The sequence below is a fragment of the Phallusia mammillata genome, chromosome 2, assembly GCF_965637545.1.
Source record: "Phallusia mammillata chromosome 2, kaPhaMamm4.hap1.1, whole genome shotgun sequence".
NCBI classification, from domain to species: Eukaryota; Metazoa; Chordata; class Ascidiacea; order Phlebobranchia; family Ascidiidae; genus Phallusia; species Phallusia mammillata.
Window position 1 is genome coordinate 12,879,793 of NC_137253.1, and position 129,128 is coordinate 13,008,920.

General features: G+C 37.7%; 24 protein-coding genes, 2 long non-coding RNA genes and 1 other non-coding gene across 34 annotated transcripts in view; 10 read left to right on the forward strand and 17 right to left on the reverse strand.

Annotated features, from left to right (window-relative positions):
• Positions 1 to 5,760: 5,760 nt before the first annotated feature.
• On the reverse strand, positions 5,761 to 11,012 carry LOC145214465 (leucine dehydrogenase-like). The gene is made up of 11 exons (XM_080082994.1): positions 10,767 to 11,012; positions 10,367 to 10,437; positions 10,083 to 10,159; positions 9,125 to 9,324; positions 8,178 to 8,249; positions 7,952 to 8,102; positions 7,797 to 7,886; positions 7,488 to 7,723; positions 7,243 to 7,332; positions 6,854 to 7,087; positions 5,761 to 6,165 (listed from the first exon to the last, which is right to left on the reverse strand). The coding sequence occupies exons 1-11, from the start codon at positions 10,905 to 10,907 to the stop codon at positions 5,989 to 5,991; spliced, it is 1,539 nt and encodes a 512-aa protein (XP_079939120.1). The 5' UTR covers positions 10,908 to 11,012; the 3' UTR covers positions 5,761 to 5,988.
• A 2,882-nt stretch (positions 11,013 to 13,894) lies between these two features.
• On the forward strand, positions 13,895 to 17,065 carry LOC145213416 (uncharacterized). 2 transcript variants are annotated; one of them, XM_080081676.1, is made up of 13 exons: positions 13,895 to 14,312; positions 14,382 to 14,457; positions 14,527 to 14,604; positions 14,673 to 14,774; positions 14,871 to 14,968; positions 15,032 to 15,104; positions 15,194 to 15,255; positions 15,333 to 15,502; positions 15,604 to 15,677; positions 15,738 to 15,856; positions 16,081 to 16,180; positions 16,239 to 16,371; positions 16,528 to 17,065. In XM_080081676.1, exons 1-13 carry the CDS (start codon positions 14,298 to 14,300, stop codon positions 16,952 to 16,954), a joined length of 1,527 nt encoding a protein of 508 aa, XP_079937802.1. In that variant the 5' UTR covers positions 13,895 to 14,297; the 3' UTR covers positions 16,955 to 17,065. The 2 variants fall into 2 exon arrangements, with proteins under 2 accessions (XP_079937802.1, XP_079937803.1); XM_080081677.1 differs by having other exon boundaries at positions 14,530 to 14,604.
• A 705-nt stretch (positions 17,066 to 17,770) lies between these two features.
• LOC145213415 (histone-lysine N-methyltransferase SETDB1-B-like) lies at positions 17,771 to 32,341 on the reverse strand. 4 transcript variants are annotated; one of them, XM_080081672.1, is made up of 29 exons: positions 32,278 to 32,341; positions 31,595 to 31,646; positions 31,411 to 31,518; positions 30,964 to 31,113; positions 30,650 to 30,698; positions 28,450 to 28,622; positions 27,973 to 28,102; positions 27,509 to 27,668; positions 27,021 to 27,102; positions 26,581 to 26,730; positions 25,955 to 26,072; positions 25,548 to 25,625; positions 24,718 to 24,943; positions 24,596 to 24,644; positions 24,153 to 24,277; positions 23,636 to 23,776; positions 23,170 to 23,297; positions 22,439 to 22,718; positions 21,863 to 22,029; positions 21,659 to 21,741; positions 21,110 to 21,219; positions 20,420 to 20,471; positions 20,204 to 20,275; positions 19,720 to 19,756; positions 19,517 to 19,657; positions 19,246 to 19,379; positions 19,119 to 19,183; positions 18,752 to 18,910; positions 17,771 to 18,669 (listed from the first exon to the last, which is right to left on the reverse strand). In XM_080081672.1, exons 2-29 carry the CDS (start codon positions 31,634 to 31,636, stop codon positions 18,552 to 18,554), a joined length of 3,327 nt encoding a protein of 1,108 aa, XP_079937798.1. In that variant the 5' UTR covers positions 31,637 to 31,646; positions 32,278 to 32,341; the 3' UTR covers positions 17,771 to 18,551. The 4 variants fall into 4 exon arrangements, with proteins under 4 accessions (XP_079937798.1, XP_079937797.1, XP_079937801.1 ...); XM_080081671.1 differs by having other exon boundaries at positions 19,717 to 19,756; XM_080081675.1 differs by lacking the exon at positions 20,204 to 20,275.
• Trnas-gga (transfer RNA serine (anticodon GGA)) lies at positions 29,652 to 29,725 on the reverse strand. The gene has a single exon. It is a non-coding gene; the product is annotated as a tRNA-Ser (tRNA).
• LOC145213417 (DNA repair protein SWI5 homolog) lies at positions 32,277 to 33,768 on the reverse strand. Its single transcript, XM_080081678.1, has 2 exons — positions 33,381 to 33,768; positions 32,277 to 32,465 (listed from the first exon to the last, which is right to left on the reverse strand). Exons 1-2 carry the CDS (start codon positions 33,651 to 33,653, stop codon positions 32,277 to 32,279), a joined length of 462 nt encoding a protein of 153 aa, XP_079937804.1. The 5' UTR covers positions 33,654 to 33,768.
• A 542-nt stretch (positions 33,769 to 34,310) lies between these two features.
• On the forward strand, positions 34,311 to 36,154 carry LOC145214006 (uncharacterized). Its single transcript, XR_013856950.1, has 2 exons — positions 34,311 to 34,944; positions 35,026 to 36,154. It is a non-coding gene; the product is annotated as an uncharacterized LOC145214006 (long non-coding RNA).
• Positions 36,155 to 36,648: 494 nt separating this feature from the next.
• Positions 36,649 to 37,477, reverse strand: LOC145212481 (uncharacterized). The gene is made up of 2 exons (XR_013856717.1): positions 37,253 to 37,477; positions 36,649 to 37,079 (listed from the first exon to the last, which is right to left on the reverse strand). It is a non-coding gene; the product is annotated as an uncharacterized LOC145212481 (long non-coding RNA).
• A 548-nt stretch (positions 37,478 to 38,025) lies between these two features.
• Positions 38,026 to 41,692, forward strand: LOC145212471 (cysteine-rich with EGF-like domain protein 2). The gene is made up of 8 exons (XM_080080601.1): positions 38,026 to 38,269; positions 38,607 to 38,800; positions 38,876 to 38,925; positions 38,991 to 39,029; positions 39,099 to 39,151; positions 39,214 to 39,340; positions 39,411 to 39,611; positions 40,419 to 41,692. The coding sequence occupies exons 1-8, from the start codon at positions 38,147 to 38,149 to the stop codon at positions 40,970 to 40,972; spliced, it is 1,341 nt and encodes a 446-aa protein (XP_079936727.1). The 5' UTR covers positions 38,026 to 38,146; the 3' UTR covers positions 40,973 to 41,692.
• A 455-nt stretch (positions 41,693 to 42,147) lies between these two features.
• On the reverse strand, positions 42,148 to 58,048 carry LOC145212465 (uncharacterized). Of its 2 annotated transcripts, XM_080080594.1 has the most exons (22): positions 57,944 to 58,048; positions 56,345 to 56,543; positions 55,285 to 55,420; positions 54,959 to 55,067; positions 54,650 to 54,791; positions 54,215 to 54,343; positions 53,457 to 53,603; positions 52,520 to 52,734; positions 52,142 to 52,320; positions 51,477 to 51,650; positions 50,897 to 51,111; positions 49,845 to 50,058; positions 49,334 to 49,513; positions 48,916 to 49,050; positions 48,402 to 48,581; positions 47,788 to 47,885; positions 47,390 to 47,495; positions 46,150 to 46,289; positions 45,588 to 45,810; positions 44,568 to 44,684; positions 44,344 to 44,468; positions 42,148 to 43,798 (listed from the first exon to the last, which is right to left on the reverse strand). In XM_080080594.1, exons 1-22 carry the CDS (start codon positions 57,975 to 57,977, stop codon positions 43,390 to 43,392), a joined length of 3,606 nt encoding a protein of 1,201 aa, XP_079936720.1. In that variant the 5' UTR covers positions 57,978 to 58,048; the 3' UTR covers positions 42,148 to 43,389. The 2 variants fall into 2 exon arrangements, with proteins under 2 accessions (XP_079936720.1, XP_079936721.1); XM_080080595.1 differs by lacking the exons at positions 56,345 to 56,543; positions 57,944 to 58,048 and adding an exon at positions 55,699 to 55,796.
• On the reverse strand, positions 58,037 to 61,083 carry LOC145212467 (oxysterol-binding protein 2-like). The gene has a single exon (XM_080080598.1). The coding sequence runs from the start codon at positions 61,016 to 61,018 to the stop codon at positions 58,763 to 58,765; it is 2,256 nt and encodes a 751-aa protein (XP_079936724.1). The 5' UTR covers positions 61,019 to 61,083; the 3' UTR covers positions 58,037 to 58,762.
• Positions 61,084 to 61,895: 812 nt separating this feature from the next.
• On the forward strand, positions 61,896 to 64,458 carry LOC145212469 (T-complex protein 1 subunit delta-like). The gene is made up of 4 exons (XM_080080600.1): positions 61,896 to 62,600; positions 63,160 to 63,711; positions 63,777 to 64,007; positions 64,075 to 64,458. The coding sequence occupies exons 1-4, from the start codon at positions 62,043 to 62,045 to the stop codon at positions 64,339 to 64,341; spliced, it is 1,608 nt and encodes a 535-aa protein (XP_079936726.1). The 5' UTR covers positions 61,896 to 62,042; the 3' UTR covers positions 64,342 to 64,458.
• Positions 64,071 to 66,246, reverse strand: LOC145212472 (uncharacterized). Its single transcript, XM_080080602.1, has 3 exons — positions 65,845 to 66,246; positions 65,595 to 65,781; positions 64,071 to 65,530 (listed from the first exon to the last, which is right to left on the reverse strand). The coding sequence occupies exons 1-3, from the start codon at positions 66,120 to 66,122 to the stop codon at positions 64,985 to 64,987; spliced, it is 1,011 nt and encodes a 336-aa protein (XP_079936728.1). The 5' UTR covers positions 66,123 to 66,246; the 3' UTR covers positions 64,071 to 64,984.
• A 163-nt stretch (positions 66,247 to 66,409) lies between these two features.
• LOC145212473 (proline-rich protein PRCC-like) lies at positions 66,410 to 67,718 on the forward strand. Its single transcript, XM_080080603.1, has one exon. The coding sequence runs from the start codon at positions 66,704 to 66,706 to the stop codon at positions 67,571 to 67,573; it is 870 nt and encodes a 289-aa protein (XP_079936729.1). The 5' UTR covers positions 66,410 to 66,703; the 3' UTR covers positions 67,574 to 67,718.
• A 177-nt stretch (positions 67,719 to 67,895) lies between these two features.
• Positions 67,896 to 68,953, forward strand: LOC145212477 (tRNA-uridine aminocarboxypropyltransferase 2-like). 2 transcript variants are annotated; one of them, XM_080080609.1, is made up of 4 exons: positions 67,896 to 67,981; positions 68,103 to 68,490; positions 68,560 to 68,688; positions 68,749 to 68,953. In XM_080080609.1, exons 1-4 carry the CDS (start codon positions 67,896 to 67,898, stop codon positions 68,866 to 68,868), a joined length of 723 nt encoding a protein of 240 aa, XP_079936735.1. In that variant the 3' UTR covers positions 68,869 to 68,953. The 2 variants fall into 2 exon arrangements, with proteins under 2 accessions (XP_079936735.1, XP_079936734.1); XM_080080608.1 differs by having other exon boundaries at positions 68,560 to 68,953.
• LOC145212476 (ribosome biogenesis protein NSA2 homolog) lies at positions 68,466 to 70,780 on the reverse strand. The gene is made up of 7 exons (XM_080080607.1): positions 70,598 to 70,780; positions 70,430 to 70,497; positions 69,999 to 70,125; positions 69,789 to 69,932; positions 69,636 to 69,720; positions 69,481 to 69,575; positions 68,466 to 69,416 (listed from the first exon to the last, which is right to left on the reverse strand). Exons 1-7 carry the CDS (start codon positions 70,598 to 70,600, stop codon positions 69,156 to 69,158), a joined length of 783 nt encoding a protein of 260 aa, XP_079936733.1. The 5' UTR covers positions 70,601 to 70,780; the 3' UTR covers positions 68,466 to 69,155.
• Positions 70,781 to 71,272: 492 nt separating this feature from the next.
• Positions 71,273 to 73,825, reverse strand: LOC145212475 (INO80 complex subunit B-like). Its single transcript, XM_080080606.1, has 5 exons — positions 73,765 to 73,825; positions 73,572 to 73,698; positions 72,497 to 72,563; positions 72,193 to 72,429; positions 71,273 to 71,801 (listed from the first exon to the last, which is right to left on the reverse strand). The coding sequence occupies exons 1-5, from the start codon at positions 73,787 to 73,789 to the stop codon at positions 71,451 to 71,453; spliced, it is 807 nt and encodes a 268-aa protein (XP_079936732.1). The 5' UTR covers positions 73,790 to 73,825; the 3' UTR covers positions 71,273 to 71,450.
• Positions 73,826 to 73,835: 10 nt separating this feature from the next.
• On the reverse strand, positions 73,836 to 74,730 carry LOC145212479 (ragulator complex protein LAMTOR4-like). The gene has a single exon (XM_080080611.1). It carries the CDS (start codon positions 74,636 to 74,638, stop codon positions 74,342 to 74,344), a length of 297 nt encoding a protein of 98 aa, XP_079936737.1. The 5' UTR covers positions 74,639 to 74,730; the 3' UTR covers positions 73,836 to 74,341.
• A 1,850-nt stretch (positions 74,731 to 76,580) lies between these two features.
• On the forward strand, positions 76,581 to 79,489 carry LOC145212468 (TBC1 domain family member 16-like). Its single transcript, XM_080080599.1, has one exon. It carries the CDS (start codon positions 76,653 to 76,655, stop codon positions 78,645 to 78,647), a length of 1,995 nt encoding a protein of 664 aa, XP_079936725.1. The 5' UTR covers positions 76,581 to 76,652; the 3' UTR covers positions 78,648 to 79,489.
• A 29-nt stretch (positions 79,490 to 79,518) lies between these two features.
• Positions 79,519 to 81,864, forward strand: LOC145212474 (glucosamine-6-phosphate deaminase 2-like). Its single transcript, XM_080080605.1, has 2 exons — positions 79,519 to 80,114; positions 80,414 to 81,864. The coding sequence occupies exons 1-2, from the start codon at positions 79,521 to 79,523 to the stop codon at positions 80,675 to 80,677; spliced, it is 858 nt and encodes a 285-aa protein (XP_079936731.1). The 5' UTR covers positions 79,519 to 79,520; the 3' UTR covers positions 80,678 to 81,864.
• Positions 81,865 to 81,961: 97 nt separating this feature from the next.
• Positions 81,962 to 85,684, reverse strand: LOC145213011 (uncharacterized). The gene is made up of 5 exons (XM_080081256.1): positions 84,770 to 85,684; positions 83,972 to 84,107; positions 83,870 to 83,886; positions 83,537 to 83,769; positions 81,962 to 82,400 (listed from the first exon to the last, which is right to left on the reverse strand). The coding sequence occupies exons 1-5, from the start codon at positions 85,127 to 85,129 to the stop codon at positions 82,253 to 82,255; spliced, it is 894 nt and encodes a 297-aa protein (XP_079937382.1). The 5' UTR covers positions 85,130 to 85,684; the 3' UTR covers positions 81,962 to 82,252.
• A 62-nt stretch (positions 85,685 to 85,746) lies between these two features.
• LOC145212466 (peptidyl-glycine alpha-amidating monooxygenase B-like) lies at positions 85,747 to 96,760 on the reverse strand. Of its 2 annotated transcripts, none has more exons than XM_080080597.1 (19): positions 96,433 to 96,760; positions 96,007 to 96,067; positions 95,838 to 95,925; positions 95,284 to 95,385; positions 95,039 to 95,152; positions 94,744 to 94,892; positions 94,390 to 94,570; positions 94,083 to 94,243; positions 93,833 to 94,009; positions 92,868 to 92,979; positions 92,339 to 92,537; positions 92,077 to 92,197; positions 91,854 to 91,952; positions 91,587 to 91,784; positions 91,344 to 91,504; positions 90,473 to 90,961; positions 88,214 to 88,334; positions 87,822 to 87,930; positions 85,747 to 87,237 (listed from the first exon to the last, which is right to left on the reverse strand). In XM_080080597.1, the coding sequence occupies exons 1-19, from the start codon at positions 96,691 to 96,693 to the stop codon at positions 87,120 to 87,122; spliced, it is 3,021 nt and encodes a 1,006-aa protein (XP_079936723.1). In that variant the 5' UTR covers positions 96,694 to 96,760; the 3' UTR covers positions 85,747 to 87,119. The 2 variants fall into 2 exon arrangements, with proteins under 2 accessions (XP_079936723.1, XP_079936722.1); XM_080080596.1 differs by having other exon boundaries at positions 87,822 to 87,942.
• Positions 96,744 to 97,393, reverse strand: LOC145212478 (large ribosomal subunit protein bL20m-like). The gene has a single exon (XM_080080610.1). The coding sequence runs from the start codon at positions 97,320 to 97,322 to the stop codon at positions 96,876 to 96,878; it is 447 nt and encodes a 148-aa protein (XP_079936736.1). The 5' UTR covers positions 97,323 to 97,393; the 3' UTR covers positions 96,744 to 96,875.
• Positions 97,394 to 99,502: 2,109 nt separating this feature from the next.
• On the reverse strand, positions 99,503 to 101,898 carry LOC145214179 (uncharacterized). Its single transcript, XM_080082667.1, has 2 exons — positions 100,662 to 101,898; positions 99,503 to 100,252 (listed from the first exon to the last, which is right to left on the reverse strand). The coding sequence occupies exons 1-2, from the start codon at positions 100,793 to 100,795 to the stop codon at positions 99,862 to 99,864; spliced, it is 525 nt and encodes a 174-aa protein (XP_079938793.1). The 5' UTR covers positions 100,796 to 101,898; the 3' UTR covers positions 99,503 to 99,861.
• Positions 101,899 to 102,773: 875 nt separating this feature from the next.
• LOC145213989 (uncharacterized) lies at positions 102,774 to 105,014 on the forward strand. Its single transcript, XM_080082408.1, has 5 exons — positions 102,774 to 103,350; positions 103,442 to 103,818; positions 104,031 to 104,346; positions 104,448 to 104,620; positions 104,723 to 105,014. Exons 1-5 carry the CDS (start codon positions 102,991 to 102,993, stop codon positions 104,937 to 104,939), a joined length of 1,443 nt encoding a protein of 480 aa, XP_079938534.1. The 5' UTR covers positions 102,774 to 102,990; the 3' UTR covers positions 104,940 to 105,014.
• Positions 104,669 to 106,144, reverse strand: LOC145213990 (ribosome maturation protein SBDS-like). Its single transcript, XM_080082410.1, has one exon. The coding sequence runs from the start codon at positions 105,967 to 105,969 to the stop codon at positions 105,214 to 105,216; it is 756 nt and encodes a 251-aa protein (XP_079938536.1). The 5' UTR covers positions 105,970 to 106,144; the 3' UTR covers positions 104,669 to 105,213.
• A 272-nt stretch (positions 106,145 to 106,416) lies between these two features.
• LOC145213988 (heat shock factor protein 1-like) lies at positions 106,417 to 108,982 on the forward strand. The gene is made up of 2 exons (XM_080082407.1): positions 106,417 to 106,749; positions 106,824 to 108,982. Exons 1-2 carry the CDS (start codon positions 106,717 to 106,719, stop codon positions 108,234 to 108,236), a joined length of 1,446 nt encoding a protein of 481 aa, XP_079938533.1. The 5' UTR covers positions 106,417 to 106,716; the 3' UTR covers positions 108,237 to 108,982.
• A 14,305-nt stretch (positions 108,983 to 123,287) lies between these two features.
• The window catches only part of LOC145212329 (uncharacterized), a 36,552-nt gene continuing 30,711 nt past the window's right edge, over positions 123,288 to 129,128 (reverse strand). Inside the window, exons 21-27 of the mRNA XM_080080424.1 lie at positions 127,906 to 128,095; positions 127,434 to 127,581; positions 126,731 to 126,915; positions 126,278 to 126,432; positions 125,911 to 125,992; positions 125,274 to 125,490; positions 123,288 to 125,035 (exon numbers count right to left, since the gene is read on the reverse strand). Coding sequence (XP_079936550.1) covers positions 124,996 to 125,035; positions 125,274 to 125,490; positions 125,911 to 125,992; positions 126,278 to 126,432; positions 126,731 to 126,915; positions 127,434 to 127,581; positions 127,906 to 128,095 — 1,017 coding nt within the window. The 3' untranslated portion in view covers positions 123,288 to 124,995. The remainder of the gene's footprint in view (positions 125,036 to 125,273; positions 125,491 to 125,910; positions 125,993 to 126,277; positions 126,433 to 126,730; positions 126,916 to 127,433; positions 127,582 to 127,905; positions 128,096 to 129,128) is intronic.

Here is a 129,128-nt window from a genome sequence, read left to right on the forward strand (position 1 = left end):
TATATATACCATTTAAAGCCGCCTAAAATGCTCAGATTAATAATTTCTTACTTGGTGCATAAGTTTAGCTAAACGAAGCTAACTGTTTATGATGTCATAATCTGTATTGTGACGATTGCGGTGCCTGTTCTTTCGCATTGTTTGTACACAATAAGCGGATAAAAAGCTTTGCGCATATGGTTACTAGGCTGGTAAACATTTTTCCAGTCTCACGAAATCTGTTTTAGCAGTTTGAAAATCTAAATATTTGGCAAAATAGTTTTAGTTACGTCACGGCCGCCAACACGAGTATTTTAACATACATGGTCACAGCCGCAGGTTGTGCACCCCTGATTTTGCCCAAAATATTAACATGAACGCAACAATTGCAATTGTTTCAAAATAAACAAGCATTTTTTGCAACATAGGCTACACCACGTTTTTTTGTTAATAAAATCCTTGCGCTAACGTTAAACAAAGCGAGGCGTTTTTGGTATCCATTTTTCGATGTTGTGCGGGTCTGTGTTAACGATTCTAAAGCCGTGTTTAATGTCCGTTTGCAAAGTACTGCAACGACCTAAACTTGATCCAAAGTGACCAAAGTTTTGGCGTCAACATTGCAAAGAGGGCTGTATTTGAAAACTTGAATCCCTTTTACTTTTATTTACTTTTATCGAACGAAGAAGTTGTGTCAAGTGACGATTTGCAAAATAACGTGGCAGAAACAACAAGGTAAAGCACGTAAAAAGTTTCTTTGTTTAGTTCCAAAGTAAGTATGGTACGGGTACAGATACTGCACATGGTATAGGTATCGGCAAGTCGCACACCCGGTATTTTTTAAAACTCTACGGCTGTGCTCATATAAAAATTTTACTAACATTTGGCGGGCCGCATGAACTCCTTTGCCGGGCCGCATGCGGCCCGCGGGCCGTAGTTTGCCCACTCAGGGGCCTGAGTTAAAGAAACAATGGTGTGTATTGGTAGTCAGATAACTGTTCGGAATAAGTTGTAACACAGAATTTTGCACCCAAGGTGCGATATATTCAACCTCTATTTCGGCATTTCCTTTCGGCCAACTCCATTTGTTGTAAGCTATCTTGGCGTACGATTGCATATTGCGCTAATTAATTTGTGTTTGCCACTGTTGCCGTTCCGCAACCATTAAACTACGTCAGTGATTTTCAAGACCATTTTAGATGAGGCCCTTCGAGTTGTGAAACTTTTTTTCGTTACAAGAAAAGAGTCGTGTTTCCAGGCGTTACATTTAAAGTGGCACCCCGAAGCCTACGCGGTAACTCAAAAGCTGCGTTTCTTACCGCCCTTACTTCTTTTCATTTAGAATCTAAATATTTCCAAAATTATTAGTTGTCACGCAGTTGTTTCTGATATGCTGTCTTTGAAGAAGCGCCGCTTGCGAATTGTGGTGCGTTGGTATTTTTAAATCGCAAGACAAAAAAATCTTTCGACTAAAACTGCAAACTAGAAGCTGCCAATCAAGCAAGCTGCATATAATAACATAAGGTAATAATTTGGCAGTCAAACTGTTTTAAGTGATGGAAAAACAATCCATCCAAGGACATTTTAGCGATGGCACTGGGGGTGGAGTCACGGAGAATGAAACTTCATTACACAATGGAATTTTGTCAGCGTGTGTCTCTAAACCAGGGGTGCATCTGCGACCGTACGGCCACATCCGGCCGCAGAGACGAGTTTGTGCGGCCACATGTATATCAAAATTTATGTTCTGGCGGCCGTTGCGTTTAGAAAAAAACTCTTTTGCTAAATATCTGAATTTCAAATTGTTCTGAACAGATTTAAGCGTACTGAAAAGAGTATTACCAGCCCAGTAACGATATACGTTAGGCTATTTGTACGCCTGTTGTGTACAAACAATGCAAAAAAACAGGTACCACAAGCGTAACAATATAGATTGTGTCGTCGTAAACACTTACGACTGATCTTTACACTGTGTAGCTCATTCTGTGCATCAAGACAGAAATTGGTTTTTGGGTGCCATTAGATGGTATATATATGTATGATATAACCAATTTCTTTACATCAGTAATTTTGAAACAAAAACAAGCAGGTAATTGGCGGTCTTTGGTGAAATAAGGAGCTGCGATGCGGCAGTCGTAGCAAAAAAGTTGTGCACTCCTGCTCTAAACAAATATCAACACTGCAAGCCTATCAGCACCTGAAGTAACCGCTCTTCCATGAAGCCTGTGAATTTTTGCAGCCGTTTTGTTTCAAATATATCTTCGCGATATTCTATTTTTGCTGTGGGCAGAAATAGCTTAAGTGGTTTACAGTGAACGCATGTGCAAACAAAGGTACACGTCAAAGCCTGTGAAGTAACAGCAGGGTCTGTTTAACAATTGTAATTGTCAGAGCTAATTTTAAACAACACTTCGAGAAAAGCTGACAACGCAATTTACCAAAATAGTTTATTTAGGGCGGGGGTCGGCAACCTTTTGCATGCAGTGACCAAAACTAAGATTTGGCAAATCGCGGCAAGCTACATGATTTTTTACCTTTTTTCTAGTCATGTTGTTGGAACTCTCAAAAAACAGCCTATTTTGATCGGGTTGTCGCGGTATTTGGCAATGTTTAAAACTGGAGTTAAAGCGACAAAGCTGCCAACCACGGTAATAAATAGGCTAAATACCCAATGGCAGCAAAAGTTTCTGCGATTTGGGTCGAGGGGCATTGGACTGTTTTTGTTGGTCGCACTACAAAGTATTTGTGGGCCTTCGATTTAGGGCACTTGTTGGAACACTATCGCAACAAAGTTACTTGCATTTGAATTTACGTATGTGGAGTTTGTTTGTTTGTTGGAATAACGATTGTGATATAACAATAACATAGAGGTTAACAATACCTAACAGAATTACCAACAATGTGGTTCCCCGACAAAATGTGGGCAGTTTCTGAAAGGGTTGCAGGCCGGATAATTTTGCTTAGCGGGCCGTAAGTTGCCGACCCCAGATTTAGGGCTTCGGGCCAGAAATTAAGTTAATCTCAAGTAGGGGTTCGGGAAGTTTAAGTCCTTTGGGAGTGTAAATCCAATACTTTTGCGACCTTTTTCTTTTTTTCCTAAATTTGGGAATGCAAGCGGGGTTTAAATGCCCATTTGATGATGAAATAAAAGTAAACGGAATTCAGTTCGTTTTCTGTAGTTTTGCCCAGAAATTTCAATCACAAATACGTACAGTTTTAACATATAATGGCAATGCAACAAGCAAAACAAAAAAGCTGCGCTGACCACGTCATGCAACTGCTTGACTATTTGAAAGGATAGTGCTAAATAAAGTTGTAGAAGTAATAAAACATTAAAACAAATTATCTGTCGAGGCTGGAACTCAAACTTCTGTTAATTTTCGACCGTACAAGCCTCAAAAAGTCTCAAAAAAGGCTATAAAAGTCATAGACAACATAAAACATATGTTGAATAAGAATATCATATAACGTGGAATATATTGTAGGTAATCGCAAAGCAAGTATGGGTTGGGTGTTAGTTCCTGCACATCTTCCAACATCATGTCATACCTCAAATCGCTTAATATCATTTATAAAATCTTTATTTGTCAGGGCTGAACGAAATATAACAATCAACATTGGTCTTCCAGCTGCCCATCTTTCCAATCGTAGACGACAACATTCTTCGACCAAATAGAAAAAATCTTCGTTGGGTAATTTTCTGCACCGAACGACGTGATAACGATCAATGCCCATTTACCGCTGCCGTTTATACAGCCAGTGGTCCGCCAGAGCCACCCTGTGTACATTAAAGGCTAAAATTCTAAAATGTATTTCATCTACTGTAAAACGAAACCGTGTTTAAATTCTTGTGGAAACTGACACTGTAGTACAGTGGTTCCCAAACTTTATCGACGAATTTCCTTCTTAACAAACAAAAACATTTTTGTTCTTCCCCACTAGACTATAACTTAGAGCAGGGGTTCCCAACCTTTTTACGACCTCGTACCACTTGGACACTCCGTACTGCCACGCGTACCACTTCTTGCAGAACAACTAATTTGATCGAATAATCTTTTATTCGAAGAATAATATTGGCCTACTAAAATAACACTAAAGCACCACAACTGAATTTAATGAGATTCTTGTTACATGCATTTTCGCTGCTTGACATGATTAACGCCCGCTGTGCCACAGCGTTGTACGGTTTTTCAAAACAACTGTGCTTCTTGTTGACATTGACATGGCCTGTATTTTGAAGATCGTAATGATACGAAACAACAGAAATAGTTACGTAACAATAAGAATAGTCTTGGGAAAATTTATTTGTAAACATAACCAGACAAACAAAATATGAAGTTGTGAATCCAGGTTTTTGTGAAAAAAAAACGGAATCTGCTCGCGTACCACCCGAAAAACCTTCGCGTACCACTAGTGGTACGCGTACCACAGGTTGGGGACCCCTGACTTAGAGTAACTAGATGCTAAACCATACAAAGTTCATTTAAAATCGAATCTTTTATCATCTCCACAGTTTATTTTGCCAGAGCTAAAGTTTTTATTTACAAACCACACGTATACTATATACATTAAAGTAAATTCCTTCCAGACTGGGAACCACTACTTTATAGTCAATCATGTAAAAATTGAGATAATTAATTTTACAAATTATGTAAAAGTAATGTTGTGATTGGAAACACTTAATTGGCTGATTCAGTCCTGGCTCTTAGTGCCTCATACATTTCGCCTAACTGGCAGTTATCACAAGCTTATGACATAAATTTTCTAGGCATTACCCTACGAAATTCTTCAGGCAGTAATCATTCCCAATGCCTTGTACGGCGGTTAAGGCGCTGTTTTTCATGCACCTTTCCACCAAGTTTTCAACCTGGGTGCCGCGACAACAAGTGCCTTTTGTATTTTGATGGCAGTGAAAACTCATAATTATTACGTGCGTAATTGTTATTACAATGATAACTACTGACATTTTAATCTACTTTGCCGAATTAAGAATTAAAAATATATATTTTAAGTCTGAATACAACACTCGATCATTCACACCTTGCCACTTTGTGTCGCAAAATATGTCTCGTATAAGACCTAAACAAGGTGACACTGGCCCATATACCGACATAAAAACGTGTTTCGAAACAAATATTAATTTTCTGTGGGAAGTTTGTTGGGAAACTCTAGGAATTGAATCGAGCTATTATTGTGGTTGCACACATCATAGCAACGCCACATTTAATCGATTTTAATTTTACGTCCACCAGCACCTTGTAAAACTCTACGCCTATGTGGACCTTCATTTTGGTGCGGCACCAAATTTCAGATACGTTTTATGAACCAGAAACCCGTTGGCCTGAGAAAACAAAACAGCAAATTTGTTTAAACTTAAAAAAATTGTCAACCAAATTACTTGTGCTAGGAATTTTATAAGTTTCATGGGGCTCAAACTACAAATAAAGTCAAGTCCCTATTATTTCAAGTTTAAAGACAATTTAAGTAAAATATTTATTCTAAGTTCGTAGCCTAACAAATGTTTCTTGCTGTGAATAATGTAAACTTTGGTTGGTGCAAATTAAGATTAGTTTAGTAAGGATTCTGAATAAATGGGCCCTTATTATTAAATACATAATGCTTTATAATAAAAATGTTAAAAAATATGAGCAGACTTTAATTTTAAAATCTATTTTTATTTATGCTTTAAGTTTAAAACGAATTTAAGCGTTTTTTGATTTTAGGTTCCAAACCAAAAAAGGTTAGCTTCTCGGCAGGTGTGCACCTCGTCTTTCAGCTATTTAAATCAAGCGCGCTTCTTTGTTTATTGTCTATTTAAAGGTCATACGAGCTTCAAAGTAGAAACGTTCAAACAAGCGGTTTCTTGGGAGCTGCCATATGCGAGTCATAGATATAACAAAATATGTAATGAATAGTGGAAATTTCCTACGAGGTATATTAAAGATATAAAAAACTGTCCTGTAAGATTGTATGAAACAAACATGCTGATAAATAGTAAATTGTGCTATAGGTTCATCCACGATTTTGCCATTTGGTTTCGATGAGCGAGCGTATGATTTCTATGGAACGGTGTCCCCAGATGGGATGGTTTTCGCGACTGAACTTTTCAGCCAGTTCCTCGGCCGCTTGAACCGAAGTAATTCCTTTGTCCCGCGATTTTTCAAGGATGTGCATTACTATCTGGTAAACCTAAGAAGCGCAAAACAATTCAAATTGGCTGATGGTTAGAAATTTTGTTTAGGGGAGGAAAAAGCTCAATTTACCCGAAGCGTGTTTTTCAGTTTTGACAGAATGTACTTCGGGATCCCCAGAACAATTTTCTCTTTAAAAAGTGACACTAAGTATATATAGCCCAATGCAGTGGTCTCAGTTTTTTATATTTTTTTCGCAACGGTCTCTTTACCATCATGTCGTGGACTCGCGGTCTATAAAGCTCAAGTTTATTTCAGCAAAAGCTTGAGTTGACATTTATTGGTTGATTCTTTATTTTCCACCGCATTATATGTGCAGAATTTGCCTAGTTTCAAATTTAAGCATAACAACAATCCAGAGGCAGTTAATGACACCACATATAAAACAAAATCCATTACGATTGCGCGAACAATTTCATTTTTGTAAGTTGTCATGGAAGAACGGGTGTAGCAATGTAGATTGTCCATTTATATTTATACTTATTTGGTGGCACGATTTGACATAAGAATGTTCTAGATTCTAGAAAGACTTTAAGCTCTTAATTAGCAATCTCAAAAAATTGCATAACGGACCGCTCAGGGACAGCAGAACCCTGTTTGAGAACCGATGATATTGCCCCAAACACTAACAGAAAACGAAATGCCCTTGATCCAACCATTTCTATACACTTATTTTCATCACTCACCGAATTATCCCAATCCCTCCCCAGATGTTGCTTCACATATTGATCGTCTGTAACGTAACCATAGGTCTCATTTGCGCAGTTCACAATTCCCATACGATTGGCAGCAAAGTCCACCACGTACGTAATCCCTCTTTGATCCAACAAAAGATTATCTTCAGGTGTTGCCAGTTGGTTATTGGCTGCACCACATACTATCGGAGCTTGGATCTTTTCAATTGTTTGCTTGTTTAAAATCTGAAAAGCAAGTTATGCTATTTCAAGCAAAATGTTAGATAGCTGGATTAAGGCTGAGCGCAGTTTACGCATGTTTTTGACAAAAGGTTCGAACCCAGAACGCTCCCGCGAGAACGAATCCCGATCAAGGTTTTTTTTTTATTAAGGCTACTTACGCCACCAAGTGCACAGGGAGAAAGAATGTCACACGGTTCATGGAGTATGCTGAGGTCATCTCGTGCCGTTTTCACCACACGAACTTGTGTCTAAAAACATTTTTGAAACTTAAGCATGTTTGGTAATGGTGGGTTTCGTTTCACAGATGAACAACCAAACTATAAACAAACTTTTCGCAGTCTACAAATCCAATTACGGTTCAAATAGGTTTGCTAACTCTCCTGCATCGAACGTAAAAACGTACATTATTCTTGTATTTCTCTACGATTTGTTGAAATCGGTCTTCGTCACATTCGCTCGCCACGATTTCACCCGCTTCCCGGTCCAGTAACTCGTCGATAATGATTGTCGCCACGTGACCAGCACCCTGAACGACAACTTTTTTGCCTTTGAGATCTCCCATGTTACGAAACGCCAGGGCTGCCTCCATTGCTCGTACGACACCGCGACCTGTGGCATCGCTTGGGTTACCTGAACCGCCTGAATAAAGTTGATACTTTCAGTATATAACATCCAATGATTTTGGGGTAAGTAAGACGACATGCTTTATTACCCAACTCTGGCGAGATACAGGTGACAAATCTTGTTCTGTCGTGGACGTGATCAAGGTCGCTCACGGTCAAACCGACGTCTTCGGCGCCAACTAGTGTAGGAAAAGATGTTGTCAGACAAATAACATGAAATAATTACAAGTGAAGATTTTCGTACTGTAGCATCCATTGATCGAAGTCAGAAAATCGCCGTAATCGTGAAAGACGTCGCGACGCACGTCCGGATCTTTATTATTGGGCGGGGCGTGGATTAAACCTTTCCCACCGCCGCTCCAGAGGCCAGCGAGGGCCGATTTGTGTCCCATACCCTAAAACAATTGACATATTTCCAAACTGTGCGTTCACCATAAGAATTAGAAAAATGAAACTGTTTGGTAGTTTACCGTGCTCAGTCTAAGTCCGTCTGTGAGAAAATCCTTCATGTTTGAGTAGTTCCACATACGAATCCCTCCACACTAAATAATGACAGTGTAAATGAAAGCAAAAGTCTTCAGATTAATTTTTTCCTAATACGGATGGGATTAAACCCGATAATCTGTGTGTTTTAAGTGTCAACATTGGTCAAATTTGTGAGAGCATTGTAGATTTTGTTTTCAGTGAAATATGAATAAGAAATTCAGACCAAAGCGGATTTGCCAAAAACAGAAAGTCAAAAGCTTTGAGCCTTGGAAGCAACTTAGAGTTTGGAGACTCACATGAGTCCTTGATATGTTATTGTAATTGAGCGAACATCATACCACATACAAAATTATATGCTAGGTTCATTGATATGGATTTTTATTACGTTGATAAATAGTCATGCTGAAGCAAAAATAGTCACGTGAAAAAGGTAAGAAACGCTACAGCCCTATACAGAGTTGCAAGTCGGGCCGGGCTTTTCGGGCCGGGTTCGGGTTCGGGCCGGGTTCGGGCTTGGGTATTTGTGAGAAAACGGGCTTAAAACGGGCCTAACTTTGCGTTACGTGTCCGCCATTTTCAAAAAAAAAATCTGCTAAGTAATAAGTCTCTGGCTTTGACCTAATGCCCACCCTACTTTAAAACGTATTGTTTACGCCATTGTCTACTATTGTTCATTGTGTTTGTTGTCTTTCTCTTTTTTCTTTTTCATTTGTTATTTGGGTCCCAGCATAGGCCTGTCAATCAAAATTTCGGGCCTAAACGGGCTTCACAAAAACGTTTCGGGTTCGGGCCGGGCTTCGGGCTTATACTTTCGGGTTCGGGCCGGGTTCGGGCTCAGATTTTGGGCCCGCTTGCAACTCTGGCCCTATATACTTAAATTCCTTCATGACCGGTGAGTAAGTCCATGAATGAATAAAAAATTAAAGCTTACAGCTTGTCCTCTGTTAGTTCTCCAAACAAAAGCTCCCATCAGGGCATTGGACCGTTTTCCGATTTCCAAGAAAACACATTCATGTCCCCGGTAATTAATTGCATCGGCCTTAAAGTGTTCGCATATTTCGTTCAAAGACACATCTGATGCAAAGGGTACACCCCGCTTCTCGTCAAAGGCGAAATAAGCACGGCGAGCACCTGCATAAATGAGTAAGGACAAGAGGGAACGTTAAACTCTGGGAATCCCTGTTTTTTTAAGGTGCTTTAGAATTTAGATCCATTACAGGAAATATAATTTTTAAGTTTTTTTAAAAAAAATTAAGTTTCAGAAAAGCTTAGTAATCTAGAATATTGTAGCGCAGTTTAAACGAATCCGGAATAGAATCTATATGTTTTTCACTTATCTGAAACGTGAGTCAATCAACAAAAAACATTTTAATACAAATTTACAACATCAAAACAAATTTAACAAAGTGAAATTGTATCATGCATTAAAAAATCATTCTAAAAATGCTGAAGTGACATTCTAGTAAAGGAAATTATCATGGGAAGTTATTTAACAAACATGACAATTATTTAACACCCCAACAATTTTAACAAATATACTGTCTGTGCGTGTGTGCATTTCGCAAAAACCCAAGCAGTTATTGGAAAACGACGCCGGTACGTGTGTTCCTAATTGCACAATCGTGATGTAGTTTTTGAAGTTTTTTTTTCAAACCGAAAATACGTCGATGAGTTTCGCGAACGGTATAAAGTTTATACTATAAAGCGAGTATTCAAATATTATGTTTTAGGATTCGACTGCAGGATGTGAATAATTGTCGATTCACTATTCTATATTGTCCATCCCTAACAATACATCCTGCAGTGTCATATGTATTGCACCATACATTACGAAATTTTTATATTGTCAAATCAAAATGTTGTGGAAAGCCATGGAATTGTCGAGGTACCCGTTTTTGTTAAAATTGCCTTGAAATCTTCAGGCGTGGCGTCGAGAAGTCCTTCTTGTCCATGTTTTGTTGAACTCCTGAATATCATAAATGTTTCAAGAAGAATGTTATAGGCATTTAGTACAAATAAACCCACAGAAAGTTTAAATGTAAAACGTACCCTCAGGCAAAACCTGTGTAACTTTTCATGTTCAATGTTTGCTTTCATGCCTAAGGCTTTATGTGTAGTTCGAAAATTTGGGCGGTGTCAGAAAATTGGCCAATGGAATTGCATTAAAACTTACTTGCGCGTGATAGATTGAAAAGGCTCGATTGCCGAACAGGTTGACCTCGTCGAATAAGCGGCGAAGTTTTTCTGTTTTGCAAAAAAAGCTTAATTTTCCAAATGCTTTTATTTGAGGCTTTTAATAAAACAGGTAGGGGACTTAATGGTAGTCACATCAGTAGCAAACGTTTTTCTTAAAGTGATATTTTTGCCGTTTGATGAAATCTATAATCGCTCAATGGGTGCTACAGCTTGGAAATAATGCAAGCCCTGCTACAATATGTTGAAACATTGCTACCCCGTGTTAAATTACAATAACACATTGACAATACGTACATCCGTCATCGTGTAAATTCAAAAAGGAAAGAACATAACACCACGCAAGCAAAAAACAAAATAATGGAGATTAATTTATTCACCTTGAAATGAGATGAAAGCCTATTGTTTTCTAATGATACTGGTTTTCCACACAACCCACTATAAGTTGTTACATAAGAAGCTAGCTGCCTTGCAGGCGTGCGCAGGAATTGAGCCCCGCCTCCAACTAGAAGCCTTGCCATTGGTCAACACTCTAAAGCCACTTGCCGATTTGCTATGGTAAAGAAATGTAGACTACGAACTTTATAAACAAGAGCAAACAGTATCCTTGCTAACTTTGCCTACCTTTTAGCTACAAATGCAAAACACTGCAAGATAAAATTAATTATCCCAAACAAAACAAGCAAAATATGCAGCATGTGATAAATTCTAAAATGTGTTCCGTTTTCAACCTCGCCTAGGCTACATTAGCCTCGCCTTATTCCTTTGAGGTATAAACCGGTACATAGTTGGCTGCACAAAGCTGTTGGACCTGAATATGACCCTTTTTCTATTTAACCTCCGCAGTCAGCTGTGACACTAAACCACTGTAACCACTTGTGGATGGCCATCGCTTGTCAAATTGCTGGGCTATAAGTATGCAACGTCACACAAGCTTCCGTTATACGCCGGTTGTCACGAATTATGACGGCAAAAGGCTCAATCGCATTTTTTTGCCGGTTCGACGATAAATGGCGTGGAGATCTTTACGCGTCCCGGTTTACATTTTGACCACGACAAGCTCAAAATTTGCATCATCCTAACAAAATTCTATAATGAAAACAGCTTAAATACCGTTTAGCTCCAATAGCTCAACTTGTCAAATACAAAAGAAGCTAAAAGAAAATCGTGGTATTTAGGCTGGGCCTACACACGCCGTTTTTTTTCAAAAATTAAGCTCGTGATTCGTACCACGGCTATTTTACATCAGCTATTTGTTTTCTGTATGAGATCCAATACGTTTGTTAACAGGGTATGTGAACCAAACAGCATATTTACCAAACAAAATGGCAATAAGTACAAATCAAGTTTTTAATAAATGTCACGTTTAATGAGGCTATATCAGTGGTTCCCAAACTATGCGCCGCGGCACACTGGTGCGCCGCCAGATGTCATTAGGTGTGCCGCAAAAAATATTGAAATTAAAATCAATCAAGTAAAGTAGTAGTACCAGGTGCTTAGACCACTAGGCCAACATGCTCCACGTCTCTGAGATGTTCAACTAGGCCAGGGGTCGCCAACCTTTACTACTCAAAGAGCCACTCGGACCAGTTTCACGTTGTAAAAAAAACACTGGGAGCCACAAAGTCGTTTTAAAATTTAAAATAAAATGCAAAACGTTTTTAGTCTTATGACATTCGACTTTTTTGTTGTTGTTTAGCTAGTGTTTCATTGCATATTAGACACACTGGTATACTAGTCTTGTCAGCAGAGAAAACAACTTTACGTAGCGTTGCATATTCTGTTTTTGCAGATTTGTATTCTATTGTTAACGCGTTTGTTACGTAACAATTAACAAACAGCTATTGTTACGCGCGCACGCACACTGCAAACAAAAACAGTATTGTCTCATATTGCGTATTAACCTGCGCTCCGCCAGTTTGCCTCTTTCAGACTTCACGTTTGATGGTATAGAGATGGGGTTGCAGGTAACTACAACAAGCGAGTACAGTCATGCTACTGCACTTCAATTTTCGTGTTCGACTTTTGTGTTCAGCATAATCGTCACATAATTTTTATTCAAATGTACAACATTTGGTAAATTCAAAAACTGAGCCGCATCAGAGGGATCAAAGAGCCGCATGCGGCTCCGGAGCCGCGGGTTGGCGACCCCTGAACTAGGCTATTTAACTATGAAAGTGGCCTGTATAGCGGCTTTATGACCTCATAGTTAGTGCCTTTGTCAGCTAAAAAAATTATTCAAATGTTCGAAGTGCGCCAAATAATTTTTGTTTTTTCTAAAATGCACCTTAAAAGAAAAAAGTTTGGGAACCACTGGGCTATATATTGGTGTCGAAAAGATAAGGACACCTTAGATATAAAAGTATATTTGTGTAAATATTTGTTTGTGCTTGTTTTTACCCAAAAATATGATTTGGCAATAAAAGTTGTCTGCTTTGGAGAACAACCAGATCAGGAATTTGTATTGCTTGAGTAATCACGAATAGTAAACAGCATGAATAATTGTGATAGTAAGAAAACGTTTCGTTTCAAAACTTTTTGTCGTGGTAATGTATTTCATAGAAAAACAGCATGGAAGCGAGTTTACGTTGTTATGCTTGCTTTAGCCTTATTAAAAATACTAGTTTCGTTTCACTATTGCATTCCTAAATATTGTGTTCTCGGATGTGCCTTTACAAGGGGGTGGGCCTGTTTGCAATGAACTGGAAAAGCATAAGAAAACACACCAACAGTTCACATTTCACAAGAATGTTCCAGTCTGCAGAACATGGCAGTTCCCGACGAGATCTCGTGCGTGAAGGACCAACATGTCCCGCGTGCGCGCGTGCACGACCCGTAAGTTCGCGTGCGAGGCCAAGTTCAGCAGGCGCATAGCAAGTAAAAGAAGTCAAGACAGGCCAATTAAACGCATTTGGAGCGAAATTTCCGCGTGCAACCCCCCAAAATTGGCGTGCAAAAATTTTTTTTTTTTTAAATAATTGCGCGTGCAGCTGCCACACTCTGCAGACTGGAGAATGTTGATGCACTGTTTTGTTTGATTGCCATTTATGTAAATTGGTACTGTGTACTACTGTTTTCTGGGAAAAAAGAATCCTGGTTTATATTTTATAATGAAAGTAATTTTCTTTGTTTTGTGTTAACTGTTAACAGCTTTAAAACAAGTATATAATAAACTGTTTTTGTACAGAGTTGTTGTCCTTAAATATATATTTGTGAACTGCTACTAAACTTTTTCAACACCATGGGACGCCGAAGGTCCAAGCGTAAAGCACCACCAAAAAAGAAAATGACTGAGCCTCTTGAAACATTGTTTGCATGTCCATTTTGTAATCACGAAAAATCATGCGAGGTTAAAATGGACAGAGACAGAAATACAGGAATGGTTTCATGTACAGTATGTATGGAGGAATACCAGACAACTATTAACTATTTGTCTGAACCAATAGACGTCTACAGTGATTGGATTGACGCTTGTGAAACTGCTAATCAAGATTGAGACCAAAAACAATCTTTTGTTATTGTTTCCATTATTGTGGTTGTCAGGATATTCACACTGTTACTTGAATGGAAGACTGTTTTAAACTGTCTGTTATTATTGCAAAATGTCCTATATTTTGGTGCTTAATTTTGGCAAATGCTTGTTGTTCAGACGAGATTAAACATATTGCAACTGTTAGTAACTGCTCAAATTTGTGTTTGCCAAATGTGTTATTTAAGCTTTAAACATTGCTGCAATCATGGGTCATTTAAAGTGGTGGTAAAAGTTGTGAAATATGGCAAACTGTAGAGATACAGTACTGTCAATTTTCTGCAAATTTGTTTTGATAATACTGACTGCCTTGTTTTATTGTTTGTTTTAACAGGACACATGTAAATGCAGTTTTAGTAATATTTTACACAGTGAATTTAAGATGGCAAATAGTGAGGTAAATATTGGTTCATTTGATATGGATTTTTTTCATTTGATGTGTCTTAAAATTGTTAATTTGGTTTAGGTGGAAAGTATCACTAATGGACTTGACCGTTGCACAAACTTGCTAAAAGACTTGTTGAATGAACCTTACAGACATGGTAATTTAAGTACAGTAAAATAATGTGCTTTGGTGCATTGTAATTTAATAAGCTGTTTTTGTGTATTAGTAGAACCAAAAGTACCTCAACCTAAAGCTAGGAAAGAAATAAAAGTTGGGGAAAAAACACACACTAAGCCATTAAAAGGTATTCTGTCTTGCACATTCATTTTAGTGCTGCATTTCCATAGTGTTTTTTGTGACTTTTTTGCATAGTTGGAGTCAAAAAGTGTTGGAACTATGGTGCAAAAAAGCCTCCTGCCAAAGGTGGTAAACAAGTCAGTAAGCAAGCTGGAAAAAACACAAAACGAGTTCAAGGTATATTTTTACATTGAAATCATTACTTTATTATAGGTACTTGTTTTATTATTTGATAAAAGTTGCAAACTTTTTAAGCAAAACCTGTGTTTTCAGGAAAAACAACAAGTTTTGATGAAAACTTGCCATCATCAACACCAATTGTTACTCCAATTAAAATGGAAAAATTGCAACGCAAAGCTGATGCTATCTCTGTAAGTTTTTCAAAAAGAGCATGCACTATTCCACCTTTCACTTCTTAACCTTCATTGTTTAAGATTACATCATCTCAATGTAGTTTAATTGAGCTTCTTCAAGAATACAACTCCTCCCAAATCCCAGTAAAAGAAGGTATGATAAACAAACTAGGCAAAAATGTTGGTTTGTTTAAGACACCTAAAACTGAACCACAGCAAGTGTTCTTTGCTATTTGTGTTTAGGGAAAAATACACCAGCTGATAGCACACTGAAGGCATCTGGTGGTGTTGAACCTATAGCAAAGGTTATTTTGCATTTAAAATTAAAATATATTCCACTTCATACATAGTAGGTGGTGTAAATATTTTAAATGTTTTGTAGACTCCCCAGCCCATTCATATTCCCACCTCCAACAGCATGGAAGAAAAACCAGTCAATATTCCAGAAAAAAGTGGAGGGTCACTAGGAAATTCGTGGAAGGAAACTTTTTCACCGCAGGTGGATCAATCACGTTTCCAGCTGCTACAAAATGAAAACATCATGTTACATAAGTATGAACAAAATTTCAGGAAATTCCACTGACACATTGTCAAATGCTTTTATTGATAGCAGTGTTTTACATAAGACTTTGTGATTGTGTTTGTATGTTTAGGCAATTGCAATTACTGAAAGAGGGATTTTTAAAGAAGGAACGTGAGAAGAAAAATGAAGACATTAGTCTTGAAGGTGAGTACATTTCTGGGTCGGTTGAAGTCACCAAACTTATGATGTATGTCTTCTACACAGTGGCAACACTCCAGTGTCAAAATGCAGCATTGGAGCAGAAACTGAACGAAATGAGGGCAACATCTGAGCGCACGAGTAAAGTGCAAAGGGAGGTTCAGGAGTTGAACATGAAACTTCAGGTAAAGTGTTTGAATGTCAGCTAAGTTGTCTTTATGGCTGGTGCTGCATTTTGTTTACTGAAAGTTTCTCAACAGACACTACTGATTCTTCCAACAAACACCATAAATTGTTGTTTTATAATTGTCTCCTGATTTGTAAATTGTTAAATTTTGTCAAACTCTGGCTTCAAGGTCTTCTGTCTTCGTGGTTGTAGTTTCCTGGTAAATAGTGTTTCTTATTTCAGGAAGAAAATGAAACCTTGCATAAAGAGTTGAACCGCAAAGAAGATGAACTTGCCATGAGTGGGAAACTTTTTACCACAGAAACTGAGCAAATTAAGCTTGGTAAGTTGTATGGATGGTTTGTTCAAAAACTCGTTTTAAGCATTTTTGTTTTATGCAGATGTTGGGGATGCTTTGGAAAAAGTGGAACTCCTGCGACAGAGTCTGAGTGAAACCGATGAGGCAAATAAATCACTGAGTCAGGCTTGCAAAGCCAAGGACATGGAAATTCAACGTCTGACAGAACTTAACAAGTAAGTTCCAACATCTTTAACAATTTAATTTTAAGGACAAATGACTGAATGTTTTTCATGAACTTAAATCATCAGTTATAACTTCATCCACCAAGCAACGAGCTGAGTGACTCAATTTTGAAGTACAAGTATTATAACTGATTATTGTTTTTCAAGGGGTCTACAAAGCACAGTTTCTCGTCTGCTTGAAGACCTGAAGCGTCCATCACTGGTGCCAATGGTACCAAACTCAGACGGCAACCTTTCCACAATTATGCTTAAAAGATTGGACGACATTTTATCTGTGCCTATAGCAAAACCCTCACCAAGACGTTACGTCCCGCCTTCCCCAAGCGATTTAGCTTTTTCCCTACCGAGAACGCCGATACCGTTTGATGCACAAACCTCAGATAGACAGTTCTTTTCCCCAGTTTCAAGTGTTAATACATCGATAGCAGTTTCACCGAACGTAACAACAACGCCTACGGCTTCTTCGTCAATGGTTTCAGTTAACACTTACGCCGAAAACGAGTTCAACGCCGGTCTTGCAGCTCTGGATGCAGATATTAAGCGTCTACAAGACAGTTTAAGGATCGAACCTTGATGGTGATGGAGATTGTGTCTGGCGTTTGTGCAATACGATTTAAAATGTTAGACGTGTATTGTGACTGTATTTTGTATTGCAAGTTTGTTTCTAATACATTTTATTTTAGTACTGAACAGAAGTTAGTACAAGTATTGTGTACTCGACAGTACGAAGTTAGGCTTTCCGGAAAGCGAGAGTTTGAAAATACAAAACAAGCGGGGCTCTAATTTGCCAAGCATTTTTTCCGATTAGGCAGTTTTACACATTATCCAGATTCTGCATAACCTTACACGTTGTAATGCATCTATCTACCATGGCGGAGGTGGTGATATGGTGCAAATGATCGCGGGGTTTTCAGGGAAGATTTAAAATGTTTAAGTACTTCACTACTCAGCATACACGCTCATATACATTTGCGATACTGCCTTAGGGTAGTAGCATCGCTTATTTTCGTTCAATCTCTGCTCTACTTTTAGTGGCCACAATATAAACCGGAGGCGAAAAGATGTAGGAAACGGTATAAGTCTTGTTGTTTATACGAAGGATAGAGCAAGAGAAAGGTCTTTGTCTTTTAATTCAACAACACGCAGGTTTGTTTGCAGTAACCTTGTTAACTGAAAAGTTTACAACGCATGGGCAATATTAAAGAAAAACATTGGACTGTGTGTCTTTCCAAAGAACACTTTATACAGTTCTTTGGTCTTTCCCATAAAAACCAAGTTGATAAAAATAGTCGTTGAAATTGGACCGGTTACCAGAAGTTATTTTTGCAACAAATAATTGCTGACGACTTGAAAACTGTTCCTAAAAAGCAGGTTTTCCCGATTAAACGGATTGTATTTGCCAAGTTTATTTAACGGCCTCGTTTGCACATGTCTTGATCCAAATTAGCGGCACAACGCTTACATACTCTTCCAACGCTGTTGCGTTGACTGTTTGGCGTCGGAACGAAACAAAAAAGTTGCCGGGAGAGGATTAGAACTCACAACCTTGTGAACTTGCACAATTTCCCACATTGAGACGGAATTTTCAGGATGGGTTTTAAATCGCTGCAAGTGTTTTACGTGAAATAATATAGTACTCTGACGCAACAATGCCGCCAACGTATGTTTTTTCCTCAATAAAAAGAAAATTCTTGATCCGCAATTCAACACTCACAAATACAGTTTCCATATTTGCTCTGTAGTTCCTATTCTGGGGCCTGGTAAACCAAGTGTGAAATGAGTTGAACTCCGACAAACTTGATAAACGTATGGAAAGGTTTCGTTCATACAGAAAGGGAAAACCCTGATGAAACTTAAAACGCCGATGCAATTTCTCCATTAGCACCACTCACCAAAAAACAGATGTTTTACCGAACATTGGGAAAAGGTAGCCTACTTCACAAACCATAACCTGGAAAAAATTCAAGATGTATATGTTCCATTCACATTTATATCGCAATATCTCGATCCTTTCTTGCAAAATCTGAATGCTTCATGACAAACCGCTCAATAACCACAAAAAGGTGAAACGCAAACTGCGAGAGGAAAAATGTTCGAAAACAAACGAATTAGAAAAAGAACAGGTACATATCATAACTCAATGTTTGAAAACATGGCAAATGGCAAGAGTGTCAAAGCAGCCTCTTTCTGCATTTTGTCGATCCGCAATAGCAATGAATGACCCGATCATCGACACTACCAATCTCATAATTGTAATCCCATGTAAGTTCTGTTCCTGCTCTGATTGTGCTGTAAAATAAAATGTTAAGGACTTCTATTCCTCAGTGCTCATTATACATATAAACATAAGACAATTTTGTCTCATTTTTACCTGCTTGCAAAAAACGCTACCCATGGAAATCGCAGATCATGTGTGTCAATGAAAACGTTTTGTACCATCAAGTTTGGAGTGCAAGAGTGATTAAGATACCTTCCCAAATTGCCAGTTTGTTTTGCGTCAATAATGAATGCTCCATCCTGGCCAAAAAGCCTACATACATGGATGTTGGAAAAACGGTAACAATAAAGCACATGTGATACAGCATGGATAAAAATGACAAAATATTCAAGTTGTCTTGAGGTGTTTGTGGATTTCGCGCTACTTTTGTCGTTGGTCGATATCGAAAGCACTACAAATCTGCCTGTGGGTCATTTTCGTAATGCAGTCCCACTGGACAAAAGGGTTAAGTTTTTTTTACCGTCGCGTTTTGTTGGTTACTTCTTCTTCGTCACTATCCATGTTTCCCAATGCCAGCTTGTCCATCTGAAAACAATGTTGCATCCAAAAACGTGGACCAGAAAATAAGAAAAAAATGATTGACTTACCTTGTCGATTCCGGACGATTTCACAGCGATTGACGCTGGACGTCTGCTACTGGAACCATTTGTGTCTGAATCAGTGTCAGTTGTTTCCTCGTCCATTACAGATGAACGTTTTGGCAGTTCGTACACAATTCCACCTGACAAGGCAATTCTATGAATTAGTATTAGGCTAAAACAGCCTGTGGTTGGAAGCCCACGGTCCCCAAAAGATCTAAGTATCAAGTATGTACTTGGCATGTCATAAAAAACAGGCTATTTGGAAAAAAGGTTTTACCAGTTTCAGAATCAGCACTGGAGTCATTTGAAGGTAGATTGGATCTCGCCACCATATTCCTCCCTCTTCTTCTTCTCACTGAATCCGGAATAATTCCTGGAGAGACTTCGGGATCGGAAGAATACCCTAGCTTCTTTGAACCTGAGAGGGAAATAGTTGCATCGTTAAACAAAAGAGGCAGTAAACAGTGATTTACAAACTACCTGAACAAAATGGCTTTGCCGGCTTGTCTTCAAATACCTGTTGAACAGCACATGAAAAAATGGATGATAAAATACCACTGCGAGTGCCATGTTATTATGGATCAAAAAAGCTAAACAAGTTTTATCCGGTAACAAGACTAAATACAGTAAACCTCGGTTAATACGGACCCGTTTGGTAAAAAATGTCCGGATACGGCAAAGATTCGAATCAACCGATATCGATTAGTTCAAGCCTTACCACATTACAAATCACCTCACGTTTGTCCGAATTGGATGCGAAACAGATCCGGATTAACTGAATCTGATTTAACCAAGGTTTACCATACAAATCAAAAGTTTGGATTTTATTAAAAAAAAAATACAATTAAAAGTTGTAAAAAGACAATTAACAACAGAAAACTTGATTTTATTGAGTTAATCTGTAACACATGCTGCAAATAAATTTCACACAAAGGTTGAAATAAAAAAAGCACACAAGCGCCACCTGTTGTTCGTTTCCGTCAGATGAAATTGACCATGTGGTTCCAGATTGACGCTTGAAGACCATTTTCACGCACTTTGAACAGAACAAAAGAAAAAAATACTGGCATGCTAATGACTCTTTCCAGTTGTTAGAGGGTGGTAGAAGCAACCAAATCAGAGCGATAACATATAATCTTTTTTTTCACACAAAAATCATATTCACCATAATCGTACTCACCTCAGGGGCTTCTCCCTCAGTGTCGGTGCTGTCTTGCTCTGGAGGTGTTTTTCTGCACAAAATTTGCGTAAGATACAGCGAACGTAGTAAATGGTTTGTTATTAATGTAATCTCTCCAAGTACCAGCAACTGCGATTATTCAGAGCCATTAAAATCAGAATCAAATGCGGTCGGTCTTGGCGTGAGTGCATTTTGTATTTTTGCTTTTATTTATTGGTTTATCCCGCTTTTTATATTGCTTTCAGACACTGATGATGCTTATAAAAGCGAAATGTTTTCGTAAAACAAGTAAAATACAGCGACCCATTGAGTGGGTACAGTGAAATCAGCTATTTTGAAGAAAATGCTGCACTAGCCAATGCGACCGATCTCTCGTCACCAGCTGGAGTGATGAGACCTTATAGGTCGAAACAGTGTGCACTGTCTAGAGCTTATCGTTTATTGGCTCTTTGCTTTTACATCCAAGAAAATGCTTTATGAGAAATGTTGTACAACTTTATCAGTGGTTCTCAACACCCATTTTCTCGTTTAAGGCTTAACACATTTCAAACAAACAAAAGTTTTTTTTACACACTAAATACAATTCCATTGCGATTCTATTACAAAACTTTTTCTGGCTCAAATTTACCCCCACTGTATGTCAACTTTACCATTAATGCTGAAATTTAACCCCGATATTAACCAACTTACTGTTTTTTGTTTCCGCAGCTTTCATCATCACTGAAATCCGGTTCAGAGAGAGAATCGATGCCACTTGAATTATCATCGTTGTTGTAATCTTGCTTCTGATTTTCTGCCACCTTTAACGAAACCAAAACAAGAGTTGTAATGATTTTAAGTACCTTGCTTTAAACAACACCTCCTATAAAATCTTCCCTAACTTCCACTTACAAACAATTGAATACAGATAACATACCACGGCTAGCGCTATATGCAAACGGGCGGCATCAGAGTCGTAAGTCGGGCTGGAAGTTACTTAATTAAGTAGCTAGTTTCTGGGGCCTGTACCTTAATGCCTAACAGCCCTCCTCAAAAACGATTCGGAATCGGACCGGGCTTTCAGGCATATGCTTACAACTCTAAGCAGCATATCGTACAAACAAATGTTTTACTGTGGTAAATCATTGAAATAGAAGGGTTGTTAACTTGTCACAGAAATAGAGTCCTGATGCATCAAGCTCAGTTTCCACTTCGATGTTTGGTATTGGGATGAATCAACTGGCAGTTTATTGTCATTACCTCAATATGATCAAGCTCGGCCAGATATTCGTCTCCATTCATTAAACCTTCGTCATTTGCATTGGCTTCTGTCTGAATTTTGCCTGTAAAGTAAACCCAAGATTTCAGGACCCAGTATTCAAAACAAATACGCTAGCAGTCTACCTAGGATTAACCAGCTTTATAACAATGCACCTAAGAAAACAAATGAAATTTCGGTCTTACCAGTGTAAATGCACACGAACGTCCCTTGTGCAATGTCGTCAAGACAACGGATTCCCCACCCCTTCTTCTGTGTCTTAAACATCTGCAAGCGACATTGAAGACCGAGCTGAACGACCCGATTCAAACACTGCGATTTGCATTTGCACCTCGAGTTGCACTCATAGATCCTGCAGAAATTTTTGTTAAAACGTAAAGTACGGCAAGCGGGTCAGACTTGGCTAGCTAAGAAAGAGGTTTCCAACCATTTTGAGCATTCCTATTACGACGTTCATTCCTTTTAATACGCTACATAGACACTAACGCGTACGTAGATCATCAAAGTGTGGTCCCTTTACAATTTACATACGTAATGACCACCAGACTAAGGTTATAAACTCCGCTGATATTTCTACAAAATGATAAAACAAATCGAAAATACAACGAAACAAGCCTTGTCAACCCTTCATTTCAACGAAAACTCTGATCTAAATCCCAAGCAGTGTCATTGTTAAAATCTATTCAATTCACTCCTAAACGTTTGTATGTTAGGACATTTTCCTTTACATGGTCTCTAGCTATCCAGTAAAAATATCTTACCCAGTAGGTAGAAAAGAGTAGAGCCTTTTGTATTGGTATCCAGCGTCGGGCTTGATTTTTCCACCACGACAGCAGGAGGTTGCTTGTACAGTGAGTTGTTGACATGGACATTTTGATCTGTCACTGCAGTTATCCGGACAATCGCAACACACCATGAAATCAGTGTTGGTGTTGATTTTTACTCCGCGACCGGGCACACGGGTTTTAGTGTACGGCATCTTGGGTGGCTCTTCCATGTTGATTTCGTTCACACAAGAGATCGGAATATCTTCCTTGCCGTCTGGGACAAGATTGTGATTTTAGGCTGTGTCCTGTTTACTTTTTATTTCCGAAATCTTGTCCACCCAAATTTAACCAGTACTACTACTAACATAAGAACTCATAACAGACAGGCTTGCTAAATACCGATAGGCAGCATCAAGAGCACCGGTGCGAGGGGTATAGAAACTTTACAATTTAAGTAATACAGTTATTTTAAATTATATTACCTCGCCCAAACCCTAATAGCCCTAACCGTAACCATTTTTATTTCGTAATAATCTAGTGTTTATTGCGCTGCCTATCGATATTTTGTAAACTTGTCAATAACAAGCGTTTTGTGAAAGAATTGTTCTGGTTCATAACACCTTCAGAAGGTTTTTTTACTGAATCTTTTACACATTTGGCTAACGTCGACAGGTCTTTACTTAGCTTTAAAGTAAAAAAAAAAGAAGTTGAGGGTTATTTCTTACTCGAATAATCCTTAATAAAGATTTTGGCATCGCGAGTTTTAATTTCCGTGTTTTCCTGGACACGAATCGAAGGGTCAAAACTAAAATTGATGAAATCCAGATTCCGAATTCCACATTCCATCATGTATCTGACATCAAAAATAGAATGCAAGTTCAATGATTGCAAACAATCACAGCAAAAAAGCTATTAGTGGGACAAGATTAGTGGGATAGAAAACCGAAAACCAGTCGAAAACCACGCGTCCATTATCACCAGTTTGAATGTCCGGTAGTGATTTGCTTCATTTATTGTTGTGTAGTAATGAGAATGATGCTACTTACAATACACTAGTTGAGTGTGAGCTTTTTTTCTGTGTTACAATTTATGCATTCTGGGGCATTCAGACCAAGCAAAGTTTTTTAGACACAGGAATCGGTGCCCGTAGGTAAGGATAACTTCTACACCTAAGTAAACTGCAAAACTGACCTTTGTACGTCTTTCATATTTCGGCAAGCCCGTCCGCAAGGTCCTCGATAATGTACATGAAATGTGGATCTGTGTAAGTGTGGAATGCGAGAAAGTTCACGAGTCCATGAGAACAGAAGCGGTTTAAGCAGAGGATTGGTGCTGTGAAAATTAATGCACCTTTGAATATTAAGTACAAAAATCGTTCTTTTTAAATTAAATGTTTGTCGAATTTTTTGGTTTAGAAAATCCAGAAAAAGTCTTTCGGTTTAATGAACGGAAGGTCCCACCAGCGCAGCTAGTGAAAAGACTTATTCGTTATTGTAGCATCTAACGGAACTCCAGTTTGTTGGGAGAAACGTATTTGAAAGCCATACCTCACCTATCATATTCGATGTCACAAGCTTACTTATCATTTATTGGCTAAGTAGACAGAAATAAGAAGCATTTCAGCAAAGCCCTTAAAAAGCAAATTACGTGAATTATTCCTGCGGGAAATGTACCGCGTTGGTACAAAACTGCCAAACCCACCACTCACCCTTTAAACGTTCGGCGAAGTTGAAATGGTGCGATACATCGTGAACCGCACTTGTGAGGAACATAAGGGGAAGACGTGTGTGGAATCAAGTGTGACGAAGAAGATGTTTCACCATGACTGCCAACCTGTGAAGCAAAATACAAGGTAAAGATTTATCCAGGAGTTTCAAAGATTGTACAGCTTAAAGTGGTTAATGCAAAATAAGGTTTTCACAAAAAAATATTTTTTTTTGCAAAATGACTAAAAATCTCTTTTTTGGGCTTATATTGGGCCAAAGTGGCTTGTTTTAAGCCAAAAATGCAAATTTTCTAATTCTAAGCCATAAAATGGTTTGTTTTACACGTTGCCAAACTTAAGACACAAGCTTTACTTGACACCAATATTCTTGGGCAAAAATCTGCGTGTAAAAATCTTTCGTAAAAAAAGTCTAACTAGTAACTCACATTAGCCGATGACCGTCTGTTTTCAATCTTCCTCGAACTGGACGCAGACCTACGAAAAAATAAAGTATGGTTCACACAACAGATCTAGCACTCAGAAACTAGCCGAGATTTGAACCACTAACCTCTGAGCTTGGTCGATACTGCGGGACCGTGGCTTACTGTCGTCGTGTTTCGACGCTGCCTGCTCGCGTTGTTTTTGTTCAAACCGATTCATAATGTAACTTGCAACGTCCACGCCGCCCTGCATCTCCGAGTACGACTTGGGAATGTGGGTCACGTGACTGGGTATCTGTTTCCATGGCGACTGCTGCGCGCTGAGCGATTTCTCCCACGGCGCCTCCCATTGGCCTAAAAACATTGGTGAGTTTGGTTGAATAAAAATTGAACGTATGTACATAAATATATCTAACAGACTAACAGCACAAATAATCAATTAAGACGAACATAAATTTATAACTGGGATCAGCTCTGAAGCGTCCATGCAGACCAGCGATCACGGCACACTCATATGTAAATCACAGTACGCCTCTAGAGGCCTGCAACCAAGCATTCCCACATGACAAGGCGTAGCGTGAGAAAAAACTATTTGAACCCCGACAGGATTCTTTCCGGGACTTGTACTCTACCAACCGAGCTGCACTGGCCCAGGGGTGAGGATCGCCAGAATAATTTAATCAAAACCACAACAAGTCAGAAAGCCATTCTCTGGGGTTCATTAAGAGATCAGGACACATAATTTATACATTGGTTTTTAAACAATGTTCCAAAAGGGTTTCATAAACTTGCAAATTTAAGGACTGTTGCCAAGTTTAATCCCTCTGGCTGTAACAAAACATGCCTGTTGTAATTTGTTCCCAAACCACACAAAATCCTATTTAGGCCAGACCAGTCAAACATATGCTGCATTGTTAAAACAAAAAGGACATTCTGTTTCCTATTGCATTGTCCAAACCTTCTTTCCGGACTTGCATTTTCTTCTCTGTAGACTGGGAGTTCTCAAAACTCTTTTTACGGGGCTGTTTTGTTACTTCTGCAAAACAAGTTTAAAATAATTGCAAATTTAGTGACTTTTGGGCAGTTTCTAGAAAAAAATATTTCACTTTTTAATAGCTATATATATTTTTGCTTCATAAACATAGTTTGCGAATAAAAAAGCCACAACACACAAAGTCAAATTTAGAAAAAATCGCGATGCACAGCTTTATCACTTCAGAACGTTTGAATCTAGAACGTTTTAACTTCACTTCATTGGTTATTGGTCACAAACATTTTGTTTATTTCTTCTTATTATGGCAAGAAGATTATTATCTTCTAATTATGGCAAGAAGTAAGATATATTTAGACTTGACATGAACTTACCAGGTGGAGAGGAATCCCTGGTCAAATCAATGGTGGTGTATTCAATATGAGCTTTGCGCATTCCAGTGTGAGCCCTGGCAATACGATTTCCGGCACCCTGTCGCTCATTCTTAGTTTTCTAAATAACAAACAAATTTTTTACAGGAATTTGTCACGAAACAACCAACTTAAAGGTGTTTTTAAGTTTGACAACACAACTCACAACGTTGTGTACCCTCAGGTAGTGCGAAAAAGTTGTGAAGGCCTATATAAATTGTAGGGTTTAAGTATTACACCACTGAATGCATAAAAACGCTCAATTTCCTTTCGAATTTGATGAGTTTTTTATTTTCATCATTTATTGTAGACAAAAGGTACAAAAATAACATAATGAACAGTGGTTTAACCAAACTAAAAAAATGTTGTTTTATGCCTGTTTCAGACAAAAAGAAGGGGTGTGAAGTTTAGGACAAACATCTAAGGGTGGCGTGGACAAAGAGAGGTTAAGAGCCACTGGTTTAAAGTGTACAGACACAAAAAAGTTCCCTGCTCTAAGGGAAATTACAAGACTAAAACCGTCATGAAAAATCAGCCACACAGAAAAGATTTGATACAGTAGAGATCAACATAGAATCAGTTCTACCCACCACACCATGGTGTTTCCTGTACAATGGCTCCAATCTCATAGAGCCTCTATAGATTAGTTCTTTACTGTTGTCAGACAAATAGAGAATCTCAACTAAACTTCCATCAACCTTCAGGCATTTGGCAATGTGCCATTCACCCTCAAATTCAACCTGTTATGTACAGAAAACTTCGGGTAAATCGGATTCAGTTAATCTTGATCTTTTCCTAATTCGGACAAAACTTGAGGTACAAATGATTTATAATGTGGTAAGACTGAAACTAATTGACATTGGTTAATCTCAATCTTCACCCAACCCGAACAGGTCTGGATTAACAGAGGTTTATTGTATTTTCAAAATATCAAAATTTCCGTGTTTGGATTTTATACGGATACTAAAACCTACTAAACAGACTTATGCGTTGTAAAATACTAAAGAAAATGTTTATCTTGAAATACTACCTTCAAAGTTTGTCCCACACGAATGGTCAGCAACTGTCGAACTGCAGTGGATAGATAACTTTTGATATAGCTAGCTGTTGCCCTAAAACAGATACATGGTCTAAAACATTGGTCTCTCACAGGCAAAAATATTATGACCACAACCTGATTTCATTACTTATTGTTGGTTACTTAATTTTACTGTAATATCGCACACAATATGCTGTAAATGTCAACATTTTTGGTCTAGTTCTTAGTTTTCTACCTTTTCCGCTATATGCACCATTTACCACGCCAATATATATTAAAAGAAAAAGAGCAGAGAAGTCATATATTTGTAAAAAAAGGCTGTTTTTACAATTATTATGTCATTCCCAAAATTTGGTTTAAATTTAAAAAGAAGTGACACAATGAAAAAAAGTCTAAGTACCTTCTTACACTAAATTTGAGCAATAAAGAGTACGAAAGCATGGTAACTAAGTATGAGAGACAAAAGCAACAAATATTACTTGCAAGAAATGTCATTCCACACATCTCTTCTGAGTCCATACACCAAGTGAACTTGTCTGGGCTGGCAGTATGCAGCATAACCATCATCAAAGAAAATCAGCAGCCGGTTGTTATTCATCTTTTTGTCACTTGCCTCAGCAATCACACCAGAATAAATACCTACTCAAACAAAATAGCAAATGTTCATAGTTTTACTTTTGGCAATTGTATCTAACTTTTGTAATGTTTTGCAAAATGATATGAAACCTTTATAGCTAAATATAACAGATAAATAATCCTTAGGTTTACTTGATTTTAAACTTAGTGAATTGCTTGTGAAAATGCAATAAACAAGTAAAAAATGAACACTTCACAAAAAGCATTTTTGTTCAGTACTTGCTTGTGTTTTTGGAATTGTTAAAGCATTGTGGCTTTATGATGTTTAATGTCAAAACAAAATACAACCAACCAAATTGACTAATACCTTCATTACGATAACCAGCTGCGACCCTCATCCCAACATTGACCTCAGACATCTCAAATTTATCAGCACTGTCAATGCAGGCAAGTTGATTGATATGCAACATGGCTTTGTTGTTATTTACAAACTGGACCTACACACAAATGATCAGTTAATTTTAAGTCAATGCACGTCTCAGCAAATTTCTTTGATCTCAAAATTATGTCAAGTTTACAAAATAACACAACAAAATATTCTATTGACTTTTTTAAACCTACTTGGAAAATCGAAACTTAAAAAAAAATTTAAAAGTTTTTCATGTAATACATATTTTTGAATAAAATCCAGTTGGCAATAACATTTGAATCAATAGCAAATTTCTGTTTGATGATTGTGCTTTTCCACATAAGCTATACTTCATGGCGCCCTATTGAAATTGTCACATCTAGCTCAGATACTTCGATTTTATCCATTTTTTCTTAGTGTTCCATATACAAGCACCTTAAATTTCATTTTGTCTTTGTGCTTTTGCTGGTCGACGATCAAAGCTTTTTTCCATTCATCTTTGCACAGAGCTAACACTTCCAAGTTGGTGTAAAGGTGCATAGCCAGCAGTCTACTAGATGGTTTGAATTTTCTGGCCACTATCTTCTCTTGTTGTTGAGGAACAGCAACTGTTAAACAAAATGTATTTACTCGATTGTAAGCTGCTTGTTGTCAAAAAAAATGTAAGCCTCCTTTAAATCTAAGTCGGATTTTGCGATGTAAGGTACTATCGTTTAATAGCACTTCTTTATATTTTTTCCCAACATAGCGTATGATGATTTGTAGTCCCTGCATTCAAAAAAAATTTGAACGGAAAATAAATCAAAAGGTATAGGAGTAGAAATAATCTTGATATGATAAAAATGTAAGTCGCCTCAATTGTAAGCCACACAAATGGTAGGGTAAAAGACTTTATAAGCCACAGCTTACGGGGCTGTCACTCTAGATATTTTATAGTGATGGGACGATACCAGGTTTTGAAGCGAGTACCGATGCCGAGTACCACATGTATATACCTTCGATACCGAGTACTTAAGTACAGTGTTGTGCTTAGTTGTATATCACTGGCAAATTTATCTGCCATGGTCGGGGTACAGGCGTGCACGCACACATGCCGAAAAATGTAATCTCCACGCGATAGCGAAAAAGATATACGTAAACTGGTGGAACTTTTTTCCAATTTTGTGCTGTCCGAAGCAAACATTGGCATAAAGTTGCCCGTATTCTTATGGTGTAAATGGACCTTTGGTACTTGCACATTGGTATCAAAAACTGAGACAAAAAATTTCGATACCATGTACGAGTATCGATACCACTGAAATCGTTCGATACCGAGTACCGGGTACCCTTCCCATCACTAATATTTTATAGCTGTATCTAGATAGCTTTGATTAAGCCTAGATGTAAAATTTGGGATCTAGATAACGGCTATAAAATCTAGATAGTTTTTTTAACGTTTGTAAAGACCATAGGAACAGTACAAGTCAACATGATAAATTTCATTACTCGGATCAGCCGTGAAGCGTCTATGCAGACCAGCGATCACGGCACACTCATATATAAATCACAGTACGCCAGGCCTATTAAAGGCGCCATACCGAATCAACCGGTCACCAAGTATTCACCACCATATGGCAAGGCGTAGGCTAGAAAAATCTAGCCTGCAGTGGGATTCGAACCCACGACAGGAGTCTTTCCGGGACTCGCGCTCTACCAACTGAGCTACGCAGGCTCAGTGGAGAATCCGCCGAAAGTCGAATCACAAGCACCATTGCCTGCCTCGTATGCTGCACATTTCAGCTTCGTAATAGGGTGATTTACAAGTCAACAACTGTTCCACCCAGATAAGCACAAAGGCTCAACGTTATAAAGTTATAACTGTACCAGAAAAATGGAGTGATAATAAGGAAGAATAAACTTTTTCAACATCTAATATGGAGCAATTTATATTAAAAACATTTATATATGTGTGTTGTGGTTCGGCTAATACAGTGTTTCTCAACCTGGGGGTCGCGACCCCCCAAGGGGTCGCCAAGCACTTTTGAGGGGGTCGCGGAGACGCAACCGAACACGGAATTATTTTATCTGTATCAAAAAAACTTTCCCTGTGACTTTTGTTTAGCATATAGTAACTCACACGACCGTTTGATTTAGAACGGGCGCAACAATATTTGCGATTGTATACTTCTATAATTGCGGGTTTTGGTTTTTCTTAACATAAAAAAAACACGAAATAGTGAAATAGTTAGTGAAAAATAGGCGTTTTCCGGAATACAGCAAAACGCCGAACTATTGCAGCCACGTTAGATTGCAAATGTGTGATGAACACAATCAACACATGCTGGTAGTTAAACTTCCTGTGTGTGTGCGTGTGTAAAGGGGTCGCGTGGTGTTAGAAAATCTCTAAAGGGGGTCGCATAGTAAAAAAGGTTGAGAACCACTGGGCTAATATATTACATTAATTGGATTATTATATGTTTAGATGTATTTAATTTTTGATGTTTTATTAGACGACATGGATGATTTTAGATATTTTTTTAGGCCAAACTAGATTATTTCATTCAAACAAAAGTGGCAGCCCTGGTTGCTTCTCATCCATGTCAAAGCTATGAACACACCAAGTACAATACAATACACACTACAACTGTAAACCAACCTTTATTCCGTGCAGTTGGGACATTTTCTCTGTTTGAATCTTCAGTTTTCTGTAAAAACATATCAAGGCCACAATTTTATTAAGTCTACATAAAATGTTTAAACCAAACAACGCTTTTTATTCCAAAACCAAACTACCAGGAGTTGATAGGTATTTGATATACAACTGGTCACAAAAAATATATATGTAAACCACAGTTCAATATCTTACCAAAGGTTATATTTTTGTTTGCACTATCATTTAAGATATGTATACTTATAGCAGCATAGTTTAAACACACACTTTAAATAGGTTTGTAATATAAATGTAGTCACCTGCATTGTAATTGGGGGAATATCATCATCTACTGTAATCACCTCATTGGAATGTTGTTTATTAATTTCCTGTTGCAAATAAGCAGAGTCCAATTCTAGCTTTGTAACGTCATCAGATATTTTGTCAAAGAGAGCTTGGGCATCGGACAACTGCAACAACAAAAGTTGAACGTTTATACATGATATCACCGGTGGTTTAAACTTTGTAAGCTTTAGTGGTGATGTACAGATCACACTATTCAAATCAAATAATTAGAAACTTGTTATTAGGAAATGTTCTTTTGTCAAAAATAAGCACTTAGCAAAAAATGAGGGTTTTACAATATGCTGGAAAATACTGTTTTGAACAACCAGAACAAAAAACTATACATTACAAATTTACTTTGTTTATTATGAGTATGTATCCTTTTCAAGACAAAAGATGGCAGGAAAAAAATTGCATCTTACTTTTGACATAACATTCTCATCCAAAGAGTTATTAAGTCTTTTAAATTCATCGTCCAACTTTTCATCCAAACCAAATTCCTTTGTTGCTTCCTCGATCATGGATTGTAACTGAAATATAATACACCTTTCATTAAAACATATTCAAGCTGTCATAGATTCAAAAAACAGTGCAAAGTTTTCTTACCAGGTCATCGTATTCGTCACCAAAACGTACTTTAAAATCCATATTAAAGAACCTGCAAAACACAAATGTGCTTAGACCAAATCATCAAAGATTGGTGATTATTTATATCACAAATATTATTTAGATATTTTCAAGTACATTCACAAGCCTGTCGAACTATACAAAAGTCACAAATGTTTTTAACTTAGCTACATATGTACCATCAAGTTAATTTTCAGTTTCTATGGGACAGTCATTAACGAATGGTTGGTTATTACAATGGCTGAATAAGTGCATGTTTACATGAAATGAAAACAGGCTTCCTGTATTGAGAAAGCTACGTTGTTTCAACAAAATTTACTAAAAAGGCTATAGTTCATAGACAATCTATACACTGTTTTATTTACAGCTGTGATGTAAAAGACAATTCTTGGATCATTTTGTGTCATAATTTATCTAAAAGTAATTCCACATATTGACAAGAGTATACTTTTGGGTGGATTATATTAACTTTAATTTGTTTTCAACAAAAGCTAATATACATACTTGGCCTAAAGAAAACATAAAATAACAACTGGACTGCCTGTTTAAAACTTATTGTATTTAGGCCAGAAAAAATGAACAAAACATAGACGTACAAGTTTAGGCAGACAAATACATAAACAAGTATTGAAACCCACAAGATAGTAGCACTCAACACTTACTAGTCTTCCAAATTTAGATTGAATTTAGGATACAATGCACGAGTGGTGGTTTGTAGTTGAATAGCAAGTCTTCCAATGACAAGCTGTCCAATGTCTTTTATCTCATTATACTCATGCAACTTGTCGATGTGAATTTGTAAGTCTTCCTCTCGCAAACCTTCCTCCTCCAGTTCTCGAATCTCCTTTTCCTGTACAATAAGTATTTTAGTACCAAATCTTGGGCATTGTTACACATGATGGAAATTAATTTGTACAGATTAATATAGCAAAGTTTTGGTCTGTGGGATATGGTGGTTCTTGGTGAGATCTCGGGTGTGCAAGATCACTATGTCTGCATGCACAACCTCTAAGCCTGCATGCAAGACGAATTATACTGTTCAGCTCAAGTGGTAAACAGGACCAGACCAGGCAGGTTTGCGTGTGCGGCCGAAAAAGTTGGCCTGTAATTTTTTTTATAAAACAACTTGCATGTGCAGCTGCTAGGGTACCTCTATTTCTCGACTTTTTCGTTTCTCGAGAAACGAGAAATTAAAAATCCATTTCTCGAGAATCTCGAGAGTCTCGAAATTTTTATTTAAGCCGATTTTCTAACAAAAACAAACAAAAAAATTCCTGATTTTACGTTTTTTGCTTCTAGTAGCGGTCGCAAGTAGTGATTCGGTAGCAAACCAGCAAAAAAACGAAGCGACTGTTATAGATCTTACGCAACCAGGCGTGACTACTGCCTGGGAAAGGTTAAAGTTTATTGGCAAGGCACAATAAAAATCGCTGTTTCGCAAAATACATGTGATAAGAAGAGTGGCATTTACTTTTTGTTTATGATTAGTGACGTATTTTTTCTCGAGAAATTCTTATTTATTTCTCGAGAATCTATTCTAGACTCGTTTTTTTTCGAGATTTCGAGAAGGAACTCTAGCAGCTGCCATACTTTGCACACTAAATATCCCAAGTCAATGCTCCAAGAGACAGAAAGTAGCAAGTACACTAACCAAAACACTATATGTCATCTGTGTTTGTACACCTATAGTATCAGCACTTAATGCACAATTATCGTACAAACCAGATTTACAAACTAATCATCAAAAACATGCACAATTGCACACCTGGTTTTTTACTAGATCTTTAAGGCTTTGTATTTCCTCTTGCGTAACCTCTATTTTGGGTGACTTCAGCTTCAACGGTGAGTTGAATGCACCCGATAGTGCAGGTCTTCTTCTTTTCCTACCTGACGAGTTGCAAGAAGCTGCGGTGTTTGCCGGTGAGCCAGCTGTGTTTGGGGATCTTAACGGAGATTTAAACGCCGAACGCACTTTGCTTGATGAAAGGAATGAAACTGTACGATTTCTAGCTACAGGGGTGTTTGGAGTTTGTGACATAACCTGGGCGGCTGTGGCACGAAACTAACCTGCTAAATGACTAATCAGACTAATATTTCACTCACTCAACAACGTGGTTCATGGTTCGCGCGCCTGTTTATTGCTTTGCTGATGTCGTCACGCTGGGTGACTCTTGTTATCACCAGACCGTGACCAAAATAATAATATTTTTAGGATATCTATTGTACAAAAATCTTTTGGCGCTTTGTTGTAAAAGAGTTAAAAGCAAATACCTAATAGCATGCAGTTAATTTTTTCCAGTTCACAAATGTGTATTGGTAAATAGTTTGAGCACAATAATGACAAAATCAATTTTACCATTTTAGCGTATTCTATAAATTGTTGCATGTTTCAACGATCTGTTTAAACAACATTACGTTGCCTCATGTGTTTTATTTTGTTAGCACCGGGCTATTTCAACAATAATTGCTAATGTGGCAACATGTGCGTTAACCGCCTAATTTAGTTCGCCCGCCAACAACATCTACAATTATTTGCTGACTGCTTTTTGACTAGGATTTTAGAAATCTTTTGTGTCATATTGATCGTTGGTGGCCTGGTGGGATGAACATATCATCAGCTTTTCCAGCCATCATGTTTATTTCACACCCAAACGTAACAACACTTGCCTTGCATCTGTAGACAGGTCACCACAAACGAAAAAAATGTGGAGAAATTGGTAATTTGAACAAGTCGATTTTTCGTTGATGCCGTGATGAGTCGCGCAGGGGTACTGAGCAGTCGTTATGAGGGCTGGACGTTGGTCAGCTGACCACGTTTACAATTGCGCTTCTGAGCATCGCAGTTTTTTTACTAACAAAGTTGTAAATATCGTTTGTATTCGAGTACGCCTTGGGTATGCCAGGCATCATATATACCGCGAACTCGGGAAATCAGGAGATAGTTTGAATGCGCAACAAACGATGTTTTGTATCCTAAATCCTATCAACATTTCAAGGTTGCCCGCCCGCATATTTCCAAAATGTTTCCGAATTCGAACAACGGGGTTTTTAAGCCAATCACAATGGAGGAACTTCGCGGGTCACGGCATCTTTTAACCAATCACAACACACCCTGCGTATCAGATTTTATTAACCAATTAGAGGACACCTTGCGTAGCAACCGGCCTTTCATCGTATTTGAAGTATGTTTAGCACAGTTTAGTGATGGTTGTAAATTGTAATAGTTACAGGAAAAAGCAATTATTTTGTTCTTTTTAACATAATAACGCTTATAAACGATTTTGGTGGCAATGGCGATGTCTATCGTTCATGAAAAAGGATTTTCTGCAGTAAGTAACCCAAAATGGATTATTATTGACTATATGGTTTTCTAACTTGAGATTTCTGACACTTTTGTCCTGTATCTACAGAAGATGTTTAAATTAGAGTAACTTTATGACCAGACTTTCCAGTAATTTTGATTGGAGACAAAAAGCAGTGGAAAGTTTCCATCTCTTGTGCTCAAATCTGATACACGTATAGTTGAAACATAATCTCACCCCAAAAGACAACCTCAAGTCTTACTCGAAACGACAAGAACAGAAAAGCCAAGACACCTTACCCAAACATTGACTGCAATTGTCTGAAAGTGACAAGCTATTGACACTCACATTTCTTTTTTGCTTGACATCAATAGCACAAAGTTATTATGCTCTTCAGCTTTTCCATGCACTTTGGTTTGAAATATATTTACTGGTTTTAACTATACTGTGCAGCGTGTACATGTAGATCTCAAAGCTGTAACATTTACCACTGGTTGTGGACATTTGGTACTAGATTAATTTCATTTTAGACACAATACATTAAATAAAAATATCATGATGTGGTATAAACTTATTTAGTATACTTCATAAATTAAGTACTTTTCCTTTGAAATGTTATGCAGTACCTATATAGTTTCCTAAATGGTGAAGTTTATAAGCTTGTTGTTCTGTTTTTATGTTTAATTAAAATTGTAGTGTTGACTACCATGGCGAATTTTATAATCAATTTGCCCTAGAAATGCTACGAAGGACCTTGCACCTGTAGAAATAGCACAATGCAACAAAAGATGGACTAAAATCGTTAGATGTTTATTTAAAAATTGTGATTACAGCCTGCATAATAAACAGAAAATGGCGACTGTAAAATTAGGTAAACATTTGGATTAATTTAGTGTAGGGTTGGGTATTATCTGGTCAAATCGAAACTATACACACTATAATGAATACATTTACAAAATGGCCCTTTTAGTTAGTAGTTAAACATTATGATCCTTGTCCATCACCACAAGTAATGAATGTAAAAGTCATCTAATATTAATTTGTTTTTAAATGTTGAACATATATTATATCACAGGATTTTCCAACTATACCACAGATCTTTTTTACACCAACAGCTGCCAGTTTGTCTGTATTTTTCACATATATATTACAAATGTAAATGGTTTTCTGGTGATATTCTATATGCTCTAAATTGATGTCATATTTTACCAAAGAATAAAGTACTTGATGATACAAATGTAATGTTGCATCTATGCTCATGGTTTGCAACAATAAGCATAAAAAAGCTTGGCAAGTTTTTTTTTTACATTTTATATAGGGTGCTGTCAATGGACAGGCTTGCCAACTGTAATTAACAGTATGCTAAGTGAAAAGGTTTTTGTTTCATCATAAATATGAAAAAGATATTATAGATACATAACCGACTTTTATACTATTTATGGTTCCAAACATGGGATTGCAAATAAATAAAACCTAAACTAGTGTAAGAAAAGATTTAATACTGAGAAAAAGTTGGTCACATACAGTGAGATAAGGAAAACAACTTTGTAAGACTGCTGCATGATTGTTTTAGGTGGTAGTTATTATGTACACTATTTTTGGGTATAAATGTTTATTATTTTAACGTCGTAAGAAAAAAACACAACAAACTCTTCTCATAATTTACTTCATACTGTAGTAGCCTTTTTTAATCTTCCATTTGTGTGAAAGCATACAACTTCATTTTGTCAATCAAGATCACTTGTGTTTTATTAGACACTTACGACAAAATTAACAACATTAACAATGGAAACAACATACACATTGGTAGTTCAAAACAACATTCAAAACTGAAAATATGTGCCTAGTGTACATTTAAGTTAGAACTGCACTGTGTACAACTAAGAAAGCTATTCATCTCTGTTAGTTAGGAACAGTTTGATGAACTGCACTGTGTACAACCAAGAAAACCATTCATCTCTGTTAGTTTGGAACAGTTTGTTGATCCCAAGGTATGGCATGCATAATTTGATAAATTGCGTTGTTCATAGGTGATTGCACTAGAGACAATGAGGCACAATACGCTTTTATTATACCATCCAAACTTGTTTGTTGTGCAGTACTCATCATATATGCATAGGAAAAAATCGACATTGATTGATTGAAAGGGATGTGTTGCTATCCTAAACAAACACATACCATTGATGAGAGAAAATATTTTGCATGAAAGCCATTTCAGACTTAATAACAATTAGTAGTGTTTAATTTACAATGCATAAAGCATTTATTGCACAGAAACCATTTTACACTCAATAAAATTATAATTTACTGTTATTCATAACCTAACGAGCGTTACCTTCATTTCAAACATCCCAAATGCATCAGTCTTTATCTTGTTCTGACCCGCAAAACGCATTTTTAAATCAAAACTGACAACAAACTTTGAATCGTTGACAACAGTCAAGTTAAAGTCACCACTTAGCAACCTAAACGTGACGTAACGACAACCCGCAGATTTCCGCTGTTGTGATTGGCTGAAAAAACCCTGTTGTTCGAATTCGGAAACATTTTGGAAATATGCTGCCCGCCCAGAGTTGGCGGTTGAGTATGTTTCATGTTGAATTGCGCAATGCGCCGAATAAATTGATAAAAAATCGATCGCTTCGAGGGCCACGTAATTACAACGGCTATGGCGGTAAAAAACGAATATATGCCAGTGTAGTACCGGTTGTTTCACGAAAGCTCTTGAAGTCGTTCAACATTTAGCATCTGGATTTGGCGCAACCTGATTGGCCGAAAAATGTACACGCGTAGCCGGCTTTGATTATCGTGATGTCAGAAATCAATAATCCCACGCCGAACACAAGTCAGTGCCAATCGTCACAATAGCTCTTTCGCGTTTATAAGCTGGCCACAGCGTTATTTGGGCAAATACTTACCGGAACAGCTTGCTAAGATTTGATTAGAAACTAGTTTTTAATCAACAGCATTGGATATAAGTTAAAACTGGAAATGTTTTTGCGGAGAACGTGCTATAAATGATCTTTTTTGTTCCGTTTTTTCGTTAGGAAACTAATTTTTAGTTGGTCCAATCACGTTGCGACAAAACGGCAAATGGCCAGCTGTTCATTTAGTGCAGAGAATGAATAATTCAGTTGTGTTCAGTTTTAAAGTGTCTGGTTGCGTTTCAGATCCCGTTTACACAGATAGTGAGTGATTTTATTGTTTGTACATAATTTTTTACTTCACCATGGACATGTCGTTTTGTAAATTACTTTTCTTCACCCTGATGGTCATTGAACTATTGTCTGCACCTGTGGCTGCAAAATCAGCCTGTGAAGGTTGTAGAGACTTGGTGCAAGGAATTTTAAAGGTGAGAAATTGTGTTTTCTTTCATCTCTTTAAAGTTGGTTGTTAAAGCTGCAGAGTATGTTTAAATAAGAACAGCCATTTGTATCAAAACCTTATCTTTATGCATTGTTTGTCGTTTGTTTTTGCTAAAAAAAACATTGAAACTTGAAGAGGGAAACTTTGCCAAACATTTCAGAAGGGTATTTACCTTAAAAATTTCATCTTTAACCTCAAGAAGCATGTAGAAATATTGTATGTGTCCATAATACCAGTTGCTTGTACAAGCATAAATGGTTGAAGAAACAAGAAAGGTTTGTTTGAAACATGGTAATTGTCTTACTGGTGTACTTTCTTCCTAGGGTTTGGATAAATCAAAGAGTAAGAACTTCGAGGGTGGAGATGTTGACTGGGAAGAGAAGAAACTAGGAAAGTACGAAACCAGTGAGACGCGACTGATTGAGGTACTGGAGGAAGCTTGTGCCAAAGATAATTTCCAATGCAACAAAATTCTTGAAGAAAGAGAAGATGATGTGGAACATTGGTACAAAAAATTGTAAGTATTTTTTAATTTGAATGCTTCACTAAAAATATAGAACAAGCAGTATTTACATATATTTTTGGTTTACAGGCAAGATAAGAAAGCATTGCATGACTACCTTTGCATTGAAACGGCGGAAGGTTTGTTACATTTATTTGTTTAAATTTTGCTGCCTGTTAATAAATCTGAAATTTTGTTTTTGCAGTTTGTTGTAATGATGATTCATTTGGCGAAAACTGCACAGGTATGATGAAGTTGCTCAGTAATAACATGACATAAAAACAAAAACTTAGGGTTCAATACATTATTGCAGAATGCCCTAAAGGCGAATCTGGTAAAATCTGTTTTGGAAGGGGCACTTGTGAGGTAAGTTTGAGGGACATTTGATTCATATGTAGATACTCCGTTAATACTAATGAATACTACAGGGAGCTGGTGATAAAGAAGGTTCTGGTAATTGCAAGTGTGATGATGGTTATTCTGGGGATTTGTGCAATGAATGTGGTGAACGCCATTTCCAAACTTTTTCCAATGATACCTATATCCAATGTTCATGTAAGTCCTTGAATTCATCCCTTCATACTGTGTTAGAAATGTATTTTTAATAACTTTGCTTCCTTTGCAGTGTGCCATGCTACTTGCCAAACATGCAGGGGTGGAAATGAGACAGAATGTGAAACCTGTCGGCCAGGATACAGGGAGGAACATGACACAGAAGACGATAAAATCATTAAATGTGTCGATGTAAATGAATGTGTTGAACAACGGGATTTATGTCCAGTCGGCCAATATTGTGTCAATACGGAGGGATCTTACAAATGTGAAGGTAAGGTTAACGTGTAAATGTGACTTAACAACCATTGTAAAAGTGTGCTTACATAAAATTTATTCAAGTTACCACTCACAAACTCTTTTAAACTGCTTAATTTTGAAAGCTGTGTTGTCAGTGTGTTTTGCAAAACTTTATAACTGCTTGTTTTGTTTTTTGTTGTCTGTGTGTTATATCATGCATGTCAATCTATATTGCAACAGAATGGGAATGCCATCCTCTGTGTGAACGTTGTTATGGCCCAACTCATGCCAACTGTTTCAGTTGCAAGCAAGGATCCATTATGAGACACCCATTTATGTGCCAAGGTTTTAAATTAGTCCACTAACAAACAGAATGGCTTAATGCCATTGTGGACTAATCAACCCAAATACCCCCTGTGCCTAAATCATGATCACAAGATTATGATGTTTACTGGTTGTATTGCAGACTGTGCCATTTCATGTTCAGCCTGTTTTGGTCCAGACTTCAGACACTGTTACAAGTGTCGACCCGGTTCAATTATGAGAATTCCGTATATGTGCCAAGGTTAATATTTGTCGCAATAGATGCTGTAGGTTCATTTCAGTCATCAGATTTAAGACACATCATGTGTTCTTTAGGAAAATCAACAAATCATTTGTATTAAACTTTACTTAAAGTCCATCTACTTATAAAGGCTGGAGAAAAAATGTAGTAAACTTACAAAACTTAGACCCATACCCATTTTTCCATGTAGTGACCCATGTAGAATTCTAACCAACGTAGACTGCATTTTTTATGGCACCACTTGCAGGAATAAACCAACCCCAATTATCACTATAGACATCGACGAATGTGCAAGCGGAGCGGTGTGCCTTGGAATGTACGAAGTTTGTGTCAATACTGCCGGGCATTACAAGTGCGAGTGTGCAAGATTTTTCCGTCGTGACCCAGTGACTGGTCAGTGCCAGCCGGATCCGGCCATATACTCACAATATGCCCCAAGGAGATCTGCCAAGAAAGAAGCAAAAACTGAAGAGGGTGAGAATGAAGAACATGGAGAAGGGATGGAGACTAACGACATGGACAGTGGATTTCATGATGAAATGTCTCATCATGAGCCACCCAGTAGCACAGACCAATGTAGTAGTAGTGACAAATGTAGCTCGGATTCTGAAGATGATGATGAGGCTTTGACTGATGAAGACATCCAGCAACTGGTGGTTGCCGTAGTGATCTGTCTTCTAGGGACAGCTGCAGCAAAAGGAAGCCTTTTATGGGGCTTTTTATTTTTCTTGAGCCTCTTTTTAACAGCTCTGTGGTGGGCATCAGATAAAACTGACCGTTTGACCTATGCACTTATCAATGCCTACACCAAAAAACCAAGGGATGCGTAGATGTAATAATGGTGCTGATTTTTCATACAAATACTGTGATTATTTTACATACTGCCATTTTTAACCTGTATCAAATGGTACGAACATAAAGTTAGCAACGCATATCTGTGTGAAACCTGTAAGATGTACGTTTTATGACAACAGTGTTATTATTCTGATTTCCTTCAATGTATGCATTCAAATCAAAGCAGTTTGAATGAATTTGTGAGTAGTGTAGCTGTAACTTATCGCCTTTTATTAAACATAATGCAGTTATCATTGTATTTTTTGCACTAATCTGTATCCATGAACAGTGAAAAAAGAGGAAAAGAAGGAAGACGAAACGAAGGAGGAAGAGAAAAAGGAAGAAGAAAGCAATGAGGCGAAAGAAGAGAAAAAGGAAGAAGAGGAAAAGAAAGAAGAATTGTAATTCCGTACAAAGCCACGTTAACAGTATGAAGCACGGACATTAGAAGCAATTGTAGAGATTCCGGAACGTTTTTGTCACGTGCCCATCGTAACGCTCGCGCCGGCGAGTCCAGTTAGTGTTGAAATTGATCAAATTACTTTTTTCCCCTTTGTCCTGCCATTCTTGTGCAATTAGACATGATTGAGCAACTGCACAAGAGCACACGTATGTGGCGACAGTAGAATCTGGTGTTATTGCTACTGGTGAGGGTTGTGGTTGATGTGTAGGTTGGAACGGACGTAAAAATAAAATTTATTTATGTTCCTACCAAAGGGTTTCGTCGTAATGAAATGTAAAGAGAAAGCAGTAGAATGTTGATAAATCATGATGAGTAAATAATAGGAGACGTGTAACACTACGTTATGTACTTCCTAGGAAAGAGTCTACTTTTATGGGTGATTCAATTTTAACATAAAAATGATGCTCTAGGTGCCTGACCCCAATCTAAGCCATACTAAGCGAATGTTCCAACTAACAAAGTTGCGACACGAAACTTCTACAGTTAAAACTGCGATTTAACTTCTACAGTTAAAACAATCTGGTGTTAAAGAATGGAAGACAAAAAATCTACAGTCACGCCATATAAGCAATATGACGACACATTACCTGGACATACTTAGCCGGGCAAAGTCTTTATACATATCAATGAAAAAGTTTTAGTTTTAGCCAAAAACGGTCAATCCTGCCACTTTCTGTAAACACAGAGTAAGTAACATATTGCAAAAAGTTTAACGTTACATTATTTATTGCACCGTCAGTATAAAATGGCAAAGTGAATATAAAATCATCCGCCACCCGATTCTACGGAGTAATGATTCGAAGTACCTGATCACGTGCAAAATCAAAGACAACCGACATGACGAACTTGAAATGCGACGAAAAATAAAAAGTGAAAAATTTTCAATTCGGGATTTAAAAAAAAGTTCAAACGCGAAAGTAAAAGTAAGTGAATGCTATCGAGTAAAATTGCTCATTCATAAAATAATCAAATAAAAAGTTGGGCAAGCGCGCATTTTCGTTTGCTAGTTAATAGTAACACCGAGGGGATATTTTCCCCTTTTGTCACCCACTAGAGCAGGGGTTCTTAACCTGGGGTGCACGCACCCCCAAGGGGTGCGAGAACTGTTCCTAGGGGGTGCGGGGATGCTGAATCATTAAGGTTGGTTAGGTATATTCTATTTTGGCAATTACAGAAGGGGGAGCGAAAATTGGTTAGTGATTTGAAAGGGGGTGCGAAAATTGGTTGGTGATTTGAAAGGGGTGCAGCAAGGAAAAAAGGTTAAGAACCACTGCACTAGAGCTAACAGACAAAATATACATTCATTGGTTTTTACGTTTTGTTTCGTCTACTCTAATGTTTTAGGCAGTTGAATTAAAATAAAACCACAGTTTAAAAATGGGAAAATTGCTTTGACAATTACATAACTCTTAAAAATAAAAAAAATCAAGTAGTATTTTTGGCGCTCTCACTTGATTGAATAAACGCCAAGTAAAACAACACAAATGTTGTTCATGTAAGATTCCTTTACAAATGCCTAAAACTGTATGTAGAAGGATTTTGTAACGTATGTATATGTTAAGTACCCTGTGCCGTGTATCATTAAAACGTACCAACCAATACGACCACAATAAAACAATTCAAAATTTTACCAAAACATTTTCCCAGACTAAATGGAATTTAGAACATAGTGTGACATTTTCATAAATGACTAGATTATTATCTTTCCAAAGTTACAGTGCCCCAAACACGAAATATGTGATAAACGCATAAGTAATGGCAATAGACAACCGGTTCTTTTTCACAAGCGCGAAAGGATTTGACTAATTCATCCTAGTTTATGCTCCCAGTCGAGCTTGATGCAAAATTAAAGGCTAAAAACACGTACCAAAGTAACAGAAGCATTTACAAAGCGCTTTGGGCCGTAAAATTCATGTTATTAAAACAAACCCACGAAAGATCCTCACTGAACTAGCTTTGGTTGCCACCGAACACATTCATAAACTTTTTCATCGCAGGCTTTTTGTCCCTGTAAGTTCTCATCGCTGTAGCTGCCGCGTTTTTCATCGCCGATTTCCATGCGTCCGTCCCACCTGAACCTCCTATCTCGCCACGTTTTAGGTCCAGTGACCTTGAACTCGACTCAGATGACCTTGAACTTGCAGCGTCGTCCTCGCTGAACTTGTTAAGGAGGTCAGACATTCGGGCTGTGGTTGGGTCCTGAAGTGCAGGCATGCTTATGCTACGGGACGCCATATTGGGTTCCGGGTCGTCTTGATACCGAAAGTCCTTGCGTATACCGTCTTCCGTCCACCACGTGAGGGCGCCAGGCTCATCACAACCACCAGCGCACGTGAGCAGAAGATTTTCGTCATTTGTCCTAAGGGTGACAAAGTTAACGATTTCAACGTTTGTCTGTTTTTCACATGACCATATCTTCGGCTCTTATCTTTTCGTTACACCACCTGTCCAATTGTCAGGTCCGCGTGTTTTCTGTGAGGTCACCCCACACACCTTGTATTTACTTTTTTCCTTGGCACTTACGTAAACCCCGTTTAAGCCCAGTTGACAAACTGTACTTCTGATAACAACAGTAATTCTCGAAACATCTGTACTAAGATGCATTCTGTATACATAAGTTCTCTGGTAGTTATGCTTTAAGTAAACGTATTGTGCTATTTTACTTTGAAAACGACGTGGTATATTTCCTTGTTACACCACACATATTTTTCCTGCAGGTATAGTGTGTGTAAAAAAGGTACTAATATCTACACGGTTGTGGATCTCTCACCCAGTAAGGTATAATTTATAAGCTTATAGTCCTGTTTTGTTTTTAGTTAAGTGTTCGAGTTCGGTGTATATACCCGTTAAAGTATTAATATTTCGGCTACAATATTGCAATATATGTGTGGCGATTTAAATTACCTTGATTGAATAATGTAGCGGACCGGTTTCGAAGTGGGCGATTTGATAAAGATTAGCATGTTCTCCAAACTCTCCTCTTCCTGGCTCTCTTCATCCACACCCTCTTTCGTAACTCGTTTTACAACCTGAAATCATTTATATAACAGTTATATACAAACTCACTTGGGTAGGACCTATTTAATATTAAGTGCATTTAATATCTCGGGAGTAAATAAGTGTCTTACGGTCTCGTAAACTTTGATGTTTCCCTTCGATGTTCCAACCCACAGTTTGCCGTTTGATGAAACGAGCATTGAGAAAATACGTTCAAATTGAAGGTTAGCTGGACCAGGCTCTTCTGGCTGTAGAGACACAAACAACATGTGAACACAAGTCGTACAAATCCCACATCAGAAACATTTTCAGTTGAAGTTATTTTTCAGTGTGTCTATAGCAGTGGTTCTCAACCTTTTTGCCTTTGCGGACCCCTTCCAGTACTGTCAAGCTAATCGCGGACCTCTTTGAAGGTGTTGGTATTTTTGTCCTTTTTTATTAAGCAACCCAAAAAAGGTGCAGAATATACCAACCACGTTTGGTCCAGGACCAAAATTTCAATCACTTTGACTGGGCTGCGACATCGGAACTCAATAATAGAGAGCCATTACACTGTGATGTGACGATGTTTGCCACTGAAAATTTACCTCTGTTGCATCACAATGGGGTTAAAATGTCACAATGCATTTTGGTTTGTCGCGTATGAAAAACGATTTTAAACAAGTTTCATGCTATTTTGAAACGCCGAGGCATATTTTTTAAATAGCGCTTTATCAATATCGTTGTCTGCAAAATTAGGAAGTTGTCGCGGACCCCCGGTTGAGAACCACTGCTGGTCTATAGGCAAAGATAAATATGTTACACGATCAAAAGCAATGCGAGGAAAAATGATATTGTCATATTCTACACAAAAGATGATATTTTCTCATGAGATTATAGCAAAAATATTTTTAATTCCTCTTTTTTAGACATATTTCACCATTTCGCTTCAGTGTTATAGTAAATAAAACTGTGATGTACTTAAAAAGGGTAGCAATGCACTGTTATAGATTATAGATAGCAGTAGAAAACTGTATACATATTTGCAAAACTAAACGCCTTGGTATATTTATGACAAATACAAGAAAACTTTTTCGCTGTAACCCTAACGTAAGTTCAAGCTAAGTTATTGTCTCTATCTTCTATAACAAAAATCAGTGACCAAATCTTACCGTCATTGGGTATAATGGGGAAAGATGAGTATCCTTTACTATGTCATACACCAGCACAGGAGGTCCGTTGTACACAGATGCATTGCGCAGTTGGAGAACGCTGCTTCCCCGGGTTGCCACCCACACCAGACGACGATCTGGCTCGTTGGCATAGCAACGCACCATATGCGACACTTGAACCATAGTGGTGGATATGAGGAAAAATCCATCTGTCTCGTAAGTCCTAAACAATGCATTTTTTAACAGATGAAAAATTTACCATAACAATCATAAATCATATATTTAGACAAACTTTTTGCGTGATTTTGCTGCAACAAAAACGTGCTTTACGTCAAACATTTTTGGGTAATAACTGCGGATTTTGAAAAATAAATAGGTATCAGCGATTTGCACATTGAAACACTGCAACTTCTGTCACACTAATTTTGACTGGCGTAAAGTTAAGTCCTTCACAACTTTAAATGTTTGTACGAATAAATTTCATATATTGTACATAGCACAGATAGCACAAATACCACTTTGAAGTAGAGTGGGATGTGAAAACAAAACATATATCACTTACTCTGTGTTAATGACATAGATTGCTGGGCCAGATGCGACCCACAGTAAATTTGCTTCTGGTATTGAACACATGCTACTTGTTGGTCGTTTGCTCAATTCGATGCTGTCTTTATGAACCGGTTTCCTTTTCGCGTCCTCGACCTGTAAGCCAAGATACAATGTTGTCCTACTTTCACATTGTTCAGTTTTTTTCTGCATTTGCCAGAGCTGTTATGACGTCACGCACACGCAAAACCAAAAATTATATCAAAAGCCGCTATTTAAAAAATGTTTTAGACTTTTAGAAGTTACAAATATATAAAAAGCTCATCAATCATGAAAAAGTTGTTGGTTTATCTGTGTCGTAACCTAGTTTTGACTGGAACGGATTGAACGTTTCAAGTACGTTTTTTAGAAATAGGGAGAATCAAAAACGTCTGTACGTGATACTGAGTACTCGAGTAATGGCTCGGAACGCCAAATCCACAAAGCAATGTTCCAACATTCATATTCTTAATTGAGTTAAACATATTACTGAAGAAAATGAAAAAGACCCCAAGCGAGTCTATGAAGCCGCTGTTTTTTCCCCATTTAATTTTATTCTTAATTTAATTTCAAGACCGGTTTACACTTTCCGCATTTCCAATAAAGACCGCGTGGACTTGTAACGACCAGATACGGAGATGAGGTTAACGTCCACGTTACTGATTTCACGTCAAGTTTGTCCCACGTAAAAGTCCGGTATTACACGGGTTTTTCCAAAAAACACGGCATTTTTAATTATAAGACCCATTAGCCGTTAGACAGGGTTAGGTAACATCGGTGCGATAAACCGCATGTTTTGAGTGGATCTTTTTTTACAGCCAATCAAATATTAGACGTAAATTTATAGCAAAGATTTGGCCAAACAAAATTTTCTCTGTAACATTTTTCAGCAATTTCTTGCTACAATACTTCGAAGGCCAGAAGTGTCAACTAATTGTGCAATAGATTAAAGTACTCAATAATTGGAAGGGCTTTGTGTACTTTTGTAAACGGCGACCGAACTAAACCAAATAACGAGCCATTATTCTGTTGGAAGCACTGCTTTAAGTGCAGCTATTACTATTATTTGCAAAATGCGTTTTTTTTTTCAAGTATATATTTTCAAGTACACCGTGTCGTATTTTACAACTATAGTTTGAGTATACTCATACTTTTTCTGGATGCAAAATAAAGTTTTTGTGTGACAAGATTGTTTAGTCATGCAGCCATTATCCTACCTGTAGTATATGAAGCTTTCCGTCGCAGGTTCCAACAAACAAAACGTCATCGATCAGCGTCATACAAAGAACTACGTCAGACAGCGACATGCTCCAACTCACAGGACTGCAAAGAAAAAGTTATAAAAATATTTTGTTGAAATCTCACAGTTGTAAGTAAAATCGTAAGTGTTAAATACTAGAAGACCGTTGAGAACACTGGGCATGGTCTTGAAAAGTAACTTAATCAAATGATGCAATTAAGCTTTTATTTTATAAATTCATTACTTCGTAGTAATTGCACATCAGTATTTTTGCACTTTTGTACGATTTGCATAAAAGGATTTCTAATAGGATGCTATGTAGAAAAGTGGATGACTCATGCAAAGCGAGAATATAAACCAAAACAAGAAGAAAACCTTTCACTGAGCGAATATGCTTGAAGCTTTCGAGAAAACAGTCCCACCACGATGACGTCATCGGTAATAAGGTGTACGCACATGACCCGACTAGTGATCTTTAAGAAATACTTGTTTTAAGAATTTTAATGTTTCGTGCAACAATAAGTAGAATGGAAGGTAATAATCTGATTCACACATCAAACAACTTGTACAGCTTTTTTTGAAAAAAACAACAACAACAAACAAATGCAATGACAAAGTGCAAGAAAAATGTCTAAGGAACAAATTATTTTCTGTTGATTTGAGCAGAACGTAAAAGCAAGATGGACGGGACGATATCTAACAATTTGTGTTTATAACCAGCAATGACATGTTTCAGGACAAAGCTGGAAACAAGTAAAAATATTCGAAAAAATCGAAATATAACAAAAGGTTCGGCCCCTAGGTTCAATATTTAGTATAATTTTTCGTCCAACTGGTTTAGAGTTTCAAAAAATTTACACCAGTTGGACGAAAAAATACTAAACAAGTATTACAAATCGCCGTAAAAATAATTAAATCGCAAACAATGTATCTTAGCTGATTCATTCAAATCCTAAGCTGACACGTGACAGTGTTACCTATGCTCTTACCGGCATGGCAAGTTTCTTTAGTGAGCTCTGTTCAAAGTCGGCTTCGAAAACTTGCGAGTTTTGTGCCAAACTGCAGTTGCCACTCAGAAGCACGTGACCTCCATTGACGTCATTCAGGTTGAGGCCGCAGTCAAAGGACCACGAGAGGTCATCTCCTTTGCCTTCATCGAATTGCTCAAACTACAAAAAAGCAAAGTGAAGATACAGGCCTATTGTACGTATTTATAACCAACACGTACAACCATAGCGCACTTTATCACATATATTGTCCTGAAGCCTAAGCAGTTGAGATTAACGTCTTGAAAAATAATCTTCTTACAACAGTTGGCCAAGATACTTATGAAATACTGAAATGAGCCCCTAATATTTATGCAGACCAGAAATCAAGGTACACTCATATATAAACCAAAATAAGCCAGCATTTGGGAACCCGACCTCAATAGGCCTGGTTTACTATGATCAAAAACAGATTTTTTATTGTATATGTCCATTTAACAATTATCTATTTCGGTACCAGAATCATTCTTTCGTCAAACTCTCGTCTCTGTTTCATTTTTTCCTCATGTTTGTCAATGAGGTCAGCTTCAATATATCCTCTCTGCTCCTCAATGTCATCAAAAAATGGAAAATTTGAAAGGTTAAATGAATCCTGAAGCAAAAGTTGGTAATGCTATAAGTTAACGCTAACAACAACACTTTGACCACACAGAAATGTTTTTAACGCTGATGTCTCGTCATGAGTTTTGTCACAAAGTCATGTAATTTCATACAAAAGTGCCTGAGGGTATATGTCTACCTTTTCGAATTGATCCATATTAATCAAACAATACTTATTGACCTAGTACTTTGTATCACTTAGCCATAGCTAATTAAAGGTTCATCCTCATTTCTGCAGATATCATAGTCCAGACATAACCTGACAATTACTGTACCTTGATAAGTTGTTTTCTGTGGTAGCAGAGTTTTGGTATGTTCTTAATAGCATGAAGAAGTTGAGATGGATCATTTATTTCTAAAAGTTCATGTTCAAACTGCTTGATAATTCCACAGGCTACACGAAACATTGCTTCATGACCATGTGCAAGAAAACAGTCCCAAACACGAATCACAGTCTGAAAACAATTGTAGGTTTACTGGAAAAACAATGCCATATTGAAGTAATGTGATGCTATGTCAGGCTAACAAGTCTACCAACGATATTACAATTTCCAGTAATAATGACATGTCTATGTTAAATCTAATGTAGCACTGATTCTTTTTGGGACAAGCAAAGCCAAAAGAAGATTTTGTTCTACAGTTTGAATGGATAAAGTCACAATGCTTAATATTTTAGGATTAGTTGAAGTTTTTTAAATCATAGACTTGGGTTTTGTTTGATTTGTTATGGTTTAAGAATTAGCTGCTCCTATAGAAGATTTAATAATCTACAGTAGCAGTAATCACCCGAAAAGGCAGGCAGTCAAAGTACAGGCCCAAAAACCATCCGGTAGTTACTGCAGCAAGATCAACCTCAGGAAACCTCTGTAAGTGCTGACTAAAACGTGGAAGGACTTGTTGCAGTATTTCTTGCAGCATGTATTGATCAGCGAGAAGACCAGAAAGTCCATTGTGATAATAATGAGGCGGAAAAAGGCGCTCAGTGACAGCAACAAGAAACCTGAACAGATGTGATATTTAATATAAGTTTAATGAGGTTACAGGTTTTGTGTGAACAAAAATGCACAACAGAAAAATGCCCAATTTTACAGATTTAACACCATAGGCTAAACCAGTGGTTCTTAACCGGTGGGAAATTTCCCACTAGTGGGAAATTTAATGTTTTCAGAGGGAAATTATCTAAGTCAGGAAACAAAACTCGGGCCCGAGGGTCGAACCCGGCTTTGAATTAATCGTTGAAAGTTACTTTACTAATAGTTATCCGCAAGAGGTAAGATTTCAGCAAGGCTTACAAGACACATATTAATCCAAAGGCCGTTTGTTACATCACAGACAAGACTAAAAGTATCAATGACTTTGCTATTGTGTGCAAATAAAAGCCTTTCCTTTGTTGATTATGATGCAAAAAATTACTATTGCAAGTAGAGGAGACTTTTCAAAATTCCAAAAACTTAATCTCTCACAGAAGCACTATTTAAACTAAATAAGATTGTGGTATACCTTCGGAGTTCCAGACCAAATCGCTTCACAAGATTATTTCATTAAAGAATACTTTTTTTTGTTAACGTAGGGCACAAAACATCATTATTAAAATAAAGAAGGGGGAAATTGGAAGTTGGTGGTTGACTTTAGTGGGAAACCTCACCAAAAAGGTTAAGAACCACTGGGATAAACCAAGCTTTTTCAAAATACAGACTGCCAATACCGGCCTATTAAGCTTTTTAAATTGACCCTCTGAGCTTCAGTCCAAATTATAAAACCGATGTTGAAATGCTTTTTCCATTGTTGGCCAATGGACCAAAGCAAACCAAGGGCACAGGCATGAAGTTCGTACTAACCAGAAAGCATCTTCCTCTTCTAGGAAGAGAAGACATCCCCCGGCTAAAAAGTTAAATCCCTGACAGTATCCAATTTTGGTACAGTGCATGCAAAAGGCAATCAGAACCCGGGATAATCTTTCTTGCAAGGGTGAGCCTTCCAACATAAAGTCACGGTTGGCTGGCATTGTTCGAGGAACATCCATCGCTATTTGCTTCAAAGTTTTGGCAAATTCCTGCACGCCAAAAGTAAAATATTGAGACGACAGTATGATGGCTTATAAACACAAAGTCATTGCTAGCTGTATAAACATGTTCTGGGCAATGACTTATTATTAGTTTAAGCATCAAGCTGACAGAGGGCTCCTATTTTATGTTTAGTGCTTTATACAGTGGTATTTTGTAGTAAGACACAAGCCCCGCACAAAAATATATTTTTTTTAACAGAAACATTTCAAATTGATTAGCACAGCCTGGATTTCTTCTTTTAATCATTAAGTTTAAAACCAACAGAAAATCTACCATAAATGTGTTGTCAAAAAATTTCAACTTAACAAAAAATTTTAACTTATTTCCGATCTGCAAAATTTCACTTTTCTACCTTATCTTCTTTCATATGATCTTGGTGCAGCAAGAGATCCTCAAAATATCCTTCACCAGCTGCGATTTTAATGTCAGCAACATAGTAATGGATCATTTTTTGCCAAATGTATGCACGATATTGTCCAGGAATTCCATTAAGAATCAGTTTGCGAAGTTGGTTTGTGACGTCAAACTAATAAAAGAAAAGAATGTGGCAATGATAAACAATTTGCATTTTATGAATTTATAACCACAAAAGACAATCAAATTTACTTTTTGCATATGAATTTTTTGCATAAGTGAAAGTAAATTTGAATATGCATGATGAAGGTAATTCCTGTCCCTTTATTTTTGAACACAATTGTTTGACTCCAGTAACTAAACTGTTTTGCATTTTTGGCTTTTGATGCCGGTGCCTACATGCATCTATATTAATGCACACGAATCAGTTACATTAAAAAAACATATGCGCACTTGAACTCAGAAAAAACATGTCCAACAAGATGTGTTATCTGCGGTCACATTTGTACGTGTTTAACAGATAAAGTGACATTCATATCCAACAAACATAAGTTACCACCATTGCAAAGTAAAAGTGAAACATACAAATTTCAAGATTCATTTTAATATAATTTCAACTTAAGTTTGGCACTTTAGTTTGCAGTCTGTTTTTTTCTGACTTACATGCTCAGAATTGTCACGGATGAAGTTTCTCCATTTATTCAGGTTTTGTGGATTGTCCTCATTGTTTTCTGTCAATGCATCAATGGAGTCACGGAGGTGTAGCGACAAATATTGAAATTGGATAGGTTCATTTGGCAAACTACGAATAAATCCAAAGGCATCAATATGTTCATGCTTTCCTGTAAACAAAATAATAAAAGTGATGCACACACATTTTTTCTATTTTGTTCTCTTTAAAAGGCAAAAAAAGATTTTTTAGGAGGCATTTATATAAAATTAAGCATTTTTTTTAACTTTTAAAAAAAACTTTTCTCTGCTAAACCTTTTTTATACAGGTGATTTTTTTACATATACATAGGGATTTATTTTGCAGCTTACCAAGTGAAGGAACTGAGCAACCCAGTACTTTGTCATTTGACATTTTCACCTCTCGCGCCAAACTTTTTAAATTTGCAATGTGCTTTTCACGTTCACTGATAACAAGCCTTGCATCATCATCAGGTTCCACTAAGGGGCGCTGTACACAACTGGCAAGAGCACCAAGATAATCCCGCTTGTAATGCTGTAGTTCAATAGCAAGTTTTTTGGCTTTGCTAAAATAAAAAAAAACATTTTTACATATTTTCAACTATAAGATACAATGATGATTGGTCACTGTTTGTATGCAGCACACCAACAAATCAACTTCTTGACATTTTTCTATTTCCATGCAAACGTTTAATAGCTTAGCGTCCATTATTGGATTTGGCTAATTTTACACACCCAGCACCAGCTTCCAAGTATTGATTTAATGCACATGTTCGTCTACGTATTAATGTTAGGCCTAATTTTGCAGCAGATGCTGTAATGACGATCTTTTTTCACAAACTATTACTTTCATATGTCCATAGGTTGGCAACTGTTTCAACAAAGCATCACAATTTTGGAAAATGACTTCTTTGACACTATTTTTGTGTGTGATAGAGCTGATTTAAATAGAATTCAGAAAAGAAATACATCATAACAAAGTGAACAAAACAAAAGTAATAGTTTTGATAATATTAAACAGTCTTAAAATACAAACTTTCGAAATCTACAAAGGTATAATGGCAGAAATCAGTTACAGAATTATTGTTGATTTTTTTTTTGTATTGTTGAAAATCCTGTGAAATATACAGTGTGCATGCTTTTTTTGGTTTTGTAAACTGCTTGCATAACAGTGATGTAACATTGTATGGGTGGCCAAGCTACCACATGACTGCTTGCGACATCATCTGACTCATAACCATGCATTTCATTCCAAAAAACAAAATTACTTAAATTTCCATTTGCTTACTTTTGTTGTTGTTGGGTATTTTTCTGGGATTTATTAAACATATCGTGTAACTTGAGTACTTCCTCATTTAGAAGTGCATTTTGGTCTCTATATGACTTGAGTTGTTCCTCAATCGACTTGTATGCCTCAGTTTGCTCCAAAGACAAGCTGCCAATTGACAAAATCTGTTTACTTGCGGTTTTGGCAATTAAATAAGATATCACAGTGTCAACAGTGCAAAGGTCCATACATGGGACAGCGCTCTTTAACGCTACACAGAGATAAACATAAAGACCACAAAATACAACAGTAACTGGTAAATCTCATGTTGGCATTACATGCCTGTATAGAAGGCAACCATATGTGCCACACCTTAGAAACATTTCTGTTTTCATTTATGAATATTTTTCAAAATAAAATTAATTTGTTTTTGTTTCATATTTTTAATGTATAGTCCAAGTTAAAGAAAAACTTTTGTGGAATGAACACAAAAAGCAATGCTCACTATCACCAGTCATTCCAGATCAGTCCCCTATCGTTTTCACACTAAGCTAGGCACACTTCACATGGTTCAGTTACAACGTCATGAAAGTTACACATGAACCTTTACTATTTGTTGAAGCAAATCTGTGACACCATAAATTTAAGACATGCTGTGCACATGTACATTGGTGGTGGTTTAGTGCTTAGAGCCAAGTTATGATCAAGTCAGCAAAGATCGCACAAATTTGACTTAATAAGCAAGTCAGCATTAACAAAACAAGATCACAAGTCCAAACCTTTCACCAGGGTCCAGTTGATCTTGCATTTCAAATAATTGTCGATCTCTGGATGCTAAGACTTCCTGGTAACTGGTAATCCTGTCTCGACACTTAGCAAGGTCCTTTTTGGTTTCGTTTAACTCCTTTCTGCAAAAAAATCGGTTGAAATACATTCTGTGTATGTTGGATCCATGCAGGGGCACTTCTTACCAAAACTGCTACACACTAAAGGCAACAAACTTACAGGCATAAACTAAGCATTCTGTTTTAAACTAAGCAAGGATCAATCATGAAAGCAAACAGCTTTAGGTACACAATTCACTGTTTTTAAAAACCGTAACCAGAAACTAATAAGCCAGAATGTTTGTGTAAAACATAATGTTTTGACAGCAACTTGTGTCACTATAAACAGGAAACAGCCTTAAAATGATTAAGGGTTGCATACAGACATACGTTAGCATTGTCAACTTGTTCGTTTCTTCGATGTTAACAGCCGATGGTGACAATGTATCACCATCCCATTCATAGTCATCAAATGTGCTTGAAGACAAGGAAAACTTGCTTGATCGCAGAGGATCATCAAAAACAGCATTATCTACAAGTAAGTAAGGCAAAGCTATCACAACCACACAAACAGAACAAAAAATACATTGTTGACACAAACAAAACAGAAAACTTTAATGAAAACAATTAAATCTAAGGTAAGTTGCTCCTGTTAAATGCTGTTTGGTTGAGTTTAAGGGTATTTAAGTAGCTTGGTACCTTCAGATGCTGTGTGTGAATTTTCATGATTTGATATGCTTCCATTTTTTTGGTTGGTTGCTGCCCCACCCTCACTAAGGTTTGGTGGAGGCAGGCGCTTCCTTTCATTCTGTCGAATAATAATAATAAGACTTAAACTTTGTCAACCAATAGCACAACTGAAGGTTATAACAATAGTGTGAATGTTTCAAAACCGAGAAGCCCAAACAATGGTCTTTCAAGACAATGCAACTAATTCAGGGAGAACGAAATCCAGTTTAAAGTAAATTAAAGATTTGCAATCAAATTTGGGACATTCAACACACAACACATTGCCAAAAAATTACCACATGTTGTTTCATTGCTTTTTTGCCTGCAATCAGTTTCTCCTCCTGTCCTTGAAACATAGTTCTCTGGGCTTGTATTGATGAGACCCATAACGCCACTTCAGCTGACTTGTCAAGTGTAAACGTAACATGATCCCTGCAAGAATGCACCATGTTTAGGCACATATACACATATGCCTTTCTCACACTTCAAAGAGTTCAGTTTACACAACAAAAAGCAACAAAGATGCATCAATAGAGTTTCACCAAGCTTAGTCAAGGTAAATATTATTTAATAATAGTTCAGATACTGTACACCAGACACAGTTTAAAACGGTGTACATTCCTTTAAGAATGAAACAGCACTTATATAACACAAAGTCATCTAAAACCACAATCTATACATAACTTAAAAAGGTTTCAAAGTAACTAAACTTTTTCAGATGTTTAATACTTGAACATCTACAGCTGGGCTACTCAATTAGTTTTGTCAAAGGTCCAGATAGAAAAGGTAAAAATTACCAAAGGTCCGGACACTTCTGTCAGAAATACAAATGCAGTATGTCTTAGCAAATTTTGGTCATGGCTAATGGGGAGAATCGCGGTCAAAAATGAAAGCTTGAACTGGGCACTAAACATGATTTTACTCCCTGCAAGAGTATACTGGCACACCATCATACAGAGTACATTTTATCTGGTTTTGCAGGATTGCTTCATAAGGTAATGATTTAAAATTCAGTTTATCACATCACAGATACAATTGTGTGCAAACAATCATCACTTTGTTAATTGTATAGTAAAATAATCAACCATTTTTCATCACAGTTGGACAATCTGAACTCACATAAGATTTTGGCAAAGCTTTAGGCTCCGTGCAGATTAATTGCTATGTGTACCCCAGTTTAAAAACTGCCTCTCCTTAGCAATGTTTAGGTAGTTAACACACAAATGATATTTTAGAATAGGTGTTGCCATAAACAAAAGACTATCGAGGTCCACATCCAACCCATCAAAGGTTCGGATATGGACCACGGTCCACCATTTGAGTAGTCCTGATCTACAGAAAACCAACACTAAGTACCTGGATTTTTCCCCAATTAGTTCAAACTGTTTCGTTGAATCTTGGCTAAAGATCACAGCAGAATGTTGGACATTGAACGAAACTTCTGGATGGTCATAATCAATGTGGGTTTCATCTTTAAATCCAAATATCAAACACTCGTCGGTGAGGATGAAAAACAGTTTGGGATCACGCAAACCAGCCAAACGACCAACAATGCCTTCGAGTTAAGACAGGATACCATTAAAAAGCAAGTCTGACTAAATATTCTGTTGTTGTTTGAATTGCACAGAATGGATAAAGTAAGAATATGCATTGCTCTTTTCATACACATATTGAAAAGTTTTCATTTGCACAAATCAACACAATCACTTTGTGATTTAATAAATGCAATGATATGAAACCAACTAGAAGGGTGGCTTAGCACATTTTGTTGTTGCATTTACACTATAACCTATTTTAAAACATTAATATATTTCCTATGCTTATTTTGTATTGGGTCCCATATTAGCCATTGTCTTTTATAACCTTAGTCGTTTCTGCAGGCAAAAACTCACGGGTCCCCACAAATGCAAAGCTGAAAATAATGCAATTCAAGAGATAACCATGAGAAAGTCGGGTGTTGTAAGGTAAAACACAGTGATCGGCACTGGGCTTAAATAATAATACTATGTAGAATACCAACTATAAAATTAGATTCACCCCAGATATTGTTTGAAGTAAGTCCTATTTAACGTTTTAAAAAACTGACCCATTTTAGGGAGCTAGTAGGGTAACTAATTGGGTTCGACACACAAACTAAGAAATATATAAAAACCACAATGACTCAATCAATAGTACTGCAAAATTTCAGCCCAATCCACCAATGTTTAAAATTTCGACCACTAAAGGTGTTTTAAGCAACAACCGTTAATGTTTCTGACATCATAGGGCTGTTAACAAGCCCCTAACTGCCATGGCACAAAAACGTCCACCAAACAACCCACCAACGAGCAACATACAACTGGTTGCCCTTGTAACACTATTGAGCAACAGAAATCTTTCGTTTGTGGTGCCCAGTAACATACAAATACGTTTTACACTTTAGGGGCTTGTGGGGTAAATGTTAGGACTACAGGGTTGAACACAACAATCGACACCTATATAAGAAATCCAAATTTCAGCCAATTCTGACACTGTTTAAAAACTCACCCATTTTAGGGGGCTAGCGGGGTAAATACTGGGGTTATTAACAAAAACAAAGTGGGATGCACATCTACATGAATATATCTACCATCTGTGTAAATTTCAGCCAAATCCATCAAACATTTGATGGAAAAACGAGTTGGACAAACTTTGGGTAAAAACACCCATTTTAGGGGGCTAGCGGGGTAAATACTGGGGTTATTAACAAAAACAAAGTGGGATGCACATCTACATAACTATATCTACCATCTGTGTCAATTTCAGCCAAATCCATTAAACATTTGATGGAAAAACGAGTCGGACAAACTTTGGGAAGAAAAAAAACAAAGAAAAAAAACAAACAATTTGAGTAAAATCAATATGTGTCCCCTTCAAGGAAGGGGACCCATAATAAATAAGCACAAATAACATGTATATAAACAGATAATTCCATACCTCCCTTTTGTCTGTAGGACATCCATCCTCTCATTATGACATAAAGCACAGTTGGTTGTGATCATACCATGGACCTAGTTTTAATCTACAAACCTAAACAGGCACATAAAAGAATTGTTGTCGTAATACTTGTCTGTTTTGCAAAAAAAGGTAATTTACCCTACATATGCACTAAGCAACAGCACAAATGTCAGTTATAGTTAAATATATAGTACAAAATTTGGTGGCAATATGGCTGCAGAAGCTTTGCTACAGGGCATTACATTTTTAACACATTATTTGTCAAAAAAGTAGTCATGTATAATTAAATGTTTTGCTGGTTACAGCAAGTATATTCGGCAACAAAAAACAATATTATTTTTTGCACCCTTTTTTAAACACATTTCATGCTACTAAAATAGGAGAATAGCACAAGAACAGAAACCTTTGCCACAGTTTTAACAATTAACAGAGACGTTTATCATAAGAATTACACAAAAAGAAAAATTGTTGCCATGCAAAGCTCAACCATTAATTTATCCTTCTATCCAAACCATGACAGAAAATAAATCAGCAATGTAATCTAGCCTGGAGCTTTTTCGTCAGGAAAACAATGTTGATTATCTGCCCATTTACACAGTCACTATACCACAGCATTATATCATACTTGAAAGCTGCAATTGCAATACACATACACTTTGTTTCTACATATTTTTAAATATATATTATGTGAATAGACATGTGTCATGTCATTTATTGAACAATGGCAAAATGGGTTTAAGAACCATCACAGGGCACTATTGAGTATTGCACAATATATATAACCCAAATTGATGAAATTTAAGTGGAGTTGGCAATGGGTGTAGCAGCTTTTGGGAGTTCAAATACGACGGGACATTTTTTCCAATCCTCTGATTCCCTACAATTCCAATACTCTTTGTCATAAGTAAACATCATCTCATGAGTGAGATCACATGATTTTAGGGAAAACCAGGTAGGTTGGTAGATTTCTCCAGGTTGAGTTTGTTCTCTTCTCTTTCTTCTTGCTCTCTGAGCATCCTCTAAATTTTGCTTGAGCTCATTTGCCAAATCCCAGTTTCCATGCTCCATCATTCTTTGATCAGGTCGTAAGCGGGAGTCAGTTGGTGCCACCCCATCAACCTCCTCATTTAAAGTAATCGCAAGGTTAGAGAAAAAATACATCTTGTCAGAGCCGGGTGGAAGAGCAGATGCCATCCAAAGATTTTTTGCTGGTAGAGTTTTGTAAACAGGCTTAGACTTGTTTGCATTGTTGACACTAACAATCTTGGCACTGTCAATGCTAGAGTCCCAAGTGCCATTGATCACATAATGTGCAGTGTCATGCTTATCCATCACAATACCAGACACTTTTCTTGGAGTTTCCCTGGAAAAGTAGCTGTATGGAAAATACTTGTGCTTGCAATAGTCTCCAGTAGTATGGTTGATAATTTCAGCATCTCCTGATTGGTCGACCCACAGTTTTCCCACAATAATGTTATGAATGGTAATCATGGGCTTCTTCCAGGTATAGTGATGTCCAGTCTCATGAAACACAACATGCAGAGTCCCACCAGGCATTACATTGAGATACTTGCCTCTAAATTTGCTGGATACTGTGATTTGAGTCCAGAAGCTCCATCCAGATTTATCACTTGCATCTTTTGACTCTGCAAAAATGGCAGCAGAAGGAGGATGGTGACTGACTTGCTCACAGATCAACCTAAATCCAAGATCATCACGCCGATCCATTTCAAACGTCTCACCAAGCAGAGGATTAAAAGGCTTACCTATGCGGAAAAGGGTAGTTGCATAGCATGACACAGAGAAAGCAACAACATGTGCCATCTGTTCTTGTGAAGAGGAACATTTAGCCGCCCGATCCAATATATCTGAGTACTCAAGATCCTCTGCTAAGCGTTGCAACATTGATATTGGTTCATTGAAGTTTATAGGCATTGGTATTTTTGACAGGTCCCTTCCAATACAATTTTTCATAATGCTCCACAGGTTAATGCTGTGATTGGGTTTCTCAGGAATTTTGCTTCTCCACACCCGTGCACCACTACTTACAACTGGCACCACTTCATTGTTTGATGGACCTTCATCATTTTTCATGCTTTCTGAGTCATACGAACTTGTGCTGACACTGCTACTGGTTTTCCTATGCTCCTTAACAAACTCAGTTGTAAAGCCTTTGTCAGAAGCATCTACAAATTCATCATCCTCATCTTCAGAAAGCTCACCTTTTTTCCCACTCTCGTCACTCACACCAGGATCAGACCTTGGAGGCCCAGTCCCAGCATGAATAGCACGCTCTAAAGTGTTATGTTGCTTAGCCAAGGTTTCCACAGTTTCTTCAAGTCGCAGTCTTTGTTCCCTCTCATGGACGATTGCTTTATGCCATTTCTTTCCCTGGCCTTGTGCCAATTGCAAGAAGTCATTGCAGGCATTAATCATAGCTGTTGATGTGATTCGAAAGAGAGTCGCTCTCTCATTTACAGTTTTAATCCTTGTAGACAAAGTGTTGGGATCATTAAGCTTTGACAAGTTGTTTTCCGCAGTTTCTAACTCAGACAAAGCCCTTTGTAATGCACCACCATGCTTTGAAATAAGATCATTGCATGTTGCCAAGTCATCAAGTTTGCTTCCCAAAGTTCGAAGGGTAATTCGTAGATCATTGCGCTCCACATCCACACCAGCCAACTCTCTTCCCATACTCTCATCATTGTCCTCATCAGAAGAATCATCTGTGTCAATCATTCTTGATGCCCTTGCTTTGGCCAATTCAAGAGCAGTGATCCATCTTTGTCTTTCTACTTCTGAACTAGCTTTTAAATGAAATGTTTGTGTTCCACCATTGGATATCATAAAATTGCAAGAATCCTCTGTGACAATAAAGGCTCCTGCCAAATTAATGGTGCCCCGACAAGTATGAGCCATTTCAGCCTGTGATCTGTAATAGGAGAGAAGGCCATTGGATAGAACAAACCATCTCCGCTGGTAGCCTTTGATGTAGTTGGTCCATTTCCATAACCAGCCCTTAAAATTGTCTGACTCAGATGTTTTTTCCGACATTTTAAATGTCACTTTAAATTCGTTTGAAGAGCAATTAGGAAAAACCTGCAAAAACAAATCAAAACTAGATAACATGCTGATTAGGATACAACTACACCCGAACTATGGCCTAAAACATTAACACACCAACCACAATACACCTTCTGCAACTTTTTAGTTGGCAAATACAACAAAAAATCTTTATTGTTTTTTATAAAGATATTACCATTGTAAATCGATGATACTACCTTTGCTTACAATCAATTTGGAAATTATGCACTAAGTGGATGTCAATAACATTGCTGGTTTGCTGGCTGCTGCACTTTAACGGATTTACTGTTTTGTAGATGCCGGTCCACCTTTTTCTTTTTCATAAAATTTCACAATGAGCATTGAGCAATGATCTTTTCTGTCACAAGGGGGAGCTGCTCTTCAGTACATAAATTTTTATTTTTATTTGTATTTGATGACACACGCGGACACTTCACAGAAATGTTTCTGTTTAGTAATGTAAGCACAAGAAGTTCCATTGTTTTAAAAATCCACCAACTTTCTAAAAAAATAATAAAAAATCTAGCAGAAAAAACACAAAAACCATTAAATAACCACATATTAGCAGCTGCAGAAGTAAATGTATCAAAACATTTAATTTAAAATAACCTTGTTGTAAGCTTTGCGTAAAAATCCCCAATCAATGACAAAAATATATGCCAGGTTACCATCTGTTTGTCCACTGAACCGAGACGAGGCATGGATTCTTCTGGACGTTTCCGTTTAAAAGCGTGTTGCTTAGGCGATAGTTAGAAATCTGATAAGTATGAACAGGTTACAGACTGGTCTGACGACATCATTTAAAAAACGTTTTTCGCAGCATAGATGATGCTACATTAAAGTTTTTTTTATAACTTAACCCCTTCAACCTATATTGCACGATTTGCTAAAATTTGGTGCCAATAAATTTTAACAGACAAGTGAACAAAACGTTTCATTCTGATTTTAGAATTAATTTGGCTTTCTAAATCGTTAGTTAATACCATAAATCAGCATGAAAAAACCTGGAATGAAACCTAAGAAAACTGGAACCGCTGGCTTGTTTAAAGACAAGGTAAAGCCAACACAAATTCGGGAAAGCAATATTCAAGCTGCCAAAGCAGTGGCAGATTCAGTTCGTACCAGTTTAGGCCCAAAAGGGATGGATAAGATGATTCAAGATGAGAAGGGCGATGTCACAATCACCAATGATGGGGCAACCATTTTAAAACAAATGAAGGTGCTTCACCCAGCTGCAAGAATGCTGGTTGAGTTGTCGAAAGCACAAGATGTTGAAGCTGGTGATGGCACCACATCAGTTGTTGTGATTGCTGGAAGCTTACTTAACGCTGCTTCAAAGCTTCTCGGTCGGGGTATCCATCCAACAACGGTGTCCGATGCATTTCAAAGCTGTGCTGCCAAATCTGTGGAAATCCTTACTGCGATGTCCCATCCAGTTGAGCTGACAGATCGTGCTACATTGCTGAAAAGTGCCAACACATCCCTGAATTCCAAAGTAGTGTCTCAGTATTCAGGAGTGCTTGGCCCTATGGCTGTGGATGCAGTCCTGAAGGTACAGTCATTTTTTCAAAAACAAAAATTGTATTTGTTTATTTTAATGCAGATTTGTGTATAGCGATGGGACGATACCAGGTTTTGAAGCGAGTACCGATACTGAGTACGAGTACCACATGTATATACCTTCGATACCGAGTACTTAAGTACAGTGTTGTACTTAGTTGTATATCACCGGCTAATTTATCTGCCATGGTCGGGGTACAGGCGTGCGCACACACACATGCAGAAAAAAGTAATCTCCATACGATAGCGAAAAAAAATCTGTAACCTGGCGGAACTTTTTTCCAGTTTTATGCTGTCCGAAGCAAATATTTTCATAAAGTTGCCCGTATTCTTATGGTGTAAACGGACCTTCGGTACTCGCACGTTGGTATCGAAAACTGAGACAAAAAAATTCGATACCGAGTACGAGTATCGATACCACTGAAATCGTTCGATACCATCGATACCGAGTACCGGGTACCCGTCCCATCACTATTTGTGTATAGTGTGTATTAACTGAATGCTATGTAACTGTAATATCAAGGCATCCAATAACTTTTCTGTTTTTTCAGGTTGTGGATCCAGCCAAAGATGGCAATGTTGACCTTCGAGATATCAGAGTAATTCCGAAATTGGGAGGCACAGTTGATGACACTGAGCTGGTTGAAGGGCTTGTGCTCAGTCAGAAGGCTGTATCTGGTTCTGCTGGAGGCCTTCGAAGGATGGAAAAAGCTCGCATTGGTTTAATTCAATTCTGCTTATCACCACCTAAGACTGATATGGAAAACCAGGTGGTCTTGTCAGATTACACACAAATGGACAGAGTTTTGCGCGAAGAACGTCAGTACACACTCAATTTGGTAAAGCAGATCAAAAAAGCTGGTTGCAATGTTCTGCTCATTCAAAAGTCTATTTTGCGTGATGCGCTTAGTGATTTGGCTCTTCATTTTCTCAATAAGATGAAGATTCTAGTTGTGAAAGACATCGAACGTGAAGATATTGAGTTTGTCTGCAAGAGCACAGGCTGTAAGCCAATTGCAAGCATTGATCACTTTCAACCAGATATGCTTGCCACTGCAGATTTGGTTGAGGAAATTAGTGTTGGTACAGGCAGAGTTGTAAAGGTACTGAATGTGTTATATTTTTTTACAATTTCTAACATCTATTTTAACATTTTCTTTTTTATCAGGTTACTGGTAGCAGTGTTTCAAGCAGAACTGTTTCTATTTTGGTTCGAGGCTCCAATAAACTTGTTCTTCATGAAGCGGACCGATCAATTCATGATGCTTTGTGTGTTATTCGATGTCTGGTCAAAAAGCGAGCCATTATTGCTGGTGGTGGTGCACCTGAAACTGAGTTGGCTGTCCAGTTGGCAAGACATGCACAAACACTTAGTGGCATGGAAGCTTATTGTTTCCAGGTACATATTCCGCTTGTAGACATATAACCTTCGTCTAAAAGTCTAACTTGCAATTACCTTTCACCAGGCGTTTGCTGATGCCCTTGAAGTTGTGCCATATACACTGGCTGAGAATGCAGGTTTGAACCCTATTGCTACTGTCACTGAATTAAGAAATCATCATGCAAATGGGGAAACAGGATCAGGCATTAATGTTCGCAAGGGTGGAATTTCTGATATGAAGCAAGAAAATGTCCTTCAGCCACTACTAGTTTCAACTAGTGCCATAGAATTGGCTACTGAAACTGTACGAAGCATACTTAAAATTGATGATATTGTTAATACTCGTGGTTGAATCTAACTTACAGTTGATGTCATTGGGTTTTGATGGCAGCAAAGTTCAGTTGTTACATGTGGTTGTAAAATTGTTGTAGTCATGTGTTCCATTATCAGTAATAAACGGCATGCTATATTTTTTGCTTCAAAATAATTTTGTGTTTTACTTCTAAGGTTCAGGTTTCTCTAAAGCTGCAAATTATTATTTTTTAATTGACAGGCAAGTTTTGACAGAATGTCCGTAGACAGAAGTACAATGCAGAAAAGAATGGGGCTATTCTAAAATATGCAATCTACTAAGAAACTAAAGAAGATGTTGATGGTTAGGGCTTTTAGGGTTGGGGTGAGGATTTGTAATACAAATAACTTCTCAGATACCTTTTTCTGCCTATTTTTTTATATGCAGTACCATAAAAGTGTTTAGTACCGCCAGTAGTCTCTGGTACCACTCTCAACACCCAAATTTGGCATCTAAACTGAAGCCCAACTGTCCATTTAAAACTACATCATATTGTTATTTTCATTATAAACCCTCACCCAGACCCTAAAAGCTCTAACCGTCAACATTTTAAAAAGTTGCATACTCTGTTTTTAGTAGATTGCATATTTCAGCGGAGCCCAAAAGAATGTGCATCTTTATTCAAAAAATAATGAAAGATTTATTATGGTACACGGTACACAAATCTTCCAGATTTATCAAAATAGTTTATCCCATCCTTTGTTTCAATTTCAAAATCATAATCACTGGTTTCTGGTTCAAAATCATCATTGTTTTCCTCAAAATCTTCAGCTTCTTCATGAGAAGATTTGGATTCATTCAAATCTTCTGATGTCATAACTTCCTCATGGTTATCCTCATACATTACATCTTCTTCCTCTTCACCACATTCTTCTTCGAAGTCTGCATACAGTTCACCAGCATGTTCATCCAAATGCATCCAATCATCATCACCCACTTCAAGTTCATCATCATTGAACTCCTCAAAATATTTGTCTGGGGATGGTGCTGCCCCAGTCTTAAATTTTTTAAACCAAGGGTTAATACTAGGTTTTGTTTTGGATATATTTTCAGCATTTTCTTGAGTTTGGGTTTCAGGTTGAGGAGCAGTATATGGCTGGAGCTGTGAAACTTTTCTATTTTGTTGCAGGTTTTCAGTGCTGTCTTTTCTAGAGTTTGATACTTGTCTTTTAAGTGCAGAATTAACAACCTACACACAAGTACTCTGGCAATTAGTGAACAACACCAATATTGACATGATTGATTTAAATTACCTGTATGGGAACATTTAAAGCATTTGCCAACATTGACTTGTTCCATTCCTGTGGGTTCTCTTCATGCAAAAGTTTAATGTGAGTAATTTGATCGTCTGTTAGTTTTACTGAAGTATGTGGTTTGTCTAACTTTAACAGTTTCATAGACTTTTTATTTTCGTATATATTGCGTCTCTTTCGTGACTCCCTGCGCAAACAAACATGAAAATAACTTGCACCTTATTTTTTAACACAATACGAAACACCTTACTTGATTACAATTTGTTGGTAATCTGGTACTTCGTCGATAAGATTGTCCAACAATTTCTGATCTTGCTTTTCGATAGTTTCTCCAACAAAACTGACGTCAATCTTCGGATATTTCTCTTTTATAAAACGATTAAAAACACGTCGTCTGTTGAAATGTTTTCCACCACGGACTTGTGTTACAACGGGTAAGACTTTTACAGCAACGCATAATTGTTTCTGCATCAAGCACGCTTCTTTTGAAGCAACGATTATCGCAGCCCAAACACCACGTGCAGCCATTTTGTTGTGTTGTTCCAAAGTGAGAGAACAGAACAAGCGTGAGAAAAAGGCGAATTTCTGTTCATGGTTGAGCGAATCCGCGTTTTTCGTCCAAAAATGTAAAAGAGCGGCTGGTAATTCAGCTCCAGGGCCTGGTGTTGAATTTGAAGGTTTGAAAGTGGGTCGTACTCGTACCTGTTGTGGTTAAGTTTGTACAGGTTAAGATTGTGTTTGATTTTTGTTGGTTTGCATTGTTACTTTGACATAAAATAGGCTTTTGTGATGTTCTGTTCTTAGGCAGACCTGTAAAGAGTTGCGACTTTTATGTGCTTGTTAATTTGTTGTTGTTTGTTGGTTTGATTTCGATATAACTAAACTAGAATTGTTAGAAAAACAGGATGGTAAAAACCAATGTCGGATTAAATATTCCAAGGGAAAACGTTTTTAAAAAAACAGTATTGAATGTCATTGGATTAATCAATGTTTTTTTTATTATTTGCAAATGCCAGGTTAATTGTAATTTTATATCTTTTTGTCATGTTTTTAATCACTGACTTTGCTACCTTAATTTAAATTTTTAAAAGCATTAATACAAAGGCAACATGTCTCTGGGATTGTCGATGTACAACAGTTCCAGTGAATCCGAAGAAGATGAACCACCTGTTGTGAAACCAATTAAAAAGCAAACAGTTAAAATTCTTGTTCCTGAAAGAAAATATGATTCATCAGATGAAGATGAACCAGCAGAAAAAAGAGCAAAGACATCGACTGGCACAAAATCAGCCAGATCAGGCCTGTTTTCAAAACTTCCACCTCCAAAAAATTCCATTGGTCAAGGAAAACAGCCTAATAGACCTTTAATACCTCATGTCTTTAGTAAACCAAAAAAGGACAATCCCATTGCCAAGCCAGTGAAAGAAGTGGAAAGTGACAACAGTGACGTTTCAGACAATGAAACAAACTTTTTCTCGTATGTAGAAAAAGTTGAAGTACCAGAAGAAAGTGCTTCTGAACCAGTTAAGGATCCAGCAGTTTTTAATCCCACAGTCCAAAATATTTTGGAACCGCCACCCCCACCACCTCCTCCACCGCCACCTGAACCAGAAGTTGCCCAAGAAACTCAAGTTACCAACAGTTTTCCCTCAAGCAGTGGACAATGGAAAAACGATGAACAATTTTTGCGTATTCAAGGCAAAATGAATCGAAAAGAGAAAATTGAATTCATTGATATCAATGCTGATGCAGCATTAGAAGGAAACAAGGAACTCTTGTTAAAGTCTATTTCAGAAGAAAAGAACTTGAACAGACAATCACACAAGAAAAGCAAAGATGGACCATCAGCAATAGGCAAGCGTAAACATCAAATGTCTTATCTGATTCATCAAGCCCGTGCAAGAGAACTTGAGCTAAAAAATGCATGGGCTGCTGGAAGAGAGGCCAGAAAAGCTGCTAGAATGAGATATGGATTTTAAATTACCTTTTTTACTTATTGTTGTTTTTGCATCTATCTTATTACTGTTGTAAACCCGAGCCTGTTTAAATGCTTTGTCATAGTTGGGTCCATTAATGATTTTTGAGTACAATAATGATTTTGTAAATAGTATTTTTTCTCACTAGGCCTAATAGTGCACATTAACAAGTTATCTTGACAAACTGATTTACTTTAGTACTGGTCAATGTGAATTTTAATAAACTGCAATATTTTGCAGAACAACAAATTGGTAATCGGTTTAGTGAAAAAACCTTATTTTGTCACTAAATTTAATGTGAACCAAATACAAACCTCAAATTTGAATGGAAAATGAAGGTAGTTTTTTGGAAATCTTTTCTGACCTAACATTTGAGAAGGAGCCTAGCAGGACAACTTGTCTCAGATGCAGGTAATGGAGCCCAAAAGTTTTGTCTTATTTAGAGGACTTCTACATACATTCTGATCACAACCAACCAATAAGATCACTGACAAAAATGATCTGTTGCTAAAAATTGAATCTTCTTTTAAAGGCGACCAAGCTGTGTGTGTTTATGTGAATATTTGCCAAATGAAGTGCTCCCAATTAAAAACACAACTTTGCACATTCTTCAACATCCAAATGAAGAAAATAGACCACTTAACACTGTGTCAATTTTGGCAGCATGCTTGCCTAAAAATGCCTGTCACATTTACAAGGGCAGAAAATTTTCACCACAAGGCTACCCAGATTTGCATGAAGTCTTGTTGAATGGGGAAACATTTCTTTTGTTCCCTGGTGAAGATGCAATTGACATTGAAGAAGCCCTTGTGCCAGAACACATTAAAAGTGGACATTGCAATATTCTATTGCTGGATGGAACATGGAAACAAGCTGCATCAATTTACAATCAAAATAAATTTCTCAAAAAGATCAAAAAGGTTTCTATTTAGCAATGTTCATGTGTTATTTTGAAAATGCATTCCATCAGGTACAATGTACTTATTTAGGTGCAATTAAAGATATCCACTGTTAGCGAATACGTAATAAGGACCCAACCAAATGACAATAGTGTTTCAACTTTGGAATGTGCTGCAATTGCTCTTTCACATGCAGAGCAAGACACACAAATAAAAGAGGTCAGTTTTCCTAGAAAATATTTATGCGATTTCATTCCAATGTTTTTTTGTTATTTCCAGGCACTTTTGAAACCGCTACGGGCCTTGTGTAAATTTCAATTGGATCATGGTGCTGTGGTACATCAGAGTAAAGAATATGTGGCAAAACATGGTCCAGACTCTGTGAAGTTCATACAATAAAATATGTGCAGTTACATGTGGTTAGCTCTTTTATGATATCACTGGAAAAATTCATTAAATCTTTTTAAATGTCGCAAAGACCCCATATTCTGTGTTTTATTGTTCAGCAAAAACATAGCATTTGTTTCAGCATTAGTCCGAACAGGTTTATAATTGAGATTTCTTTTAAAGCATATGACGCCAGTATTATACAAGTTTAGGGCCATTTTTCTTTGAAATTCTTGTTTGCAAACTTTGTTGAGTCAAAATACCAGATCAGAAATATCCTATTTTGGCGACTATCAAAACTAAACCAACAAAACTGCATTAATGCATCCATCATTTTCTGGATTGTTCGTCACTTGAGCAAACTTTCCCCAGATCACTTTTCCTCCTTGGGTGACAAGTCCTAATTCACTGACATTAACTTCAATTACAGTTCCTTTTGTGATTACTCCAAGTGAAGTGTACATTGTAGATGATGGGTTCTTTTTTACTCCGATAATTGGCAAACAAAAGGTAGCTTTTAATTCTGGATGTGTTACATGTGCTTTTTTGAACCGCAGTGCCTGAAAGGTCATGGATTTTTAGTTTTCAAATAGTGGAACATTTTTACAATTTTACTACACATACCATAGGACGAATAAATCTTTCATATTTTGGGGGTTTCCTTGTAAAGTTATCAGGAACATGACACACTTTTGTACACATTCTCTTCCACGCTTTTTCTGTAAAATCAGATGACAGAAGGTTAGATACTCTGCTGCAGAATATTTACACCAACCCACTTTTTCTTTTTCCAGTTGTAATAACTCTGAATACTTCAGCTTCACTTTGAGCTCGCACTTTAGGCAGGGGGACTTCCCATTTCCCCTGAGAAAGAATATTTTTTTATATTGTACTAGGAAAAAAGTATAGAGGCAAACATTCAAATCACTTACAGCTTTTTCCTTTCTTTTTTGTTTGATCATATTTGACAATACTTTGGCTCTGCTCTGCCCTTCACGATCCAGAAGATATGCAGGAACGGCTCCATCTGGTGTTTTCTCATCATCTTTTTGTTTTGTGTTTCGTTTTTCATGCATCTGTCAGGCATAATATGCATGTTAGTTTGGTATCTAAAAAAAACAAATTTAAAGATACTAATTTACCTTAATAGTCTTTTTCATTTGAATCTTTTCATGATGTCTCTGTTTATTGTACAGTTTAGCTTTAAGACCAATTAACTTCTTGGCTCTCTTTGCCCGAATGTGTGCTGCCCGACCTTCCTTCTTCCGTCTGAGTAATCAAGTAATATACTAAGTATATGATAAATTGATAATAATACAATGAGGGGTTAAGAACATTTTCAACAAGAAAAGCTGCTAAGATCATCCCCAAACAGAGGAATGTAAACCAACACACTACAGCCCCATGAACGAAACATTATAGACAATTTTGACGTCACACATAATATTGTAAGTGTAAAGTTTTTCGCGCAACTATTATGCCACTGCCACATCTAATATACAGCAATTTCGCTTGAATGGTAGTTGGTACGTTTAATTGTTTCTTTACAAACAGACACAATGAAAACTCGTACTTGCGTTCGTGGAAATCCAGTCGGTATCCATGACGCTTTCTGTGAAGCTCTATATGTTCGTTTTGTGGCTGAAAAGTGAACAGCGTTAACCTTAGTTTTCTTGATAAAGCCCCGCCCCCAACATGCATCACTTATCCACCGCTCTTAAAAGTAAACAAACATTCTTACCATTTCGGTGCTTGTGTTTGTGTCCTTATCTCATTCTAGTTCTACTCAGAGGTTTTTGAACATACGCCAGTCGCCAATCGTATCGTAGTGAAATAAAAAATAATGCACCGTGGTGCACGATTACTTCACATACGACCAACGCTAATCTTACGGAACTTCGGACAATTAATACGAAGTTTAGAAAGTTTCTTTATGTTTTTGTACCTATGGGGCGCCGTTGTCGAATAAATTAAGTGGCCGCAAGATAGCTAAGTTGCAGCAAGATAGCTAACCTGCAACGAAACATAGCTAACTTGCAGCAAGTTAGCTAAGTTGCCGCAACTTAGCGTCGCAACTTAGCTAAGTTGCCGCAACTTAGCGTTGCAAGTTAGCTAAGTTGCGGCAACTTCGCGTCGCAAGATAGCTATCTTGCCGCAACTTAGCGTTGCAAGTTAGCTAAGTTGCCGCAAGATAACTTAACTTGCGGCAAGTTAGCTAACTTGCAACGCTAAGTTGCCGCAAGTTAGCTATCTTGCAAGTTTTTTGTTTGTTTTCAAAACGGCCTTAAGGCGCCGTTGTCGAAAAAATTAAGTTGCGGCAACTTAATTTTTTCGACAACGGCGCCCCATATGTACCATACATATGAATTCACAAAAACTGAAAAAGGTCTCTGATAATATAGAATGTTTCCACAAATAAAGTCAGTAAAATGATTTTATTACAAAAGAAACCATCCCATCCCAAGGTTTTGCTACCCGTTCATTGGAAAAACTATCCAGATACTGCGCCTCCCGATTCCAGACTCTTTTGGCTCAGTCGAGCCCGTTTCACAGCGTACCGCGTTTCAACGACAACATATCAAGTTGGGCAACTGCTATTCCACAACCACCATTGAATTCTTAGGTGCAACTTTGCTGGAATTCATTTTGTAGCAAGCCAGACTACACAACGCCACACCACTTTTGGCACAGTCGTACTTTCTACGTTCTCCGCATATGGCACACGTCCTTGTAGGTGGGGGTGCTGAAATTCTTTTTGCTTTTAAAGGGTAGTCAAAACCTTCTGGAAAAGACATTGCGGCTGCTTCAGCCGTGTTTGTGTATTTGATCATAGCAATACCACTATGCTTTCCCCCAGAACCTTTGCTTTGATCTTTGTTCAGTTTATTGCTTTGCACAAGGCGCTCTATTGTTTGTTTCTTGTTTTCTTCTGCACGCTTCACGGCCTAAAAAAACATTACTCACTAGATTTAGCATCAGCAAGAACATGCAAGCCGTTATTTGCAAATAAAACATCACAGTTTTTCAACATTAACTGCTGCCATCATCATGTAAAAGAAGGATGCAACTCGGTACCCCATAACACAAAAAACTAGGTGTTAGAATGTTACAGATGCAAGTACCCTGATTTTAGAATATTTTCTGCAAATTTAATCTTAAGTACATGAATATAAACGAGCCATGGAGGTGAAATCTTCGCTCGTTGATGATTGCAGCAAAGACATCAACATATAGCCAAAAGCTACAAAAAAGTTATGCCCTGTCACCTACAGAAACCTTTAACAAAAACCATTTTCCATCTAAAAAGTGCTATTAAATTCAACCAAAGCTCCTCACCTGCAGCTTTCGCCGTTTGTTTTTCTCATCCCTTTTCTTTTTAGCTTCTTCACTTAGCTCTTCTTTGGGTGTTGCAGGGATCTCGTCTATCAGGCTGGGTGTACCTATTCTATCCATCTTTGCCCTCTGCCTGGCAGTCATCAGCAGTGGGTCTTTGGCTTTTGGTAGGTCACCATTGTCATCTAACTCTCCCTTCTCAAGTGCTTGTAGCCATTTTTCTTCATCATCCACTAGATCCTCAAAATGTTAAACAGTAGACATAAAGCTTTTGTGACTTTTGTTTTAAACTTTTTCAAATACTTACATCAACAGGTTCTTCCACATTCTCAGGGGTTGGTGGTTTTTCCTCTTCAGTATCAACTACATTAATCCTACAAAAGGATCCTTGGTTAACTAAAACAGGCTTGCTAACCCACTAAGTAAAAAATACAATTTTTATGGTTTGAACCTCAGATATAGAAATGAGACAAAAACAAGCACCACAGGCTGCTAAATAGCTGCTAAATAATTAAATGAATACCTGGTTTGAAAAGCTTTCTAATTTTTAGAGTGAAAAGTTTCTGATGCAGTTAAATCTGATTAATAGCAACCCCAATTTTCCATATCTTCTTGTTCCAATTAACCAAAATTTTCAAGTGTCTACATCAGTGGTCTTCAACCTTTTTTGCGAAATCCCCCCCATGAGATCACTACTTTGTGTCAACATTCTTGCCCCCCCTGAGCAGTAACATGAAAGCTTCAGTTAATAGTCAAAACCTAATTAAATTGATACAGCAACAACACACAGGGTTAATTTTATCTAGTTGATCTAAGGAAGATTTGTTACATCATAAACAAGATAATACAACGATTATGCACAAACGATCACCTTCTTCTGTCATTTGGATTAAAAACCAAGGGGTATTACTCGGCAGAAAAGACAATAAATTCAGACAAGATTTACCAAATTAAAAGTTTGAAATGCTTCGAATTTGGAACGCGCTGGTATAGGTGTGAAAGTTTGAATGAAAGCTTACCCCTGTATTGGAATGGTACTGCCCACCGCTATATATCGTCGTATTTCAGGGTCCCCTGTGGCAATTAATTGCCCAACCCTGCTCTACAGATCACAAAAAATCATCAGCAAACAAAAATGGCAGTTTGTTTAAACTGATGAGCCCCTTCCCACATTTAAACCTCTTCAACTTCAGTTGATGGTAGGACAGAATACCAAAAAATGTTTTTCTAAGGTTGTGCTTTGTTATACATATGTATGGATGAATGTAATCATTTGAAAATCGAACTAACATCGATGCACAAAAGTTTTGACATAATATTAAAATATTTCCACTGTTTCTCCCATATTTCAGGAAAAACAATGTATGCCACTTTTCACTTACTGTTTTTCCTTTGGCTTCATAGCTTTAAGCTTGACTTTAAGAACTGGCTTTACAGATTCTGATGCATCATCATCAAAGAATTTCTTTTTCTTCTTTTGGCGATTAGACCTTTTCAAAGTGTTTGCATCTAAAAATTCAAGATTTTGTCACAAGAAAACATACAGTAGAAAGTGGTTTACACAATATTTTTTACCTCCATCAGGTGCTGGCCCTTCCATTTTGCTTTTTGGGAAGTTTACAGATTTAATATTTATTTCTAATTGCTAGGATAAAGGAAAAAATGTAAGAATAAAGTCATATACAAACATAAATCTTTCAAACTAAAAGCAAACTATTCTTTTCATGTATTCAAAATCAGAAAATGAAATCAACAAATGTACATGTATATAACTGCAAAGATTGATATGTTATTTCTTTCAAAATGTTTTGGATTTTTAGAAATATTTAGACAGATCTTAAACAAGCATTGAGCTCTTAATTAAAACATTTTTTAAATGTTTAAAAATGCCCAAAAAGTCAACAATCATAAATTGTACAAGCATTACCAAAAAAACTTTAATGTTTAGACGCCTCTTTTGTCAACCAACATGAAAACTACTGCTGTCTTTTTAATTGATGTATATCATGTAGTATATAGAAAATACATCACAACAATCGATTGAGGATGATAATTTTTTTCAGTTTTTTTTTCTTGAAATGAAAGATCTGTTTCACCAACCGAGTGTACGACCCACAACTGTGTATCTGTTTCTCCTCTTGTCACAAAACATTTAAGCTATTACAGTCTGAGGAAGATATGGCTTCTTGACAATGTATATTTTATCATTTGACACTGTCGCGAGAAGCATGTGATTTGAAAATATCAGACTCAATCTTTTCACAGGACTTTCGGAAGCACCAAGTTTTACTTTCCATGCAATCTGAACCATCCGCATTAGAACTTTGGCAGTCTTTGCATCATTGCTTAAATCCCCCGATGACTCTATAACATCACCATCTTCATTTAAAACCAAATATCCAAGTTGGTCAGGAATGTCTTTGAGATTATGTGGCTGCATAGTAGCCATACCTTTCACACTTCTATGAGAGTTAACCTTGATTTAAATAGGCAACAAAAATTTTACATCAAATCCTGTGCAGCATTAAAAGTAACTTAAATAAGAGATAATTCTGTTTGTCAATGTTTTCGCAAATACTTCTTATTGTCACATTTTTTCCAAAAAATATCACATGAAACATTTGTAAATCTAATTTGTTGGTCTTTATAAACTGATGTGCAATTTCTGTAATTAGAGTAGTTTGTAATGCATAATTTATGTGATAATAAGAATCAAACAATCTACAATCACCTTGTGCGGTTGTAGGTTTTGAAGCGAATACCGAGTACGAGTACCACATGGATATACCTTCGATACCGATTACCGAGTACTTAGGTGTAGTGTTGTACTTCACTGGCTAATTTATCTGCCATGGTCGGGGTACAGGCGCGCACACACACATGCCGAAAAATGTAATCTCCACTTTTTGTGGAACTTTTTTCCAATTTTGTGCTATCCGAAGCAAATATTGGCATAAAGTTGCCTGTATTCTTATGGTGCAAATCGGCCTTCGGTACTCGCACGTTGGTATCAAAAACTGAGACAAAATATTTCGATACCGAGTACGAGTATCGATACCACTGAAATCGTTCGATACCGTCGATACCGAGTACCGGGTACTCGTCCCATCACTACCTCTAATACTAGTATTGTAGTATACATTTTTAGGGCCTATTTTTTATGTACACTTTTATTGCGCCTATAATTTCAGGCAGCTTTTAAATTAATGGTGTCACTGTCACTACCGCAGTTGTGTGACAAAATGCAGATTGTTTTACAACTGGCACATACAAATAAAGATTTTTCAGCTGCACAAAGAAAAACACAAATTTCCTCTAGTCTAACAAATAACAATAGAGTACAAGGCTGGACTATTTTTAGTACAAGGCTAGACTAGCAAGAAGCCTGGATGCATAGAACACATGACTTGTTTATATTACTGGCGCCACCTTGTGACAAATGCAAACGTTTTATTCGAACACTAGGTGGCCTAAGAGCAACATATATTGGCCATGCACAAAGGAACAACAAATGTCTGGTTTAAGGTTTATTACCGTGTGACTCGACTTGTGACAGCTCCTGTCGTGCTGCGTGACAGAGAGAAGGTTTGAAACAGTAGAAGGTTCAGGTATTACAACATGTGTTGTAAACTAAACCAATGCCTTGCCTTTTTGAATAAAATTAATAATAGGTAGGAACAGATCGAAAGTGTGGTTATTATCGGGTCACACTAAAAGCAGAAAAACAGAAAAGCGGGAAAAGCAGGAAATCAACACTAAAACCAGAAAAGAAAGGAAAAGCATAAAAAAGGGATATTTGTGTTTTCTAAAAGAGTGAAATAATAATTGCAGAAAAACAGGAAAAGAGTAAAATTTCTTTTTTATAAGATCTCGAAATACAGATTTGTTTTTATGCCATTCTTACTCTAAAAATCATTTTAAATTATTTTCACATCGATGGTGCTTATTCGACATTTGTATTTGATTTGTATCAGATAAAACGGCATAAAAAAAAAAGAAACATTTTGCATTTTTCTGTATTTTGCCACAATTGATGTAGAACGCTATTAGATCACTTTTAAATGTTTTTTACGAGTAACGACATAAAATAAGAATAAAGAAACATTTCCTGTTTTTCTGCTTTTTGTATTTACAAATTTATGAACCAAGAAATTTCACTTTTTTTCCTGTTTTTCTGGAATTATTTTTTCCCTTTTTTTAGAAAACACAATTTTCCCTTTTTTTCTGCTTTTTCTTTCTTTTTTGCTTTTAGTGTCGATTTCCTGCTTTTCCCGCTTTTCCGTTTTTCTGCTTTTAGTGTTACCCGTTATTATCCGCCACTGTAAACTAGGTTTCAGAAATAATGTTGTTACTAAGTCAGTGTTTCGTGTACTATTTTTTATAACATTTGTTATTTATTGAAAATCAACAGGTGTCTTTGGTGATCTTAAATTTTTTGTGTTTTGAACTAACACTATAAAGACATGGAAAAGGTGTCAAGACAGTTCATCCAATTATTGACCAATCAGAGTGTTACAGCGAAAACTGTGCCTCCAGTTGATGGTGAAATATTGTACTGTAAAAACAATGTTTGTATCCACCCTCCAGGACTGTTGGCAAATTCAATCACACACCATAGTGGATTTTTAAGCATTTCGGCAAAAGTTAATGAGACCTCAACTTCACTAATGCTGAGCTGGAAACCAAGCAAAACATTTTCAAAAAGTACTGAAGAGGACAAAAACAACACAGTTCCTGAAATATCTGGACAAATTGATACCATACAAGATGAGAATAATGTAGAAGATCTCCCATCTCCTTCAAGTTCTTCTGCAACATCTGAATACAAATCTGTATCACCATCTGATACCGTTACCTCATTCAGTGACATAGAACAAGACACAAACGAGGAAACAAAAGCTGAAAATATAAACCACACTGGAACTGTCAATGAGCATGACTCTACTCTTGATTCCAGCAGAAATAGTGCTGACTTATCTAAATCCCCTTTAGCAATACACAATTTTCAATTTCCTGAAAACTCAATTCAATTTCAGAAGAAAACAGCTTCATACAATGGTCATGTTATCAGGCCCCCTAAAGACCAGGCATTTGGAGCATTTGCAGTTGATTTGGCCGAAATGAGATCACTGCGGATGTTTTTCAGCAATGATAACTGTACAAATGGTGAACTGGTTATTGCAAGCAAAGAATCTCAGTACAAGGTGTTGCATTTTCACTGTGGTGGACTGGACTGTATTTATGCAGTACTAAAGGAGTGGAAAGCCAATATTAAGCAGGCTCAAAGGGCAGATGAAGAACTGAGCATCAATCATTTCTCATACATAAGACCACAGTTGACAAATGAAGAACGGCACCCAGAAGAAGGACTCTATAGAGGGTTAACCGTTGACACTTGGATGTTGTATACTGATGAATTTGGAAGGGTACAGAATGAGCAAAACATACAAAAAGCTGTGTTCTTTGGCGGTGTAGAGAAGCAGCTCCGGGCAGAGGTGTGGCCATTCCTCTTGAAATACTACAACTTAAATACCACTGTAACTGAGCGAGATGAAATACGAATGGAACGCTACCACAAATATGTTGCCATAAACTGTGAACGCGAGGCACTGTTGAATGTGGAAGAAGTTGATGATTTTTTGAAAAATGTTGCTTGCTCAGTAGAGAAAGATGTGCTGCGTACTGATCGAGCAAATCCTTTCTATCAAGGTGAAGGAAACCCAAACCTGGACACACTGGAACGAATTCTGCTCAACTATTCAGTATACACAAAGACAAGTTATACACAGGGAATGTCAGATTTGCTTTCCCCCTTGTTAATTGAAATTAAGGAAGAAAGCGATGTTTTCTGGTGTTTTGTTGGCCTTATGCAAAGGACTATCTTTATCAGTTCACCTTCAGATGCTGATATGGAAAAGCAGCTTCTGTATTTGAGAGAGCTCCTCAGACTGCTTGTCCCTGCATTTTACAAGCACTTATTGACCTGTGGGCCAGGCGCTTTGGAGCTCTTGTTTGCGCACAGGTGGATCTTGCTTTGCTTTAAGCGCGAGTTCACAGAATCTGAAGCACTTATGATCTGGGAGTCATGCTGGGCTCATTACCAGACCAACTATTTTCACTTGTTTATATGTGTCGCAATTATATCTCTCTATGGCGCTGATGTTGCTGATCTAAAATTAGCCTCAGATGAGATGTTACTGCACTTTTCTCATCTTTCAATGCAAATGAATGGTTCCCTCGTTTTGAGAAAAGCCAGAGGACTTTTGCATTCCATGTTATCATCTAATTCCATTCCTTGCACTTTACATGACCTCTTTTGCCTGCCTGTAACACATGATAGCACTCAGATTCCCAAAGTCAAATGCAATGGGGGAAATGAGTGCGCGGGAAGTTGTGTTCATGGTGGTGAAGTACACAGAAATCCAATGAAAAAGTTTAATCTTGGACGCTTTTTTTAATTTGTGTTTTCAATAACTAATTTCTTTCGCAAGGGTTAAGAATCTTTGGAGATCTTATTGTGTTTTCCTAAATTTATATCATTGTTCCCTCCTGTTTACTTGTGCATGGTGGTACTGGTGCATCATTGCCTAAAGAGTTACCTTGTTCACATCAGTCAAAACACCATCAAAAAAAGTCTGTTAACAGTAAAAATCTTCTTCAGATTTACTATTTATTTTTCTGAAGCACATCATCAGCAGATTGCACATACTTTGTTTCTGTAGAAGGATACTGTATACCTAGTTGTTATTTGCACAACCCATAGTAATATGGAGCAATTTGAAAAACTACCTAGTTATATAATTATCGCACCTTTTTTCTGCCTGAAAGTAGTACAATAAGAAGCATTTAGATGTTTTAGCTATTGATCATTTGCAATTTTCTCTTAAATAGTGTATCATTAAAAATTAGTAAATAGTGTGTGTTTTTGTTTATTTAATTTTGATGCATCTCTGATTGCTTTAGTGTTTTAAATTTAGAGTGTTGAAGCTAAAATTATTTTGAAACCATCATTTTTGTGATAAATTTAGCCACACATACTTTTGAAATACATTTCGCTTATTTGAAAAAAAAACACTGTAAAACTGTAGTTTGTCATGTGTGCAATGTTTTTGTGATATTTTTTAATTTCATATAGTTATTGATGCATACCTAAATATTTCTTCACTTGGTGTTGTTTTTTTATTTGCCAGAACTTGCACATTTGTTTTATTTCAATTTTGTTAAAGATACATAGTTTATGTTTAAGTTTTTTGTCTATTCTGTAATAATTAGTCTGTAATCTGTCGATTGTTTCCTGTAGGTTCAACAATCATAGACTTTTTACCATCAGTATGAGACTTGTTATTTTGGATGATGTTGACAAGGTCAGCACATGGGCTGCCAAGTACATCAGAAACAAGATTCTTGCCTTCAACCCTGGACCAGACAAGTACTTTGTACTCGGCTTGCCCACAGGCAGCACACCAATGGGAACATATAAAAAATTAATAGAGTTCTACAAATCAGGTGTTCTGTCATTCAAGTACGTCAAGACCTTTAACATGGATGAGTATGTGGGTTTACCAAGAGATCACCCAGAGAGCTATCACTCCTTCATGTTTGACTATTTGTTTAAGCACATTGACATTGACCCAAAGAATGTCCATATTCTTGATGGAAATGCAGAAAATCTGGTTGCTGAGTGCAATGCTTTTGAAAAGAAAATTTCTGAAGCTGGTGGTGTGAATCTTTTTGTTGGAGGCATTGGTCCAGATGGGCACATAGCTTTCAATGAACCAGGATCAAGTCTGGTTTCCAGGACCAGGGTCAAAACTTTAGCTCAGGATACCATTTTAGCAAATGCACGATTTTTTGATAATGATTTGTCAAAGGTACCAACCCAAGCACTCACTGTAGGTGTTGGAACTGTTATGGACGCTCAAGAGGTAAATATAATTTTCAGCTACTTTAACTGGCTGTTAAGTCATGCAAAATTTTAAAATTATAAGCAATTATGAGTCATGAATTGTGCATGAGATGATTTACTAAGCTGCATTGGTGGAATCATGTACATTTTTTTGTATTCGTTCAAATAACCTTAACATCCTGCCATCTACTTTAATACATATGTTTCTTACTTGGAGACATACTAGATTGTAGGCTATGTGGGGTTTACTAGAATCCTCAGTGACAGCAGAATCTTAACACATTAACTTCAAGAGTGAAAAATGTTTTTCTTTTGCAGGTCATGATTTTGATTACCGGAGCACACAAAGCATATGCATTGCACAAGGCGATCGAGGGTGGAGTAAGTCACATGTGGACAGTGTCTGCATTCCAGCAGCATCCAAAGTCAATTTTTATATGTGACGAAAATGCAACACTGGAACTGAAGGTAAAAACAGTGAAGTATTTCAAGGGATTGATGGAACTCCACAATAAACTGGTTGAAGACACTGACCCCGGTGCAGAAGAGAGAAAGAGAAATAAATTACAATCAAGTACTTGAAGTGTGTTGTTGCTTGTTGGCATCATTTAAAACATATCAGTGCTTTTTTATTCATTTAGTTGTGCTGCGATGGCATTAGCAATCCAATTTTCATACACATATACTTGTTTAAGCATTTTCTTTCTTTGTGCTACAAAATACTTGTTTTGGGACCTTTCTATAAAGTGGGCAGGCCTCTTTTTCACTGTTTGTTTTGCTTTCATGCCACAACACTTAACTCTTTGTTTGAAAAAAGTACAGTGCATTTATACATATTTTTGAAAAAGGACAATAGCTTGTGTGAAATACCAGTATGATATAATGTGTAGTTCCCCCTAAAAAATAGCTTACTAATCAGTTTCCTTTATGTTCCACATGTCAATGCTCTATAATGTATTATGTCAGACTTCGAATTCATTAGGACAAGAAATGAAATTATTGATTTCTGAAAGGTCAGTTGAACTGCCAATACTTAAAATCTAAATCAATAAAATGATTTGGACACTTGGTTAACATCAGTGGTGGGATTCAAATTTTTTGTCAGCCGGACTATCACAAAAGTCGTATTTTTCAGTCAGTTTTGTTACAAAAAGTTCATTGACAGTAACCAGTAATGCTAACCAGTTCCCTGATCTAATAAAACTTTGTAAGACGGTTCTATAGAACCGGTGCGAACTGGCTGAATCCCACCACTGGTTGAAATGTAATAAGTTATAACATTATGTCCACATTTTTGTTTATTTAATATATTAGTCAACGGCAATGTTTTATTTACCTGTACAGTTCCTTGTGCATTTTCAGAAACAAGTTCATTTATTGTGTGATATAAATGTGTTTGTCTTATATTCAGTACAACCTCAACTGTCACTAGTATGCCCATTGCTTGTGCACTTAGACCTTAGCACAAAGGTACTTTTTTGCAAGTCATCCCAATTATCTGTGTAAAATCATTCACAAAAGTTGTAGGAATTTAAATTGCATGTCTTGTCACAGTGACTAAGGTTTTTTAGGAAAAGTTTAATCTGCTGCTGTTTTCTTTCTGCTGAATTTTTGTTGCAAATTTGAAAGTACACTTTCTTGTGTTGTTTCCATTAACAGGTTTATCCTGTTTAAATTTGAGGAGTATCACCATTTATTGCCTGTCAATTTATAAACGTTTGGTGCAATTTACTTTAAACTTGAGACAAGATAATAAAATGTACATACTACATGGTGTTTGATTTCAAACGAAAAAACACATATAACTTATATACAGTATATTGTATTTACACTTGAAAGATATCATTTTATTGGGAGGTAGTCGTGTACTTTTAGGAAAAATTTATTTTGCTGAGTAAAAGACACATCATACCAGCTTAATTGTGCTAAATATTTACGAAGCGTGAAGACGAAGGCTAATAATCGAAGGAAATGTGCAGGTTGAACTTAAAATAACAGGCAACACCCATTTGGGTCAGCTACTAAAAAATAGTGGCACAGCACGTTTTGTGTGGTTTAGAAGCATAGATATCACGACATTCTAAAAAAACACAATCGTATCAACGACGTCTGTCTTGATATTTTATTACGGGGTCATAAGCGAAACGCTAAACTGTATCACGAATGCGTGGTCTGTGTAATGACATGCAGGGCTTGTCGCTTTCGTCGAATAAACCGTCGCTCTTGCAATACACGGTGGTGCCATGAGCATTGAATAAATCGATTGTCCGACCTGCGCACGGCTTCGCACGCGCTCGACAGATTGCTGAAAGCATATATTACACTGACGTGTGAACAATTGGTTGGTCGTCGTCTGTCACAGCAGATGGACGGCGCATTTCCCTGTGACGATTTCCTTCCCTTGCGTTATCGTGACGCAGAATAATAAATGTCTATATCCTTTGAACGAGGGAGATTTACAGGTCAATAGGTAAATAACTGACACGCACAAAACACCCAGCGCTGGGTTTTTTCATACTCAAAACGACGGAGTTACCATCCGTGTAACTAACCAAGGGACATATGTTAGCCAGATCAAAAATGTTCCAAAATCTATCAATGATATAACCCGGGGCACAAGGAAGTTCGACATTTTACCCTGGAATGCCACAAAGAAACAACCGGCACATACCCAAAACGCTCTAGTCAAGGAAATTTCACTTTGGCAACCGATTTACCTTTGTTCTAAACGTACATTTTAGCGTTTTAAAGCAGTAGTTCTCAACCAGTAATACGCGTACGGTACTACAGTGGTACGCCGGAATTTTTCATGTGGTACATGAGTAGCTTTCTGTCATAGTTAATTCAAGTCAGATCATGAAATGCAACTTAACTAACCCAATCAGCCTGGTTTAGCGAAACTTAAACATTTCGTTAGAATTGCTGGTGTCAGAAACATATGTGCTAGCTTAGTAAAGAAGAATCCGCCTAGCTCTTGGTCTATAGCAGTGGTTCTCAACCAGGGCCCATGTCTATAGATTCACCATTAAACACTACTAAAACCCTTTTTCTTTTTTAATGCGCATGATTAAGTGTGTGTTGCAAATAACTTTATTCCCTAATTTATTTAACTATTTCACACACTATTTGTCTATATTGAGGTTTTTCATGTCAACGGATACATATTCTTGTATACTCTATTCGACCCGTTCAAAGCCAAATTTAGTACCGAATTCCAACACAGGTTGCCATTTTAATTTGTAAGGGGGCCACATGACTTACAGGGTTATTTGAAGGGGGCCATGAGGCTAAAAAGTTACTTTTAAGGGGCCACCAAAAGTTGAGAACCACTGGTCTACACCCAAACAGGGTTTATGCGTTACGCAACGACAGAAAAGGTCGTCATGTGGTACGCGATTAGTATAAGGTTGAGAACCACTGATTTAAAGGTATTGGAACTACCTGTAAATAACTTGGTACGAGCGTATGCCCTGTTGGGTGACATTTTCGATTTCACCGAAACTACGAAGATATTCTATGGCTTGACGGAGGGAAATCATTTTGCTGATAAAGACGCGGACAGCTGATAAAGGAACTTGGATGCAGCGACTTCGTGTTCTTTGTTGCTCGACTTCGTCCAATAATTTCAGTTCTTTAAAAACGTGTGTATTTCGGCTGTAGTCTGTGTTCATCAACTTTCAATGCCATGTTTAACCTTTATACACTAAGTCTTGGGAAAACGCTGTGAGGCCTAAACAGCAAACTAAGCGTAACAACTAACAAATTACAGTGAACTTTGCGACCACACCAAGCTAATACATGATATAAAAGCAACTACTATTTTTTGTTTTTTTGTTTCGCACCCGTTCGTTTGCAGTGTCGCGTCGCTAAATCAACAGATTTCATACACACCTCTTCGAGTGTGAAAAATCTGACTTGGCTTCGGGGTTATATACATCATAGACTGTTGACCTTGGTGTTGTTCGAGGTCACGTTTACCAAGTATTTTCAGACGACCGGTGGGAAGAGAGTTCTAAACAAAAGAGAATTAAGCGCATTTTAAGAAATTTAAATTGAGGGTGTGTCATGTGGAAACATAGGACTCGAAATTGCCAGTTCGAAGGCAAAGTAATTTCCACGCATATTTGTTTCGCGTTCTGTGGAAATCTTATGAAACGCAGATTGTGTTAAACACAGGGAACATTGTTTGGGGCAGCACTACTTCGTGCGATCATCAGGGCAAACTGGGTTTCCAAGGATAGGAAGTTGCTCTTAATAAACGTCGTTTACGACAAAAATTACAACACCGAAAATGTGTTCATTTGATTTGACACTAACCCTCTACTTCCACCATGCGACTGATGAAAATTAGAGATGTACCAAAGTTTAAATAGGTCCATTTTTGTAAATACTGATCTGGCTTTTACTATTCGTTATTAGTCCATACTTATTTTACCATACAAGACAAAGGCGTTTCAGAGTTTCACTTTAGGAATTAACTTGACTTTTTTAAGTCGCGCCTTTACGTTCGAGCCAGTTTATGTCTGTATGTGGGTCAGACGTGCCGAACATTCGGTCAAATTGGTGAATAACTAACAAAAGATATCCCATCTAAGCAATTCTCGCCCCTGGCGATCAATGTTTCTACTAGATAAGGAAAATCAAGGCCTGTGTTTTTCCCATCTTTAGACCTACCTTTGATGATTGAACTTTGTCTTCCGCTTCAAGAGCTTTGGAAACGGGATCAGGCAAGAACTTCGCCACCCGACAAAGTTTATTAAACTCATACCGAAAACCAGCAAACTTTCCAGATCTACACTTGGTCTGGAAATTGTCAGCTGTTATGCCTTGTTCTAGTCCGTACGCTTGAAACTGGAGATTGTCAAATGCTTTCGAGGTTGGACTATTTGTACGTTGCAGGCAGTATTCTGGAGAGTAGTTTCGTTTGTGCATCCATTGCTCTTGCTGGGACGAAGAAATCAATTGGTCTTGCTTGCTTCGTTCAAAGCCGTACGGTGTCACAACATTAATTATGTTCTGAAGATCACGAGGCATTTTGTCTTGCAGTTACAAGTTGGATTGAGCAATGATACAATTGTTTATTGATTGTGACGTCACCTATTCCCAACAGCATTCATGTATCACATAACAACGATTGTCTTTTGTCATTCTGCCATTCGCACATTTAACAGTTCACAAACAGTCATAGCAGGTGAAGGATGGATGTTCTACAAAAGTTTAAAGTAAACAATTTGTAAGTTCAGCTGAAAAAATACGATTGAACTGTTTGCATTTGAGCCAGTATTGTCCGGTCGTTGACATGCAGCTGGCCATAGCATATATTAGGGTGAAACAGTCTGCAACAGGCCAATGCATGAATTTTAGAAGAACGTTTTCGGAGCAATTGCTTCGCCAATTACGCCTGTCAGATTTACGGGTGTGCCTCATAGAGAATAATTAAAAAATAACATATGCTTGTTAGCAATATAATGAAGGTTGACCATGGCAGGGCAGATAATACAAATTGACAGATGTCGATGTTGGTTCTTGCAGAGCACAGGTCAGCAAAATCCTTTGGGAGAAGTGGGACGTGCCGGATATAACTGCTAATTACGTAGGCGATCAATTATTTATCAACATTGCGCAACGAAGCTGTGGCAGGCGCAGCGATGTAGCATTTCACCTTTTATTACACACCAATGTAGGACACGAAAAATAGAAAATGCTTGTGACAATATACGACAACTGGTTCAACATCGAATGTTAAACAGAAAAAAACAAAATAATTCCGGTATGCAATGTCAAAATCTAAAAGATTTTTCCCCAACGAGCTTCAATCATTTATGCCACGTAACATGCTGCTTTCAACTTATTGCAGAAAAGCAAGTTTACTGCAACCAAAGAAAAAGTGATTTCAATGCAATATCTAACACAAAACCTCAGTGCATTTATTCTGTATAACTTTGCTTTCACAAAAAATAGAAAAAAACATATTTTGCTGTTTGGAATATTTGGTTGCTTTGGCATATACATCTGAGCACCAAATATGTTAGGTTTCACCGAAGTTAAGCCTACAGTGAAAAAGAGGCAGGATTATTTCTGGATGAAATTAGGTTAAAAATGGTACGAGCGTGCGAGGTATGGCATAAGCAAGTTGAATCCAAACTGGGCGGGGAGCAAATCAATGTCAAAAAGCTGGCTGAATTAAACGTGGGAAAACAATAGCCTACGATGACTTATAAACATAATAGAATCTATCTAAAAGTGGAGTAGAATTTACAAAAAAAACAAACATTACAATCAACGTGGTTTTTGAAGGAAACCGCAATCTTTTTCTAGTAGAACAGAAAACAAATGTCTGTTTATATCGAACCTAATGACATGTTTTATGTAATGTTAATGCATGTGAAAGGTGCACCAAATTAGAGGAAAAGTTGATTAACCAACAAAAATGAAAAATTACTTTGTGGAACTTAAATGTGTGCGTCAAATGTAAAGGGTAGTATCTAAGAGAATGTGCGAGAAAAACAATAAATTTTGACATTTAAAAGAACAAAACATGTTAAAAACTACAGGTGGTTAGAATAAGCCTTTGTAGAATAAAAACAGCACAGACAGTTGCTATAGCTCGATTCAACATATGCATGTAGGTAAAATAACAAAGGACGAACATCACAGCAGTGAAATGATACTTGGAAAAATACTGCATCAAAATAGGTAGTTACAGGTCTTGCTGCAAGGACACTGTGAGTGTGCTGTCTACATACTACAAAAATATGGCCTAAAACACAAAACGGAATGTGTTGAGTTATTGTTGTGTCAAAGTTAGATGGTAAAAAGGCCGACTTGAGAATGTTTTAATTTGTCTCCATTTTGTACCGTGGATTTGGGTCATAGAAATCGTACAACAACAAATCTCACGCGCACTACAAAAACCATATTACAGCGAATGAAGAGCGATTTTTCACTCGAGGGGACTATCAATGAATGATTGACGGAACAAAGATAAGAGCAATATCAAATGCAAGATGGACATGGTCGATATTCATTTCGAAGACTCGTCATGATATTCCTGAGGCGTATAATCCGGTGCCTGTGATTCAATATCAGGCTCTTCGTCGGTTTGAACCTCATCATCAGCGCCATCATCAACGGTTTTTACTCTGCGTCAAAACAATAGCCTTGTAAAATCGATAGTTTTTATCGATTATGTTATTTACAGGCGAATTTCGTGCATAAACTCAGTGAAAATGAAGAGTAGGGTTTTAAAACCGCATTTTTAATTATTGATAAAAATGATCACGCACAACGTTAAATTCGTGTTTTAGATAAATTATGAGTTCTATTTTCTCTTAGAAACCCTTTTACAAAACATTTTAGACAAATTACAATTATTTAGAAAAATTAGATTTTTTTGACTGATGGAAACATTGTGCTAAAATGAAAGTCTGCTTTTTTTCGACAAATTTTGACTTGCACCCGTTTATACATTTTAACATGTTAAACAGTGTACCAATATTGAAATCCCATTTATGTCGAAAACATTTAACAGCTTAACCTAATCCAAATTATGTGGTTCTCAGCATATAGGCTATCATTTTAAAGTGATTTAAATGTCATAGACTAATGAATGTGAATGTGATTCATTAAAACTAAAGTTCACGTATTTCATCAAAATAAGATAAAACCGTCAGGCAACGATGGTAAATTGCACTGCCCTGACGCTAATTCGGTTTAAATGCCAAACCTTTTAAAACCCTGTTGTTCGGGATTGGACTTGTTGAAGAACTTGCCCAAGTTTAGCTTTCCTGTTCCCGGCAGAAATGCTTTGTTTGCTGCGGTTTCCGAATTACCATCTACAAGAAAATCTGTTTGAAGTTAAAGTTGGTGATAAGTGTTTAGCCCAATCGGTCGCATAAGTTTTTGGTCCAAAAGAAAAAGATTTTAAATTATAAACAAATCATTTTATGTGAAGGCAAAGCTGTTTCACGTGACAAGGCAAAAAATATTGGAAAACAATTGAAATGCGAAGAAGCAGTATATTGCGGCATATAACTGTTAAAAATCACAATACGAAATAAAAATTAAGCAATTTATCAATAACAATTTTAAATTCGCTCAAAAAAATCAGTTATTCACCTTCATACTTTCTCAGTCGGCGTGTGCGTGACCTCACGTAGCAAAGCCCAATTCCAAAAAGTAAAATGGGAATTGCCACTAATACGACCACAACAGCCGTCGTAACATTTCTGGAGATGCCCTGTGTATAGAAAAACACATGCTACCATGTCCTAAGGCAGTAATCGACACTAAATTTAGTTTCCGAACTGTGACACATAAGATGACGACACTAACACAAAACGTCACAATGGTATGTGCTAAATATGGAACATACAGCGCGGGATAAACAATATGTTTGGAACACCAGTTAACCACAAGTTTTAGAAGATTTTGTTTAGTTATTACTGTTCGCAACGTAAAGGGCAAAGCTTCTTTAAAATTCCATTACTAGTTAAAAGTGAAGCCTGATTAAACCTACGAACATAGTAGGCTACTTGTGCTCGGTTGTTTTAAGTTTTTCAGAAAACTAGAAGGGTGGCTTAGCACATATTGCCCTTGCACATACACTATGATCTATTTTAAAACATAAATATAATTCCTTCACTTATTTTATATTGGGTCCCATATTTGCCACCGTCTTTTAAAACGTTAGTTGTTTCTGCAGGCAGAAACTCATGGGTCCCCACACATGCAAAGTTGTAAACACTGCATTTCAAGAGATAACCATAAGAAACTTTGGTGTTGTAAAGTAAAACACTGTGATTGGTACTAGGATTAAATAGTCATGCTATGCAAAGTTCAAACTATACAAATCGACTCAATTCAAGCATTGTTTAAAGTTTGTCTAGTTTAAAACAAAGAAGTAAAACACAACAATCGATACCTATAAATGGCATAACATTTCCAACAATTGCCCACTGTTTAAAAACTCACCCATTTTAGGGGGCTAGCAGGGTGACTATTGGGGCTACAGGGTTTAACACAACAATCGTCATTTGTAAATGGCAAATTGTACAAGCTATCCAAATTTCAGCCAATTCCGACCCTGTTTAAAAAATTTATCCTTTTTAGGGGGCTAGTGGGGTAACTGATGGGGCTACAGGGTTTAACACAACAATCATCATTTGTAAATGGCAAATTGTACAAGCTATCCAAATTTCAGCCAAATCCAACCCTGTTTAAAAATTCACCCATTTTAGGGGGCTAGTGGGGTAAATGCTGGGGCTACAGGTTTTAACACAACAATCATCAATTGTAAATGGCAAATTATACAAGCTATCCAAATTTCAGCCAATTCCGACCCTGTTTAAATATTCACCCATTTTAGGGGGCTAGTGGGGTAACTGATGGGGTTCTTCACCCTAATGTTGAAAATATGAAACTGCAATGACCCAAACAACAATCCTGTAAAATTTTGTCCAAATCGGCCAATGTTTCAATTTCGACCACTAGGGGGCGTTTTAACCAACAACCGTAATAACTTATGACGTCACAAGATGACCCAAACAACAATCCTGTAAAATTTTGTCCAAATTGGCCAATGTTTCAATTTTGACCACTAGGGGGCGTTTTAACAAACAACCTAATGACTTATGACGTCACAAGGCTGTGAACAACCCCCTTGACTGCTATCCGCAAACACGTTCACCAAGCAATCCTTAAACATGAGTACCATATGTAGTTGTCTTTATAACATCACACAAAACTAACGTTTGTGGTGCGCACAAACCACATTTTACATTTTGGGGTCTAGCGGGGTAAATACTGGGGTTATCATGACAAACGAAGCAGATGGCACATCTACACAACTATATCTACCATCTGTGAAAGTTTCATCCAAATCCATCAAACATTTCAGGGCAAAATGGGGTGGACAAACTTCAGGGAAGAAAAAAAAAAAGAAGAAAAAAAAAGAAAAAAAAAAAAAAGAAATCGAGTAAAATCAAGATGTGTCCCCTTCAAGGAAGGGGACCCATAAAAACTATGGTTAAGTACATATAGCTGCGTATGTTTAAGTATATCGGGTACTTTTATTTCTTTAGGTCAAAGGTGGGCAACATTTTTGCATACGCGGGCCAAAAAGTAGTGATATAGTGTGGAGGCGGGCCGCAACGGTGATCATGCAATAACATAGCTGTGCTAGGCAAAGTCAAATACACAATGATTTTGTCTCTGTACGTAACAATGCCAATCTTAGTAATAAACTAACAACTATCAACGTTTAATGTAACAACTCTTTGGTACAAAAGTGGTTTAGGTCATTACAATCCAAAGATTTACACGTTTACACAAAATGCTGAATCCTCTAATCAACAAAACATAGCAACATGAACATACCTCTTTCTCTGCTTTCAAAATAAACCTTTGGTCAGCTGTGGAATCTGCAGTTTTCACCGCATTGTTATTTCCGTCATCAGCTGAAATTGCGTTTTTGACAGGAATTGCATCTTCCACGCTATTGGGGTTGACGCTTTCATTTGAAGCTCTTTCCTTCACGCTGGTGTCTTCGGCTTCGATGGCTCCTTTTCTGGCCTTAATCACTGCATTCGAAATCTCATTTTTTGGTTTGTTGTTTTCTTCCTGGATTACCTCTTGATCCGACGTAGTAATGGTGCCTGGTGACTGAACTTCGGTTTCATCGACTGGTCGCTTAATTTCTTCCAGGTTTGTGGTTTCATCCGAATTTGTGTCGAGGTCTGCACTGATTAGTGGCCGTTCTTCCCGCCCCCTGACCTCCATGGCAGGAGCAGTTACAACTGGATTTTCTTTAAGTGAGGAAACTTCGAACTGGTAAACCTTGTGTGGTGACAACTGACCAACGTACAGCTGAAAAATGCAATGTTTACTTAGTGTTAAAAATAACAAATTTGATAAGAAAAATTCGAACTAAAAACTTTTGCGGTTCTGAGAAGTCCAAACATCTGTCTGGAACCATTTGTACAACTGACGTTTTGCCGCTAGTTTTTGTCAGCAACGGATTCCTACAAATTCAGAAATTCGAGAACAAACCGTATTGTCAAAAAATAGAAGGGTGTGAACCAAAACACAGGGCATTAGTGTAGGAGCAAACAAGTTGTTTAGTAAATCAAAATCGTTACGTCCACGGCACGAGTACCGTAAAAACCTACAAGGCCTCATCATCAATTGCCATTGTAGGCTTTGTCATTTGCAATCAAGTCTGGTTAAACTACAGTTGGTCATTATTTACTTTGTTTCCATCAGGTGACACAGCCACATCGTGGGGCGAAGACAAGTCAATAGATTTTGACGGTTCCCAACTGTCAAGCACATCGCCCGTTTCATACCGAATGCTGAAACCAGATGTTTTTACCCCGTTGGAAGGAGGTCCGTTAACGGCAAACAATAGATCTATAAAAAGAATAGACAAACAACATATTCATTTTATTTTCGCACTTATTTTTTAACGTTTGCAAGTTGCGTGGTAATTTACCATCAACGTCGCTATATGAGATGGCGTAAATGCTTTGTCCAATCACTGGATGATTTTCGATGATTTTTATCAGTTGACCTTCTTTAGTAAAGCACTGGATCCGTCCATTTTCCCGGTCAGCAACACATACATGTTGCTCGTTTTGGACGAGCGCTATACTGTGTGCGACATTAAATACTCCAGGTGGTGGGTTGACAACTGCAAAAGGGGAGTGTAATTGGTTTTGTACGTTACATGCTTCTTATGGCGTGCGTATAATCGCCTTACCTTGCCTAGACATCCTTCCCCACGATTTTAAAAATTCCCCATTTGCCGAAAATTTTACCACACGTCCGTTACAGTAACCATCCGAAACGAAAATTGTTCCTGCAAGAATTACAAAAAATGTTACAACAACAAAATGCCTACAGTAGTTGAGCTTTAGTTAGAGTTCCTTGTTGGTCATTACGGAGTCTAGCCAGTACCGATTACTATATTTGTCTTTAATTACCGTCGCGGTCCACGGCAACATCAGTTGGTTTACAGAAATGTGAACGATCATTTCCAGGTTCCATTCTTACCCCCAGCGTCAAAAGAGGTCGGGCACCCCCGCCATACTGATATTTGAAAACCTAAACATCCACAAAAAGTGCAGGGTTTAGTATCATTTTAAGTATTGCACCGGATTTTTAAAACACGTTTTAAATGCATGTAAACGTTTCCTGTCTTGTAGTCTTGTACTCACAAGTCACAGATTCACATATTTTACTGACCTGGTGCATTCCAACATCAGTCAGCCAAACGTTGTTATGGTGATCTAGGCTTACACCATGAGGCATAAAAAACGTGTAATTTCCCCACTGATGAATTAATGTACCATCCAAAGGATCATATATGTACAATGTGTTTGAAGTAATTGGTTTGTTGGGCTGGGTGAAGCGATTGTGGTAATCAAATGATGTTCCATCCCAGCTAAAATCAAACAACCATATCTGACAGTGTAATGAATAATTCAAGATTTTTTATAGCACGTCAGTCTAGGTATCCAGTTCAGAGCATATGAGTCATATGGTCAATCAGTCCCTCGAGATCTAAAGCTTTTACTGATAGTTTTGTAATGTTGGTAAAACTTGTGTGTAACTGCCTTTTTAACAAGCCACAGCACAAAACACTTTAAATATTGTAATAATTTTACAAACATTCGCATCTTGAAATAACGACATCTATGGTGCCAGCTTATGATACTGTACTACAAAAAGTAACTTTGCTGTCAATATACTGTTGATTAATTATCTACATTACCTTCTGTAAGCACGATGAAAAACATGAACATATCCACTGGAATCCACAGCTACACCACCCACTTGACCTAAAGTAGGTGTTGAAGCCTTGTCTGACCACTTTATGTTGCCAACTGTAAATTGTGTGTTTGTGGTCAATTATACAAGATTTATAGTTAAAGGTTACCCACAAATCCATGTATTTTAGGGTTATGATTACTGCACAGCTTTAGCAACAGATCAGACAGTTTGAAGCTGTGCAAAACAATGAATGTAAGAAACATACTGCCAGTATAAGGATCAAGCTTCACAAGACATTCGAAATGCAAGTTAACATGCAGAGGGTAAGCTTGTACTAAACAAAAACATGCTCAGGCAAAATAGTAACAGTGGGCAAAGAACAAGTGCAATAACCAAAGCTTGATCTTATGAAATAATATTGGATGTGCAAACAGCAACAGTTCCCACAGTACAAAAATAGTAATCTAAAAACATTGTGACATAAAAAATACTTACTGCAACTCTAAATGTTGTAAAAGTGCAAAGCCATTATCACAGAACAAAAACATGTACATGCATAACATAACAAAACACACAAGCAATATGACACAGTCATGCCCCTTGTTAGTTCATGCAAACTTTGGGTAGATGAGTTTTAAAACTGGTAAAGCACAAAAACTGCCTCAAAAAAGGTTTAAAGTCAAATTAAATATTTAACAAAAAGAAAGAAAATATGCAACTGAATCAGGACAAGATCAAAAGACTCATTCAAAGGAAAGAATGAACAGTTAACATCTGGGCATGTGGTATATTATAAAAGGTTCATTCATAAGTTATCACAATACCCATTTTGCTGATAATTTAAAAATGTAAAAACACAACCAAATAAAGAAGTCATGAAAAAGCTTTTTGTCTAAATATTTTAGGCATACTGAACGTCATGCACCATTAATGCATTCAACAAGCCACAAAGGTCACCCAGCTAACCAAGGTGAATATCTTCGCTTGTCTTCTGTGGTGTCTCTGTTTCTTCCTCAAGTTTCTCTTGTAATTCAGCAGCAAGTGATGTTTCTGCCTGCTCCTCTTGGTGGTGGTGATGGTGTCCATGAGTGTCTGGCACCTGTGGAATGGGGACCTTGCCACTGGCTATTGCATTAATTGAATCTGTGACAAGCAGATTAGAAAGCTTTGTTAGTCCATTTCATTCTGAAAGTTTTTAAAGGTAACATGACCTTACCCTGGCCTGCAAACCCAGGAAATGGGGCTAAATCATCTGCGCCTTCTGGAAACGCTGCTTCATGCTTATCACCCCAACAACTTAGTTCAGAGTTGGCTACCGCACTGCTTGTTGTATAGTACATCATGTAGAAATTGCACATTTCATCATTACCACCCATTCTGTAACCAACAAAGACACTTGGCCACCAGGGTTTACTAAAAAACCAGGTGTTCACAAACTACAACGTACTGTAACAATTTTAACAAGCTGACTTTAGAAAACCACCACACCGATTTCTGTGTATTATTAATTGTAAAATCCTTACCCAGCTGAAGTTACAGTTTCTTTGTTGCTGGAATAATCACATCGGGCCAACAGTATATCATCAATATCCAAATCAATGGTCCCACCAACTCTAGTGTAAAATGCATGGGGCCACTGGGGATTTCCTTTTCCAATCATTTTGTATCGACCATTGCGGACCCTATACCCACTGATGACTGTGCCTGCAATTAGAACACTATGAAGAGCTACAAATGTTTCCCACAGAGCCATTTGGTAACCACATTGCAATCTAAAATCAGCAGCAAAACGACAACAGCCATTATACCCTTGGAAACCATAATGTAAATTCACAAAGAAAACAAAATATAATACATATGTTTACAAATGGACTCACCAAGACCATGGGCATGTGTACGAAAAGCAAAAACATGCAAAGGTGTATTAACGAAGTTCACACAGCTGACATCAACTGAGGTGTTTGAGTGGGGAGGTATCTTGATGTAAGGTGCGCCAAGCAGAAAGATACCAGCAAAATATTTTTGTCTGTAAAAAGTTGCACTCATTCTGACATCAGGTTATACTTCACAAAAAAACGGTTTGACATGCAACACCACAAAAGATTTGATACAATCTTTAAAAAAAGCTTTTTTGTTGATTTTTTATTCCCTGTTAAAGAAAACATAACTCACGCTTGAAGAGTAACTGAAGCAGTAACCCCAGAACAGTCATACTGATTTGCTGGAAGTCGATGAGCATAATGAATTTGCACAACAAGATAATTAATATTTGCAGACTTGCCGATCCTAAAAATAAAGATTTGCTTGTATATCTGTCATGAAGTGCTGGAACATAATTTCCCAACAATGCTGCAACAGTGTGCACAACAAGCAAACTATAAGAAGTTTGAAAAAAAATACTATGATATTTAACATACTTGTAACCAATGTCAGGTGGTAGCTCCAGTGGAGGAGCATTTCTTGCCCATGCGTAGAGAGTGTGCCTTCTGCCACGACACACCTGGCCCATTCCACATTGCCTGAAGAAAAAGAAAATTGCATAAATTGTATCATAACTAACAATTTCCCACTCTAGTCAATTTGATGATCAGGGTGACAAGCATGTCAACAAAAAAACGGTCTAAATATTGTTTCTCTGAGAGTAAAAATTACTTGGGATATTACCAAAGATTACCTACAATATTATTTTTTTCTTTTTTTTAAAGATATTTGTCATTATCAATGTTGTACATTTGTCAAACTACTAACAACAACATCCTTATTGCTTACAAATACCTTTTCAAAATTTCCCAAACACACAAATTTAGACGCCGAGACGTTTTACAAAGGTGATGTCACACAAAACCATGAATAAAAAATGCAAACGACCAACTTTTGTTTAATACTTAATAGTTTGAAAAAATAGTGTTAGTTATTAATTTCCTAAGTAACTGAACAAACCAGAAACATATTACAGGCATTGATTTCATACCAGTAGGGTTTGTCGTTAGGAAGTGATTCACATCCAAACACAAGCATATGATGAGATGAATCCATTGTAGCTTGTGGTGTAAATCCAACTGTAAGGTTAGGATAAAATATTTGTTTAATACATCGTCTCCCTAATTGACTATCAAAGTGATCATCAAGATTTTACTTACCTACATAACTAGTTTCACCTTTGTAGGGCACAGGGAATGATGTGCACAAATAAGCATCATCCTAAAAACATAAGAAATGGAAATTTTATTTTTGAAATGATCCGCCTATGTGCTCTTGAACTGTTACAATAAGCTTTATGTTTCGATCTGAGTACAGGGTGAAAAGAGCTTCCTAGTGTCAGCAAATAAAAATCACACAAGTAACAAAGTTTAAACACATGTGCAGTAAAATGTTTTAAACTAGAAAAAAAGTAACTTCTTTGGATGGAATTTTAAGCATAAGGGGGTAGGTTCATCATAAGGTTTATCATGTCAGTTGTTATTACACTTTGGAGCACTGTTGGTACTTGTATATGTATGTGAGTTGTTTATGCCAAATAATAATAATAAATTATGTGCACAATGCCCCATCCAATGTGTACTTACACTTTTAATTGATGCCTTTGGAAATCGAACATCTACAGATGCTGTGTCTGTGCCAGTGTATGTAGTTTTGCTTGCTGGACAATTCTTATCCTCCTTTTCCTGTTTGAAATTGGCTTGGCTTGCACTTCTATGAGCTCTTCGGCTCTGTTCATATTCATACAATTCCAGTTCCCTTTCTGCTGCAAGGTTAAGGTAGTCCAGTAAGGACTGACATTGTGTGGACACCAGCAATGAAATGAACACAAACACAAAAAAATGCATGATGTTGCTCTCCTCACTTTTTAGGCAACATTAACTATTTTTGCTTAAAATCTACACAAAACAAATCCTATCACATTATGAAACAAAGTCATAGTCAGAGAAATTGTGTTTACTTAATTTGACAACACACAATAATGGAGGCTCAATTTAAGATAGAATCCAAGACATAAGTAAGGCAATATCTAAATATTGATTTTGTTTGCACTAAAACGTCTTTCAGGCAGTGGTTCGTGGACACCAAGAACAGTTTCAATTTCAGTTCTTTCAGCTAGTTCAACAAGCCTTTCAAATGTACGTGGCTCATACATGGACAAAATGTTTAGCATATGTTGGTTTAAAGTGACACCAGATTTGTTGAGTCCTCGCTTGAATCTTCTATGTCCTATTTCATGTTCATCACAAGCAGCTTCCAATCTTTGGTTCCGAAGTATATTTGTTGCATACACTTTAAGTCGTCTTCCTTTCGTTTGATGGATCAATGCTCGGCGCAAATGCCTGTAAGCCACTCCACAACGATTTCTCAGTGAGCGCTTTAGATAGTGTTGGCACTGCTCTTTCAATCGCATGACTTTCCACCATCGGTCACCATGAAATCTTCCACGTGCCATGTTAAGCACAGTCAAAAACATGTTGCTCTAGTAAACTCTATTTGGCCTACATATACTCACAACTACCTTCAAAAAGTATTCAGATTTGTAAATTACAATCTAATATGGCTTTTGGTGCAAAAATGGTTTGAGCTGTCAGCTGATTGTTGTGTTGGCATTTTAGTGAAATGATTTCTTGCCGTGACAGTTTAAATAAAATTCATGTCACTCAATATCTGCAAATTTATTCTTTCTTCAGTTGCCTTTGTTAATGCTTCCTTATATACTTGTTTCCAACAAACTATTCCCTGAAAATGTATGTCCTAATTTTGGTTGCTTTTTTAAGCAAATACGGTACATGGGATAACTGTTATCCTACTTAATTTAGTAGGTCAGATTGACAGATAATCTTTTTTTTCTTTTAATTATTTGATAAATTTAAAAATCGCAACTTCAAACAGAACATGCATATTTGTGCTAAACTAAATCCACATGGTATCTAGAAAACAAACTAACACAGCGCCAAACCTTTCCACTTCCTAAAGTAAAACCTAAAATGACTGTAGGGAAAACACAAGAACGTGTTTGCCGCAACGCCCGCAAGGTATATAGTACAATTTGATCGAGATCGTGTTTCACAGTTCAGTTCAGAGTTCGGACTTCAGATCAGACCGAAACAAACCTTTTTTTCAAAACATACGTGAATGTGACGCACTCGAATACCTCAACTGCAATAATTTGTCTTTTATATTTCATAACTTTTTTCACAACTTTCATTTCAAGCAAACTATTAGCCTATACTCACAAATAGTCTGTTTAGTTTATTAATTGTAATCAACATTCGCCTAACACTTAGCACCGCAATGATTGGAAACATTTTTTTAAATACGGCGAACACATATTTTTGGTAATACCAGCCTAACCTATGGGCGGCTATTCGGAACCACAAGTGTGCTCATTATGACAGACCCTTAACACCGTACGAACCGTTAACGCACACTGTCATCGACCGCCTTCTATTAAAAATTCACAGCTACCCCCCACCGACGCGTGACGTCTGCCATCATCGTGTTTTTTCCCATCGACAGTCATCGATTGTAAATTATTCCCGGTGTGAATCGATCGAAAATATGTGTTTCTCCTGTGGCTTTGGTAAAACCGCAATATTCCAAACCAGGCGACTCTATTTAACCTGCCGTGTAATATACCGTGAGCGCAATGAGTTCCGTAGCTATTAGCCGAGGCTTGTTGCAAAAAATGCGCATTGTTTTACCACGCTCCACAATGTATCCACGCTCAACAACGTAATAAAGTAAATAACAGGCGAACTATTAGGCCATACTCAGCTCTTACAACGCTGTAAGCAAATTACGAGACATTACAGGAACAAAATGTTTAAATATTAGCAAGCAGACTTAGGCCTACTATTACCAACAATTAGTATTCGTATTTACGATCAAAAGTTTGGCAGTCATTTGCACCACATTGTCTCGAATTAAACCAGGGGTGTGCAATCTTTTTCATCGGTGGGCCATATAACCAATTTCGGACATCAAGCGAGGGCCACATTTTTTTCATGTACCGTATTTACACGTTTTTTTACCCTACTGTTAATGCGGCTTGCATTATAATATTATGTCGATATTATTCCACACCCCTGCGTTTTGTTTTATTTTGCGTTTAAAATCAACTTTAAAATGTAAGATGCAACTAAGTTTCGTCGCAACACTGCCTTTCACAACAAAGTAGTTGTTTACTATAGACAAAGAGGTATATTACGCCACATTCGGTATAGAAACGCGATACAGAAAAGCACCTAAGGCGAATAGAAGATCATAGGTCTGGGTGAATTAAGTAACGTGCACTGGTTTAGCTTATTCTTGTTACGTATAGCAACTTAAGAGATTTACCGAAAACTAGCGGGGATCTTTTGCTAAAATGTGCATTTTGACTTGCTCTGAATCAGAGTGTTGTTGAGGGTCACACTAAACGGCTTGGCGGGCCGGATTGTGGCCCGCGGGCCGCAGGTTGCACACCCCTGAATTAAACCAATTGTTTTTTGAAAATGTTCAGACAAAAATTCATTATTTAAAGAATATTTTCGACATAGTTCTCCAATTACAACGTTTTTAATATTCCTTCCTCAGTCTGTTAGTAGGCCTATAGCCTACATGTTTTTTATTTATTCGTTTTCACAAAAATGAAACAACAAAATACGACATTTTCGATCAATCACAGCATCGGTTGTAGGCTTATTTTTCGGACAGCTGGGGCTGTCAATTTTAGGCCAGCTGCACCCAAAAGCAATTAAAATTTAGTTACGCATATTGCAGCTGTTTTTAATGGGATTTCGCCCACAACACCTATCCTTTTTAAAAATAAATTGTCTTGTTGAATCTTATGGTAAAATCGATTTCGTACCATAAAATTGGTTAGTTGTGCAATCGAGTTGTCACAACAGGATACAGCATGGCCACATCGTGTCAAACATTGGATATAAAAAAACCTCGATGTGATCCTCTCAAGTTCATTTAATCATTTAAGTGCACATCTAAGCATTTTTAGGGAAATCAAATTTAATTTAAGGAGTTGTTTTAGGTTTTGTCCGTTTTACGTCAACCGGTTCTTCTGGAGGACTGACAGGAACTTTCCTCCCAATAAAGTTTGCATACTTTTCCTTTTCCAACTTTATCTTCTTGTCCATGTTGCAGTCGCCGAGAATGCAAGGCATGACAAAATTTTCAGGCAAAATCAAACGCTGCAGATAAGCGAAACAGCTGTTCACGCACTCAATTACTTTCTCGATCGGTGTTTTTTCGCGATTTTCAAAGCGAATATCTTGCAGCAAGTCGTCATCCAAGTCGAGCTTTAAGTCAAGTTTGGGCATTTTCGTTTTTTCCGAAATTGATTTCCTATCTTTCTCTTCGCATTGCATAACATCTTTGAACCACTTTGGTAGCACCTCAAATTTGCTAAAAACAAACAAAGAGACTTTTGTTCAAAATTGTTTAATTATCCACGTTTAGTAGCACCTGAAACGATTAGTACCAACCAAAGTAAAACCCTATGCATCTTTACTAACAAGTGTGCTAATGATTATATGAGACCAAATTTTTTGTTTGATTTTGTGAGTGGCGACAATACTTAAGGACCTTTAATGTGATGAGTGGCATAATGACTTCGGCTGAACTTAATCTTGTCATATATATGTCACATAAGGCATTTTTCGATTTCACGATCCACCTCGTATAAAGTCGAATTTTGTTTTTTATAATATTTGAAGAGGCCTGGATAGTACGACCTCCTATATATAGTAGCCACAAACTGCTTAAAAAACATATGATACGAACTGCTTTAAAAAAATTGTCCATGTTTGCTTACCATGCATCGGACATTTTAACTTTCTTTGACATAATTCCAGCGTCAATCATCGTGCTCTGAAGAAAGTGATTCAACTGGCCTCCGACAAGCACCAAAATCACAGCCCAAATCGAAATTTTTGCAATGACATCCATATGTCTCGATTTTGCCCCTTGTCTCTTACAGAGGTCGACTTACAGGTGCAACAAACTGTATCTAATTCGTTGTGAAAAAATAGTGGACAGGTAGCTATATATACAGATTGTGAATATGGACACGTAACTTTGCAAATGACGAAGTACGGTGCTTCAGTGTTTTGGAGAGGCCACTTTGGTCGTCACAAGTGTACACGAATGCATGTTCAGCTGCTAAAACAAACTCTGTTGTTGGTGGATTGTTGTGATGAGAATGTTCCCGAAATCGCGCGTGATCGCATTATGCAACACTTGCGTTGTGTTCCAAATTATTGCATCACATTAATTGAGGATTCCGCCGTCGTCTGCCAGCGTATTGTTTCTGTAACTAACTGTTTTTGCAGTAAGATTCGTTGCTTTAAGTCACGAAGTTCGTTGCAAAAGTGGTTTGGTGATATTTATTGAATTTGATGCTGTATGTACAAAACTTTGAATCTACTGATCGCTTTGACTATGGTCCTATATTAGTTCGGTAAGAGTCGACTTCACTGTTAATTTCTCGTCTGTTGTCGTAACAAAAGTTTTGCATGTTTGCAGGATCAGCTTTTTCCTTTGTGCTCGTCTTGCTGCTAAACCCTCGAGTGCCACCATCTGTCCCTATTGCCTAAATAAAGGAATTGGTAGAGCTACTAACACTGGAATTTGACTGGCGCCTGGTTAAAAATTGTTTCGATAGGTGGCGCAGCGGAGCATAGGCGTTTATGGTGCTGACTCAGCAATCCGTTGCTCCGCCGCCACCTACCAAACCGGACGCCAGCCAAAGAAGAAATTTTTTGGCTCTTGGTGCCTTGAAGTTGTTGAACGCAAGGAAATGCGCGTCAAGAACCATTTCAGGAATTAAGCAATCGCAAATGCTGTGCTGTCTGAGCGCGCACCCTCCATCCATTAAAAGACAGGGCAACACCAGGAGTGCACAATTTGCTACTGTTTTCCTCAGTGTTGCCAGGTTGCGCTTTTGTCGCCGAATTGGGCTACTTTTGACATCAAGTTGCGGGCTTTTTTCGTGAGTTGCGGGTTGCGCCTTTTTGGGCGGGTTTGTAAATGACATTTTTTACCGTATGACGAGTAATGATTGCATTATTATTGTGACGTCAACAACGTCAATTTTGACAAAAAAACTAATGAAATCGCCCAGAGTGTCGGAGATTTAACATCCAGCTAAGCAAAAGAATGCTTTCAGTCCACGCAATGTAACGTTCATTTTTCAAACAAAGAGATTTAATAAAGGCCTTTGTTACCACGTAAGAGGAATTGTCTCTTGGCAAAAATCATTGTTTTAAAGGTCATCTTACTTTGGTATTAGTCCGAAACATTTTTGTTTTAAAGTAGAGATTAAAAAGTTTTAAAAAAACATAAAAAGTGGATAAACAGCTCAAATTTAATTTTAAAATGCACAAAAATTAAATCTAACACGGAGAAACCTGAATACTTGTCACCCCAACAGGTGAAAGTAGTAAAAATCATTTGTATTTCAGGTGTTTGTAAAATGGGCTCCTTTTGACGGGTAAAGTTGCGCTTTTCCACACTTTGACCTGGCAACACTGGTTTTCCTGAAACACTGACACTGCCTTTTAAAACGTGTTTATTTGTTCTGATAAAAAACATATTATTTGCGATTGTATGTGAGACCTTCACTAAATTGTGCTTTGTGTGGCCTTGAAGCATCCTAAAATATGTCCCCCACTCCCAAAGGGCCGTGGCATGATTTGCTGAAAGTTTATTTTTGAAAACTAAATGCATTTGGAAGAGTTGGAAAAACATTGTTCACATTCAAAGATATAATCTATCCGTCCGACTTGTTTCCAAAGAATGCAAAATTTACAGACAAAGGACTGCATCACAATGTTAAAGCTGACGTCATAATAGATATGGAATTACTTCTATGATACCGGATTCAGTCAAGCGAAACGCATCTAGTCTGTGTGATAGATTTCAATTTACCTACTTCACAAATTGCTATCCCTATCTTATCAAAACCTTTTTTTGGTAGATGTTTTGAAAATAATCGTGAATGAAGAATATTAAACCTTAGTGTAGACTGCAATTTTGGCAAAAAAAGTTTTGCAGTGAAGAGAGAACGAAGACTAACGATTAACGAAGTCATCGATTGTCAGCGTTTTCTGATAGGCATCCTTGGTGTTTTACGAGTTACAATCATGTTACAAACCGAAGTTGGTCCAGTCGGAAAAGAAAGGCTTCGTGCTCTTTACCAGCAACAATTAAACCAGGAATACTGTGATATTGTGGTAAAGGTTGGAAAACAAAAATTTCATGCACATTCCTGTATTTTGGCTGCAGCCTCCCCAAAGCTGCATAATTTAATACAAAAAGGCTCAAAACAGACAAGAGCCAAGTCTACCAACCCAGCAAAGGAAATATGTTTAAAAATGTTTACACCAACAAGTTTTCTTCATTTGATTCCCTACTTTTATCTTGGTGCAATTGAATACAGTGGCTTATCTATGGATGACTTGCAATCCATCATGAAAAGTGCTAAATGGTGCAATTTTGATGAGGTCAGTTATTGAATCAATACACATTTAAATTATTTTTGTTTTTTGTAACACCAGAATATGTTAATGCAAGAATTCCTTGTACTTTTGACAGATTGTTTCTGAATGCAACAACTTGATTGAAAAGGAAACTAACACGGAGTCTATTAAAGATACACCAAAACAAAGCAGTGCATCCGAAATTACTGAAATCCTGTTAAAATGTGAATTTTGCGAAAGAAAGTTCAAAATGTCGGACTTATCATTATTTACTGACCATGTTGCTTCACATAACAACAAAACGACTGCCAGTCCACAGAAAGAAATTCAACTACCAGACAAAGAGACAAGTAAAACACAGTCAACAGAGTCAAACAGTAAAACCTCACCTCAAAACAAATCAAAGGGGATCATTCATTCCATTCTTGAAAATGCAAGTTCCGATTTGCAAACTGTAGTCTTGCAATATTCACCTACACCGTCTGATCATGGGTGTGTATATTTGTTCAAAGTTTGGCCAAAAGCAACATATTTAATGTTTTATAATACTAAGGTAATACAGGTGTTTGGAATTAATAAGATAACATGAATTGGGAACATACAAATCTTCAAAGAGTGAATAGGTTTTGCTAGATTGACCTTCTTTTGACATACATTATAATAGTTGTAGTTTGATGGTTGTGCATAAACTGCAACCCTTTTAGGTCCGAATATTCCAATGAGGATGAAATGTCTCCTGATGACAGTTGCAGTGTTAGTGGTATTTCTATCGTGTGCGAGTTTGATGATGACAGTGTGGACGCAGATAAAATCTCTAGGCGCAAACCAAGAAAGTCAAAGCCCCAAAAACTACCACGCAAGAAAACAAAAAAAATAACCAACATGCAGGGCAAAACTTGGTCTTGTCTTCTATGTCCAGATGAGTTGTTTTATAGGAAGAGGGATCAGGTCCTTCATGTAAGGCAAAATCATGGAGTGATCAAGCGGTTTTCATGTGACCATTGTGGCAAAGATTTTACAGTAAGTGTCTATTTTATTAGGTACCTCGAAAACAAGTTTTTTGTTTTTCCCCCCACAAACTTTGCCTTTCCAAAAACATTCTAAACATACAACTCATTTAGGCTGCAAGTCTGCTTAAAGCACATCTTCGCACTCACAGTCAAGAAAGAACAGATGTCTGTGTTGAATGTGGAAAGTGTTTTGCTGATAAAAAGAATTTGAAAGACCATTTACGTAAACATACTGGAGAAAAACCTTACCTCTGCACAGAATGCGGAAAGTCATTTACATTCAGGTCAATGTTCAATTTGGATCTTTGATAGTTGTTGTACTGTTGTATAAATAATGTAGTACCACTGTTTATTTCACCGAACAACAAAACAATTTTTCCATGCAGGCAGTCATTATATCGGCACATGAAATTTCATGAAGGGGAGAAACCACACACTTGTGAAATATGTGGAAAAGCTTTTGTGCTAAAACATAACTTGAAAGAACACCTCGATCGACATGAAAAGCACAACACTATAACATGCAAGCAATGTCAAGTCACTTTGCCCACTAAGGAAGATGCTGTTGCTCACTTAAAGACTTGCAGAATGTACATGCCATAATGACTTCAACCCAGCCATTTCCCTTCATGCTTTTTAATTGCCGTTTTTAGTATGTATTAAACTACAAAAACTGCACTTTTGTTGTATCATTAGTTGATCCATAATTGGTTAGAAGTTCCTCAATAGAAGAGACTTAGTGCCTTATTCGTTTCGCTCATGCTGCATTTCCTACAACTTGATACATGAAGATATAAATGTTTAATTGGAACAATTTATTGCAAAGATACTGCTAGATTTTCATATGTAGGTAAGGGCAGTTTGACATTAAAAAAGTTTACAGCATTTCCTCTTTTTCTTCCACCTCTTTCAAATTCAGCACTTCAACTTTTCCTTTGCCACGAGTTTCTTTACTTACCACTTCATCAATTTGGCGATAACAGCCCGGATCCACTAAGCAAACCATTTCAAGTCCGGAGGAAAACTCTTCATTTTCTACGGTTTTAATTAAAGTCTTCAGTTTTTCTTTGGTCTTTTTTGAATCTTTGCCAGGAAGGAAAAACCTTAACCTCATTTCAGCACGATTAATGGGAATTTTTTCCTTTAACATTTTAATAACTTGCAATGCTTGCTGCTTTGCATTGCGGTTAGGGTTTACTGAGTAATGGATGTCCTCTTTCATGGTCCTTTCAATAACGGTTACCGTGTAGGGACGTTTTGTGTCTGGATTAACACATTTATCAGCGACAATGGTGGCAATATCACGAAACATGGATTCCAACTGGTCATTTCGTTCCTTCTCGGAAACTTGCAGTTCCCCCTTAGCTAAAATTGCCACACATACTTCAGTTTGGTTTTCCGTGCCAAATGCGCTCATCATATCCTGCTTTTTTGCCATTTGGCCTTTGGAAACATTTGTGAAAACGTTGTGCGTTTGCAAGACTTCGTCGATGTCTTTTTCGGTTTTGTTACGCCATGACATTACTTTGTTTTTGTAACATGCAATTTCAAAACGTTTACCTCCCTTTTTCATCCGCACAATTGCGACGTTCGTCAAACGAACTTGATTAGTTGGAGTAAATATCAATGCCATGTCCAGTTTTCACATTTCCAGAAACAAAACAGTCAATTCTAGCAATTGCACGCCTCGATGAAACAAAACAACGTGAGAGAATAAGTTTTTTCCTCGCCAGTACAGTTTTGTTTAGGTAAAGAATTTGGGAATCCCAAGTTTTAAATTACACAAAAATCAAGAAGCACAGCCAATATTGAAATAATCACTTCAAAGCAGTGAAATAAGACATTTTTTTGCTACGCGTGTCGGTTTATTCCGCATAATTTGCTGCGGACTGCTGAGATGATTAAATAGCTTTACAAAGTATCGTTGTTCTTGTTTTCGAATTTCGACAAAAAACTTTTTTATATCACAAGTAGTAAAATTAAGCAACGGTATTAGATACAAGTACACTTCGGTGGGCTTTAAACTTGTACCAACTTAGTAAAGATTAAGTTTCGGTACGTGACAGGACTGCGCTGCGCCGGATAAGAGGGAATTGTTGCACAACAAATAATGGTAAAAACCGGAACGACAGCTGCAGCAGTTGGAGACATTTTGGTGACAGCTAAAAAAGGGCATGTCGTGCTAATGTGATTGCGAATATACAAGCAATTTAGTCCAATTTTAATCTTGTTCAGGTTTTGTGTCTTAGTTTGAAACGGCAGGGAATATTATATTGGAGATGTATCAATATCAATGCCTGTTGTTTCAAACTCGATTTTTTTTTTTAGTCACAAGTAATTACATAATTGACTTATGCTGTGATTTGGTCTAGAAATTACAATGTCGACTCATACTGACAAAATGGAAATGAAAGTAAGTGACTAGTTAATAATTTCTGATATTGTTAGTGTATAGTTATAGTTAAACATGTGATTTGAATTTTACAGATACCATCAATGCCAATTGCAAACTTGTCAGGATATGCAAACATGACTCCTACATTTCTTCTGAAATTGGTCAATTTGTTACAAGAACCAGAGTTTAACAAATATGTGTCCTGGAGTGAGGATGGACAGTCATTCATAGTGCGAGATCAAGCTGGATTTTCAAAACATGTTCTCCCAAAGTATTTTAAGCACAACAAATTTGCAAGCTTTGTTAGACAACTAAACATGTATGGCTTTCGGAAAGTTACCACTATTCAACAAGGTAGCTTGGACCTTCAGCAGGAATCAATTGAGTTTCTACATCCATTCTTTAAAAGGGATGAAGAAGGACTACTACAGTACATCAAGCGAAAGGTTACACAAACTAACAAGACTGAAGAACTGACAACAGTGCTTGATGACATGCATGACATCAAAAGCACACAATCAAATATTTCTGTACAGCTTTCAGAGCTTAAACGCGAAAACGAGGACCTATGGAGAGAGGTTGTGGCTCTAAGACAAAAGCATGCACACCAGCAAAAGGTGGTAAACCGGCTGATCCAGTTTCTAGTCAGTCTGGTTAAGCACCATGGTGGAGTTGGTATGAAAAGACCTTTACAGTTAATGATAGAAGCTGGAAGCGCTGATGAAGCCCCATTCCCGAAATTGTCAAGAACTGAGGAGGTTAATGATAACGCACTGGAACAAAATATTGCTTCGAATGTTGGATCAACATCTGAAGGACCTCTTATTACAGAACTTTTGTCAAACAAGCCAACAGCCTCAAAATCAGCTGGAACAGTTGAAAACTTTATCACCACTGACCAAACATATTCCACTGGTGCTGCCAGCAAACAGGACATGCCAAATTATATATCCAGTCCTGCAGATGCTTTTAGTCCAGATGCAAATGTAAACAGTGAAAACATTGACCAATTGGATACAAATTTGTCTGATAACTTTCTACCCACCAGTTCTTTTGCAACTAGTGCAGAAGACACAGACTCTCACACCGTAGATGATTTGTTGAAAGGCATTGTAGGTCCGGATGACAACTTGCCATCCCAAGAATCACAAAACCTTTTATCGACGCCAAACTCAAATCAGCTTGCATTATCAACTACAAGCCCACCACAAAAAATCCATTCAAACATTGATTTAATTGAGAATAATCTACACAGCATTAAGCGCAGACTTTCCAACAATCAACAAGTGAAGCTGGACTATGATTTGATCCAGGAACTGTTTAACAACTCTGTTGATATAACACCTTCCCCAAATGTGTTTGAACCCTCAGTACCTGCTGAACCAAGTGGCAATGAGCTGGTTCAATATACAGGCAACGAGTTTCTTCCTGCTGGTAGTGCTACTAATGATGATGATATTACTGTTGAAAACCTGGATGATTTCCTTTCTCTTTTGGAGGAGTAAAGAGAGCGAGTATGAGACTTGTTTAAACAGACTTGTAGACTTAAAAACAGACTTGTTTTTTTGGATGTGTTCAGCAAGTTTCTGCACCAATTTGAGTTTGTTTCATTTTAAGTGCACAATTTATCTTTTACACTGATGTTGTTACATTTCCTTGTGCCATGATGGTCACAGTAATTGTGTGCAAAAGTAATTTTATATGTTAGTCGATTGGCAAGCGTGTTTGACCTAATGTACAGATTTCACCGTCCTAAACACGAAGTGAACTAACTTATGTATTTTCAAAGTAACAGAAATATAGACCAAAATCAAAATAAACGTGCAACAAACCCAAGGAGAATAATTACAGCTGATATACGTTCATGTATACTTCCCTAAACCGAACTTTATCGGCGTCACCACATATAAAATCGGCTTTGCCGTCGCCATTCATATCTGCGATGGTTGCAACGTCTTGGTTGACGCACGTGGGGATTTTACCACTCCACTCCAGCTGGTTTGGAAAGCGACCATCAATCAGCAGGGTGACTTCCACAGTCCTGCAATGGACGTTTTGGTGACACATTTGCTTTGTGTGTTAGTTTACGTCGTTTTGTGCTTGTTTTTGTACAGGTTGTTACTGTTCCATAAGTGCCGCTGCGGCTACAAATTACGGTTTCGTTAAACAAGAAGAAACTACTCGTTTCATTTCATGTGATGTTGGCTGTACACAACCTCGGTTCAAAATATGGCTGTTGCTGTTTTTTCTACTGTTTGTGCAGGTTTTTTGACTTACATATAACTGGCAAGTCAACGTAAAGGGCTAAATTTCAGTCTCATTGTTCAGGTCTGTAAAAACGCTACCCTTGCATTAAACTGCAATTTTGTGTGGTTGCTGTTTGACTATGTGACATATATTAAAAATAGCGTACTTACCCATCTTTTTTACGGCATATAAGATCGTCGTATCCGTCCCCATTTACATCACCAACCAACCTTTGGCCTGGTGAGTTGACCAAAACACAAAACTGGGTTTGACCTTCCCAATCCAATCGTTTAAAGTTTCCGTCGTAGGAAGCAAGGTACAGTCGTCTGGTAAAACGTGAAACAGGTCTTACGGCGTGTGTGTCACATGTTTGGCCTTTATACTAAAATTCATATTCAACTCATCAATCAGTGTTGTCACAAAAAGTGTGAACTTTACAATGTTTTCAATAGTAATCACTTAAATGGGACATATTTTATTCGTCTTGCAAACAAACACCAGGCACAAGGGACACATCAGCTTAAACATGCTACTTTTTGAATAAATTGTGTATGCTGGCTATTTTTGGTAATCTCGGGAGCAATTAATTTGCCACAGGGGACACTGAAATAAGGCTATGTACTGTATAACAGCGGGCAATACCTTTCAAATACAACAGTAGCTAGCTTATTACGCTTACACATAAAAAACGTGATGGACGCTGGGCCCCGGGATTTTTTTACATCGTACTGTAGTGTTTCAGGTTTCAATTGTATAGTACATAATTTATGCCTGTCGATAAGTATGTTTCAAAATTTGCACCCTCTAGCAATTTGTTTTGCCGGTTCCTGATGGCAACTTTCTCGTAAATTTGGTTAACGTCTGCCCACTTTGAGACACCGAGTTCGTATGTACGGTGTAATCTCAATTGGCACTTACATCCAACCGTCCGGGTAAACGCATATGATGTCATCTCTTCGATCGCCGTTGAATTTTCCACTTAAGATTTCTCCGTTCATACACAACCAGTTGCTAGGGTACTTGGTGTCTCCAAACATTCCCGTGCTTCGACCCGAAACTGTGAAATCAACGATCAATGTTGAGCATTGAGCACGAAATTCTGCTAGTTTGGTCCAGCCCTAACAGTTCGTTTTCAACATCTTATGTAAATAATTGATTTAGGGATTTTAGGCAAAAATAAGCAAGCTGTTGCTGCCTGATATATAATGTAGAAAATTTTTTTTATGATGGGTGGAAGGTCATTTCGACGTTGGTTGTTTATAATAAAACTGCTGGATGAGCAATATCTGTTTATCAATGTAAAAGTTGGTTGCAGGATCTGATGCAAAAATAGCATGGCTAAGTATTATTTACCAAGAGTTGGATGGTGTTTTATTGGAACTTTAGTTAAGGACAACAACAAAAATCTACAAGTGTCATCCAGCTTAACACGGAGTTTGTAAAATCTATTATCATGTGGTGTCGCCGGGTATTTTTAGGCTAAAAATAATTTTGATGTTAATGTTGCTTAAATTATTTAAGGCAAAATAACATTAGTCGAAGACGCGCTTTGTATGTACGATCAATTATTAATTATACTCCAATTCTATAAACGATCATCCTGAGATTCCTGACAGCTACTGTATGCAAGTGCAGTTATTAAATTACAGTGAAGTGGTGTTATATAAGTCAGTGGTGAAAGTAACCTTTTTTTCCAAAACGAAGTTCCACAAGAGTTGTAAGGCGATAACAAGTAGCCTTATACCGGATATATCACAAATCTATACATAAAATCCCTGCATCTTCTTATTCAAGTAAGTTCTATACAATATTTTGTCCCAGTAATGCTTTTTGTGTTACTTACAAGCGTTCAACTTGTTGTTTTTATACTTGTGACTTCAGGATAAATAGGATTGTTCTGGAAAGAAAATTACTCTCTTCACTGGTCATAGTTATACTGACCTTTGGCACGTCCACTTGGGTCATCTGCACATTTTATGTGGGTTTCATCATATTCCATACTATCGCCAGGACATCCAACAGAGTTTCGTCCCTTGCTGTTTACACATTTGCGGTATCGTATGCATTTCTTATTGTTTTCTTTCAGCATCCATGCTCCCCACGGCGACCATGTCACATTCACTGAGCGAGGGGTAAAGATGTGCAAATTGGACCACATGAAGCAATTTGAAACTTTGTTACTCGCAACCATAGGCGTCGATTTTTTAATTGTTTGCAAATTTTTTAGGGGTCAACCGCCAATTAAAAATATTTAGGCACCTAGTTAATGTTAGAAACGGCCCAAATAGTGGTTATATGTCATTCAAAGCATTTTAGTGCAGAGTTGCAAGCGGGCCCGAAATCTGAGCCCGAACCCGGCCCGAACCCGAAAGTATAAGCCCGAAGCCCGACCCGAACCCGAAACGTTTTTGAGAAGCCCGTTTAGGCCCGAAATTTTGATTGACAGGTCTATCCACGAAAGCCTTGCAACAAAGTATGAGAAAGAAAAAAAGAGAAAAGACAACAAACACAATGAACAATAGTAGACAATGGGGTAAACAATACGTTTTAGACCAGGGTGGGCATTCGATCAAAGCGAGAGAATTGTTACTAAAAAATGACGGAAACGGAACGTAAAGTCAGGCCCGTTTTGAGCCCGTTTTCTGACAAATACCTAAGCCCGAACCCGGCCCGAACCCGGCCCGAACCCGGCCCGAACCCGAACCCGGCCCGAAAAGCCCGGCCCGACTTGCAACTCTGTTTTAGTGATCACTTAAAAACTCAGTACCAAACAAATTCTATAATGTAGGCTAAATAGCATATAGCTTCTAGGCCAAGCACGGATCCCCTTGTTGTCGTCTGGCCCATATCCTAAAACCCAAACAATTCGCATAATTTAACACAAATCTTATTACATAAACTCACGTCCATATCCCTCGCATTGGTATCGGCGATTAATAAGAACTTTGTCAGTTTCTTGCAAACCCGTAAAGAAATCATCTGGATTTTCGCCCCTGATTTTGAGGCCGCTTTTTCCTGATATTGTTGCCACATCTTCTTTATTTGAAAAGGCGTTAAAGGCGAAATGCATGATCGATTTGGTGTTGTATTCAACCTCTAGGTCTAAAGCCTCTGCTGGACTCAGTTTGGTAAAAGCTCCTTCATAACCTGAGAATGATAGAAAACGGTCGATGGATATTAAAGCATAGTTGCTTGGTCACACTTCCCAGTAGACATTTAAACGCTTTTTGACCACAAAATAGCCTTAACGTTTAATATGACGTGTCAGCGGCACAAAACTTCAAGTAGGTATTTCTTGTTTTAAAAATGCGTTCGGTTAGTATCATCTTTTTATAGCTGCTTGGACCTGTACCTGTTTGGCAATGTTAAATGTAAATGTGCCATAGGAATTTTGTATTTAACAGGACTTGTGCCACATAGACTTTGGCAAACTAATTTGCAATTGATATTATTCAACAGGTGAAAAAACACCATTTAAAATAGTTTTTTCAAGCCTATTCGGTGGCAATTATGTCAATTTCGTTGTGAAAGCTTACCGGGTTGAATGTTGTTTTCGTGGATGGTGATGTAAGTGTCCCGATCTGGTCTGGTGTGCTCGTGGTGGAATCCCAACACATGCATTACAAGATGTTGGATAGCTGGTGCTCCCGTGCAAAGTTCCTCATTAATGTTGAGTACGTTTGTATCTGGGTTGCGGCCAAACGATGCGCTAAAATACAAACGTTAGGATTAGACGCTTCACAGCAGTGGTTCTCATCTAGCTTTAGGCAAACGTGATCCAACTGCAGGCACAATATTTTTGTTGGCCCGCGAAAGACCAACGTTTGATTGACAACAATAAATTTTGTTTTCAATGTTTTAAAATGTGAGGATGAAATGATACGAAATACTGCAAAATCTCCTATTGCGACCCATGACAAGGCATTTTATGTGTAGTAAAGGGTTCAGTGCTAGTATATACTAGATGTCTTTACTTCCACTATGTTCAATTGAAAACTTGAAACAGTAATGTGTCGCGAACTAAGAACCGAGCATCGTCATATGGTATTCGGTGGTACTGGGTATCGACGTTTGACAAATCTGCTGAACATAACATAACGATGGACAACGTTTAAGCAACGACTAGACAACCGTTAATAATTTCTTGTCACAACTAGCTTTTGCATTGGTCAGAATCGGTAACATTTTGACATAACCCGTTCTTAGTCATTTTGCATCCAGAGCACAAAGAAGTAGCTTTTGTACTTGTTTTTTCTGACCACACGTTTTTACATAAGCTAATGTTAAGATAGCCTTAAAATATACGAATCCCGAGAGTTATCAACCGACCTGCATTTTGATGCGTTCTGTATGAGAATATGCTGCTCCTCGAACGTAACATCCACAAAGTCTAGGCAAGTTTCACGTGAAAACTCTGCCAATGCGCTTCGTACAAGTAGTTTAGAATCGTTGCCTGTCAAATAACAACGCGTTAGTGGATTTGTCATGCAAAGTTTACAGTTTTTTTACCAAATGTTGTAGCGAAGCGGATGGGAATTCTGTGTCTCATTCCAATCTTGTTTTGATCCCAAATCTTATGAACTTCGAGCGTCTCAAGAACTTCAATGGAGTCTGATGTTCCATCAAACATCTATAAATATAAAGACAAGTAGCAGAAGTGCTGTAGGCTGTAATTGGGTTGAAACAGTGCAGAAAAGCGTTTTCTTGTCCCAAACCAGTGTTTCCCAAAGTAAAGTGCGTGATACAAACGGGACTAGGATATTTTTTTTCGGGAGGACTAGCTCTCAACCATTGTTGTGATTTGCCCATCTCGTTTTTCTCTTATATAGGTAGTGGGAATTTTAGACTTTTTGAGCGGAAACGAAGCCAAATTCTTTTTTTTTAAATAACGTTTTTATATTACTAGATGAGGGACAAGAAGGATTTATTAAGTAATTATTTAGAGCATGGACAGAGAAAATAGGTAAACTCTGCGTTAAACTATATGTAAAACACAAAACTTTACAAAAACGACTGACTATCATCCAACCTTAAGGACAGTTTCAACTTCGTCGGATTGGAACTGAACATCTCCCTGGAAAGCTCCAGTTTCCTTGCATGTGCAATCTACAGGACATTCTTTATCATCTGTGCGAAATCCAAGCGGACACTGGTTCGAACACTTTCCGACCTTGAACTTGCAGTGACGAACTTGAGAATAAATTTTGGAATTAGAGGTCTGTGCCGTTTGCTGCGACAAGCCCTTGTAGTTTAGAAAAGGTTTTCGGAGCATGTTTTGTCTGCATGGTATGGATTTGAATTTGCGTGCGAGTAACGGGGTGCAAATACTGATATAAAATACTGGTGCATACTTAAAAACAGGAAAACTAACTGGGCTGACTTCCCTGACTTCGGCGGCAGTGTTTCACAAAATATGTTTCCTTTTTTGTCAATTGGGAAAGGGTTAGAGCAGTGGTTCCCAAACATTTTTCTTTTAAGGCGCATTTTAGAAAAAACAAAAATTATTTGGCGCACTTCGAACATTTGAATAAAAATATATTTGAATTTTTTTATTTCAGTTTAAAATGGCACAGTAAATTAGCTGACAAAGGCACTAACTATGAGGTCATAAAGCCGATGTACAGGTCACTCTCATATTTAAATAGCCTAGTTGAACATCTCAGAGACGTGGAGCATGTTGGCCTAGTAGTCTAAACATAGTTTGGGAACCACTGGGTTAGAGTCAGGGTCAGAGTTTGGGTTAGGTTTGAATGACTTCATCATTCTGTGTCCGTAATGTTTTTACATTTAAAATACCCAGCTAAGTAGCTAGTTTTTGGCGTAAACCTCGACATATAAGGTCTCGTCAGTGGAGCTGGTGACGAGAGATGGGCAGTTTTGACCATTTCAGCGATCCAACGGCACTTTACACTAGCCAATACGGATGATCTCTCGTAACCAGTTGCACTGATGAAACCGTTTAGGTCGAAACAGTGTGCACTGGCTGCAGTATAGAATGTATCGTTGTGGTAAATTGAAGGATATACATACGCCCACAGAAATTGACTGCGACTGGGTCAGGTGCGACCTCCAACGGTACCCCTGTTCGAGCTGATTCGCTGATGTTTTTGCAAACTCCTCCAGGTGATGGTTGGTCTGTTTTAATATAATTGACAATGTTGAAACAAAAAAAGCAACCTATATGTTTGTGCTTTGAAAAAAAAAACGCCTAAAACAAACACACGTTTACCAAAATGTTCATATTTAGCCGATACGGCCTTTGTTCTATCGCCAGCTGCACTGATGAGACCTAATAGATCGAAACAGTGTTCAGCTTACTTGTTTTCATTTGGTTTGATACAATACCAAAACGCAGTGCACATGTGCAACAAAAAATGGCATGTACCAAACGTCAGGGAAAATGTTCTCAGCCTCTGGACTTTTAAAGCACTTTTTAATGTATAGTTTTTTGCGAAACATGGAAAAACAACTACTTTCTAAAATTAGACATGGACTGAAATAAACACCAACCTATCACACATAAATGTGCATTGTTACGCAATTACGAAAGAACAATGCGTGCACGACTTTCAAATGTAGCCTATACATTTTTAAATGCCTAAAGTTTTTATTTCTAAAAAAATGTACAGCCTATAAACTCACTTGCAATGGCTACTCCAATCAAAACACAACCAATTATTATGAGGCTTGCTCCGAACAGAAAGATTAGGACCTTTGTAGGTGGAACTCGTACAGAAGGAAATTTTATGGATTGAACTGAGATAAAAAAGTAGTATTTTATAATAATTTGTAGCTCAATTAAGGAAACAAGACGTACTTATACGCAACTGTGAAACTCTAATCCAAATTGAGCACAGTTTTCACATGAAAACAAACTAACCTTTGTTAGGTACAGAAGTACCAGAAGGTTTAGCTTCTTCTATTTCTGGAACTGGAATTGAAGTAGAAGGTTTAACTTCTTCTATTTCCGGAACTGGAATTGAAGTATCCATCTTTCTATTTGTACAAAACTGTATACGTAAAGTTTGTTATACTTGGGTTCTAAAACCATACATCAAGGTCTTGGACTCAAACCAAATCACAACTAAGCGCCACCAACAACAATACTTTTACAGACACGACAATTTCACATTCTTATAGTTATAACGTTAAAGTCTATTATTGCAATCTTTTGAAACTTAGGACAACATTGCATGGAAAAATACTAAGAAAACTGTTGCAATCATTTAATTACTTTTTTAGGGTACATAGAATATGATATGATTGATAGACATTAGAAAAATTAAAACTCAACCCTCGTGTCGGCTTAAATTATTTTCGTTTCCCAACGATTGATCATGTGTTTATGTGAATGGGATTGTGTCGGTAGGCCAAGGTAATGAAACCATCAAGCAAATCTTGCATTGCGTAAATCAGACGCCTTGTTCTGACTGCACAAGTGTACGGTGGAGTGCTTGCCAACTAAGGTAGGCCTACCATATTTCCATCCCCCAAAAGGAGGACATATTGTCATAAAAAACATGAAAAATGGTTCAAGGCTCGCCCCAAAATAAAAGCCTCAAAAATTAGACGTTATAGAATAGTTTGGATAAAGTTTAACGTTTATCAGATAAAATAAGCTTGTATTTTCAAAAAATGTAAAATCTATCTGTATTAAAATAAGCTGAAGATGTATATATCTGGCTGTTTTCAAAGGCATACTTGTCACATATGTATTTGGTAAATCAGAAATTGTTGATAAAAGAGGACATTTGGGCACTTTTTCTTGTCCTCGGAGAACAAATTGTTTTTTGTTAAAAAGGAGGACATGTCCTCCAAAAAGAGGACGTATGGTAGGCCTAAACTAAGGCAAGTTGTTTACGACTGCGAAACAAATGTTATATTCAGTAATTTTGAAACAAAAACAGACAGACGCTTTGCGGTCGTCATAGCGAAAAGGTTGTGCACCCCTGGCCTAAACTAACAATGTGCTTTTTTGACTTTTAGGTTGTCTACCGGTATAGGCAAAAAAAGTCGGGTTTAAAGCCATGTTTGTTTGTGTTTGTTTAAGCAGGGCTAATATTAATGACACAACGGAACCATGGGCGTCCGCAGGAAAAAATACAGGGGAGGGCAATACTATCGTCACATCGCCGTTCGATAAACGGTATTTCAGAACAAAAATCATCTGACAGTGATACTCATTCTTGCCAATCCCAATGTAGCACAGTAGTGCAATAAACACAATATTAACTATCACTGAAGTATGGGGCACACGACGTTGTCGCCAAATTATTAAAGTTTTTTGTAGCTTGTAGGTCGAAGTGTTTTAGATTGTCATAACAAGTATATAATATAGCTTGGGCCTACTTGCAGTTATGTTGCACATTTTTAATTTTGTTTTTGACTGACAAACAGTATAGCCTATTATCGCTGTTTTTCGGTTGCTGAATTATAACCACAAAACCTTTATCGCCACGAGCCTGTCAACATCGCCGATGATGACCATCTATTCTACTGTGTCGTTTTTTTAACTCTTATAACAAACGAACGATGCATTTCGTTCGTTTTGAATTGTGTATATTTATAGACTGCCAACAATAGATGTTTCCCCATAGCCTACGCTTCAGTGAGATTGTCGATGCGCAGAAGAATATTGCTATTGGCTGCTGGCGTCAGCTGATGTCCCCGTAACCTGCAGGAAGTCACAAAGCAATTCAGTTTCAGTTCCCATTTTGCCTTTCCTGAAGTCTAGACTCGTGTTTAAAGGGTAGGTGTCAGATTGTTAAAAGGTATTTAGCATTTTAGTGTTATATTTTCCCGGTAGCATATAATACAAATTATAATACATGAGGTCAAAATTACAACCTATTTGTACTTTAAATTGTTTGTTGCATAAGTTTGTTGTTGTTTAAAAGTTGTAAAAAGTGGTAATGCATATCTGTACGATCCTTGTCCACTGTTGGTTGTGACAATACAGGTGTACAATTGAGTTTTCATGTGTAGAACTGTAGTCTAACTGAAGTTGCACCGCTATTGCTGCTTGACGATGGCAGCAGTAATAGTCAGAGCTTTATCATGGTTTATGTGTAAATTGAAAATTAGCATTTTACGTATGCTTTTAAATACATAACGTAGAGTGATTCGAACGATTACTTCCTGGGACCCTGTTCGCTAGAAAAGCTACATGCATTTTGTAACAAAAACCATACAATATGGTCTCTTTTTTAGACTACCATGGAAGGTTGCAAAGGTGAACATGACACTGAAGCTCTAGGTGCTGTTGCATCTGACCCTAGCCTAATGTCAGAACATGGTGATGTTGAACCCATCTCTAGTTCAGCCAGAGTGGGTGAAGGTCTGTCTTCTAACAGTTTTACCCTACGACGGGAAAATGATGAAGGGAATCAACGCAATTTGTCCCAGGAACAGCTTGATGTTGCGCCACAGGCTAGTTTAACCCGTGATCCAGCAGAAGATGATGTCCATCCGAACAGTCCAGCATATGGTCTGGATGATAATCCTCCAGCCAGTTCCGCCCATAACTTGGTTGACGATGTCCCTTTAACTAGTTCAACACATGATGTTGTCGCTCCAACCAGTTCATCCCATGGTTCGACGTATGTTCCCCAGCCCAATACAAGTCCTGGTGGTATGGGTGGTTTGGCAACCCAAAGCGGTTTACCCGATGGATCAACAGTTTCAAATGCCGAAATTTATAACATGGTAAGAAAACATACGCTTGTAGTTTCCAGGAGGCAGTAAAGAAATTCGATGTTATGTTTCAGGAAGGCGAATCACGATTTGGGGACACAAACGTTCATACAACTGGGCCAGTGTTTAACGCGCCAATATACATAACATTTGAGCAACATACAACGGTGCAGCAAACACCAGAACAACCTCATTGCTCATCGACATCGGTTGTTTTCTCTCCGTGTCTTGAGGAAACCTCGCCTAAATTACCAGCGTCGGTGGCAGCAACAACATTGCCCCCCGCTACTAGGAGTTCTTCTTCCTATGTTCCAACACAGGTCCATACTGAGCCAAAGAACTTCGGTACTACCCATGGCACACAGCAAAATGTGACGACTTCTCAAAGTACACTACCGCAGACGGCAATATCTGTCAAAACTACACCAAACGACAAATGTAAGTTTCTTGTGGTTATAGGAATATGAGAGTCAATAGTATAGTAACTAGTTGTTGCTGGAGTTTGGAAATATTCTGAAAAGCTTGGGTTATATTTTGGTTTTCGAAATTACTGTGTAGGCCTATTCGATTTATTTTTTTTAATTTGGCCTATAGGCCTATTCGATTTAAATTTTGTTGAATGTTTTTTTTCCACGTGCAATGGGGTAAATTTATTGGTCTGCTTTGCTTACAGGCAGTCAACTTAAGGTGTTACTCAAGGAGAAGGTTAGAACTAACGCCAATGAAGAATCGACTTTGGCAGAGTTTCTACCCCAACCAATTCCACCTGTTCACCTATCCAAAGTAAGCAAGCCACAACAGGTTGAAGATGAGTTCCAAATGCAAGGACATTACCACCGCAGAGAAGATCTTGACAAAATGTACAAACGACCAGATAGTGACATCACATCGGAAGAAATGTTTCCTTCGGCCAGAAGTAGAGCAATTCATGAGGCAAATCGAAAGTTTGGCACCAATGAGACGAGAGCCAAACAACATTATGTCGAGAAACATGGAAACGTAATAGCCGTTGTCGGACAGGCTGGCATAGGGAAGACAACTTCTGCAAAACAGTGGGCCTTACAAGCACTAGATCGTCAGCTTTTTGGAAGTGTATCTTTTATTTTTTACATTCCTGTCAGACTTCTTAACTTTATCGCTAAGATGACTTTTCTCCAGTTTCTCGTCTCTACTATGTTGCCCGAGTGGTCATGTACTTCAGACGAGGCAAAACACATTCTTAGTGTGATATTGGATGATCCATGTGTTTTGCTTATTTTTGATGGTTTGGATGAAGCCAATTTCCTGTCCTTTGGCGGAGTGGTTTCTCCACCTTTGGTTTTGTTTGAGTCCAAAGCAGAAAACTATTTAAAGCATTTAGCGGGTGGTAACCTGCTCCCCCGAGCTCGAAAAATCTTTACATCACGACCAGCTCAACTGTACAAGCTTCATCCGGCATTTCGCCCCAAGTTTATCGTTGAGATACTTGGATTAACTCCACTGTCACAAGAAGTACTTGGGCAAAAAATGTGTGGCTCCAAATACGATGAGATCAAAAGAAAACTTACTCAAAACAGTAACGTGTTTGCATACTGCTATGTCCCTGTCAATTATATTTTAACTCTCAACTACTTGATGAATTACAATGGAGATATTGAATTTGTTTCCCTTACTCGAGTTCTTTCTTTCACGTGTGGGCAATATGCCGTAACGGACCATCTGAAGGGGCAGGAATGTGAATTCGATAAATTGTCAAAACTGGCCTGGGTTGGGTTTCTAAATAGAACAGTGGTTTTTTATTTTAAAGACTTCAAAAATGCTCAAATCAATGACTCCACAGCTGACGCATTTTTGAAAGTATCAGTGGTCAGGAAAGTTAATCTTAAGCTGACAATTTTGGATGGCCACAAACTGCGCTATTTCTCTCATCTCATATGGCAAGAATTTTTTGCTGCCGTCTACCTGATGATGATCATGCCTTTGGATGAGTTCAAACTACACTACACGAAGCTCGCAGAAGACAGATGGGAAGTTGTTGCCAAATTTGCGTTTGGAATTTGCGATAGTTTGGTTTTCCGAGAGCTTTATTTTCTTATCCCTAATTGTTCACGTAAAGTCTGGAACGCCAAAAAGCTGCTCTTGGGAGAGTTTGTTGGAAAGCCGATGAGAAACGAAAGTAAAGTCGAAATTAAACGACTCTGCAGCTGGGCTTACGAATCAAACGACAGAAAATTAGCTGCATCTGTTTGTTCTACACTTCCAACGGAACTCGACCTCAGTTCTTCGCTTCTTCCTATCGATGTGACAAACCTTTCTTTTGTTCTTGAAACGGAAAACCTTACAATGGTAAGCAAGTTTTCTGATTGTTAGACCTACCTATCACTGTCCCAATCCCGGTAAAAATATTCTCTTGTGGACGCATAGGCCTAATTATAGGCTACGTACATATATAGGCTATACCGCATCCGTTACACAGGCCATTGTGAGTTAAAAACATTGTTGACTAAAATGCTTTTAGCTCAAGAAACTTGATCTTTCTTGGAACAACATTGGAAGCCCTGGTGCAACGACAATCGCCAATGGCATTCACAACTTATCTGAACTGGAACTTCATCATTGTGATGTTTGCAGTTGGGGAGTTGAACAAATCTCTAGCAAAACACAAGCTCTGCTAAATCCAGTAGGCATGGACTTGTTTTGTTTTTGTACTATTTTAATTTAAAATACGTGTTTGTTAGCTTAAGAAACTGGACCTTTCTGGCAACAAAATCGGAGATGTGGGAGCCACTTTGCTGGCTCTGTGCATTTACAACATTGAGGTGTTGTTAATTTACGATTGCGACATCGGATTCAGCGGACAGGAAAAAATTACAGACAAAATATTATTTTTGCGGAAACCAGTAAGTGCACTATGGGTAGATTTCAAATTATAAACGCAACTTTGTCTAAATTTTTCACCAATCCTGAAAAATGCCTAAACAGTCTCCCAAAATTTTGCTTTAATTTTAGATCACCCGATTCGACATTTCCTTCAACAATGTTGGGGATTTGGGATGCAGTTTACTGGGTGGTTGCATTGCCAACATCAAGGAATTGGTGCTGAAAACCTGCCAAATCAGAGCGAATGGGATGGACTGGCTTTCAAGGGGAGTACAACTTCTTGGGACACCAGTATGTTTTGTTGCAAGCCTATTTATTAGCTATTTTTTGAGCTACTCCATATAATATAATAACTATACATTAATTTAAAGTTTCTCACACAAAAGTGCTAAATCGTTTCGGTAAAATTGGCTAATCTATTAAAACGATTATTTTTTATTTCATCACAGATAAAAGGATAAGTATTAAAAGCACCACCTTATAGATTTTTGTTTTAGCTGATGCATCTTGAGCTTTCCGGCAACAAAATAGGAGACTTGGGCGCGACATTTCTTGCAAGCTGCGTTCATAACATCCGGGTGCTCATTTTATACGACTGTGAGATCGGCAGCGATGGAATGGAAAAACTCAGTGAAAAAATAAAAGTGTTACACAAATCAGTAAGACAGTTTTGCATTTGTAGTTTGCCATTGCACTTAGAATTAAAACGGATATTTTTTTCTTACATGTAGATGAAGGAATTCGACATTTCGATGAACCAGATTGGGGACAAGGGTGCGATATCATTGGCGCATTGCGTTAACAACATCGAAGCATTAATGTTGTGTGACTGCGGAATCACGTGTGAGGGCGTGGAGGAACTTGCCCGAATGATCCGAGCCCTTCAAACTCCTGTAAGATCACAATCTTACTTTACTGTATTAGAATGATGACATAAAAAGCCTGTCCAGTCCAGTTTAAAAAAGCCCGCTGTACTCATTACTTTACATGCTTTCCAAATGTGTAAATCATTCAAACTTCTACCATGGGTTTGAGTCCCACTGCAGGCTAAATTTTTCTAGCATGTGCCTTGTCATATTGGATTGCTTGGTAGACCGTCTTGATTCAGTATAACGCATGCCGTGATTGCTGGTCTGCATGAGCGCTTCAGGGCTTTAAAACATATTGCTTAGAGGTAAATTTTGTTTAAATGTGATTCAGATGAAAAAATGTGCTCTTTGCTGGAACACCCTGTCAGACGAAAATGCAGAGTCGATAGTCGCATGTTCGCAAAATATCGCGGAACTGGATATCAGTGACTGCGGCTTCACCGAGGCTGGAAAGAAATTCATTCAAGCCAATACTCAAGGAAACATTATTACATGATACTTCACGTTGCGCCACAAAGTATGGCAGGCACGGTATTGACTCGAGGTGATCATTTGCTACCTACCAACGATTTCATAGATGTTAATCGTGTAGCCTGATATACGTAGCTGAAAATATTGCGTTTTTTTTCCGGTGCTACAATAAAACAAATTGCCTTTCAAAATGTCTTTTTCATATAATAGCAACCCTTAAACCATAAGTAGGCTACCATGTGTGCCTGATTAACTACTAGGCGTTACATTATTATTACGAACTTAAGTTTGAATTCTTGTTCGAAAGCTGTTTATTATTCTCAGCATGTTGAACGACAAGATTTGTGCTGGTGAAATTTTTTTTGATTTTGTTATACTTAACTTACTTATATTCTACATTAACATTGGCAAGCAAACTTCATATATTTCTGGGTTTATTACGAGACTGTAGCCATTGGGCAAGAAACAATTCAAGCTCGTGATCGGACAACACATGGGTCAAAAATTTGTCATGCCAAATATAGCAAGAATTCTTTTCATTACCTTTTTCCAAACCGAAAAAAATGTGGCCTCAAACAAAACACGATAGCTCAGCACAGGCTAAAGAGCCTACAACACGTTGATTGGAACTTAAAAGCAAACAAAAAAAATCTTTTAAGCGAGTTCATTCATCCACCAATCTGTGATTTGAAAAGCGCGGGTAAAACGAGATGTAAAATGCCGATAACGGTGATAAAAGCGGCGAAAACTAAATTAAAACACGATATACTGTACTATAAGATCGGCATATATGCGCAGCGTCGAGCTTACAAAAGCACTCAGAATCAGTTCACGTTACACGCAGTAAAAGTCCGCAGTCGTGGCGACAAACAAACAAAAATGCAAATCGTTGTGACATTTACCCCGCGCATTAAAGTACACATGCGCTTTGCGATATAACAGCGATATATATATATAATATATGTAGGTTTCAGCGGGCGGCATTTAAATGTACAGAGGGATCAGGACAAAGCAAAAAGTAGCAAGCGCCTTTCACTTTGTTTGATTGTGTGCTGCGCATTTATTGCGAAATCGTAATAGACGCTAAAAAGGGAAAACGAAAGGGCCGAAAAAAATCAAGTGAACTTACGAGCGCAAAACCGAAATACTGGACACTGCATTAGTATGGGCCGGCGTATGTTGCAAGTCGGCTCACATACACACCTGTGGCACCAACACCTTGTAATTTGCACAGTTTGTCTTGTAAAATTTACATGGGATTAGCTTTTCTTAGTTTGTTGATTTTTAGTCTTAGATTTTAAGCAGGACGCCAATGTAACAGTCCTAGATTATTGCAACATATTAATTGTCATAGCCGGAGAAAATATAAAATTTACACTGCACGATGTTCGGCGTTCTGTTTTCCAATATAACGACCAGTTTTATCGTTAATTCTTGAGTGACACGATTAAGTTGTGCGCAGGCAAGCGGTCATGGAGATTCGAAACGGTAATAGGCAAATCGCATTTGAAATTTCTGTACAGGAAACAAATTTTGAAGGCTTGGGCAATGCTGCTTAGTGGATGGCAAGCGGACGTTCTGCGTGAACGCTTATGGCAAGTCTCACGGTGTGTGTCTGTGTGGTTCGCATATGGTGACGTCATCAACAGTTTAGGTTGGGGGTGATCTACAATTAGGGGGGTTTGCAGGTCGGAAGCTGCTGTGTGCACGAAAAGGGACAAAGAAAAGTTTTGCAACGCGTTTTTGACAGGAATAAAATGCACGATTGGTTCAAAAAGAAATCAAAACGCAAAATTTGATCTCATGAAGGTCACGAAGTCACGTGTTCGCTAGTATTACGTGACAGACAAATGCACATAAACGTACTGCAGTCGGGAGGCGTCTTGTTTATAATACTCGGCTCGGCGGCAGGCACCGACATAAGTGCGCGGCTGTTTGGAGGCTACGACGATCACGTGACATGATCACGTGCAAAAGTGGCTCGACGATAGCTCGCCGCGTTGAAACACTTGACGCTGGTGAAAATACTGAGAGTGTGTGGTAACTGCAGTAGATCGCAATTTCGGCAGCACATTTTATGATAGCGTCGTAGCTCATGTTGAAAAATTCGCACGTGCAGCAGAATTTATTCACTCCCAGATGATGAAGCTTGTGAGCACGGAACTCTGAAAAGACAGAGAATACATGACAGATTTTCACATTTTTTTACATTTAAATTTCAAATGCAGTCTCATTTAAAATCTACCAAAAGCAGCAGGACCAGTTTTTTCACTGTCGGTCTAGAAACAAAAATGTTTCAATTTTTTACTGAACGATTTATCACGACTCATTTATTTGTTTGCTTTAAATTCTTAATTAACCAGATTTCATTTCCCCTGCTTCCAACTAAAACACAGTTTTTACCTCGAACTTGCGTCCTTCATTAGTTTACTTAGGATTCCGTTTAATCTTTTCTTCTTTTCGTTCCGGTTGTTGCCGGAGTCGGACTCTCCACCTTCATCTACTCCCATCTCCATGTCGACCTGTTGCGTGGCAACGTCAGTTGAATCGCCACAATCTTGGTCGTCATCTTCATCACTTGAACATTGCACATTCATCTCTTCAGTACCACTACTTTCATCTGCGCACAATTGCATGTAACGGTTTGTGCGTAATTCCAAAAAACTTGAATCGCGAGAAATCGGCCAAGTTTTTGCAGTTCAATCTCATGGTTTAGGTTTGAGTAACACAGTATATGTTGTTTTGCGTCGAATTTATATGGGTTGGGATAAAATAAAATTCATACATGTAAGATGTAACAACAGATTCTGAGTGTGTTGGTTTTAAAATTTGTCCGAATTTGATCGTTGAATGAAACTCGCTATTTATAAGTGTTTATAACGATTATGTCGTCGTTGGATATTGGTCTCTTATGTCAAGCAATTTCAGCAGAATTTGGTCGACCACTGAGGATTGCTTTTCATTTCAACGCTTGGACAAATCATAAAAAAGGCGACGCTCGGTTTGAGGTACTCTGGTATTAGGTTCAACTTCTACTTACCGCTGTCAGACTTCGTTCCATGCTGAGTCGCCTTCAGCCACTGTGTACGCCGCGCTTGTGTTTTTCTGTGCTGCTCAGGGACCTGCGGCCAGAATAAAATGTCAATTTGTTGTTCATGTCCATCAAACAGCGTTTTAATGTAAACTCCGAGTCAGGGGCGACCAGCTAAGGTATATTTACTCACTATGAGCGAATACCATTCACCAGTACAACAAAAAGCTACAAAACGGAAAGGGCCGAGAACCCACAGTATGTGCGGCATTGCTTATCCATTAACCTATAACAGTACATGCAGACTGCTCTTTCTGTCTATATGGGTGCAAATTACCGGTTGTCTTTATCATAGCCGCAGCGGAAGGACGTTTACCTGATAGTCCCGGGCTGCTGTGAGTTTGTCTGGGTACATGTCGAATACGTGGGGTTTCGTGTAGACGGGATACCGGGTTTTCACCACTTTGTCGACTACACGCAGAGACAAGTTGCACTTGTTTTCCAAAACGTAAATGTCCGACTCTTTAACTCCTGAAATCGCACCAAATATTTTGACAAAAATCCAAATTGAGATGTAATTCAATTAGAAAAAGCAACAATAAGCTTGAGTAGCTGATATTATGTCATTAGCTTGTAACACATTTAAAGCTGAACTTTGTTTCCAAAGGAATCGAATAGGCACGAAAGTGAAACGAAACTGCAGGTGCAGAAAGTTTTTAGTGGATTGTTAAAGCTGTTTTTCTTTCTCTCTTAGCCAAGGATGTAGGCATGACCTTGGGTAACCTACCCCAGTGTTCGACCCAAAGTAACCTGCGCTCGCGCCACTCACCTTTGGGTTTTCCCAGACAGTAAGTCTCGACGTCCATGACGCAGCAGATACTCACTACCGCCTCAAGCGGCACTATTTCGTGGAATGGAGAAGCAATTAGTTCGTTGCTGTAAAAACGTCTGTCATCGCTATGCCTGACGTCATGAGGCCGCAGAAAATGGTGACCGTAGGCGAACTTGTCCCCGCTACAAATATGGGAAAGTACGTTTCAATACCAATGAACCACAGCGAAGATAATTTTGCTGAGTCATACTGTACGCAGATTTAAAGCGAGTTGGCGTTGTTTTGTGATGACTGTTGAAAAACATGTGGTCGCCATTTTTTTCGCGGAATTCAGTCGCCATTTTAAAACTTAGTGAAAACAAAAATTACTTTGCTTTTGAGTCTACAACAAACTTTAAAAGATTCAAAGACAGGTAAAATGGATTTTTGAACTGTTTCGCCAATGGCGCTCGGCAGGTTTTTTTTTTAAGGTTTGGTTCGGGTGACCGCTAAGTAGTTTTAAGAGACCGCAAGTGTTTCATTTAAATACCAAAAAATAGCCATATTTGCTTATTTGGGAAACCGCTGGAGAAATTTGGGGGACCGTTTCGAACACCTTAAAAAAACACTGGCGCTCGGTAAGGTACAATTCGTGCAACGCAAAAGTACGCGAACAAACAAACACAATTGCACTGCGCAATATTTTCTTTGGTAAACTTACTTGTCATCGGTCCACAGTTTTTTAATGCGAAGAAAATCCATCCTGTCAGGTGTGGAATGTGATTGGAGGCGGTATGACGTACGTACAGGGGGATTACTTGAAGATCGCTGACGTAAGCAATGGTCGTGAATTACTCGAACACAATCACCTAAAGATAAACACAAGGCGTTAACGAAACTGAATGCTGTAGACTTAACTGCTGTACAAGATAAAAATATAGTAAAAAGTGGAGCTAAGTTAAGGATGGAATTCATGATTTAGAACAGTTACTGGTATATAATGGACCAATGCCACCAACCTAAATCTACCTGAGTTGTTGTTTTTAACCTAGGACAAAAACGCAAAATATTAAATCTAAATAGGTTTTGGGTCCAGAGTTTTGGCGTGAAACGTTTAAATTGACAAGGCTGGTATAACGTAAGATTGTAATTTATTTTTAAGGTGCAAAAATCTCGTTACCCTTGTTCTATACCTTGCTTCACGACCATATTGTCTTTGGTCAGGGTCAAGTAGTAAGTATGCCCTGGCGGGGCGTTAGGGGGCTGCGGAACTACCTCGACCTCAACGGGGACGTCCCTTTCGTCACACTCCTCACACAGGTACGCCCGCTCGTCGTTGTAATCGTCAGGCAGAACTCCCATACAATCGCAATGCTGCCACACCTATATTGATTTAAAAGGAGACGTTTGCACAGATTACACTCATTGCAGTATAGTGCCTGTATTGAGCTATGATTTAAAACTTACCAAACTTACAAAGTCCTGTTTATAAGGACATCTAGCGGTAGCGTAATTAAATAATCAAAATAACAACTTTAGTAATAGATCAAAACCATCAACAGCATGGCTTAACCTGACGATCACTGTTTGCCTTTTTAACTAGAGTAGAGTAAAACCCATGAACGATAAAATCCTTGGAAAAACAGAATCAGTCGGTTTAATAAAGGAATATATATTTCGCCTGTGTGGCATCATCAGTTCCTGTAATCGAAATACAAATCGATAAAAATGAGTGCTAAAACAAACACGCTAAAATGAATAAAATAAAATAAAAGCAGTAAAACAGTATAACAAAGAAACACAGGGGATGCTAGTACTAATTGCCAAAGCTAACTGAACCAACCTCAAACTAAAACAAAACAAAACAAGCACAACTGTGGGCACCGGACCGAGCGAGAAAAAATAAAGATAAGACGCAAAAGGTAGAACAGGTACGCGCATGCAGAGAGATAACACCAGCGGTGAGTGCCGAGGGAGTTTTTACCGTACTCGAGGCAGGACCATTTCTTGAATATTTATTTTGGCGTCTAATATCCTTTGCCATTTGGCCTCGCACATGTCTAAATTTTCTTTTTTAGGGCTTTCCACAAAGGTAATGCAATAACAAGTTGCGATGTCGGGTTTCCTTTTCAAAATATTAATGTGTTTGCTTGCGTAATGTCGCAGTAATGCTGCTTTGTCATTCTTTTCTGTGTAATTAAATGTTTTCCAAGTCGCTCTGTGTCCGCGCCATCGTACAGAAAACGGGTTCTTGGTCTGGCCAACATAGCAAGCATTGCATTCATTGCAATTAGCTACATAAATACCGTAGTCGCGACAACTGAGGTTTTGTATGAGACGGACTTCACCAGCGGGCGTGTAGATTGTGGTGGTATCGGGCACCATTGATTTAAACTTGCTGTAATGCCCACAAAGG

Excerpts from the sequence above, each read along its gene's own strand:
- LOC145212473 (XM_080080603.1), top strand. The coding sequence starts at position 66,704 with ATGTCTCTGGGATTGTCGATGTACAACAGTTCCAGTGAATCCGAAGAA.
- LOC145214179 (XM_080082667.1), bottom strand. The coding sequence starts at position 100,795 with ATGGATGTCATTGCAAAAATTTCGATTTGGGCTGTGATTTTGGTGCTT. Across the intron at positions 100,253-100,661 it reads GTTAAAATGTCCGATGCATG|CAAATTTGAGGTGCTACCAA; the intron begins GTAAGCAAACAT and ends GTTTGTTTTTAG.
- LOC145212465 (XM_080080594.1), bottom strand. The coding sequence starts at position 57,977 with ATGAGAGGATGGATGTCCTACAGACAAAAGGGAG. Across the intron at positions 52,321-52,519 it reads TTGCTCAGTTCCTTCACTTG|GAAAGCATGAACATATTGAT; the intron begins GTAAGCTGCAAA and ends TTTTGTTTACAG. Across the intron at positions 48,582-48,915 it reads TTGACGAAAGAATGATTCTG|TTTGAGCAATTCGATGAAGG; the intron begins GTACCGAAATAG and ends GCTTTTTTGTAG.
- LOC145212475 (XM_080080606.1), bottom strand. The coding sequence starts at position 73,789 with ATGGAAGGGCCAGCACCTGATGGAG. Across the intron at positions 72,430-72,496 it reads ATGTGGAAGAACCTGTTGAT|GATCTAGTGGATGATGAAGA; the intron begins GTAAGTATTTGA and ends TAACATTTTGAG. Across the intron at positions 71,802-72,192 it reads ACAAACGGCGAAAGCTGCAG|GCCGTGAAGCGTGCAGAAGA; the intron begins GTGAGGAGCTTT and ends ATGTTTTTTTAG.
- LOC145213989 (XM_080082408.1), top strand. The coding sequence starts at position 102,991 with ATGTTACAAACCGAAGTTGGTCCAGTCGGAAAAGAAAGGCTTCGTGCT. Across the intron at positions 103,351-103,441 it reads AATGGTGCAATTTTGATGAG|ATTGTTTCTGAATGCAACAA; the intron begins GTCAGTTATTGA and ends TACTTTTGACAG. Across the intron at positions 104,347-104,447 it reads ATTGTGGCAAAGATTTTACA|GCTGCAAGTCTGCTTAAAGC; the intron begins GTAAGTGTCTAT and ends CAACTCATTTAG.
- LOC145212468 (XM_080080599.1), top strand. The coding sequence starts at position 76,653 with ATGGAAAAGGTGTCAAGACAGTTCATCCAATTATTGACCAATCAGAGT.
- LOC145213011 (XM_080081256.1), bottom strand. The coding sequence starts at position 85,129 with ATGCCTCGTGATCTTCAGAACATAATTAATGTTGTGACACCGTACGGC. Across the intron at positions 84,108-84,769 it reads ACAAAGTTCAATCATCAAAG|AACTCTCTTCCCACCGGTCG; the intron begins GTAGGTCTAAAG and ends TCTTTTGTTTAG. Across the intron at positions 82,401-83,536 it reads TCGTACCAAGTTATTTACAG|CAATCTGTCGAGCGCGTGCG; the intron begins GTAGTTCCAATA and ends ATATGCTTTCAG.
- LOC145213990 (XM_080082410.1), bottom strand. The coding sequence starts at position 105,969 with ATGGCATTGATATTTACTCCAACTAATCAAGTTCGTTTGACGAACGTC.
- LOC145212467 (XM_080080598.1), bottom strand. The coding sequence starts at position 61,018 with ATGTCGGAAAAAACATCTGAGTCAGACAATTTTAAGGGCTGGTTATGG.
- LOC145213417 (XM_080081678.1), bottom strand. The coding sequence starts at position 33,653 with ATGTCACAAACTCCAAACACCCCTGTAGCTAGAAATCGTACAGTTTCA. Across the intron at positions 32,466-33,380 it reads AAGATCTAGTAAAAAACCAG|GAAAAGGAGATTCGAGAACT; the intron begins GTGTGCAATTGT and ends CTTATTGTACAG.
- LOC145214465 (XM_080082994.1), bottom strand. The coding sequence starts at position 10,907 with ATGGCAAGGCTTCTAGTTGGAGGCGGGGCTCAATTCCTGCGCACGCCT. Across the intron at positions 10,160-10,366 it reads TTTCAATCTATCACGCGCAA|GAGTTCAACAAAACATGGAC; the intron begins GTAAGTTTTAAT and ends TATGATATTCAG. Across the intron at positions 7,333-7,487 it reads TAGAGAAATACAAGAATAAT|ACACAAGTTCGTGTGGTGAA; the intron begins GTACGTTTTTAC and ends AAATGTTTTTAG.
- LOC145213988 (XM_080082407.1), top strand. The coding sequence starts at position 106,717 with ATGTCGACTCATACTGACAAAATGGAAATGAAA. Across the intron at positions 106,750-106,823 it reads CTGACAAAATGGAAATGAAA|ATACCATCAATGCCAATTGC; the intron begins GTAAGTGACTAG and ends TGAATTTTACAG.
- LOC145212472 (XM_080080602.1), bottom strand. The coding sequence starts at position 66,122 with ATGGCTGCACGTGGTGTTTGGGCTGCGATAATCGTTGCTTCAAAAGAA. Across the intron at positions 65,782-65,844 it reads TACCAACAAATTGTAATCAA|GGAGTCACGAAAGAGACGCA; the intron begins GTAAGGTGTTTC and ends TTGTTTGCGCAG. Across the intron at positions 65,531-65,594 it reads CTTTAAATGTTCCCATACAG|GTTGTTAATTCTGCACTTAA; the intron begins GTAATTTAAATC and ends ACTTGTGTGTAG.
- LOC145212477 (XM_080080608.1), top strand. The coding sequence starts at position 67,896 with ATGGAAAATGAAGGTAGTTTTTTGGAAATCTTTTCTGACCTAACATTT. Across the intron at positions 67,982-68,102 it reads ACAACTTGTCTCAGATGCAG|GCGACCAAGCTGTGTGTGTT; the intron begins GTAATGGAGCCC and ends CTTCTTTTAAAG. Across the intron at positions 68,491-68,559 it reads TTCTCAAAAAGATCAAAAAG|GTGCAATTAAAGATATCCAC; the intron begins GTTTCTATTTAG and ends GTACTTATTTAG.
- LOC145212471 (XM_080080601.1), top strand. The coding sequence starts at position 38,147 with ATGGACATGTCGTTTTGTAAATTACTTTTCTTCACCCTGATGGTCATT. Across the intron at positions 38,926-38,990 it reads TTGCATTGAAACGGCGGAAG|TTTGTTGTAATGATGATTCA; the intron begins GTTTGTTACATT and ends TTGTTTTTGCAG. Across the intron at positions 39,612-40,418 it reads GGGATCTTACAAATGTGAAG|ACATCGACGAATGTGCAAGC; the intron begins GTAAGGTTAACG and ends TTATCACTATAG.
- LOC145212479 (XM_080080611.1), bottom strand. The coding sequence starts at position 74,638 with ATGGCTACTATGCAGCCACATAATCTCAAAGACATTCCTGACCAACTT.
- LOC145213416 (XM_080081676.1), top strand. Across the intron at positions 14,969-15,031 it reads GCAAAGCTGATGCTATCTCT|ATTACATCATCTCAATGTAG; the intron begins GTAAGTTTTTCA and ends TCATTGTTTAAG. Across the intron at positions 16,372-16,527 it reads CGTCTGACAGAACTTAACAA|GGGTCTACAAAGCACAGTTT; the intron begins GTAAGTTCCAAC and ends TTGTTTTTCAAG.
- LOC145212476 (XM_080080607.1), bottom strand. Across the intron at positions 69,721-69,788 it reads AAAAAAGAAAGGAAAAAGCT|GGGAAATGGGAAGTCCCCCT; the intron begins GTAAGTGATTTG and ends ATTCTTTCTCAG. Across the intron at positions 69,576-69,635 it reads TACAACTGGAAAAAGAAAAA|AAAAAGCGTGGAAGAGAATG; the intron begins GTGGGTTGGTGT and ends CTGATTTTACAG.
- LOC145212478 (XM_080080610.1), bottom strand. The coding sequence starts at position 97,322 with ATGTTTTTGACTGTGCTTAACATGGCACGTGGAAGATTTCATGGTGAC.
- LOC145213415 (XM_080081671.1), bottom strand. The coding sequence starts at position 31,636 with ATGGATTTTAAAGTACGTTTTGGTGACGAATACGATGACCTG. Across the intron at positions 27,669-27,972 it reads AGCTGGTTATCGTAATGAAG|GTATTTATTCTGGTGTGATT; the intron begins GTATTAGTCAAT and ends TTGTTTGAGTAG. Across the intron at positions 26,731-27,020 it reads GTGTGGGACAAACTTTGAAG|GTTGAATTTGAGGGTGAATG; the intron begins GTAGTATTTCAA and ends TGTACATAACAG.
- LOC145212466 (XM_080080596.1), bottom strand. The coding sequence starts at position 96,693 with ATGCATTTTTTTGTGTTTGTGTTCATTTCATTGCTGGTGTCCACACAA. Across the intron at positions 92,198-92,338 it reads CTGATGTTGGAATGCACCAG|GTTTTCAAATATCAGTATGG; the intron begins GTCAGTAAAATA and ends GTGGATGTTTAG. Across the intron at positions 87,943-88,213 it reads CCGACTGAGAAAGTATGAAG|ATTTTCTTGTAGATGGTAAT; the intron begins GTGAATAACTGA and ends AACTTCAAACAG.
- LOC145212469 (XM_080080600.1), top strand. The coding sequence starts at position 62,043 with ATGAAAAAACCTGGAATGAAACCTAAGAAAACTGGAACCGCTGGCTTG. Across the intron at positions 62,601-63,159 it reads CTGTGGATGCAGTCCTGAAG|GTTGTGGATCCAGCCAAAGA; the intron begins GTACAGTCATTT and ends CTGTTTTTTCAG. Across the intron at positions 63,712-63,776 it reads GTACAGGCAGAGTTGTAAAG|GTTACTGGTAGCAGTGTTTC; the intron begins GTACTGAATGTG and ends CTTTTTTATCAG.
- LOC145212474 (XM_080080605.1), top strand. The coding sequence starts at position 79,521 with ATGAGACTTGTTATTTTGGATGATGTTGACAAGGTCAGCACATGGGCT. Across the intron at positions 80,115-80,413 it reads CTGTTATGGACGCTCAAGAG|GTCATGATTTTGATTACCGG; the intron begins GTAAATATAATT and ends TTTCTTTTGCAG.